Source organism: Nicotiana sylvestris, chromosome 3, assembly GCF_000393655.2.
Source record: "Nicotiana sylvestris chromosome 3, ASM39365v2, whole genome shotgun sequence".
NCBI lineage: Eukaryota > Viridiplantae > Streptophyta > Magnoliopsida > Solanales > Solanaceae > Nicotiana > Nicotiana sylvestris.
Window position 1 is genome coordinate 185109270 of NC_091059.1, and position 144179 is coordinate 185253448.

The 144179-nt window shown below is 38.8% G+C and overlaps 2 protein-coding genes across 6 annotated transcripts; both read right to left on the bottom strand.

The window, feature by feature from the left end:
• Positions 1–534: 534 nt before the first annotated feature.
• Positions 535–951, bottom strand: LOC138888465 (uncharacterized). The gene has a single exon (XM_070170332.1). It carries the CDS (start codon positions 949–951, stop codon positions 535–537), a length of 417 nt encoding a protein of 138 aa, XP_070026433.1.
• Positions 952–17847: 16896 nt separating this feature from the next.
• Positions 17848–110185, bottom strand: LOC104210888 (intermembrane lipid transfer protein VPS13). 5 transcript variants are annotated; one of them, XM_070171263.1, is made up of 49 exons: positions 109711–110185; positions 106225–106292; positions 100837–100934; positions 100410–100487; positions 99187–99299; positions 96196–96289; positions 88978–89021; positions 88761–88829; positions 81175–81233; positions 80201–80393; positions 79071–79139; positions 78894–78973; positions 74861–75010; positions 72443–72506; positions 63251–63352; positions 62220–62408; positions 59464–59591; positions 57608–57755; positions 52669–52767; positions 52416–52517; positions 50940–50998; positions 50668–50770; positions 49676–49822; positions 49487–49603; positions 48013–48275; positions 45339–46876; positions 44046–45256; positions 41010–41138; positions 40781–40933; positions 38222–38839; positions 38074–38145; positions 37490–37948; positions 37216–37399; positions 36385–37117; positions 36160–36276; positions 29806–30079; positions 28860–28973; positions 28699–28782; positions 22920–22970; positions 22655–22834; positions 22288–22562; positions 21823–22191; positions 21689–21752; positions 21368–21514; positions 19485–19589; positions 19270–19380; positions 19086–19190; positions 18878–18947; positions 17848–18748 (listed from the first exon to the last, which is right to left on the bottom strand). In XM_070171263.1, exons 3-49 carry the CDS (start codon positions 100931–100933, stop codon positions 18042–18044), a joined length of 10437 nt encoding a protein of 3478 aa, XP_070027364.1. In that variant the 5' UTR covers position 100934; positions 106225–106292; positions 109711–110185; the 3' UTR covers positions 17848–18041. The 5 variants fall into 5 exon arrangements, with proteins under 5 accessions (XP_070027364.1, XP_070027363.1, XP_070027362.1 ...); XM_070171262.1 differs by lacking the exon at positions 106225–106292 and adding an exon at positions 109561–109599; XM_070171261.1 differs by lacking the exon at positions 106225–106292.
• Between the last annotated feature and the right edge of the window lie 33994 nt (positions 110186–144179).

Below are 144179 nucleotides of genomic sequence, written 5' to 3' on the forward strand. Positions count from 1 at the left end.
CTGATGCTTTCGTAATCCAAGTGCCTGCGTCCAAAGAAGTGTGTTTTGTAAGGAGGGAAGGTTAGTTCGTATTCCCGCTAGCTCTACTTGATCTGCTCGGCTTTGATCTGGTGATACTGTATGTATCATTGGGGTAGCGTTTCTAAACAAGGCAATTTCAGTAATAAACATGCATGATTTCGTGAAAATATGACATAAGTATATAACTAAGAAACAACTTTTAGATGAACCGACAACTATGACGTGGTTCAAGACATTGCAACCTATCTTGCTATGGAATTTTGAGGGTCCTCCTCAAAATTCTGCCCCAGTTTAATGGGTTGATGTTTCTGACTATTGCTTGCGATGATTGGCTGAAATCACTTCAGAATTTTAAGGGTCCTCCTTAAAATTCTGCCCCAGTTTCTAATTGCGGGGGGAAATGAAAATTTTATTGAATTGTGACCGAACCCATAGGGCCGCCTACGTATCCCCTTTTAAACGAGAATCAGGTGAGGCATAGTTCAATTTACATCATATAGGAAAGCATAAAGATTACACATAGTAATGTTTGACTGTATCTGAATTAATCGTCTTTGGCCAGACTTCTCCGTTCATTTCTGCAAGTATGAGGACTCCTCTTGTCAGAACACGATGAACCATGTATGGACCCTGCCAGTTGGGAGAGAATTTCCCTTTGGCTTCATCTTGATGCAGAAAATTTTTCTTTAACACCAGCTGCCCCGGTATGAATTGCCTAAGCTTGACTCTCTTGTTGAAAGCTCTGGACATTCTGTTCTGATAAAGTTGACCATGACATACCACGTTCATTATCTTCCCATCTATAAGAGCTAGCTGCTCGTAATGACTCTTCACCCATTCTGCATAGTCGAGATCAGCTTCATGTATGATCCTTAAGGAAGGAATTTCTACTTTAGTGGGAATGACAGCTTCTGTACCATAAACCAGCATATAGGGGGTTGCCCCAGTTGATGTGCAGACTGTGGTACGATACCCTAATAGAGTAAATGATAACTTCTTGTGCCACTACTTATGCCTCTCTATCACTTTCCTTAATATTTTTTTGATATTCTTATTGGCGGCTTCCACAGCTCCGTTCATTTGAGGCCTGTAGGCTGTAGAATTATTGTGCCTGATCTTGAAAGTTTCACACATAGCTTTCATCAAGTCGCTATTTAAATTGGAGCCATTATCTGTAATGATTGATTCTGGAATACCGAATCGGCAAACAATGCGGTCGCGGATAAAGTCCGCCATGACTTTCTTAGTCACTGCTATGTAAGACACTGCTTCAATCCACTTGGTGAAGTAGTCGATTGCCACTAGGATGAACCTGTGTCCGTTGGAAGCAGCATGCTCGATTGGTCCAATGAAGTCCATTCCCTAGGCAGCGAACGACCATGGCGAGCTTATTGTGTTGAGGTCGCTTGGAGGCACCTTTATCATGTCTGCATGTATTTGACAGCGGTGGCATTTCTGTACATACTGGATGCAGTCTGTTTCTATAGTCATCCAAAAGTAACCAACCTGGAGTATCTTCTTTACTAAGACAAAACCGTTCATATTTGGACTACATGTCCCAGCATGAATTTCCTCTAGTAGCCTGATGCTTCCTTTGCAGCGACACATCTTAGTAATCTCAAATCAGGAGTCCTCCTATACAGGATTCCTCCGCTGTGAAAGAAATTATTGGACAACCTCCGAAGTGTGCGCTTCTGAGTAGAATTTGTGAGTTCTGGGAATTCTCCTTTTGCCAAATATTCCTTGATATCATGAAACCAAGGCTTTCTGTCTGCTTCCTCTTCAGCATGGGCATAGTAGGCTGGCTGATTATGAATCTTCACTAGGATGGGATCAATGAAATTCTTATCCGGATGTTGTATCATAGATGATAGGGTAGCCAATGCATTGGCGAACTCATTCTGGATTCTAGGAACATGTTGGAATTCCGTCTTCGTGAACCTCTTTCTTAATTCTTGTACATGATGCAAATACGGGAGTATCTTGGAGTTCTTAATTGCCCATTCTTCTCGTACCTGATGTATAAGCAGGTCTGAATCTCCAATTAGTAGCAGCTCTTGAATGTTCATGTCAATTAGCCCTAGGATGTAAGCTTCATATTCGGCCATGTTGTTGGTGCACGGGAACCCGAGCTTGGCAAACACCGGATAATGCTGACCGGTTTCTGATACTAGGACTTCTCTTATGCCAACTCCTTTGAAATTTGCTGCTCAATCGAAAAACATTCTCCAACCATCATAGGATTCTGCAATGTCTTCTCCTATGAATGATACCTCTTCGTTAGGAAAGTACATTTTCAGGGGTTCGTATTCTCCATCTATGGGATTTTCAGCAAGGTGATCTGCTAGTGCATGTCCCTTGATTGCCTTCTAAGTCATGTAGACAATGTCAAATTTACTCAACAGGATTTGCCACTTGGCTAGCTTGCCAGTGGGCATGGGCTTTTGGAAGATGTGTTTCAAAGGATCCATCCTTGATATGAGATATGTAGTATAGGCACAGAAGTAGTGCCTCAGTTTCTGAGATACCCAAGTCAAAGCACAGTAGGTGCGCTCTAATAGAGAATACCGAGCCTCGTACGGGGTGAACTTCTTATTGAGGTAATAGATGGACTGCTCCTTCCTCCCCGTTTCATCATGCTGCCCCAGAACGCAACCGAAAGATCCATCCAACACTGCAAGGTAGAGTAATAGAGGTCTACCTGGCTCGGGCGGGACCAAGACTGGCGGTGTTGACAGGTATTCCTTGATTTTTTTGAAAGCTTCTTGGCAGTCATCAGTCCATTTGGTAGCGGCGTCCTTCTTTAACATCTTAAAGATTGGCTCACAGATAACTCTAGACTGTGCTATGAACCGGCTGATGTAGTTAAGCCTTCCCAAGAAACTCATCACATCCTTCTTGTTATTTGGCGGTGGCAATTCTTGAATAGCTTTGACTTTTGATGGATCTAGTTCTATTCCTCGGTGACTCACAATAAACCCAAGTAATTTTCCAGCAGGAACCCCAAATGCATACTTTGCGGGATTCAGTTTCAGGTTGTACCTTCACAGTCTATTAAAGAACTTCCTCAAATATTCCATGTGATCAGTGGCCTTCTTGGACTTGATGATAACATCATCTACGTACACCTTTATCTTCTTGTGTATCATATCCTGGAAAATGGTAGTCATGGCCCTCATGTAGGTGGCTCCTACGTTCTTCAGGCCGAACGACATCATCTTGTAACAGTACATTCCCCACGGCGTAATGAAAGCCGTTTTCTCAGCATCTTCTTCATCCATCCATATCTGATGATAACCAGTGAAGCAATCTACGAACGACTGTAATTCATGCTTGGCGCAATTGTCAATCAGAATATGTATATTTGGAAAAGGGAAGTCATCTTTCGGACTGGCCCGGTTGAGATCCCAGTAGTCGACACAGACTCTGACCTTCTCATCCTTCTTTGGTACTGGCACAATGTTGGCTAACCGTGTTAGGTACCCTACTACCCTGAGAACTTTAGCTTTGACCTGCTTAGTGAATTATTCCTTGATTTTTAGGCTCATATCAGGCTTGAACTTTCTGAGCTTTTGCTTTACTGGCGAACACGTTAGATCAGTTGACAGTTTGTGAGCCACAATAGATGTACTTAAACCAGTCATGTCATCATATGACCAGGCGAATATGTTCTCATATTCCCTTAGAAAATCTATGTATTCCTTCTTTTCTGATGGCGACAAGTGAACGATGATTCATGTTTCTTTGACGTTCTCCGCATCTCCCAGGTTAACAATCTCAGTTTCGTCCAGGTAAGACTTAGGTCTGTTCTCAAAATTCTCATCTTCCTTAACAATCTCTTCTGGTATGTCACCTTCTTTTGAATCTATGTCCGTTTGTTGTGTTGTCTCATTGCATGTCACAGTCATCGGTTCATCAAGATAAGTAATAGTAATGTTGTATAAGTAAAGTAATGAGAGAAAAGTAATAATGGGTGTTGATTCATAGGAAAAGTCAAAATGCTTTGATAAATTGCATAACTGTTTTGGAACATTGGAGATCTTATTGCGGGAATTAAAATGCGAAAAGAAAATCATTTAGTAAATAAAAACAGAGCATGATACTTGTTTTAGCCTTGCTACCCCGAGGCTCATCGGGCTCTGGTTGTCCTGATGGTCCAGTTATTGAGGCGTGCTCCTCTGCTTACAGCCTGTATGGAAGGGTCTTCCTCCCCCTCCCCCTCCTCCTTGAGAACAACACAATAGTCCATGTCATTATCTTCTAGGAACAAGTTCTTCACTGCTGCAAGTGCTTCTTCTTCTTCTGACCCATAAACAATGTCAGCATGTTGGAAACTCTGCTCCAAATGTGGTATTGGCTGCTCCAGCGGATATTAAGGACCGTGCCATGGTGGCGACCAGTTGTTGAATTCCTCCCAGGTATACTCATATCCCAGACCGAAAGTAGTGCCATATTTTTTGAGTTTTATGGGCTTAGCGATTCCTTGGAGATTCTTTCCGAGTCCCTTACTAGGTTCTTACCCACTCCAATTCAATATACTCTCGATCTTGTTGTCCCACCATTTGTCTTTGTCAACAGTATTTACCCGTTCAATATGATGGTAAGTCTCTCCACCCAACTTCCTTCTCCCTTCGATTGCCGGAATGGTCTGGTGACTGTATATAGGGTTGCCACCATCGCCGTGAATGATCATCTCTTGGTGGTTCCATTCGAATTTTACTGCTTGGTACAGTGTTGATATTACGGCCCCTGCAGCATGAATCCATGGTTGTCCCAACAGCAGGTTGTAAGATGCTGGCACAACTATCACCTGAAAATCAAAATCGAACCATGTTGACCCCATTTGCAAGCATAGACTAATCTCCCCGATGGTGGACCTTTGAGAACTGTCGAAGGCTTTCACGTTGATTGCTCCGTCCTTTATCTCGTGCAATCCTTTACCTAACTTCTTAAGTGTTACCAGTGGACAAATGTTGAGACTGGAACCTCCATTGATTAGGATTCTGGTGATAAAATGGTCCTCACATTGCACGGTGATGTGCAGTGCTTTGTTGTGGCCCAGCCCCTCAGGTGGCAGTTCATCCTCATGAAAAGTGATCTTATGGCTTTCCAATACCTGTCCTACCATATTAGCCATTTCCCCGCCATTGATGTTGCTTGGCACGTATGCTTCACTCAGCACCCTTAGCAGAGCATTCTTGTGCGCCTCAGAATTTTGTAGCAATACAAGGATGGAGATTTGTGCCAGTGTTTTGTTCAACTAGTCGATGACCGAGTACTCCTTGGCCGGTATCTTCCTCCAAAGGTCATTTGGGCCTGTTTCAATGATGAGTGGCCAGTTGGAAGCTTGCTTACTTGACTCAGCTAAGTGCTTCGGGGTATAAACCTTACCAGTCCTTGTCATACCCTGTGCCGCAATAGTTTCTTCGAACCTAACCTTGCCTTTCCTTCTTGCCTCGGCTGCATAGTCCCATGGTATAGACTTTGTATGGAATGGTGTCGTGGTCGACATTGCCACTGGGATTGGTGTGGCTGTCCTAACTCCAAACGGAGCATGTGCCTTGTATGGCAAAACCGCAACTTCAAACGGTGTGGTTGCATCTGCTGGAGACACGAATTCAACCTCAATTAGCGCTGGTGTCTTTGCAAATGACGTTGCTTCAAACTCAAACGGCACAGACATATTTACCTTGGCGTCCCCAGAGGGATGAATCTGGACTACAATCCGATTAAGAGTAACTATTGGCTTCTTTGGGTCATCACCTTCTACGATCAACCCGATTAATCCCTCAGGATCCCAATCATCCTCTATTTCAATCATGTGAATGCCTCCACTCTTATGGTCTGGTAGAGGGTTATTACGGACATTTAGAGCAGGTTCCTTTGCCACAATAATCTTGTTGTCAATTAAAGTCTGGATCTTGTCCTTCAAAGAACGACATTTGTCGATGGTGTGTCCTTTTATGCTGGAGTGGTATGCACAGGAGTTGCATCAGGGATGGGGGTGACATAACCAGCAGCTTTGAGTCTCTCGTACAACTGGTCAATAGGCTCAGCAATGGTTGTATATTGTTTTGGGGGTCTGCGATCAAAATTTGGTCGAGGTCTAGGGAAGTTTTGGCGTGTAAGAGGTGATTGATAGTGGGACGGTTGAGCATTGTAGTCTTGGTAAACATGTGCGGGTTGGGAATATCTAGGTGAAGTATGCTGATATGTAGGAGGTGGAGGTGATTGATAAGTGGGTGGTGGAGTTTGGTAGGGGGGTGAGGGTGTTTGGTAGTTCGGAGTAGGCTGATATGTTAGTGGAGACATTGGGTAGGTTTGGTATTTAATAGGGTATTTGGTTCTCTGTGCAACCATTACGGCTCATACGTCCCTTTTCTTGGACACACCACCTGACTATAAGGCCTTATTTGTAGCTTGCAAGGCCTCGAAGTTTGTAACCATACCGCTTTTGATACCTTCTTCAATCCTTTTACCCAGCTTGATAATGTCAAAAAAATTATGGCTCTCGACCATTATTAGTCGTTCATAATACTGCGGGTCATGAGCCCGGACAAAGAATTTTTTTATTTTTTCCTCCTCTAAATCAGGTCTGACCTTAGCAGCTTCGGACCTCCAGCGAGTAGCATACTCGTGGAATGTTTCCGTAGGCTTCTTCTTAAGATTCTGAATATAAAACACATCTGGCGCATTCTCTGTGTTGAACCTGAACCTGTCCATAAAGTCGGACGCCATGCCTACCCAGCTCGACCATTTCTTTGGATCTTGGCTAATGTACTAGGACAAAGCATCTCCTTTCAAGCTCCTCATGAAAAGCTTCATGCGGATTCTCTCGTCTTTCCCTACTCTAACCAGCTGGTCACAGTACGTTCTCAAATGGACCCTTAGATCGCCTGTACCACCAAACATTTCGAACTTCGAAAGTTTGTACCCCTCGGGCAATTCGACATCGGGCTATATGCAAAGATATTCATAGTTCAGCCCTTCAATTCCCTTACTTCCCTCAACGCCTTGAATTTTGGGATGAGTAACGGGGTGTTGTTTGAGGTATGGCAGGTGTTGCAGTGATGGTGAGGAGTGGGATGGTTCTATTGCTTTGGGATATTCTGTGGAGGTGTAGGGTTCTGAGCATTTGGGAAATTGACATCTGAAGTGGTGAGGGAAAAATGACAGATTTGCCCGATTCCGAACCTGATCAAATTCTTCTTGGAATTTCAGCAGCTTTTGTTCGAGTTGGGATGCATTTTCCTTAGGAATCTGAGTACCATGACCATGAGCGACCTCTACCCGTTCAGTTGAGTTCTCCTTTCTGACGTTGTTCAAATCTTCCATCTTCCCTTTGTTCTTGTTTTTGACAGGACTAAGAGGAGGAGTGGGTGGAGGGCCCTTGGATCTCGTGGAATAGGATGGTTTTGCCAGAGTGCACGAACTAACCTTTAGGGAGGGGGGAATAATAAACAAAAAGTAAAAACAAAAAGGTAACCAAGTTAGTGAGGATTATAAAAAGCGTTGTGATATTTAAACACATAGTGCAGAATGTAAAACGTGTCCTAATTTAGGAACCTCTTTGTGCCCGAGGTAGGCCTAGCGACAAATTAACTTGGAGAACTTAGAATGCTAAATGTCTCATTTCATTGATAAAAAAATAAGACGAATCCCAAATCGACACTAAACAAATAGAAAATAAATGTCACTAATGGTCATTGGCCTTATTACATTTTTATAAAGCGAAAAGACAAACTCCTATCTACTTGGTCCCAGAAGGACCTTCCCCAGATTCGGCATCTCTTGCTCCATCGAACAGCTTCCCCAACTCGCAAAGTCCCAGTAGCAGGTATGCTTTGGCTGGATGTCCGCCTTCGTTCCCTTCAGCCTTTTGACAATCCTCGATCCTTTTGAGAAATTTCCTTTCCAGCTCCACTATGCCTCGCTCCAAATATCCTAGTCGCTTATTGGCACTGACAGCCATGCCTTTCCACTCCTCAATCAGCTTCTGGTTGGCCTCTTGTATCTCACGGTGTTCACTCTTGCATTCGCGGATCCTTTTGCACAACTTGTTGTATTTGACCTGTGTCTCGGCCTTTTCATCTATGATTCGGTGACCTCGAACAAACCCATGTTGGCCCAGACCTTCATGATTATCCTCCAACCATCTTGAATAGTATGGAGTACAACCAACGTGGTATCTGTCTGGCTCGATGGTGTCCCTTCCCATTACAATCTTGCAGTGCCACATATGCTGAGCCTGGCACTTGTAAGGACTATCATCATCCTGGAAGTCAACCCGAAAATGACTCATCTTGTCGACCCTGGGTACAACTTGCTTCTTACCAGCTTGCCTCATAACCCGGAGAGGGACGTAAGGGTAGGTTCTTCTCAGTCTGGTCAATACCAGGAAAGGTGCATCTCTGGATCGGGCGATGAATTCCTCGATCGGAAACCATTTGAACATCTATTGAATTTGGTCTTCAGTCAAATTTTCAAAAAGCTCGACCCATTCTCCAGCATTCTCCGGTTGGGCGAACATATCAGGGATGTAATTCATTTGCTTTGGATGATGAAAAGCGATGTGATCATCACAGTCCCTCCGTTGAATCTCTTGTAGATACTCGCCCTTTTGGAGATGTTCCATGAGCCAGAGTTGAAGTAGCAAATTGCAGCCTTCGAAGTGTTTAGCTCCTTGTTGACATTTCTCCAAGGCTCGATATATGTCGGCAACGATCATGGGTACAATGCTGAATGGTTGTCCACCAATTCCCTCCATTAAGGTCTTAGTTACCATAGCCAGCCTGGTATGGATTCTTGCTTTCTTCGTTGGAAACACTATCAACCACAGGAAACAAAACATGAATACAAAGACCCTTCAATGAATATGCCCTAATGATGTGATGGCAAACTCGTCAGGGTAGGTACGGTAGAATTTGTTGTGACCGTACCTTTCATACAAATAGTCAAAAGGGATGTAGCATTCCTTCAGACATGTTAATTCTGAATTTTTCTTCAGACCCATCATTTTGAGGAAGCCTCTACCCTTGCGGTTCTCAGGCATTATCAATCCCGGAGATTCCCATACTATGCCGGCCAATCCTCCTATCTCCTCTAGCAAGGGTGTCATTTCGATGTCCCCGAAGCGGAATACAGCCCTCTCACAATCCCAGAACAAAGTAGCAGCTTCTATGATCTTGTTGTTGGGTTAGATCTCCAGGAGAGAAGGTAGGTTTCCCAGATACTTTCTGACGAGGGTTTGATCACTAGAGTGGAGATCCTTCCACCAGCTTAGCAGTCCTGGGTGGATGTTGGTGACCATGCCGAATCTATGGACTTCGTGCCTCATTTTCTGTAAAACAAATAAGGTTAGGCCCTTACCCCCACCGGACTCGACTATTTAATACCAACAATTAGCATGAAGTATTTAGTTCTCCAAATAAATGCACAGAACGTGGTAGTGTCCGTTTGGGTTTAGAGAAAATCAGTGGACTTTGGAGAAGGCTATCTTAAAGGATCATTATGCGGACAACATAACTAACCCAGCAGTTTGACCATGATACATGCACAATTTAAACAGAGTAAGGTTTCTATGGGGTTTTAGATTGGTACCCTTGAGCGGACAACTCAAGGAGAAAAGGCACGGACCCGTCGACTGTACCGCTGATCGACTAGTTTTACCGCAAATATGTCTTTTCAGATTTAGGGGGTAATAATATAGGAAGAGCGTAACCACTCATTATAAGCGTTTAATGGTATTTTTTTGGCACGAGTGGAGTATGATGTTGAGCATGATTATGCAATAATTAAAAGCATGTTGGCACGTATTTGCACGTTAAGAAAGCAGTAAATACAGCAGTTTCATAATTTAAAGCATTAATGAAGGAAAGAAACGAAGAAGATAAGTCAGTTTTGTAGTTGAAAAAGGAATTGAATGCCAAAAGGAATTAAACAAGTAATCGCACATAAGGAGATACAAATTCACAAGAACAATCTGAAGTGGTAAAAGCCTAAAAATACCCAGCGGAGTCGCCATGCTGTCGCGCCCTCTTTTTCTCGCGAAATCGGGTTTATGACATTTGGTATGGGACAACTCGTTCCTTTTGGGAACTGGGTTTTGCATTTGGAGAGTCGCCACCTAATGATTTAAGGTGCATTAGGACACCTATAGGATTCAATTCTAAGTTATTTGAATAACCAGAGATAGGATAAGGGCTTGAAATTATCCTAAGGGGAAGGTGTTAGGCACCCCTCAGGATCCACTAGTGTGGTTCCCGGCCAGACAGTTGATTGTGAATTTGTGCAATTTAGCAAATAAACAAGTATGGGCTCAAATATTAGGGGATTTAAAATTTAAACACATAAGAGAAAGAACAATTAAAAGAAGAGTTTTGAGAAGAAGTTTGCAAATAAAGGGAAAAGGGGTCCTAGGTTTATATTTAATATGGATCACATCAATGTGATACCCTTGTATGACACTCCTCAAAAGAGGGGATACACGTGGTATTAGCGCACCGGTCATCATATCCATATCTACCCTTCTCACCCCGTTAAGGTATTAAAGCGCGGATTGGTCTCGATCGCTATTGCATGCTATTATCCGTCCCATTCTTATCAGTCCCGGAGGAGTTTAGGACTACTATTCCTAAAGGGAGGGATATTAGGCTGATTTTTGGTTTCAAAAGGTAAAAAAGTCTAAGGCGACATACAAAACATATAATACTGCATATTAGGGGGAAGCATGTAAACAAATAAAGGCTCAAGTATACCTCATCAAACAAAACACATAAATAGCATGCCTTGCACATACCTTTAAGGTATGATTAAAATAATAAAGATGAGGGGAGTTTAATTATTGAAGAAGATTAATTTATTACATCACTCAAATAAGAAGTCTGAATCAGGCCTGCCTGCTGGTTGTAGCAATTAACAAAGGCGGAATCAATTTTTATTGTTATTATCACCTAAGACTTACCTAAGCGTTTGGGTGAAATCCTATAGACATGGTATCTATTCCGAATGTGGCAAAACAGTAACAGTTTTAAAACGGACGATTGAGATCCTATAGACATGATTTCTAAACCTCGTTAGATGAAGAAAGAAGGTTACTTAAAACTGGTTCAGAATAGACTGATTTTAAATTAGACTAGTTTCAGATTTTGCAGGCGATGGTATCTACTATTGCTAATTTTAACCCTTATAGACATGATATCTAAATGCCGATTTTAGCCCTTATAGGCATGATATCTAGTATTGAATGTGGAATGGAAACGGACAGGATTTTACTTGGGAATTCCTATAGCCATGATTTCTATACATTATACTGATTTCAACATTATATACATTATACTTACTTATAGCCGTTTAGATCCTAAAGCATGATATCTAAGTGGCAACAACGTGCAGAATTTTAAATAAGTCCTATAGGCAGGTTATCTAGATGTGAAGTTGAACATGCAGAATTTAAAATAAATCCTACAGACATGGTGTCTAAATGCAGAATGGAATACGCAAGATTTAAAACCAGTCCTATAGGCATGCTTTCTAAATGCAGAATTGAATCATTCAGAACACAAATCCTATATGCATGTTTTCTACCCTTGAGCATGCATAATTACCCATCCCTTTTCCACTAGCCAAACCCCAAGTGTTTATTACAAATTATTACAAACCAGAAATAGTGAATTACATCAAAAAAGAAAAGAAGTTACAACCAGAGGAAGCCTCATTCTTGACTTCCTCTCTGAGTTAGGGAATAAACTGCCTCAAAATGGCATGTTTCGAAGCCTTTCTCAGACCTGGGTGTGTCAGAGTTCCCTAAGGGTCTCAAAGGACACCGGGCAGTGCTTACACCCAGGTTCATAGAACCATATAGGGATGAGTGCAGTGTGAAAGTTCCAGCCTTTATGTGTCCAAGTTCAGAGGGAGCTCATGGGTCCCAAGGCAAGGCTCAAACATGAGGGGTAGAACTTAAGTCTAAGAAGATAGTGAAAGTGCAGAAACAGAGTTTTAAAACTGAGGGGATAAAGGAGAGGGGTAAAGGGTGATAGGGAGACAGTAATTACTAACACACAGAGTTAATAACTTCATACAAAGGGGGTCAGGGGATGGAAATCCATTGCAAGGAGCCCATGTACTTAGGCATGGATCAGCTTTAGGTATGCTTAGCAATAGAAGGTGCTGACATACCTATAAACCAATCAGAACACACAAGATCTAGAGGAGACATGGAGGTTATGATCCCAGGGGAATCAGGTTTACGTCATGCACAGCAATGTCCAAAGTTGTTATGCCCCAAACCAACCACAGATACTAAACACTTTGGGATGGGGATTTAGGATTCACAAATCATAATAAGTAATGGACAGAAACATTAATTCAGAACAGGAAGGGGAAGATTACATCATGTTTAATAATGGAACTTGGTTAAATACAAATAGGAGACAAACATGGATGAAAGAGATAGTAAAGAAACATGTTGAAGCTTAATTAGAACATACCAGTAAAGATGCAAGTGCAGGGAAAAATAAGCAAGCTTCCCATAGCCTAGCCTTGGATTTCAGCCGGCTAGGTAAGGCAGCAATACAAGTAGCAACAGAGAAAAGAGAGAGATTTTAGTGGAGTGTGTGTCTGAACTCAAGTGTTTTATGCCTTGTGTTCGTGTGTTTGAAAGAAGAGACGATGAGTATTTATAGTTTTGAAAACATGTAAGAAATAAGGCAATAAATAAAGTTTAATGCACATATGGAAGTAATCAGCAATCAGAATCAATCAACCAAGTGATTTCCCTTTAATTGAGGAATCACTTTTTTAACGGGACTAACAGGTTTAAAAGAAGGAAAGAAAATCAGTTTGTAGGCCGACTGGTTATTACCATAAAAAGAATTAGTAAAACATTGAGTAAACAATAGAGTCCAAGTACAGAGATACACTTGTTTTGGGGAAAAGATTCAGCATGGCAATAAGTAGGGAAAATGATCAATCACTTTAACAGGCGAGTAAAATTAGAGTTCACAAAAAGAGAAGTTTTTAAATCAGTCCCAAAATTGAGAATCAATCAAAGAAGGGGCCTCATCATATAAATAGAGTGCACAAACGATGGACATACGAGGCCAAACTATTGGCAAAAGAAACAGCATGCAATAGTAGCACAAAGTTAGTAGACAACAAACATTCGAAGCATGATAGTCACGTAGGTCAAGTTTCATTGAATCAGTAGTAAAAAGAAAAAAAAAATAGAGTATCAGAAGCATGCAAAGGGTCAAGTGAGAAAACCCTTCTGAAAAGCATAGTCGAGTTTCAAAGATAGTAAGAACCCAAAATCAAAAGAATCACATAAAGAAAAGAGATGCTGAAATAAAGGAACTTCAAATCAAGTCAGGTATTCCAACGAACAATTTCAAACCCAAAGACATAGGTTTTTCCTTAATAACATTCAAGATTAAAAGATGATAAACAAATAAATTGCACAAGCAATGCAATTTAACTTTAAAAGTACTAAATAAATTTGTAAAAATGTACAAAAAATTATTTTAGCTAGATTTTGGCATAAATATGAGAATCCAATAAATGAATTACCAAAATGATAATTTTGGAAATATTATTGGTTTTTTTATGAATAAAATAAGGGAATAAATTGGTTTACAAAATCTTTAAAAATTAAGATAAAATAATAAAACAATTTGACATACTTATATATGCATACATATGCTATTTTGAAAGTATTTTTCATATTAAAATATATAGGGAAAAATTGGGTATCAACACTATCTTCTTTGGATCAACCTGAATACCCTCACTGGACACCTCGTGTCCCAACAATGCCATTGAACCGAGCCAAAACTCACACTTGGAGAACTTTGCATAAAGCTTCTCCTCCCTCATCTATGCAACACAACCCCTTAAATGCTCCGCGTGCTCCTCCTGACTACGCAATAATACCAGAATATCATCAATGAAGACTATGACAAATGAGTCAAGATAAGGCTGGAACACCTTGTTCATCAAATGCATGAATGCTGCTGGGGCATTAGTCAGCCCAAAAGACATCACCAAGAACTCATAATGACCATATCTGGTCCTGAAAGCTGTCTTGATAATATCCGAGTCCCTGATCTTCAACTGGTGATATCCTGAATAGAGATTAATCTTGAAGAACACTCTCGCTCCCTGAAGTTGGTCGAATAAATCATCAATGTGAGGCAAAGGGTACTTGTTATTAACTGTTACCTTGTTCAATTGCCTATAATCAATGCACATCCTCATTGTGCCATCCTTCTTCTTCACGAACAGAATCGGCGCACCCCAAGGTGATACACTAGGCCGAATGAACCCCTTATTAAGGAGTTCCTAAAGCTGCTCCTTTAACTCCTTCAACTCCGCTGGTGCCATACGATACGGTGAAATAGAAATGGGCTAAGTGTCTGGCACCAGGTCAATACCAAAATCAATATCCCTATCCGGTGGCATGCCCGGAAAGTCTGCAGGAAACACATCGGGGAAATCCCTCACAACTGGAACAGAATCAATACTGGGAGTCTCAGCTCCGACATCCCTCACAAAGCTAAATACGAAACACAACCCTTCCCAACCATACGCTGGGCCTTCAAGAAAGAGATCACTCTACTAGGAACACAATCAGTCACACCTCGCCACTCGATCTGTGGAACACCCGGTATAGCCAATGTGACTGTCTTAGCATGATAGTCTAGAATAGCACGACACGGAGATAGTTAATCAATGCCCAAAATGACATCGAAATCCACCATACTCAATAATAATAGATCCACTCGGGTCTCCATACCCCCAATAGTCACCACACATGACCGGTACACACGGTCTACAATAACAGTATCGCCCACCGGGGTAGATACATGAATAGGTAAAGCAAAAAATTGACGGGACGTACCCAAATAACGAGCAAAGTATGATGACACATAAGAAAAGGTGGGACCAGGATAAAACAATACAGAGGCATCTCTGTGGCAGACTGAAACACTACCTGTGATGACAGCATCTGAAGCAATAACATCGGGTCTGCCTGGAATTGCATAGACTCGGGCCTGACTGCCCCATTATCGACCTCCCCCTTTGGGGCGACCCCTAGCTGACTGACCTCCACCCCTAGCTGGTTGGGCGGGTGGTGGTGAAGTAACTAGCATTGACGCCGATGACTGACCCCTCTGCTGAGATGAACTAGCAAAACGACGAGGACACTACCTCCACATGTGACCCATCTCACCACACTCATAACAACTCCTAGGTGTTGGAGAAGGGGATTGAAGGGAACCTCTCACATCGAAGTGACTAGCAGATGCACCTGGCATAGAAGAGCCCTGAACTGATGGAGCACGGGATGAACTCTGAGCTGGAAGGGCACTAAGTGATGACTGGATCTGCTGAGAACTGTGATAACCATGACCCGACGACGCCCCACGATAACCTAGGCGAGCTGGCTGAGCCTGCCTAAATGGACGGCCTCTGCCGTGCTGAAACTGGCCCCTCGATGGAGCACCACTATAACTACCAGACCCTCGATGCCTCTTGGCCTCCCTTTCCTCTCGCTCCTAGCGACGAACAGACTCAATCTCACGGGCGATATCCACAACCTCCTCGAAAGTAGCACCAGTCACTCTCTCCCTGGTCATGAGAATACGGAGCTGATAAGTGAGGCCATCAACAAACCTCCTGATCCTTTCTCTATCTGTCGGAACCAACCAAATGGCATGACGAGCCAACTCAGAGAACCTCAACTCATACTGCGACACAGTCATCTCCCCCTGACGCAACCACTCAAACTGTCTGCGGCGCTCCTCTCTACGAGACTACAGTACATACTTTTCCAGAAAGAGAACGGAGAACTGCTGCCAGGTAAGGGGTGCTGCACCAACAGGCTTATGCCTCTCAAATGTCTCCCACCAAGTGAAGGCAGCTCCAGAAAACTGATAAGTAGTGAAAGCGACCCCGCTGGTCTCCAGAATACCTGTTGTATGAATCATCCTCTGACACTTATCTAAGAAACCTTGGGCATCCTCGCCCTCTGCACCACTGAAGGTCGGAGGCTGAAGTTTACCAAACCTCTCTAACCTGCGCTACTCGTCCTCTGGCATAGCAGGAACTACATAATCTTGAGCAGCTGCAACCGGTTGGGCTGGATGTTCCTCCGGTGTCTGCACTCCCTGAACCACCAGATCGGGTGTGCGGGCGACGGGAGTCTGAGAGCCTCCCCCTGCCTGAGAAGTGGTTGTGGCAGTAGAAACAGCGGTCGCCTGAGCAAGACTCGTACATACGGTCAATATCTAGGCTAAAGTCTCCTAAAGACACGAAATTACAATGGACACTGCTGGTACCTGAGCGGGTGCTGCTGGAGCGTCTATAGCCGGGACCTGATCCTAAACTGGGGCGGCTGGTGGATCTGCAGGTGCTGCCCCAGCTGCTGTATGGGCTATACCTCTGCCCCTACCACGGCCTCGACCGTATCCTCGGCCTCTAGTGGCTCCAGCTGGTGGTATTGGTGGTCGTCTATCCTGATCGGTAGCGCGTGTCCTCACCATATGTGAGAGAATAGAATAACAAAAGTTTAGTTCTCGGATCAACAAATTCGCACGACAAGAAATTCAAGAATATGAAATTTTTCCTAAAGGTTCTGCAGCCTCTCGAGGATAAATACAGACGTCTCCGTACCGATCCGAGAGACTCTACTAAACCTGCTCATGACTCGTGAGACCTATGTAACTTAGGCTCTGATACCAACTTGTCACAACCTTAAACCCAACCCGGTCATGATGGTGCCTCTCGTGAAGACAAAGCCAGCCGACTCACTTCCAATTCACTTTAAGCAATTAAAATAATAACTACTAAGTCTTTAATCAGAAATAAAATCCCACGCGATCCATCACTATTTATGAGCTAATTTAAAGATTAATTGCGTACCACTCACTTGATCTTGAGTATTTACAGTCACCGAAATCCAAAGGCTGGGTATGCATCTTCAAAGCTACGGGTTGGCAAAGGTACTTAGCTGGACCCCACGCCACATGCTGCCATATCTGTGGTTTCGCCAAACCGTTGGGTTTAACTGCAGATATTCTTGTTATTGTGTTCATACTTCCCGGTGAAATACTCACTTAATTCGAGGGCAGTCTAGCTCAAAGATTAAAGCTATACATTTTATTTAGTTTGCTCCATTGATATTTGCAGTTAATTCCATTGTCAATTTACGTTTTCTCTCAATTTATACTAAGTGAATCACGTGTCCTTAAAATCATAATATAAATTCAATTGTTATCCGTTTTTACGATAAACAGAGTGAAACCTTATACATGTATTTGAATGAGGGGTTGAAATATTATCTATTTGGGTCAAGAACCCTAGCTTGACTTTGTAGTGATCGTGAAGATTTGGGTGAAATCATAAGGATTTGATCCATGGATGATATCAGAACTAACCCCAAATTTCAACAAAAATCAACTCTCTTCAAATTGCCAATAAATAGCTGCCAGGGTTTGCCAATAATGTGACATGATCTGCCAATGGTGCCTCCAGCCCTCACTTTCCCAACCCCATTGAAATTGGCCAATTGGCCAGATAGACTGCTCCGCATTCACACAACCATCACTTCAATCGCAGCTCAACTAATGTGGACGGTACTCAGCCGATAAACTACATTGAACTAGCAAGAAATTTCATACCGACAATCATTTTCTGCATATCAACTGCCAAAAGTTACACAAGTTTCATTTAATGTTGCCGAATAACAGATTCGAACAAATATCTAATAAATTGAATTATCGTGGTTGTGTTGTTACTTGCGGGTGTTGGGTATGAAATCTCAAAATATAGAAATGAAAGAATTCTGTATCAAATAAACAATAGAGTTAGTAGAATTTTGTTAACGGGTGTGCCTTAAGGAATGGAATTCTTAGACTAATTGAACAGTCATGAACAAAAAATATACAGAAAATGGACAGAGCAGATTATGTACATAATGTACAATGTACATATAGCAAAATACTTGGATCCTTTACATCGTTCTATATTTTCCTGATATTATTTTGATGAAGCAGATGAACAGAGCTCCGACCTCGCTCTTTAGCCTTGTCAATCGTAGATAGAAGTACTGCCAAAAAGTCTTCTGCTTGGTCATTTGATGCGAAAACCAAATTGGTCTGGAAAAGCGGAAGCGAAGTTGGAGGATTGTTGTTCCATCTCTTTCCCCTAGTTGCCCAGCTTCTTTTTTGCGAAATGTGATTCTGCATTAGCAATGCATCAGAGCTACTTCCCACAATATGTACTTCATCATCGTCGTTATCAGCATGGATTACACTATCTATCCCGATTTCAGTTTCTACCAACCACTCTGGGTTAGCAGGCACTCCTTGAAACTCGGGCTTCCCATAATTTACTATACTGGAGCAGGAGACAATTAATATAAGCCGCTCAGTGAGGACAACAAACTTCCCATCATGCCTAAGAGCTTTACAAATTACCAACATTTCGTCTTTGAGCATAATATGGTCGTCAGCCTCTCTAAGAATAGATACTCCAATTGCTTCTTCCCAAGAGTAAGGCCGCAAAGGAAGTTCTCTAGTTAAATGCCTTGGCAATCGGACCCTAAAGCGATGAGATCCCCGATTATGGAGTTTGCTCCGATTTCTGATGCTTTGTGCAGTTTTGCCGGTGATATCAAGGATACTGGCTGCTGGTCTTGCCACAAGTCCCGTCACTCCAAGAGCTATGCCTGCAAGAAGAAATATGTTTTGAAGGCTTGAAGCTACAATAGTCTAAATTAGCAGACAGAATTCACTTCCCTGGAGGTTCAACTTCGCTGCAATAGAGACCAGAAAAATAGCATGGATAAACTTGATACCTGAGAGGACTCCTGGAAGGCCATGTCTCTCTGCCCCTTTAATAGGTGATTGTAATAGACCTGTCAGACCCTGCAAATCAAAAATTGTCACATGAGAAATAACAAGACTCGAAGAAGCTATTCTAAAGCCATGAAGAGTCAAAAGGGAGCTAAAAGAGGAAGTGAAACAGGCTGCTACCATGGGAGCTAAGAAACGAAAATAACATACCTCTAAAAATTCATTTATCACCCCTTTGCTATGGGAGGATATTCCCTTTTGCTGCCTTTCCATACTTCTAACAGCCTGGTCATCAAAAGTAAATGCCACAATACCCTACAAGATCAAATGAATGAACATGTGGTCAGATAATATAATATATAGAGCATGAAAATGATGTTTGATACAAAAGTACCTTGTGTGCAGCTTTGCTGAATTGGGTGGCAGCATCACTTAAGGCATACACGGTGTTACTCAAAAGACTAGAGGTTCCTTCTGCCATGCCTTTAATAAATCCTGCACGAGTCTGCAGAAAGAACTGGGCTTTATATCTAGTGGGAAGGCTCTGCAGAAAGAACTAAGCTTTATATCTAGTGGGAAGGATAAAAGATCAGGTAATGCATAAAGTACCTGGAAAACACTTTGAACAGGAGCAGACAAGAAATCTTTAAGGCCAAGACCCATGCTCCTCGCAAACCCCATAGGATTACCAATAACTCCTGCTGAACCAAATACCTGTAGCGAACAACACTATTTCAATGCCCATGACCACTAAGAAGACTCTGAAGAAATGTACTTTGGACCTAATTCAACCCCAAAAGCTTGCTAATGAGTGTGAGGATTGCCCAGGACCATATAAGAAGACAAAGTCCACCTCCCACAACCGATGTGGGACAAATTAACACTCCCTCACAAGCCCCAGCGTGGACAACATAATATGGGGCCCCAACATCGGGTAAACCAAGAATCATGGGTCTAACTCTAATGCCATGAGAAGAAATACTGGATCATCAGGCGCTGGGATTTCCCAGGACGATACAAGGAACCCAAGTCCACATCCCACAACTGATGTGGGATAACTCACTATTGCAAGAAACAAGTCATTCAGTTTACAAATGAATAACTATCAGATTTGCTAATAATTCATTGTTTGGCTCTTCAAATCATTTACCAATATAAAGCAAATGGACACTTCCATGAGATCAACACCAAGAAACATATAACAGGGAAGGTTATTTCATGAACCATAACAAAAAGTATGACATTACTACACTTTGTTTTTAAAAAAAGCAGCATCGGATTGTTTCCTGGTCTAAGAGCAAGTACAATTTCATCCTCCCTCGGTCCCATTTTAGGTGATGGTGTTTGATTGGGCACGGAATTTAAGAAAGAAAGTAGGAACTTATGGTCTATAACAAACCATAGACATTTGTGAGGTATATATCATCTCAGTAAGGGTAAAACTGAAAGTTTAAAGTTAAAATGCTTCCAAATAAAGAAATATGTCATTCTGATAGGGATAGACTTGAAAGGAAAGTGTGCCACATAAAATGGGACAAAGCGAATACTATATTAAGCAGAGAAATGGATTGAAGCTCAGAAGCATTTTCACAAAGACTTATTACTGTTGAGCTTGAGCTATAGCCAAAGGCATTTTGGATAGTTGATTGTAATAAAATTACTATGATGTGAGGGTCTGGGATGCCGAAATATAGTGAAAAATTTGCTAAAAGCCAGATGCCATCATTGGGTGTTACAACGATGAAGATGAAAAATGGGGACCAACAATGAGGTACTGGTACAATTTTCTTGACTAAAACATCATAGAGTTCTGTAAACAACTGTGCAAAAAGATAATCAGCACACAGAGTATGCAATCTAGGTGGTACCTTGAAATCAGTTATTTTAAAGTTGGATCGCTAATCGATCAGTCTATGCACAACATTCCAAGTTTCTTTTGATCTACCCAATTCAAAATGTTTTTTTCGTTTGATACATAAGATAAGCCCTTCGCCCTTTCTCTTTACCCTCCATTCCACACAGCTAACGGAATCCTAAAGCAGACCGGAAAATCTCTGGAATGCCAGCAAAGACAGAAAGCGTCAGCAACTTTTCCACCTCAAACCAGAAAACCAGTTGAAAATGGGTGGCAATATTTAGAATCTCTACTGAGCAACTTTGACTAATATTGGAACTACCTCTCTTTACTCTCCCCTTCACATTAAACTACAAACTGAATATAATGAGACTTCTTGAAGCTTGTGTAATTTCTTTGAAGCTCACATTGATGCATGATCAGATATATAGTGTAAGCAAAGCCTACATTCAGCTCCTCAACATTGTACTGGGATCTGAAATTCTGGTAGATTTTGATACAGAAGTCAGAACTGGGATGTTCTAGCCTCTGATTATTTGGAGATAAATTCATTCTCCATCTCCCCATCTACTGAAGGAGGACCAGAGTTTTTTAGTGGTTAACTACGGGAAGATAGTCAAGGTGTGTAGACATTTACCTTGTACATCTCATGAAGAAATTGTTGTGTGTAATGCTCGATTAGTATCTCTTGAACAGATTCCCAGCTAGCAAGCTGATGTGAAAGGATTACTTGTTTAAGGTGAATTTGTGCTCCCTCGATATCAGCAAGTGCCATAAGACCCCTCTGCAAAAGTGAGTGTCATATGACTTGAGAAGCACATATATAAATGAAGTTGCTGAGCGAAATTATAAAACAGTATTGTTCTATGATGGTTTCTCAAGCTGACTGTTAGAATTAAAAATACGTTAAACATCTATGAAACCATCAAATGTTCCAGCATCCATCATATAGCCTTACATGTATAAGAGATTCTCCAGATGTAAGCACTCCATATCGAAGCAACCAGGGACTGCTTGAGAAACTATAGAAGAAGTTCAACGTTATAAACATACAGTAAAGTCACATGAAAACACAATATGAATTTCAATTACCTTAAAGTCAACTTCAGCGGAGCCACATCAAACAACTCAACATAAATCTTCTTCTGCCTTTTGGCAAGAAGGTGAATCTGTTGCCACGGGGCTCCAATTGGAACTATTATAGGTAGCAGAGAGGTCCTATCACTGCTTCCATGAAACACAGGAATCTTAACTGAGTAGCATTCATTTACATTTGATTTCTTTGGTGCCTGATCTATGGAGTTAGAGATGTTCATAGTAAAAACACCATCAAAAAGAGGATGCTCCGTTGAATTAGAGTGCTGTAACGCTCTGCTCTGCAACCTTGACGATAAAGTTTTAATGAAATCAAACAAACTCAAGATCACATACTGATCAAGTTCAAGATGAAAATCTGCTACTCTGCAAGAAAATAGACTTGTCAGGCAGTGATACAACAGAATAAATGTCGATAGAGTTTGGATTTTACAATACATTTGAAAGGAAGCAGTTACAGACCTTAGACTTATGTACTCGAAGGAGACTAGTGACAGATATCTATTATTCCACTTCGTCACCACCAATGAAAGTACCGGTTCCCGTGAGCTCTCCAGATCTGTCCTTACTCCACTAGTAATCGTCTTACTAACATCAAATGATAAGATAACAGGGTAAGGTGTACACGTTAACTGGTTATCAATTTGCAAAGAGGTGATTTGAAAAGAGAATCTCTGTTGATCTACACTCTGCGTGAAATCAACTGTAATGTCTCTTGCACAAGTGAAAATCAGTTCCTGCAAAAGAAATGTTGTAGTATGACAACTCAAAAGAATTTTGCATTGAAGCTTGCAATTTAATAATCTTTGATTACAACAATTGAAGGTACCTCTGGCATAGAGCTTATTAGAGAGATACCAACATAGGGAATGTCCACCAATATTCTCTCTTTGCAGTCAGAAGAATTTTCATGCTTCAATACATGTTTATTTCTATCTTTGGACTGAGAGATGTGTGGAGTCTTCATACCACTCAATACATGGCAATTGGAATCAATGATGCTTAGAATCTGTATTTGGAAAATATAAACTGTCACTACAAAAGAGAAAGCAAAACAAAGATGGTATCTGACTTTTGAAGCATCATCAATGCACCTTGACTGCTCCTTCAGAATGGACAGAAACAATAAGAGTTCTTTGAGGTTTCTGAAAAAGGTAAGCAGAAGTCATGTGTAAGCAAGGTAACAAGATTATCATATAAATGAGTGGAGAAATGTTACTTACGGTATCATATACAATATAATAAAGAGCAAATTGTGATTAAAATAAAGAGAATGATAAGTTTACTTTCTTTTGGAAAAAAAGGAATGGTTAGGTTATTAAACTTAAGGAAAGCACTAATAGATGAAAGCAACATAAACCCACAAAGCAGTATCTGTTCTAGATCAATACAAGATTGTAGGTCTTTCAAGACAACCTCCTTTCATGTAATTTTAGGTCTAAATCGTCTCCTTGTAACACCTTCACTTACTATGGTTCCAAACCTAAGAACTGTGCATCTGGAGGTCTACGCAGGATGCGACCAAACCATTTCTTACGACCTTCTCTTATATTATCTTTAACTAGTGATATTTGCACCATCTGCTGAACTTGGTCCTTTTAATCTTTTCTAATTTTCTAAGATCAATCATCAATCTTAGCATCTATATCTCTAGTTGACACTCATATTGTGGATATGGTGGACTTTGGTGCCTAGATTACCTTTTGCTGCAACGACTTTGATGCAGCTCCCATCATTTTTTGTTTTTAAGAATGTATCCTAATTTATTTTCCAGAATTGAATGGTTTGGACATTCTTTTAGCAGAAGAAATAGTTTACTAAAAGACAACAAGGAGGTTAGAAATAAGGAAGGGATCTGTTTAATAGGCAACACGAATTGCACTCTAGTCCCTTTGCAGTTCAGTGTTAGGGTTTTAAAACAACCTGGAAAATGCAGTTCAATGGCTATAAACAGCTTGAATTTTGAAAAGTAGGTATCAGTAACCAACACTTCTGTGTACTGATCAATATTTCAAAGCAAAGCTTCAAAATTGAAAAAGAACATCAGCTTAGTAATTTGCACAAAAGCTAGATTTTGTCATGTACAAATTGACTTAAAACCACATATTTATACCTTTATATAAACAGATTATCCAAAATTGATTTTTATTATTTTGTTATATGCGTATAAAATGTGTATTGGACGATATTTAATCTCATTGTCTCTTACTTAAAATTGGGTAGCTCTAGCAAAATGAATTGAGAATTTTCTTTGTATATTCTAGTTATGGATCACAAACTATTTGATTTTCTCGGGATAAGTAAAAAAATGAATTCATCAATCGGTAACAAGATGATGCAAAAAAATTATAATCATGTATAGAGCATTAAGTTTTCAGAGGATTTCCAACAATCTTAAATCATACACCATTTTTAAGGTCAAGAATTCATTCTCCAACTTTTTAAAACTGATAAATGGTCCACATATGTGAAACCAAATACCCCCTAAATCATTTTCTTTTAATAAGACATTTAAATGAATAAAAGTATATGTCCTCTAACATCTCAAGTTTTCAGATGAAGCGTGTACACTCAATTTAACATAGTATCAGAACAAGCAGATATCCAGGGTTCAAGTGCCATCAATTATTTAAAGAGGATTTCACATCCATAGCCAAAGAAAAAGAATGCCCCCTAAATTATTCTTTTCCATTTTCAAAGAGAGTAGAATATACTCCCTCTGTTTCAATTTATGTGAACTCATTTGACTAGGCACGAAGTTTAAGAAAAGATAAGACTTTTGAACTTGTGGTATAAAATGAGGCACATATATTTTGTGTAGGTATAAATCATTGCATAAAGGTAAATTGTTTCCAAATAGGAAAATAGGTCATTCTTTTTGGCACGGACTCCAGGGGAATATATTTGTGCGGCTATAAATCATTGCATAAAGGTAAATTGTTTCCAAATAGGGAAATGGGTCATTATTTTTGGCACGGACTATAAGGAAATAGGTTCACATAAATTGAAACGGAGGGAATAATATATTTTGAAGAGCTCTCTCATCTTTGTACTTTTCCTTTTCAACTAATCGATAAACTGGTTGTAGCTCTATGTCAATGCCTTTAAGGCATCCATAATAATATACATAGCAAAAATTTGATGGCCTTTTGTACAACAACAACAACAACAACAACCAAGTGGAAACCCACAAGTGGATATGAGGAGGGTAGTGTGAACGTAGACCTTACCCCTACTCTGGGAAGATAGAGAGGTTGTTTTCGATAGACCATCAGCTCAATAAATATAAAAAGAAACAGTAAAAACAAGAAATATCAACAAAAATGGCCAGAAAGATAATAACAACAAAAGGCAACAATAGCAACAAGTTGTAACAACAGAATACCAAGAAACCGAGGCGAAAGATAATAGAAAAACAACATGAATTACTAGCAATCTACGGCAGAAACTACCAGAATAATCCTAAAACCATCGGTTCGGAACAGAAATACGCTCGACTAACTACTAACCTTCTACCCTAATTCTCGACATCCACAACCTCCTATCAAGGGTCATGTCCTCGGTAAGCTAAAATTGCGCCATGTCCTTCCTGATCACTTCCCCCGATACTTCTTAGGTCTCCCTCCAACTCTACTCCTACCTATCAAAACCAATCGCTCGCATCTGAAGCATCTGGGCTTCTCATCTTCACATGCCCGAACCATCTCACTCTCGCTTTCCGCATCTTGTCCTCCACGAGGGCCACTCCCACCTCTGGATATTTTCATTCCTGATCTTATCCAACCTGGTATGCCCGCACATTCATCTCAACAACCTCATTTCTGCTACTTTCATCTTCTAGATACAAGAATTCTTTACTGGCCAACACTCTGTCCCATACAACATAGTCGGTCTAACCATCATTGCGTACATTTGAGCTTCGGTGGCACATTTTTATCACACAAGACACCGGAGCTTCCACTTCATCCACCCTGCTCCAATGCGATTTGTGACATCCTTGTCAACCTCCACATTCCCTAGGATTATAGACGCAAGATGCTTAAACTTTCCTGACCTGGGATGACTTGCGAATCAAGCCTCACGTCAATGTCCGTTTCCTCCGTCGGGTCGATGAACCTGCACTCCAAGTATTCTGTCTTAGTTCTACTCAAATTGAAACTTTTAGACTCTCGAGTGGGTAACCAAACCCCCAACTTCTCGTTAACACCACCTCTCGTCTCGTCAATCAGTACAATGTCATCTGCAAATAACATACACCATGGCACCTCTATTTGATGGACTTTCTTGACGAGCAAATATTTCTGACTGAATTAGGTTATTGGTGTATATTCGTCTAACTAGTTCTGAGAGTAGGAAGTGAAATTTAAGGTAACATTATTTTAGAATTATTAACTCCAGTATAAGGGTGGGAAGTGGCCGGGACCGCGAGCTAAGTGTGTTAAATGGGCTGGGACTGTTAGGCCCGCTAGAGGTGGGCTCGTGCCGATCTCATGGGCCGGTTCTTAGATAGGAACCGTTAGGACCGGGCCCGTTTGGCCCGCCAAAAGACCTGGACCGGACCGGTCACTTGGCGGGCCAAACGGATATTTTTTCTAAAAAGAGCCGTTTGGCTTTTGAAAAAAAAGAGCTATTGGGGGTTTAAAAATAGCCATTTAACCCCCCCCCCCAACTTAGTTTTAACCTCCAAACTTTTTATTATTACACTTTTTCCTATTTTCTACTATAATTACCCCCTCATTCTTTCATATTCTTACAAAATCAATATCAATCTATCAAAATCTCTCTCTAATTTTTTTCAATACTTGCTACAATTGTTTATCAGCATCAGTGGCGTGGAAATGACTCTTTGACTTCCAGTGTACAAAGTGTTAAGAAAGATTGGATGTTGCTTAGTCGCTGCTCACGCACGGAGCTCGCCCCCTCACTTCCCACTTCCAAGAGAGGACCGAATCAAGGACTCGAAGACTTAGACGGAAACCCCTTTATATCGGTCCTACAACAGAAAGACTCAATCAATAGCCGTATAATCAAGCTAAAAACAAATATAAATATTCGAGGGAGGAAGATGCTCTCCCTTACGGTCGAGTTACCGAAAGTACAGTGGAGGTTGGTTGAAGATGATGTTACGCGGCGTTCAGAACCAGTTTTGAAGTGAATGAATTAGAAAGAAGTAAGGAAATGAGACGACTCTTTCTTGAACTACATCCGTCCAGGTCTCTTGGCGGGCCCAACGGATATTTTTTTTTAAAAAGAGCAGTTTGGCTTTTGAAAAAAAAGAGCTATTGGGGGTTTAAAAAATAGCCATTTAACCCCCCCCCCCCAACTTAGTTTTAACCTCCAAACTTTTTATTATTACACTTTTTTCCTATTTTCTACTATAAATACCCCCCTCATTCTTTCATTTTCTTACATAATCAATATCAATCTATCAAAATCTCTCTCTAATTTTTTTCTATACTTGCTACAATTGTTTATTTTATCCAAAAAAAAATGAAAAAATTGTGAGGTTGCTACTATTGCTTACTTTATTCCAAAAAATAGTCAAAAAATATTGAGGTTATTACAATTTGTGAAAAAATTGTGAAGTTGGTGAATTGAAGTCTTCAATGATAATCAATTTTCAACAAGTTGTTCGTCAATTCGGTAAACTCGTTCTAACTCTTAAGTGTTAATATTATAGTTTTGTTTGTTTTATTTATTTGCTATTACTTGATTAATTAAGATGTCTTCCTTAAGAAATATTTTTGGTAAAAATAAGAATAAGGGAAAATCCAAAATTGGCGAATCTAGTGGTATTGTTGTTCCTCCTCCCCTGCCCCCGGCTCCCCGAACCATACCACATACCCGTCCTACAACTTCTATTCTTGATACCGATAATAGTTTATTACAATTTGGCGAGACTGAATCTTGCCATATTATTGCACCCGGTGAACATTTAGACCATGAATTAATGAATTCTGTCTATTCTAATAATTATAATACTATTGATGAAAATGATTATGAGAAAATCAATTTTGATGAAACTCAACCGGACGATGATACACCCACTAGTCCTACTCCTGTTGTTGATCCAACTAGTGATAACGCCGCTAATCCAAATGATGACCCATCTGATACTCCCGTTGTTGCCCCTACTTTTTCTAGAGAACCTACCAAACGGCAGGAAACATCTCTTGTTTGGCCATTTTTTACTCAACTAGTTCCCAAAAATAAGGCTAAGTGCAAAACTTTTGGTATGCAGTTAGCTTTTAAATATATTGGATCGCGGTCGGGGACAGGATCTTTGGCTAGACACATAAAAAACACCCTAAAGATAACGTTAGATATCAACGTCTGAAAGCTCTGGCCGAGGGGAAAAGTGTACCTAGTCCTAGTCAGGCTGACCCTAGTACCGGTCCAAATCAATTTCAACCAGAAAATAACATTGTTTGGTATTTTATATTGTGATAAAAAAAAATAACGGAAGAATTGGCAAAATTAGTAACTGTTATCTCTAATTTCAATTTAACTTTTTTTTAAAAAAATTACTGCTTAGCCGTTGGGACCGCGAGCCCGGCACGTTTAGCCCGGGCAATGAATTCATGGGCCCAGTCTTGGGCCGGTTCCTACAAAAAGCACATTTAGCCTGTTTATCTAAGTACTGGGACCGCGGCCCCGAGACCGGCCCGTTTAGGGCCCGACCGGCCCAATTGCCACCCCTACCCAGTACGGACATTAGATATATTCTGTTTTGCATTACAAATCAAAAATATCAACAGCTAGCACCAAGCTATACCAATAACAAGAACATGATTCTTGTCAAGTACGAAAAGAACTATAATGAATACAAGCTATACTTAAACATTACAAACTGAATTAGAGAAAGCGAAGTACCTCGGGAGTCATGGATAGGTATACAGGTGCATAGTCTTTCACGTCATCCAGAGCATATGATCCTATAACACGTTCACCTGGAACCTGCAAAATCCAAAGGGAAACCTTACTAACAAAAAAACGTGAAATAATCATTCGGCTTTAAATATAGCAAAATATACCTCAATAGTGAGACGATGAGGGTAGCAGGGTTCATCCCATGCATAAGGGCAAGAAGTGTAGGAATGGACCATAGTTTCAAAAGTTTCGCACCTTTGTTGGTAAACACGTAGCCTCTTGAATAGACAACGAAGGGAAAGGGTGAATTAGCCAAAGATCATAACTAAATTGAAAATCAGAAATTTGTTATGCTAGTCGAAATTCTGTGGAATGAGCAAGGCTCGTAACATTAGTGTTGATTAGCATGATATAAGAGATTTAATTATATTTAGGAGATTGTTGGTTAGCATGATTTCAGGAGATTTGGTTATATTTACGGGATCTGATTTTTATTTGATTTGATTTGATAGCAGGACTGATTGTATAGATTTATTTTATTTCCTTAATTAGCATTAAGAGCTTTGTATAAATTTTCTTGCTCATGGGATGTAAACACACAGAAATACAAGAAGTCTTTTCTTTTTCTCAAAATCCACATGATATCGGAGTCATTATTGCCTTTTTGAGAAACACTAGGGTTCTGTTTTTTATCAAAGAGGTACACACATAAGGTGACTTTTTCGGATGTGGGAAACCATGTTGAAAACCCAATTAAATAAATAGTGTATTTACTTGTCTCCTCAACAGCTTGAACTTTTAGAATCATTACATAATTAGAATCACATTTCTACTAACTTAATGTGAATATATATGTTAAAATTTTCTAATTAAGGAAAACATGGACAGTAATGCAGGTTGCAAATTGGAGATGAAAATCACTCAGAAATGAAGTCTATACCTGCATCCCAATCAAATTATGTCACATAAATAGGGTGGCAGCGGCGAAAAAATTGGAGATGACTTTAAAGCAAGACTTTTACGGTAACCAAAATCCTAGAGAATATTTTACCCATCTAGTTGTGGCTAATACAAGGTCAAAAACTACTGTGTTGCACAGAAGGAATATACCTCCTGGGAGAAATTGTCAATACGGTATGGCATAAAGCCAGTATCATCTTCTGACACAAGAATCAAGTTTGTCCCCGACTGACCATGAGAGCTCCCAACAATTTTATCATCTCTAATAGAGACATCAGCAGTCTGAACTTCCACACGTATCATGTTCACGGCACCAGAGAGAAAATTTCGCATTTTCACCTGAATATCACCTAGATGTTCTGGCAAGAAGCAACCGGACCATTGCCATCCAGGTTCAGCAAATTTAATAGAGACTAGCAACTCCCTGAAAAATATTGACACATAATAAATAACAAGAATAAGGAGCAGAAGCAAGGAAAAAATAGGCAGAAAATCACAGCTCTGCTTCTCATTCGTTCAACACGTATTGCCTCCCAGACTTATCTAAACACTTGCATCATCAGAATTGTTTATCAGATATGACATCTTACCAATGATCGTTCCTACAACATTTCCTCCCTAAGATCTTAACAATAACTACTCCCACGAAAAGGTGCTCTCTCGTCATCTACCCTTTATAGATTCAAGTGTTTCAACTACTACCTTGTAAATGATGACGGCAATTAAAAAGTTGATGGCATGGATGGGGTGACTACAAAATATTTTGTTACCGTGTCATGCAAGGAGAACATAGAGGATGTAAAAATGTACGGGAGAAATCTATTATTGATCTTCTATTAAGTGTTTTACAATAGCCCTATTTATAACTATACACAATCCATGTTCTACTCCTATTCCATGTGGGACTTGGGTTATTTACATAACTATCTAACACTACTCGTCAAGCTGGTGCATACAAATCATATGTACCGAGCTTGTTACCTATGTAACTAATACGAGGACCAGTGAGGGACTTGGTGAAAATATCGGCAAGCTGATCATTCGACTTCACAAACTTTGTAGCAATATATCCAGAGAGTATCTTTTTTCTGACGAAGTGACAGTCAATCTCAATGTGTTTAATTCTCTCGTGGAACACCGGGATTTGATGCAATATGAAAGGCAGCTTGATTATCTCACACAAGTTCCATCTTGCTGGTTTCACCAAGTTTCAACTCCTTAAGAAAATGTTTGATTCAAGCTAGCTCACATGTTGCCACGGCCATTGCTCGATATTCTGCTTCTGCACTAGACCGAGCAACCACATTCTGTTTCTTGCTCTTCCAAGACACCAAATTTCCTCCCTCTAGATCATAATATCCAAACGTAGAACGTCTATCAGAAGGCGATCCTGCCCAGTCAGCATCTGAGTATCTGTTGATTAGCATGATTCAGGGAGACTTGATTTAGGAGTGTTGATTAGCATGATTTCAGGAGATTTGATTATATTTAGGAGATCTGTTTGATATGATTTGATAGCTGGATTGATTGTATAGATTTAATTTATTTCTTTAATTAGCATTAGGAGTTTCGCATAAATTCCCTTGCTCATGGGATGTAAACACAGAAATACAAGAAGCATTTTCTTCTTCTCAAAATCTACATGGTATCAGAGCCCTTACTGCCTTTTTGAGGCGAGTTATCTCCCTCGCAGCACTAGGATTCTGTTTTTATTGAAGAGGTCGAGTTTTCTCTTTCTTGGTGGTTGTCTGCAACACAAACCCCTTCTCGTTCCGTCAAGACAGATTTGGTTCCAGCGAGGCAAATTACTTTTGAACAATTTTCTTGAGATTTCCTTCTGATTAGGCAGAAAATATGGAGACACTTAAGACGATTTCTAGAAAAATCTTACCTTCGGATGAAATTCAACTACTCCGTCGCCTCCTAGCCAAACTTGACTCCGCTAATGTTGCCACATCCAATCATGTGCAATCAGGTACTGCCTTTGATGCTCACTATAATTCTTGGATTGTTGATTCTAGTGCAAATAGACACATGCAGAATCTTCTAATGGCATTCGAAACTATTCTCTGTGTCCAAAAGGAGATAATGTTAAAATAGTCAATGGTTCTTTAACACCTATCTCTGGAACAGGTTCTATCATTTGTACACCTAATATTAAATTATCATTCGTGCTCCATGTCCCTGAGTTCCCTGTCAATCTTTTATCTGTTAGTGCCATCACTAAAGCTCTAAACTACAAAATCGAGTTCTTTCCCGATCATTGTATTTTTCAGGATCTTCAAATAGGGAAAAGGATTGGCAGTGGTAGATTCCGTGAAGACTTGTATATGTTAGATAGAATTCAAAACTCTAGTCAAGCCTTTTTAAGGAAAGTAAGGATGTCAACCGAGAAATAATACAGCGGCATAGACGATTAGGACGCCCATCATTCTTCGTTTTGAAGAAGTTATATCCCGATTTGTTTTCAAGAACTCGATTTGAATCTTTATTCTGTGATGCGTGTGAATATGCCAAGCATACTAGAAACTCTTATCTTGTGAGTGATAATAGAAGCACAACTCCGTTTATGATTATTCATTCTGACGTATAGGGTCCTACCCAAACTGTTTCTTTGTCTGGTAGTCAATGGTTTGTTACATTCATTAATTGTTGCACTAGGATGACTTGGGTATATTTGTTAAAAGCCAAAAGTGAAGTTTTCTCTTATTTTCAGCTATTTCATAAGATGATTTGTACTCAGCTTGATGCCAAAATAAAAATCTTGAGAACTGACAATAGCGGCGAATACATGGATAAAAAGACCTGCTGCTTATTTGGAGTCCAATGGGATAGTCCATCAAACAAATTCTCCTTACACTAGAGCACAAAATGGGGTTGCTGAATAAGAAAATAGGCATTCGTTAGAAATAGCAAAATCTCTTATGTTCACCATGCATCTACCAAAACCTTACTAGGGGATGCTATTCTAGCATCTGCCTATCTTATCAACAGAATGCCACTTAAACTCCTCAATTTTCAAAGTCCTCTGGAAACTTTAAAGGGTAAGAATGAATATATTGTTTTTCCAAAGGTGTTTGGGTGTATTTGTCTTGTCCACACTAGAAATTCTGAGAAACTTGATCCTAGAGCTATAAAGTGTGTTTCCATTGGGTACTCTCCGACACATAAAGGTTACAAATGTTATCATCCTCCCTCTAGGAGATCTTTTGATAGCATGGATTAAACCTTTCGAGAATCTGAGCCCTATTTCAATATTACCTCATCACCTCTTAGGGGAAGAGCAATAAGGAGGAAGAGGTGATCCTACCTAGTTCCATTATTGGACCTCTTGATGACACTGTCATAGGAGAAAGTGAAATTGGAGAATAAATTCAGGGGGGAGACTATTGGGCATTTGGATAGGCCTAATTTGAAAACTTACTCAAGGAGTAATAGAGCAGAAGAAGCCATCATGCAATCTACCGAAGCTGAACCTTCTTCTACCGGTGAATTATCAACATTTCCTAATGAGTTAGATGTGCCTATTGCTCACTGAAAAGAAGTAAGATCTTGCACCACCAAACACCCTTTATCTAACTATATCAACTATAATTCTTAATCTCCCTCCTAAAAAGCCTTTGCCTTGTCTATTTCCAGAATTGGAGGGAAGCTTTTGCAGATCTTAAATTGAAGCAACCTATGATTGAAGAAATGAAGGTCTTGTCAAAAAAAAGAAACTTGGGAACTTGTCACTTCACCACCAGACAAGAAGTTGGTTGGCTGCAAATGGGTCTTCACTGTGAAGCACAAAGCTGATGGTTTAATTGAAAAGATTCAAAGCAAGATTGGTGACTAAGGGATTCACTCAGACTTATAGAGTGGATTATCAAGAGACATTTGCCCATGTTGCAAAGACGAACACCATTAGGATTCTTTTGTCTTGTGCAGCTAATATTGATTGGGACTTGCAACAGTTTGATGTGAAGAATGCATTTCCTCACGAAGACTTAGAAGAAGAGGCGTATGGAGATTCCTCCTGGATTTGATATTGCATAGAGTCAGGGAAAGGTATGCAGATTGAAGAAAGCCTTATACGAACTGAAGCAATCCCCTAAAGCTTGGTTTTACAGATTCAGCAAAGCAATGATCTCCTTCGGTTACCAACAAAGCAATGTTGATCACACCCTCTTCATAAGACATCAAACGGGTAAACACACTCTTCTCATAGTTTATGTTGATGATATAGTAATGACAAGAGATGACAAAGAAGAGATGTCCCAATTGAAGCAGTTGGTAGCACATGAATTTGAGATAAAGGATCTAAGAAAATTGCAGTACTTCTTGGGAATTGAGCTTGCTAGATCCAAAAGAGGAATTTTTATTTCTCAAAGGAAGTATATTCTGGATCTCTTGAAAGAAACCGGTATGACAAGTTGCAGACCCAGAGAATCGCCCATTAAAAGCAATCACATGTTACAAAGCGGAGTTGGAGAATCAGTTGATAAAGAGAGAGATCAGGAAGACTCATTTATCTCTACCACACTAGACCAGACATAGCCTATTCAGTTAGCATGGTGAGTCAATTCATGCATGATCCCCCCGAGAACCTCATATGCAAGATGTTTTTCACATTTTGCAGTATCTGAAGTCTGCTCCAGGGAAAGGTCTACTTTTCTCCAAACATGATCACCTCCAAATAGAAGCCTTTACAGACGCGGACTGGGCTGGATCTCTAGATGACAGAAGATCAACATCCGGTTATTGTACGCTCGTAGGAGGAAACTTGGTTACTTGGAGAAGCAAGAAGCAAAGTGTAGTTGTTAAATCAAGTACGGAGGTAGAATATGGAGCTATGGCCCAAGGTATTTGCGAACTGCTTTGGCTACAAAAGCTACTACAGGAATTGAGACTGTCTGAAAAGGGAAAACTTTCCATGTACTGCAGTAATAAGGCTGCCATCAGTATAGCTCATAATCAAGTCTAGCATGACCGAACAAAGCATGTGGAAATTGATCGACACTTCATCAAAGAAAAAGTTACAACTGGTGCCTTGAGTTTGTTTCATGTGCCATTGGGAAAACAGCTAGCTGATGTGTTTACCAAAGGTCTCAAACAAGCGAACTTTCCATACTTTGAGTTGCAAGTTGGCATGTGCGACATCTTTGCACCAACTTGAGGGGGAGTGTTGATTAACATGATTCAAGGAGACTTGATTTAGGAGTGTTGATTAGCATGATTTCAGGAGATTTGATTATATTTAGGAGATCTGATTTTATTCTGATTGATACCTGAATTGATTGTATAGATTTATTTTATTTTCTTAATTAGCATTAGAAGCTTTGTATAAATTCCCTTGCTCATGGGATGTAAACACAGAAATACAAGAAGCCGCCTTCTTCTCAAATCTACAGTATCCAATAATTTGTTCATGGCCTCGATCTTCAAACAATAATCCTTTGTTTGGGGCTGATTTTATATATCGAAGAATGTGGACAACTGCATTCCAATGACTATCACATGGAGAATTCATAAACTGACTCACCACACTCACTGGAAAGGAAATGTCAGGTCTAGTCACTGTGAGGTAATTTAATTTACCAACCAGCCGCCTATATACGAAATTTAAAATTCGGAAATCCATAGGAGTGTCAACAGGTCTACAACCTATCATTCCTGTCTCCTCAAGAATGTCTAAGGCATACTTCCGTTGTGAGATCAAAATACATGAGCTAGACTGACGACCTCAATGCCCAAAAAAAAACTTTAATCTGCCCAGATCCTTAATCTGAAAGTGCTGAAAGAGATGTTTCAACATAGTAATACCATCCTAATCATTGTCGGTAATAACAATATCATCAACATCAACATATTGTAGGCGCGTGTCAGCCTTTGTACCGGAGAAATTTTCTGGGGTTGGTCACCGGAAGGTGATCTACCTCGTGGTGGTGTTGGTTTTTTGCACAACATCGACAGAAAGCAACTTTCACGTAGACAGCCCTTAGGTCACAGGAAAAATTGCACGATGACTAAATTTTTTCTTCCCGGTTACGCTGGAATGACACACAACGATCTTTTCACACTAATGCTCTGATACCATGTGAGAATGCACGAGAGAAAAATCTATCATTGATCTGCTACTAAGTATTTTATAATAGCTCTATTTATAACTATACACAATACATATTCTTCTCATATTCCATGTCGGACTAGGGTTATTTACATAACTATGTAACAGAGGATTAGTTTGAAATGTCCCGAATGGAAATTTCAGACGGGGGGCTTTGCATGCATTGGGGTAGCATACTCCTCCCATGCTTCTAGGAGTATTATAGTCCTCCACTGTTTCAACCAAAACTAAATCACAATAACTAGGTGCTGGAGTTCTATATGTACCTACAAATGCACGTGCACTTAGTTTAGAAGTAATTAACATTTATGAGGGGAATTCGTAATATGTGCAAACTTAGAAGTAACTTGAGATATCAATGAGCAATGATAATGCCAACCACCGTCACAATATACCTCATTGTATTCGTCCACTGAATATGAGAATGCCTTCCAGATTCCAATGTGAAAACACCATCTGTTCCTTTCTGCTTGTAACACAATTCCTTGTTGCATGCATTACTGATTACGTATCTGTAGAATTATGAGTGCTTAGTTATAGATACATTCCCGGCAGGAAGATGTTAAATAAACCCTTTGAATATGGTAGTAGAATGACATAATTATGATATTGCAGAGTACCTTGGCTGAAAGGTAATAATTCTTGTCCTACCCAAAAATGGTGCTGCAACAGCACTAACAGAAGTTACATAGCCGGATTTCCAGGATGGTTGTGGGACCGTTACACTGGTCGAACCAGTAGGTGGCACAAGAGAAAAAGCGATAGACCAAGAATCGTTAGGAATGTCATCCATCAGACAATTAGGTAGATATCTACACAGTCGGACCATAATTTCACTTGAAGACAAACTTGGGTTAGGTGAATACATCCGGCAATTAACCTTCCAAGCATCACCTTCTGTTAAGCTACAAGATTTTAAGCTGGATTGACTACTTGTATAAGACCTACTCCAGTGAAGCGATGCTTTATCATGCTTCTGTGAACCCCGGTGAAAAACTGTTGAATTATCAAACTCAATTGATTGTGTCCCAGAGAATTTAGGGTCATGTGACTTTGTGACGAGGTTATTGCTCAAGGGAGCTACAGGCAGAATGTTGCTATTCGCCGCTGTATCCATATCTTGATTAGAAGTCAAAATACCAAGACCATCTTTCTTGCGGAGAATTAGGTCCTGCTCGTCCACATCATAGCAAGAAGTAATGACACTAAAATGGCCTTTTGCCCAGTTGACAGATTCAGATACAACAAGGGGGAAACCAGTGCAATTGTATAGCAAAAATGGAACCGAAATGCATATTTCACGAGCTCCACAAAATGCATCCATCACCTTCTCAATTGCAACACACAGAGGACCTAATAAAGTGGAGATTATAGAATAAAAAATAATAAGAGACAGAACTAATAATGCTGGTATGATGACAAAGAACAGGCATGCAAAATTCAACAGGTACCATCTGATGACTGAGGGTCAAAAGTAATAGTCTCCGACAAAGAGAACCTTGTTCCGCTGAACTTCGCTATTTCACCAAATGTTTCAGCACGTGGAAATTTCACAGCTGAAGGTTTATATCCAGGCATGTCAAAAGTTATTGTGAGGTCATGTGAAGAATCAACATGGAAGAAAGAAGTTTCAACCTGGGAGAAACGGAAAATAATGCTGGTGAAGAAACACAAATTAAAACAAATTTATTCATGAAATATTAGTAACTATAACATAGTGCAAACCTCTGACACATCTGCAGAACGACAAACACCAGCATTTTCTATTGTCACGGACACCATCTCCGGAAGATAGTTCTTCAACACCAATGGACTGCTTAAAGTCAACTGATGTACATTCCTCTTCTCAGACTTAAGCATGTAAGTTACATTGCTATGAGCTTTAAGGGGCTGTGTTAGAATATTGTTGGACAAAGAAAACCCTTTTTCTGGTGACACAGCTGACGCTAAGCACCAATCATGCACAGATATGCAGCAGCGGAAAGGGTCACTGCTTGGATGAGATGGATAGCAGACAAAAGAGCGCAAAAGGCTGATTCTATTTTCATTTGAAAGAATATTTGGAATACTGTGGGCTTCACTCCACAAGTAAGAATTACCAAGAGGACGCCATCTCATTCGTCCTGCTTCAGCCAAATGTAATGGAAGAGGAAACTGTTGACCAGGATATATGGGGTCCAGAATCTGACATGACAAACAAGGGAAATGACAGAAGTTACGAAAAAGTGTAGGGACAGAAATCCAGCCAAAACTAAACAGATACTGGTATTCTTTTTCCTAAACCAATAGAATTACGTCTGCCTATATACCTTTGGAGAAACACCAAATGGAATGTCAAACCGTACTTCAAGAGGCACAGAAGTTCCATTTGATACTACTACCTGAAATCAAACCGAAATATGTAAAGCAGTATAGATAATCAACACTGCACAAAATATGACCAGCATTGCCACTTACAGTTGAGTACAACCGCACCATCTTCGTGTAACTCTGTATGGACACATCAATCACTACAGGAACGATAAAGCCACTTTTTTCTTCTATTCTACCGTTCCTTCCATCATTTATACTACTGTTTGGAACATTCTTAGTTGTATCAATATCAAACTTCCTTGATGATTTGGAAAAATCGACCTCAAAGTATCTAATACCAACAAGATCCATTGAAATAGGAGCAGAAGGAAATGATGTTCCCTCAAGTTGAACAATGATATAATGATGTGATGGCTCCACCGATTTTTTGTCACCAAATTGGTCACAGGATTGGGCGGGCCTATAGCGTAAAATTTGATCCTCAAGACTTTCACTAACATAAACTGGAATAGAAGATCCTGGTTGTAAATACTTTCCACCTTTCACGGAGGGTACTTCTAAGCCATAACCACTCTGCTGCTGTTGATAGACATGAAACTCTAAAGGCAACGAAGTCAGATTTTGCAGTATATAAGGAGGAGAACTCCGGGTGTCCAGATTTTCACTTATCTGAGACTTTAAGAATGATGGGATCTCAGAATTAGCAGTCAACTGTACCACATCCCATGCATTTTTAGTCATCTCAATTGCCCTAGAAACAACCTTCACCAAAGGAAAGCAAAAGGAAAGAGACATATATCAGCTATCTCGTTTGAATTGTATTTAAAAGAGATGACCAATCAGCAAGTCTGTAGTAAAATTTTACATTGTGCAATTTGCTATATTTCTGTCAATATTCTGCAAGCATACTGCAAGAATTCCTCTACGCCGATCGGATGAAAGGAAACTAAGGATGAGAACTTCTTTAAACAAAAAAACTAGATAAGAGTAGTGTACAAAAAACAAATGAACTCATATTTAATCCTAAATCAGGGATAATTTTTTTTTAAAAAGAAAAAATCTGCATATTCATTTCGGACAAGGAACTCCATCAATGTTAGCTTTGTAAAACATATCGAGTCCCAAGATTATGTAAAGGAGAGTTGCTTTAGCTTAACAACTGTGAGAATGCATGGGAGAAAAATCTATTTTTTGATATTCTATTCAATTATAATACAATGGGCCCAATTTATACAATACATATCCTACTCCTATTCTGCGGGAACTCACTAGGTTGTTGTTGTTGTATATCTTACTCCTTCTCTATGTGGGACTAGGACTAATTCACGTTATTTCAATAACTATCTAACAACAACCAGCATAAAAATAGTCAAACTATGTTGAATCCTTTGAATATGGATAGAGATGATTCATATTACTAACCTAAATCTGCTTAGGATGACCTATGATGCTTAGTCATATCATTTTCAAGGATGCAGCAAAAAATAATCTAGTATTTTATGACACAAGGTTGATCTCATTAAAGCTCAGAAAGACGAGGATAACAGTGGTGATGTTTTGTTATTAGGCGCCAACTGACGTCCACTTATAATATACTATGATGCCATTCATAGGTGAGACCATTGTCAAGACAATAGAAGTGTGTAAAATTTTATTCGATGATGAATAAAGGCAAATATAAGCAGCAACAACAAAAACAAACTCAGTGTAATCCCACAAAATGGGGTCTGGGAGGGGTAGAGTGTACACAGACCTTACCCCTACTTTGTGAAGGTAGAGAGGTTGTTTCCATTAGAACCCTGGCTCAAAATAAAAGTAAAAGAAACAGACACAAAACGTAGAAACACCAACAAGATAATGATATAAGAATAAAGGCAAATACAAGCAGTTTTTGAATTTATGGAGAAGGCTTCTGTGACTTTTGAGTTGCAATAGGTTTGACTCTCTCAATGATTAAGACTAAATAGACCTTAGTAGTATTTAGTGTCTTGGAAAAGTGAGAAGTAAAATGTAGTTGCAAGATCGAGTGCAGAAGCTGAATAAAGAGCAATGGAAGTGGCGCCTACGAATTCATCTAGATCAAGCAAACTACTAAAAGGATTGAAATTTAGAAAGATTGGCCAAATGAACTTGTGTGTGATAATCAAGTTGCACTTCATATCACATCAAATACGGTGTTTCATGAGAGGACTACACATATAGAAATTGAGTGTCATTTTATCAGAGAAAAGATGATCTCAAGAGATACTTTCACAAAGTTCGTAAAGTGGAATGATCAGCTAGAAGATATATTCACCACGTCTGGTCCAAGAACAAGTTATATGTGCAACAAGCTTGGCGCATACGATTTATATGCACCAGCTTGAGGGGAGTTAAGGATATTGTAAATACACAGCATAACAACTAGGATCACAAACAAATTAGGATGACTAGTTTTCAGTAAAAAAAAAAAATTGATAAGGTGTTTCCTGTAATTATGTACATGTTGATTTGCTTTCCTAGTTTAGAACATGTATGCCTTACTATCTAAATACCCAATAGCTTGAGGGAATAATCGAGTAGAGTTTCTCACAATTCTTTCTTGTTCTATTTTCTCACAATTTCCACCAGAAAATGCCAAGAGGGATTCCTTTTTCTCAATAAATAATTTTATCAACAAATGCAACAGAGAGTTTTCTTGCAAAACAGTTAAAACTAAATTACCTCAATAAGTGACTCGGTAAGATTCAAGTTAAGTTGAGTTGTCGACTCGATATGAAGATTGCTAGTAACGTCACTACTCAAAAGGGAATGGTCGTCATGCCTTCGTATGCTTAGTTGGACTTTCCATGGCTCTAGGAAAGGCTCCCACAATGCCTATTGTCCCAGATATAAAATAAAATTAGTGAACCAGAAGTCCAATAAAAGACAAACCATGATTTGTTATCTCTACCTTGTCAATGTTATTGTAGTTCACTTGGACTTCACACTTCACTAAACCCTCCATTTCATTTCCAGCTATATTTGAGCAAAGAAGCAAGTTTGTCATGAGCAACTCCAGCAAAGGTCCACTTGAACTCCACTAGAGAAAAATACACAGGTATTAGCAAAACGTTTGTAGCTGAAGAATTTATGAGATATAATTAGCAGAAATGATCAAAGGACAATAACTCATTGTAGTCAAAAGATAAAAAAGACAATACTGGCATGAAACAAACAAGAATCGCCCCACTCATCAGCAGTAAAAAAGCAAAGACCACACAATTAACCAGATGAAAGACCAGAAAAGTAAAGATTAAATATGACGGAACATCAGGGATAAAATTGCAGCCTAGAACCTCACGCCACCACACCCCACGCCACCCCCATAAACAAAAGTTAGAAAACAACCCAAAAAAGAATAGGAAAAAAGAAAAAGAAAAAAAGAGGTGATGCTTGCCCAGGACAACATAAGGAGACAATAACGAGATAAAGAAAAGGAGAAAAAGAAACACTTCCCAATTCAGTGCAGAGGGGTTTTGACAGCGATGATAAAAGAAAAAAAAAAAGCAACTTTTTCGTGAAAATATGAGCATAATTGTAAAGAAGATGGACATAAGGCTTAACAATCAAAAAACTAGCACATGGGACGAGGATTGCACTGGGCCGCGTAAGGAGGCAATAAGCCCTTCTCTCAACCAATGTGGGACATTCTTAGAACTCCGTGTGCATGCCGAAGGCTGGACTTTTTCGAGTGTGGATAATATAACATAGGGGTGCAACATGGCAGGGGTAAGGTATGCATACACTCTACCCTCCCCAAAACCTACTTGTGAGACTACACTGGGTTTGTTGTTGTGTAACATGGGGTTAACCAAGAATAGGAATGTGTGTGGCACTTATACCATGTAAAGACAATGAAAATTGGGCCTAAACTCAATCTCAAACGTTCGAGGTGAGGATTGCCCAAAATCATATTAGGTGACAATAGCCCATTTCCGCAAGTAATGTGGGAGATCTTAACAATAATAATACTGAAGAAGAAGAAATTATAGCACACTCCGAAAACCTAGAGACCAAATCCTAATTACTAACAGCATTCCTATATCTTTGTGAGCTTCCAGGAACTAGACTTCTCTGAAACAAGATATATTTCAAAGTGCTCCTACAACTTCTAACTGACATGATGGACCAAAGGTGAAAATGGATACCAGCAGCATGCATGTTCATAACTTTACCCCCGCACTCAATATCAATGAGAAAATTCATGTAGAGTACACAAGACCTTGCAAGAAAAGTTTCGTGCCAGACAAAAGAATGCCAGGAAACAGATGTCAGTCACCAGTGAGGAATAATTCCTACCCTGAACTGTCAATTTACTGTTCAAACAAAAGGGAGGAACCATTAAAGGAACTACGGTGATGGTCTACAGCTTCCCAATGGTACCCTTAAGAGCATAAATCAATTAAATACTTCTAAAAGATAGTAATGGATTTAAGACAGTTGAATAGTGTTAGTTAGTTAGCTGTTATGTAAATAAGCATAGTCCTACATGGAATAGGAGTAGGGAAGGTATTGCGTATTGTTATAAATTGGGGTACTTATATTATGGTTAATATACATGAAAAATATATTTTCTCGTGCTTTTTCACATGGAATCAGAGCAACTCGTGAGAAATCCCAGATATGCAGTAACCAGCGAGTCCTAGACAGTCACCGTGCCTTTTTCCGGTGAATTTCAGGCTGTTTTTTGAGTGATCCCTTCTCCAGTGGACTTTTTTACGAACAATAACAGCACTAGCAAGTGCGGAATTCTCGGGCGACCAAATACCAGAAAGCCACACCGGTAGAACCCTAACCACGCGCTCTGTTGCGCATCCAGAACTTAGTTCTGACACCGGCAGCGCGTAGAACCCACACGCCGGCGAGTGACCATTGTTCCGGCCATTTTTTGGAAAAGTTTCTTCAGGACAGTCTTATCATCTAGTAATTCTGACAGGCCCATACTGTTTTCTTTTTATTCCGAACACTTTGAGATTTCTTCGGCGACTACACTGATTTTCCAGCAGCTACAGTAATTTTTCCGGCAAATACAATGTCTGTTTCAACGAGTTCCAATTGATTCTTTCTGTTATTGGTGATAATTTTATAGACCTCTCTTCAATCCAACGATGTCTTTGGGAGTTGATGTTTTCGAATCTAAAAACACGGGCTCTGCAGTTCCGATGTTATGATTACCTCAGAACCTTTAACGGGAAATTCAAACTACATAGCTTGGGCTTCGTCTGTCGAGTTGTGGTGAAAGGTCTATGTGTTCAAGATCATTTACTCAAAAAGTCTAGCGAAGGAGATGAAACGGCCAAAGCACTTTGGGAGAAGATCGATGCTCAGTTATGTAGTATTCTGTGGCGATCTATTTATTCCAAGGTGATGCCCTTGTTTCATCCATTCCAAACATGTTATTTGGTTCGGGAAAAGGCCTATCTTGTTGCCAGAGGATATACTCAGATATTTATCGATTACAGTTATACTTTCTCTCCTATGGCTAAAATAGCATCAAGCTGCCTTTTTCTATCCATGCTGGACATTAAGAATGCTTTTCTTCACGGTGACCTTGAGGATGAAGATTATATGGAGCAACCACCTGGTTTTGTTGCTCAGCGGGAGTCTCGTGGCCTTGTATGTCACTTGCGCGGTCACTTTATGGTCTAAAGAAGTCTCCTCAAGCCTGGTTTTTTAAGTTCAACACAGTTACCCCATGACTCGGAGTGAAGCCGATCACTCTGTGTTTTATCGGCATTCTACTTCAAGTCTCTGTATTTTTCTGGTGGTCTATGTTGATAATATTGCTATTACTGCAATGATCAGGACTATGCTTATTTACGTAACAGCTAACTAACTAACAAATAGCAAGAGATCAAGTTATCAACATGCACTTTTGAGTCCAATCTAGCAAAAGCACACTGCAGAAATGATGTCAGTAGAGATAGTGCTATAGAGATGAAATCACCTTTCCATCAGCCAAAAGAAGAGAAAACTTTCTAAGCTGGATTTCAAATTTCACTTGACTGACACTAAACTGAGAAGGCCCAGCTGCTGGACATTCAAAATCCACAAACTGCCAGAAATAAAGAATGTGATCTGATAACCATACATCCAGACAGTGACATTGAAGATCCACCTTCGCATGGATACGCTCAATGCAACTAGTGCAAATTTCAGCTTCCAGGTTCACTTGAAATAGTTCAAACAGGGGCCATGTGCGTGTGGTATCATCCTTTACTAGCTCCACTGTACCCCAGGTTTTATCTAGATCAATTTTCAATCTCATAGTAGTCCCGAAGTTAAAAAGTTTAGTATTCCTTGCTTGAAAGCCAACAGTAAAAAGGCCGTGTCTATTTCCATAAATCATGTTTCGTAAATAATTCATGCTCTTTTCGCCCTGCTTCAACTCTGATGTGTTCAAAGCATCTTTTCTAACCCAAGCAGGAACATGAATTTGGACACTAAAACTTTCCAACTCAACATAGTGAATTCCAGAAACATGCCCCGCATTTACTTCAGACGTCAAAATATTTGGACATGGATAGGAATTTTGTGGGCCATCATTTTCATCATCCTTGAGTTGGTCAAAAGGGACATGTGCAATATTCTTTGATAATGAGTTTGTCATTAAGATCTTGGGTTGTTTTGTAGAGGAAGAATGGAGTACATTGATGATCGCAACCCAGTCAGACAAATGTATCCAAACATCTAGCAAAGACATGGAAACAGAAAGCATATTTGCACCATGATCAGACAATGAAAATGTTGTTACAATAACAGGTAAGCCAGAGTTAGAACAGCATTCTGCAAGCAAAACAGAGTTCAGTGATGAGAATAGCTGTAGATAAGAGAAGGAGATCCTCAGCCTTGAGAGTTCATCATTTTTTAAAGAGGCAGAACACAGCAACTGCATGTTAACCTCCCCAATGAGATCAGAAGCAACTGATTCTCCTTTCTGTTCTCGCAATTTTATGGACATTGACCTGACAGAAGCTTGGATTATCATGAAATTTTCAGGAGTGGCTTGAGGCAGAGATGCATCTTTTTCCTTTTTCCCCTCCTTGCGTAGAAAAAACTGTAAGATATCAGATTTGAATGCTTCGGCTTGTTTATTTACAGAGGAAAACTGATCTATCATATCCATCATTGCTTCACACCCAATCATGAGTGATGCACCTGTGCACAAATAGCAAATACTGAGATGTAAAAAGGTTTGCTTGAATACTCAAGAAAACCTATGACAGAATCTGATTCTTACCTTCAGCGTTGAGTTGACAAACCTTGACTATTGTCATAATGCAACTTGGATAACAGGATACGACATCGCAACATTCACATTGGGATGGTAATCTCACCCATACATCAGCACTAAATGGCGCAATCAAGATGATATTTGCCCAAGTGGGGCCATAAAAAGAACCTGAACAATTAGATGCTTCTTCTTCCAATTGCATCAAAGATAGAGATAAGTCATATCCAAATAAGTCCAGACAATCATTTCTGTGAGCAATTTCATCTTCTGTAACCAAGCACTCCGCAGGAATATCCTTCAGCACAAACTTTGCTTCACCATTTTGCGTGAAACCAGAATATAACCGTCGTATATCAAGTTTCAGAAATTGAGATCCACTAGTCCCCGTCGGTATAAATAAGTTGGAGTCCAGTATCTCAAACATAAATTCAGTGCATACATTGTCTTTTGAAGTGTTAGAGTTAGAGCTTTCTGTAATAGGCAATCCGGGACTGCTCAAATCAGATAAGGAAAAATAACCAATGATAACTGCAAGGAACTCAGGCGGTAAAACACAAGACACATTCTGGATACTGAAACTCATTTTCAACGGTGACTTTTCACTTTCTTTCCTGATACGTAGGTTCAAAGTTGGAGAGGAACTGGATGTCAAGGGACCCCAAAGGAAATCCTGCATCATATGAGTCCACTGTAAAGAAGAAAGAGCCAAACCCTCAGCAGAGCAAAGTATATCCAGATAGTCGGCGCAAATACACAATGCAGACTTGACATTTGGAAACAGAAGAGTTCCAATCACGTAAGGGGGTTCATGAAAATGAACTCTGCAGTTGCTGAGCTCCAAATCAATGAAATACGCCTTTTTAGCATCATAAATTTGAGAAGACGACTTAACAGAAGATGGAAGCTGACTGTTAGTTTTATTCTCTATGTCGGCCTTAGGATTTCTGCCCTTGCTGTCCCTTAAATTGAGAACCTTCCACCACTCAAGGAAATTTTCGTTTGAGAAACCTCCAAGATTAAGTGAACCAGTATCTGTTAGGGTGATGAAAGGGAAATGATCCAATGAAATGCTTGCCCATTCAGACACAGAAGTTATTAAAAAGTTGAAGAAACCAGAATTTTGAAGCGAGGAACGAAAACTAGGAATGCAATTGTTGCTATTCACTAAAGGGTTGCCCGCAACTCGAAGAGAAGTTCTGATTTTAGATAGCTTATCAACAAATCCTACCAAAACTCCAATTATAAAACGGTAGCAGTGAATATCAAGATCACTTAAACTCAATTTACATTCATGACCAATGAATCCTGAATTCTCATAGTATTTGTAATGGAACAGAATGCACGGATCATTGGTACTACTTTTGTTATCGGAATCCCCAGTTTGACGGTCAATTCTGACACCATTATCATCCTGATACATAGATCCTGACGAGCTTCGAGATGAGCAAAAGGTAAGGCTTTTCCCTTCACTTCTACCACAATAATCATGGATCTTTATATCCTTCACTGAGGCCCTTCCCTCTAAGGACTCTTTTCCATCAAACCTGCAACTTCATAAAGTGAACACTTAGTACAGAAATGATTTGAAAAGTATCTCTCCTGGAACACAAGAAAATAAATGATTGAAGGATAGATACCAGACAACATGATGTTTTTTTTATTTTCTTTTATTTGATAATTATGGTGTTCAGGCAAGCTTGCACGTACCTCGACTTATTCCACGGGTACCTGCTACCTCTCACCAGCACAAAGAGAGAATGTTTTCTAATATTTTATTTACAGTGAATACTTGAATTTTAAAGGTTAAGTCGAAATACAACTATTTCAGCCACAACTTCAAATGCACCTTTAGTCCTCTATTTGTTTTCTCGCCAGATAAGTAGTCAAGCTCACTTGCTGCCAGCCAAAAACAAAATAAAAACTTAAAACAAATTCAGCACCCTAGTGTGTAGCCTAGCAGCCAATGAAGGTTCCATGAAAATATTGGATTCCAGCAGAGACAAAAAAGTAAGATCATGCTTCATCTGCTCAAGTCTTCGTGGGGAGATTCACACAAAATCTGTACTAGTGGGAGGACAGAGATGCCCGTCGAATAGTCTAGGTTCACACAAGCTAGCCCGAACACCACCGTTAAAAGGAAGCACTTCAAAATGTCTATCTGATTTCGAAGAACATATTAATAGAATTTAAGACAATGGTCCAATCAATGCTACAGTTTAGACTCCATCATGGTGGATGGCATGACTGATTTACCTGAAATTGGCATTGTATCACGGATGACTTGAGGTAAACAAACAAAAACAGTGCAATTTTATCGGAGCAGAAAATAACTCCTCTATCGGACGTGCCACTTATTGTCAACTGTCAAGTATTTTGGAAATAAACAGCTAAGCAAGAGACGCATGTCAAGAGACCATTCAGGAGAGCCACCAATGATTTTTGAAATCACACTGGTATGATGATTATGCACTAGAGAAATTCTTGTAGCATTCTAGCGGTGAAAACCCAGGATGGTTAATAGACGGGCTCGTTATTTATGATATGTCTAGGAGTATAAAGCTGCAACACGATTTCACTTACCAACTTTGTATAACATCTCATCTTTTGTGTATTTTCGCTATTACTAATGGTATATCCTTGTCTGGTTGATAAAAAGTAAAACAAGATGCAACCCACATACCGAATATTTAATGTCTGAAGCAAAAACATGAGACTGCAAGCATTTTCTACATCACTTTCAAAATCAATCAAGAAACCAATAGATTTCACATTTGCAGCAATGGAGAACCAAAAACCGGCAGATACCCCACTTCCATTAACTGTAGTTGGCGCCAAGGAGTCTGATGATAGACGCAAAATATCAAAATCAACAATTAGTTCCATAATTGCCCCGTATAGTAATGGTGAAAAGTGAGCAAGAACCGATGAAACCTCAATATCAACCTGAAAGCAAAAAAGCAACCTACAATATAAGCATCTGATCAAACATAAAGACATACTTTGCGAATTAGAAAACCTAGCAAGTGGAGTAGCATCATAACAGTCTAACAGAACTTGCTCCATACAACCACTCAAATCGGCAGATGTTTCAGTTTGTTAGTGTGACAATCACAACTTGAACATCTTCTTCATGCGTAACATCAGCTATTATACCTTTAAGATTGTCCACATGACCCAAATTCTGCAACTTAATACAGTGATTAAAACCAAAATACTTGCCATGTTTCACCAGATATGAAACATTACTTAAAACAATATACCCACCAATAATCACCAAAAAATGGACATCACCAAGATTGAATTTCTAACCTAACCTTTATAGGAACAAGTGCAGGTGTTGATGCCATTGGTAGATTGCTCATTTCATAACCTATTCACAGGTTTTGAGGCGTGGATTTTGGTGACAGCGTAAAGGGATAGTCGTGTTCGCTATATGCCACTCTCTCCGTCACTACAGAACCCTAAAATTAAAAAGATATCGAAGACTTTGTACTATGTGATAAGCTAGAGTTTTTAAAATTTGAACGAAACAACAAAGATAAACCACCCTAAAGTACTATTTTTTTTTAAAAAAAAAAAGTAAATTAGACACCTGCAATAATTAAATAAATAGACAGTCTTGGAGTAATAACAAGCAAGATTGATAAACTTTGATACTATATATTCTTCAAACTAAAAGCAAATGGATATTTCCCTCTAAATTTTTTTTACTGACCTTTGCCTGCAAGAGTAAAAGTAGTTCAGCATAAAGGTAACATGGGATTTAGTAGGACTTCTACCAATTATATTAGTCAAAAAGCAATAGTCATGCTTTCCCATTTAAAATTTAACGGTATGGGTCATGTCCCACACGAAACTGTGCCACCCAATTAATGAGAAGAAAAAGAAGCATCTTTAGTATCTTGAAGGCAATAAAAACAATGAGCTTAAATGTGGGAAAAAAATTATTTGTAAATTCAGCAGTTAAACTTTTCACTTTTGACCCATAGACGCAAACAAACAGTAATTTGTAAGCAAAATTAGATCCATGCACATTCAAGGCTTGAAAATGTAAGACCCTATGATTTCAAGAGAAAAGAAAGACCATTGCAAACCCAAAATTGAACTGGTAATTCTAGGTATAGAAAACATAATCATGAAAATGGTTCCCTTACCTCACAATTTTTCAACTCTGATTCGTCAGGAATAATGCACAATCTCAAATTGATATTGGTACTAAATTTCTCCAGAAGGTTGACATTTCCAGAGGAATATGAAGTCAAAATTTTTACCTGCAGCAAGAAGTCACGCTTAACTGATATCATACGATTAGGAATTGAGTAAAAAGGAGCAAAATGACTGACCTCAAGATCACTAATGTTAATCTCAAAGTGATCATAGAGATCTTGAAGCTGACAACCCAAGACAACATCACTAGTGCAACAAGACGATGCTAATAAAGTATCTTTGTCACCTTTTGATGCAAAGATTAATTCCCCTGCTTCCAGAACCTGCCCAAACTAGAAATTTCAGGCCACTAAAAATGCAATACTACAACAACAACAACGAACCCAGTGTATTCCCATAAATGGGGTAGGAGATGGTAGTGTGTACGCAGACCTTACCCCTACCTTATAAAGATAGAGAGGTTGTTTCCGATAGACCCTCAGCTCAAGGAACAGTGGAGACAAGGCAACAAGTAGCACACTTAACAACAATATATTAAGGTAACGGGCACGAATGACAAAGCATGTAATAGTAAAGAATCATGAATAAGATAACACAAAAATAGTCCTAGTACCAGTGGTAAGCCTAGGAGGAACACACTACTAACTGTCAACCTACAACCCTAATCTTCGACCTCCACGTCTTTCTATCGTGGGTCATACAAACTAGCCACGTAAGAATCCCGGTATATTTTGCAGAATGAACATAAACTACAACCTCATTTAGGGAACTGAACAAAATATACATGCACCTTTCATGTGAGGTCATTAGATACCAAGTCCGAGGCAAAATTACTTGACAACCAGGAAAAAATTAAAAAAGGTAAACAAACATCATTAACAAACTATCCAGCTAAGAATCCAGCATATTTTGCACGGTGAATATAAACAACAACCTCATTTAGGGAATTGAACAAAATATACATGTGATTTGGAATTGCAAATCCAAATATATCTCCCATGATAGAATATACTACCCAGGTTGAATGGCGCATATTTAGTTGTTACAGACCTAGAAGGAATATCAAGGTAGGAGGAAAGTCTGGAAAGTGAAGAGCTAAAAGACAATGGGGAGACTATAATAATGGGAAATGGAGATAACGCACCAAAAATGGCATGGAATAACTCACCATCTTCTGCATGTCGGAATTTGCATCTCCAGCAGGAACAAGGACGGTAATACCCAATATATGGACATTCCATGTAACAATCTTGCGATTTGATAAGACATGCCTGTGGAGAAATATAAAACGTAGGAATAACAGCAGGAGCAGGAGGATTAACATAGATATCCAATTGATTCGCATCAGTATGACCCTATTAAATGGACATGTAATATCCATGTGTTTGACTAGGAGGCAAGAAGATATATTTAATAGATGAGCTTGCTAGATGTACTTACCCAATTTTAGTCTGAAGTCGTGCATTAATATTTTGAATTTTGTTGATGGACGACAGAATCTGAAACACGGTACAATATCAAGTCACGACATCATCTAACTTGTCAAAACCTTGCTTTATTAGTTAAAGCAACTATTAGTTTAGGTATAAGAATGCTAAGTTTTAATGTTACAATTATACAAGGAGAATTAAAACTTCAAGTTGAATGTCTTCCCCCCATTGGAAAATTATCATGGGTGTTGTGTTTGACATCTATAACTGGGTTATCCATACATCAAACGATCAATGTCTCTCTTCTCTTTTCTCTTTTCTCTTTTCTCTTTTCTCTTTTCTGATTTTCCTGACATGTTATTTGAGCATTTACAATTTCTCGGTAGAGATTTATGGCATTCGTCAGATATCAAGTAATCTAAAGTTTCTCCCTTCTCATAATTTAGGAATTCTACTTTCTGGTGACTGTTCTGGCATTATGTCTTTTTGAGTAACCACTCCAATGACACTCTCTTGCACTAGTGACTAGTCCAGCCAGCACATGTTTCATTTCCACTGATAATTCCAAAGGAACAGTGCCTCTTTCTAGTGATCATCTGATGCCAATCTGCACTTCCTTAAGGTGAATGTTCCAAAAGTACTGGGGCTCTTTCCTGTATGGTGGCCTTGCCTTATTCTGGTCATGTTTTGCAACTTTTTTTGGGGTGATTTTGAAAGCTATCCTTTTTCAGCAACATTCTATGAACTTCTGATAAGTTGCTCCAACCGCTCCGTCAGTACTGTTCTGACAACTATTTACTCTGATTTCAAAGTAATCAAATTTGTTACCTTAACTTGCATTTGGCGATATGCTGATATGTAACTTATAATGTTAGTTTTATAAGAAATTAAGATTTAAAATTATTAATCACCAAACTTTTAATGAAGTGTTCTGGCTGCACTACTTTTCGTTTTTAAAATAAGAACTGATCAGTTACGCCGCCTTTGACATTTGGCAGACCTGCCCAGTGTTGAGAGTTGTAGTCGAGAAGTTAAGTCTATTAGTTAGATATTGTCTGCTTCGACAAATATGATATATGGTACGTGTTTGACTCCTATTAATAGGAGTATCTATTCATCAAGTTATTAATGTATCTTTTCTCTGCTACTATTCTTGTTGCATTAATAACTTGATGCTCTCTGTCACTATTAGGACATCCATTGCATGATTCATTATATAAGAAATATTCATGCAAAAAATATTAAAGGCAATCAGAAATCAATTATTAAATGAATGCAACGCACTGATACCGAACACCACCAAACAGAATGTCATGTTTTCAGTATTACCTTTTGTACGTAATACAATAAAATGTAACTATGTTTATCAGTGGATTAACCTGGAGGCTAAAGTGGAAATAAGACAGATTCTGGATTAAGCGATCTCAAAAAGTATCAAATTTTATGGATCTCTAAGTACAATAATCATAATAACTCGAATACTTACCGTGTCCTGCAGAGAACAGGAGTGTTCCAAAAGGGAAGAAAGACTCATAATATTCTTGACACATTCTAAATCACAGGTTATGTGAAGTGGCTGGATAGATGCCTGTTTTTACACGAACATAGAGGATGTAAGTCTTTGAAAAAACCTCCCATTCAAAATTAAATAACTCATGATAGCTGCAAAATGTTGTGCCAATAGTTAAAAGCTTGTAACTGACCTAAATATTGTAAAAAAGCAAGGAAAATTATAGTACCTTCACAGATAAAGTAGCAGCCTGCTTAAGATGTGACATGTCAAGTTGGAAACTTAGAGAAGGTTGATGAATATTTGGCTTGCCTCCATCAGAATTTACCTAAATGAATTAATGGTTAACTAGAGAATTTTAAGCAATAACAGTTTACAAACATATGCAAGCTCAATTGGTTGCAAGAGGTGTTGGTATTCCATCACAAAGAACATCATTTCTTGCTGGTGAGACAAGGAAAGCACCATGATACCTATATCTGTTTAAAAACTAAACGAAAAAAAATACATGTTCTATTATTTAAAACGTCCCCCAAAAAGAAGGGTGTCTGGAAATAATTTTTTTTTCCAAAACAATGCACCAGCAAAAAGATGCAACCCGGACATAACATTGAACTGGTGAACACGTACCAATTGTAAGGAAAGACTGACAATTCAACATAATATCGTGGCCTTATTCTCCCAAAGACATACATCCAATGGTCAGACCGTAACATAGCCAATAAAATCGAAGGTCAATCCTCCAAAGATAATCTTTATGTTTTTATAATTGTGGTGTTTAGGTCAGCTCACACGCACCTCGACTAATTCCACAGGATACTTGCTACCTCTCACCACTACAGTTACCAGGTAGCTCTGTCCACCAAGACTTAGGTAGATGTGAATGCAGTTGTTGATATTCGGAAATGCTACCGCTTGCTAGGACCTCTCCCTCACTCCCACGGCTGCTTTTGGTGAGCCTCGCTTTGCCCGTGGAAGCTAGTCAGTTTTATTCTTTGGGTGTCTGGGTTGTCCGAAACTTTTCTTTCATTCGTCATGTCCTAGACACTCCATACATGTTGTGGGATATAGTTTATGTTTTGTTATGTAAGTTAAAGTCTCGCATGATATTTCAAAGATTATGTTGTTTTATGATATTCAAATGTTGAGGCCAATGGGCCATGCTTTATGATTGAAAGTTATTCTTCAAATGTTTATGAATTGTATCCATGCATGGGCTATGTTAAGTATTTCATGTTAAGTTTGTTTGCTTGATAGTAAGCATAAGGCATTGGTTGCTTGTCACGTCCCTCGAGTTTTGGGGTGCGACAGAATTACATATGTACCAAACTTAGTAAATTTGCCCACTTGAGGAGAAGTGTTAGCTTAGAATTAGCAATATTTAACTCGGCAAACATTGAATACATCGTATCTTATAAAAGATTAAATAGTATGTATAATGTATCTATAGAAGCACTTATGCGCAAGACACATTCTCTTGATTTTATATCTTGTATTTCACAACTTTATCAATGTGTCTGCTCCCCAATAATGCTAGGATACACTACCTACCAATAATGCTGCTCGGTGGGCCGGGCCTGAACCGGACCGGACCGGGCCCGCGGTCCTAACGGGCCTGGTGGGCCGGTCCTAGGTGGGCCGGTCTTGGTGGGCCTCCTGAGCCCGTCACGGGCTGGTCTCCATGGGTGAGCCCACGAGCCCGGGACCGTTTAGCCCGGGACCGGCAGGCGGGCCTGGGCCGGGCCTGGCGGGCCCAACGGCTATTTTTCAAAAAAAAAAAAAAAAAAAAAAATCTGCAACGGCCATATTTAAAATCTAGCCGTTTGGGCTGAAAATATGACCGTTTTTTAAGTTAAAAAAATGGCCATTTGGCCCCCAAACTTTATATAATTACACTTTTCCCCATTTCTCAACTATAAATACCCCCTCATTCTTTCATTTTTATTCACCAATTCATCAATATCTCTCAATCTCTCTCAATCTCTCTCAATCTCTCTACTACAATTACTTAATTTATTGTTGAAATTTCGTGAAAAATTGTGAAGTTGTTGAATTGAAGTTTTCAAGTGTTCAACGATTTTCAATTTTCAAGAAGTTGTTCGGCAATCCGGTAAACTCGTTTCAACTCTTACGTTTTTAGAATATATTTTTGTGTGGTTTAGTTTGCATAATTATAATTAATATGGCATTTACTTTGAAAAAAATGTTTGGTAAAGGAAAAGATAAAACCGGTGAAAGTAGTGGCCAACCAACTACCCTTCCCCCGGCTCCCCGACCTAGAAAAGATAAGCAAGTTGAAAGTAGTCGCCAACCTAGACGTCCTCCTCCTTCCGTAATTCTTGATAGTGATCACCCTTGTTTTCAATTTACCGATAGTGAATTTTATCATAATGTTGCACCAGGTGATAGATTAGATGATGAAATTATGAATGCTCTTTATCCTAATGAAACCATCTTAGAAAATAATGAGGAAAATGAGGATGATGATGAAACTCAAGCACCGGATTTAGATGATACACCTACTAGTCTGAAACTTGTGGGAAATTAATGTCGCATAAATATGTAGGAGACCGTAGCGGCACAGGTAGTTTGACTAGGCACATAAAAACACACCCTAGAGATAAGGCTAGATTTTTTCAAATGAAAGCGCATCTAGAGGGGACAAGTGTAGATTCTGCGATTAACCCTAGTACAGGTTCAAATCTAGTTCAACCAGGAATTAACACTGTCACTGGAGGTATTTTATATTACGATCCAAATAGAGATCGTGAAGAATTAGCAAAGATGATTACTGTTATGTGCTTACCTTATACTTTTGCTTCTAATCCTAATTGGGTTCATTATATTAGAAGAGTGTTTAATCCTACTTATAAAGGTTGGCCTCGCGCAACAGTTAAGAGTGATATTTATAAATTCAAACATGAATATGAACAATATTTGCGTTATTTATTTACTCATATACCTAATCGGATTTCTATTACTACTGATATTGGTAGAAGTGGTAATGATTGTGATTACCTAACTGTTACAAGTCATTGGATAGATGAGGAATGGATAATGCAAAAACGCATAATTGCATATAGAATAATTAATTCGCGTCACACAGGTAAATTTATAGCTAACACTGTTGCAGATATTTGTAGATATTTTTGCTTTAGCGATAAAATAATGGCAATTTCAATGGATAATGCTTCTAGTAACACCAGTGCTATAGGCATGCTTACAACAACACTAAATCCTGCATTTACTAATATTTTCCATGTTAGATGTATTTGTCATATTTATCATTTAATTGTCGGTGATGGTATGCGAATATTAAACATAGAAATTGAAAAGGTTAGAATGGCTCTTAATTGGCTTTTTTATTCAAACCGTAGAAGTAGACTTAGAGAGTATTTTAAAAAATGTGATGAATATGGCCTTAGAGAAAGAAAGGTTCCTAAACCTTGCCCGACTAGATGGAATTGTATGTACGAAAGTTTAGTAGTAGCATATGAATATAGAAAATATATAAGAGAATATATATACATAAGATACAATATAATATACTAAAAGAAAATATATTATGCTACAATATATACATAATATACAATATATATACTACAAGAAAATATATTATGCGAACATATATACATAAGATACAATATATATACTAAAAGAAAATATATAAGAGAATATATATACATAAGATACAATATAATATACTTCAAGAAGTGATATTTATGCATGACAATTTAGTGTTTTACTATTGTTTTGTTATTTTCTTTTTCATCAAGCACTTTAATAATTAGATATACATATATACTACATATATATTTTTAATATAGCCATGATACTACAAGAAATTGTCTAAAAAAAAAAAAAAAAAAAAGCCCGCTAGGCCCGCGAAGCCCACGAGCCCGGCCCGTTAAGCACAGGACCATGTGGGCTTAGGCCCGTCACGGGCCGGTTCCACCCATTAGGCCCACGAAGCCCGGGACCGCCAGGCCCGGGACCGCCAGAGCCCGGGACCACGAAGCCCGGGACCGCGAGGCCCGGCCCGTTAGGCCCACTAAGGCCCGGGCCCGGGACAAAATACAGCATTACCTACCAACTACCCAAGCATACACTATGCTCACATATCCAGATACAAAGTATCTCGAGATAACTAGTTCAATAACTTAAGAATTGAAATTAATGCACAAGACTTTGAGGTTAGGATTTTGAAAGGAATCGATTGTTCTCAGCTTCTTCAATGCTTTAGTAGTTTATTGTTACCAGCCACATCGTGAAATATTTCATTAGGTCAAAATAATATGCAAGTCAAATAGAAAAAAAGATGTGCGCGCACAAATACAATCCAACTATGATGCGTATGACGGAGGGCAGGCTGATGAGGGAGGATCAAGCAGGACCGACAAACTTCTAGGCTAGCAAGCTTCTGAAGAAGGGGCGCACATGTCACCTTAAGTGATCTCACATCGGAATGAGAAAGGAATGTGAAGAGCTTTATAAGGCACAACATAAGTTCACATGGTACGCGCATTTTTATGACTCGATGATGGTGTACGCCTAGGGACAAATCTATGAGGTATATTGGACCAAAGCGGACAATACGTGTCATGGACCTATGTCGTGACAAATATGGTATCAAGTTGAATCTCTCACAATACGATGGTAGGGCAAACCTCAACGAGGATGCTGAGTCCCAAGGGGGGTGAATGTGACACCTATGACGCAAGGCGGGCTGACGAGGGAAGGACAAGCAGGACGCGCAAGCTTCTAGGCTTGCAAGCAAGCTTCTGAAGAAGGGGTGCACATGTCACTTTAGGCGAATCCAACATCAGAATGAACAAAAAAAGTGAAGAGCTTTATAAGGCACAATACAACTTCACATGGTACGGGCACTTTTGGGGCTCGAGAATGGCATAACCCAGGGACAAATCTGTGAGGTTTATTGGGCCAAAGCGGACAGTACGTGCCCCGGATTTGGGTCATGACACCAACATTGCTGCAACTAACTAACCATCTAGTTGATAAGTAGTTCTAAATTCACGAGTCAAAGCCAAAAAAGGAGCACTAAAAAAGTATCACAAAGAAAAAATTTAAATTGTTATCAAGATAGTAATCTTCTTGATGTGAATCTGGACACACCACTTAGAATACTAAATTCCTTAATAGAGACTAACCCTTGTTCGTAAAACGACTTGTTTGTTGAATGGATTGAGCATCTCAGCCGAGTTTATTTCAGCAATGATAACAGCACCCTCTTCCCAAGTCTCACACCCAACAAAAATCCCCTTAAGTACCATGTTGGCAATGGCATAACCCAGCTTCCTAGAAGATAAAGCAGAATAGCAACTTGTAAGTTCACCTTAATATAAAACAATAAACATAAAGTAGGTATCAGCCCAGGGATCATGAAAGACATAAACACGCATACAGAATATGCATGAAGTCTTTGACACTGTTCAATAAAACCAAAGACATCACATGCATATCTACGACCTGTGCAGCTCAAACTGATATATTCTCCCAAGAAATTTTTTTTAAAAAAAAATAAAAGAAAAAAAAAGTTCATGCTCATCAATCATAAAAAAAAAAAAATATAAAGTGATGCTGCATATGAGCTAAGAGTAAAGGAGACTCTCCTGCGGCAAATGAAAAGTAAAACGAGACAAAAACAATAAGAAAGAAATTAAACAAGACAAGCTGAGGTGGAAATAGGCAAGCTGATAGAGGAATTGGGGGTACTTGATAACAAAGTAGAAATTGAGGTTCTAAATGAAGAAAAATCTTTTAAACACGAGAAATAAAAAAAGCAAAAAATAAAAAGAAACTTATGCTCATCGAGCATAAAAAGGAAAAAAAAACACATGGGATGCTCCATATGAGCTAAGAAGAGCAAAGGAGATTCTGCTGGGGCAAACAAAAGTAAAATAAGACAAAAACAATAGCAAAGCAATTAAACAGGAAACTTAAATTAAGAGATCAGAAAAAGAAGCAGAGGTTATGGGAGGTCAGGGTGAAAGCTGATAGAGGAATTGGGGGGACTTGATAACAAGGTATAAATTGAGGTGCTAAATGAAGAAAATTCTTTGAAACACGAGAATCCAAAGACAGATACTTGCAGTTACAGCAATTTCGCAAAAAATTAGATGGAGAAGAATCTGGAGAAATCTGGCTTAAAGGAAATACCAATACAAACTTCTTGTTCCACCAAATACAGAAGTGATAACTTCTCTAAAAGATCACCATCAGTGGAATAGAAGCTCATGGAAAGGACCAAACTGAGGAAACAATTTTGGGCTTCTACAGAATTCTTTCTGATAAAAATAATAACTGGAGCCAAAGATAATAAATTGCAGAATCCAATTTCATTGAAGAATATCAAGAGCGCTAATTAGAAATGGATGATGTGTAGCTCTGGTGGTGTCAAAGCACTATTCCACATGGTTTCAGCATGGACTTTTCTCGGAAGGAGGTGGCACGTGGTTAAAAAACACCTGCGTCAAGCTATTACCTACTAATCTCACCATTCTTAAAAAGAGCTTCAATACCTCTTTGTTGCTTTGAGATGGCAAAAAAAAAAAAGACGTGGCAAAGTAAGATTTCAGAAATCAGCTTCATATGAAAGTTTGCTATGATCAGAAGGAAGAGGTGGCAAATGAAGCAAGGAACTTCAGCCCAATTAGCCTCTTACGTGAAGTATCTGTGAGATTATGGCAAGTTGGCAACACTTCAAGCACAAAGCTATAGGTGTCTAGAACAAGCTGGTATCTAAAACGAAAGCAGATTGATAAACTTTATGCATTGCTTGTCTATTCCAATTTAAAGTAGGCCACCACGTTCAGCTTTTGAGTGAAGCTGAATCTTTAAAAAATATAGGAAAAAGGAATCGGTTAGGAGAAAGGATATAGAAAACTTGAGTATAGATTCAAAATCAAAAGCAACTTAAATTTTGAACCCTAATGACCAGAAAAGGAAAAAATTTGAATTAGGCGTCACATAAGTTCATCCTAAAGACAGGGACATGCCACCATACATGCTCCGTATAGTAGCAGAAATTTGTTTAATGCTGAACTTCAATGAAGAGAAATAGATTTTATTGTCTGCAGGAGCATCATCATTTGGTGGCAGCACAGGCTGGAATTTTGTCGCTTCATATATATCCTGTTAGTACAAAATGTCAACAATGTTAATAATAAATAAAAATGCATTATAAACTATAGCATAACTAACATAAATGCCAACAGATGTTATCCAAGTTTTTCTATTTGAAACATCCATTTGTGTTCTACTTAGAAATGCGGCTCTTAAGTTGGATGGACGATCATGCAGATTGGACAGTTCTAGAAATATTTTGTATTCAGAATATCCATTAGTATTTTACTTATAAATGTGGATGTTAATTTGCATGCTCGATCATATAAAATTGGACAAATGAAGATGCATTGACCTACGGTTGTAAGAGAGTCGGGTGAGAAACTGTAAAAATCTGGAAATTGTTCTTTGAGGAGTGATTGCCCCAATCTTCATTCATGCTCAGAGGAGGATTTGTTGCAATCACCAACATTCATCTTGATTTTTATATCTAAAATTTCCAAAGTTTATCTGCCTGATAAGTTGTTCCCCTGAATTCCAAAACTAGAGTTTGTGCACCACCTATTTCCAATTTCATTTTTGTAGTAACAATTGTTTTCAGAGGGCTATTGCATGTAAATCAAATCTCCAAAGTCACTTGAGAAATAAACTTCTGTTGTGTGCTCTCAAGTCCCTGACTACCATCTCCCCAGGCACCATGTTTCTTGTAACAATGTTCCATGTATACAGATGAAATTGTCTCTCTCCTCTGTTACCTCTCTAAAGGAGTGTTTGTCCATTTTCTTTGGAATTGGAATTATTGACATGGTGTAAATTGGAAGTCAGTCCAAAATGATACTGATCAACACCAATTTGCCACCAAAGATAGGTACTGTCTTTTCCAGTTGGGTAACCTCTTTTCACAGTTGTCCAGGATGATTTGCCAGATTCCATTTGACTTTTACCTTACTCCCAGTTAGCAACCGAGATAGTTTGCTAGCAAAATATCGATCCTACAGCCTGACGTCTCAGCCAACCTTTGCATCATTGTACCTTAATTGTACCTTATTGACTGCAAAGATGTTGCTCTTTGCAAAGTTTATATTGAGTCTAGAAAGAGCCCCAAGAACTACCAAAATCAATTTTAAATGCATGAGTTGGTTCTCGTCAGCCTGACATAGAATCAGTGTGTCATCCGCATACGTAAAATGTGAGATTGATGAAACATACAAGTTACCATTGACTGCTTTAAAACACATTAACCACTTTCCATATGTTACATATTTCAGTACGTCGCCCGGTCTATCTGGTAGGAGATAAAGGATCTCCCTATCTCAATCCTTTATATGCTAGAAGCAAACCTTCTCTTGAGCCATCTATGATTAAAAAGAATTCAACTGTCAATATGCAGAAATATATCCAGTTTGTCTATTTTTCCTTGGTAAAAGGCCACGGAGAAGCTATCCACTCCAGGTGCCTTACACCTGCACATGATTTAAGCATCTCAGCTGCCTCTTCTTCAATAAAAGGTCTTTAGACCCAAAAAATTTCCTCTTCTGATATCCGTGGAAGATCTGATCTTCCACGTTCAAAGTTGGTCTCCATGTCTCGGGCTCCTTATACAGATTCATAAAAAAAATGCAGGATACGCTCTTTGACTACAAGGGGGTCTTCCATGTTTATTTATGTTTGTCAATGGGGTTGTGTATTTTCTCTGAATAATGGGCATCTTCTAAACCGTGTCTTAGCCGCAAACACCTTAATTTTTGCCTCCAAGAAATTTCTTTACATTTTTGCCACCTTGCATAACCCATGGCTTAGCTATATTCTTTAAGATAATGCTTCTTTTCTTAATTCTCTACTTTCTTCCATTCTATTAAATTCCAATCTTGTAAGTTCTTTTTCAACATTCTCAACTTTCTACCTAAAATGACATTAGGTATGCCATTGAGGTGGTAAGAGTCCTATCACTGCTTCACTAGATCATGTTCTCGAAGTTGAGATAAGAGCTGCCTCTTTCCTGTTGTCCGCATTATAGTAATACTGGACAACGATCATATAAGATCTTGGGCAATATTGATAGTACGATGAATTTGATGTTATTATCCCACTTTGACGAGTACAAGAATCTGTCGTTCCTTGATGCAATATTTGAACTGTTATCCTTCGCCCAAGTGAATCTCCGCCAATGGAGGGGGATCCACCATTCCTTCTCTTGTATAAAATCAATGAACTCCCTCATGTAATTAACGGATCCGGCACTAAGAATCATTTCATTAATGTGTTTGGTAATACTAAAATCCGGACAAACTACTCATAGTCCAACCAATAGTCTCCATATAGCATCTAGCTTATGTCATAGGTCATCCCCTTTTCTCCATTTTAGGCCATAAACTCTGGATAAAGCCCACCAAACTCCTCTTTGTGAACCTCCTCACATTTACAATCTCTTTTCTCTCTAAGTGTGATTGTACCTCCACTCCTACACTCTACCACCACTTCTTCGAATCCCACACATTCGTCAACCCAAAAAATGAAAAACAAAAATTGCTTCTTCCATTTTCTGTTTCTTGAATGCGATAAACATATTTCTGTTTCTTCAACTTGTGAAACAAATATAATTTACCTTTCATTACTAATCAATTTAATAAAAATAAATTTTATTATATGCAATGCAGATACATGGAAGTAAAGGAAAGGGGAACCGTTAAGGCACACCTTGACCACATCATCTGAAATAACACCAGAAAATTGGCTAGAATCATCAGTTCCTCCAGCCCCAAGCATGCCGCGTGATAGCCAGTTCAACCATCCACGGGGCTTGTTGGGTAGATGCTCATCTTCCAGAGGTTTAACAGTATTGACACTGTTGCTTACATCACTAGAAGATGAATTCAGCAACATATCCTGTAAACCCAGAAACAAAAAGTTTTTATATTTATGTGTGAGCATATGTATATAAGGGAGTTTCTGTTCAGGAAAAAAAGTAGAATAGCAATGCCAAGAGAGATATTTTAAAATAAAAAATAAAAAATTTGCTGAAACCACCCCCTCGCCCACCCAAAAAAAGATTGTACTAAATAGCAATGCAAAGAAAGTTAAAAAGCCAAGCTGCCCCCCCTTCCCCCCCAAAAAAAAGAAAAGAAAAGGAAAAGTAGGATATCAAAGTGACTCGGTTAATTCTATTGCCATATAAAGAAAACAGTGTAGCCCAGCAACAAAACTTTTTATATATTTATGTGTGTATGCGCATGTGTGTATATACGGGAGTTATTATTTCACGAAAAAGAAGAATAGGAAGGCAAAAAAATTGATAAAAAAAAAGCTGCAGACCTCCCCCCACCCACCCAAAACCCCAGAAGAAAGAAGTGTACTACTAATAGATAGATTATGTCAGGACACCCAAAGAAAAGAATGAGGGGGGGGGGGGGGGATGCCAGAAGCAAAAAGAATGATGAACCTATGTATTTCAGACCTCCCGCCCTCCCAAAAAAAACAAAAGAAATAGAAAAAGAACATTAAAGTGTGAAGGTTGATTCTGTCACCATATCAACAAAAAAAAAAAAATTGTGACTTGGTTGTTTTCTGTTCATACCATGCATACATTCAATGATCAACATCTCCAGTGAAGCATTTATGCACCAATTAACTATAATCATATCAGCTAATTTATTCTTTTAATTGTGGAAGGAATTGCAATGCAACACAGTTTTGGCAATAATGACTAGTTCTTTCAACTGCATACATACCTGTAACTCACGTTCAGCAACAGACCTGTAATTTAGGATGTCATCTACTTCAGATTTTTTCTCTATTTCCTCAAGCATATGAAGAACATCCACATCAATCACCTGAGATACAAAGTAAAGACGAACAGTGATCAAATTCAAATTCAATGAAACTGTGCAATGTGTTCAGCATTTCCAAAACAGTCTATAACCATGAACTGGCACCAGAAGAGACAACTGCGGGAAAAAGAAAAGATTAGTCTCAGGTTTACTTTGTCTGCCCCTAAAACTTTGTGCCAAAATTGAAAAATCATTAGGTATTCAGCCTAGTCCGGTTGTCTTCACACCTGCTGTAATAGATTTCTTCAAGAGGTTTATAAAAGTAGGTTCAAATGATCTTACTCTCTTGCCTTGTTTTCAAAGGAAAAGAGTGTAAACTCAAAATCCATGGTTTCGCCGTAGAAGCGTAATTCTCCAAGTTCATTCAGAACCAAAAAAGAAGCGATTTTTCGCAAAACTTGCTCACCGTGCAAGTTCCAATTGTACATCACATTAACATTCATTTTAGTAAAGACGGTGTAAAAGATGAAAAATTAAAAGAAATGAGGCAATGTAGAAACAGCATTTATATGGAAATTTTTGGAAAGGCAAATTATGATTAGCTCAAGTATGCGAAGTAATACCATCTAATCAAGTTAAAAAACCATTATATTGATTTAGATGTAAATATGCAATTTTAAATTTCTAATTCATGGACAAGATAGCAATGGCTAGATTCTAGATAGAGATGCTTCCCCACTTCTCTAGCTTCTATCAACTAAGAGCAAGTAATAAAAAGGATCTAACGACAGACCACCATTTCCAACATGATCCGTTTACCGGAAATGACAGCTTATATTCAAATTGAAACATGTCCAATCAAAATATCGTATTTTTATTGTATGGATTCAACAAGATCATATAGGGAGGACAACAAGACCGTACAGGGAGGTAGCTGCTTGGTCTTTATCTCTCAAGACGAGTGCCACCAGACATGTGTTGGCAAAGAAGTGCTCTTTTTTATTTGAAAGGAGGGGACTGAAAGAAGAATTCATTTTCCAGTTACATGCCTTTGATTGTTGAATGAGCTCGATGGAAGCTATGTTGTCTGCATAAAGGTTGACCTGATCAGAAGAAACTCTATTGATCATCGGATTTTCATTAATGTGAAAGTTGATCGAATATTGACTAAGGTGAATAAATGGAAGGGAGATCTTTCCCTAATACTCGGTCACTAGTCCTACGGTACTTGACTATTTGCATATCGGTCTAAAGAGGATTTATTGTTCGGTGGTGAATTTAATCAGGATACTCGTATACTTATGGATTTATGAGCCTCTTTTTAGCCAAAGAACTTTTGAGGATTACAGATGTTGGCCTAAGTTTAGAAAAACACATCAAAGATGAAGTTGTTAATCAATCACAACGCCCATTTTTTTAGTGTTATCATTTTCAGAGATGGTAACTTCTGAGAAAGTACTTTTCGTTCACAAATAAAAGGATATGAGGTTACCCTAGGGTTCTGGTTCAATGGCGCGAAATGTGTGGTATACGCACATCACGAGTTCGAATCTTGCTCTCAACTAAGTCTTGTATTTAAGTGGAGAAAGGAAGAAGGATGGACCCAGTATAAGTTTCAAAATTGAAAACAGTGAATTCTTGGTTATAAAGAAGCAGGAAAAAGATCCTAAACCTAAACGCTCTCTCCTCTCTTGGCAATGCCAATAACTATTTTAAGGAGAATGGCGCCCATGGTTGATCACCAGCCTCCAATAGGAGAAAAATCACTAAAATAACAACCTACATATGCTTCTTTACTCAAGCTAACATAATCTACTGCTGCTTGCGCACCGTTGAACTTAATAACCTGTGGCTTTCGTTCATGGAGAACCAACTATCATGCTTGAATACGTAGATTGGATGCCTACATTCAGGAAGAAAATTTGCAGCATACTCTTGTTGTTAAGTTTTCTTAAAGGAGGCCAAAGATGCATGATCTAAGAAGAGTTTTTCCTCCACAATTTCAGATCAAAAGGGATGGTGACAAAGGAGTGGCTTTATAGAGGAGTAGTGAATGGTGGGATGAGCTCTATAAAACGCAAAACTAAAAGTAGGCAATTGAGCAATAGTCGACTTCTAAGGAAATTTTCATACGACTTGGTTTAAGTACTCAGAGCACCAAACAAAGTGCCATTCTTTAACTGCCGAAAATCCGAGAAAAACAGGAATAATATGCATAAGTTGGTGCTTTATGTGCAAAAGAGCAAGACAGATTGTCAATCACTACTGCAGTATTGCAAAATGTTTGGGATTAAATGGGTGATGCCGCTAGTTGTTACCAAATGTTTTTCGAATAATATTTTAGGAGGAGAAGAAGAGTATGGTAGGTAATTGAAAAATGCTACCAAAATGATTTCAGGCAATATTTTAGGATGAAAAGAAGACTATGGAAGGCAGTTTCACTTGCGCTCATGTGATCTATGTGGAAAGAAAGAAAGAAAGAAATGGAAGAGCATACGAAAGAGCGAAAATTAGTGAATATTCCTATTCTTGTTACATTCTTGGACACTTTTGATATACCAATCAGTGTGGATTATTGAGCATTCGTTGTAAATAATCATGCTTTCATGTTTGTTAGAATAGTTATGTGAATATATATAATTAGTTCTAGTGTCTTATGTGATAGGAGTACGTTATGTGTTATGTATAAATATAAATATGGCTCATTGTAACATAAAATAATAATAATAGATTTTTCTCCCGTGCATTCTCACATGGTATCAGAGTATGGGTGAGAAAAGATCGATGTGCGTCATTCCAGCGATATCCGGGAAGAAAGATCACAGTCACCATGCCACTGTTTTTGAGAGAGCGAAGCGCAAAAAAGCGACAGGAGCTCGCTTCGCTTCAAAAGCGAAGCGCACGCTTCATTGAAGTGAAGCGCAGTTCTTAAAAAACATAATGTAAACCTTGCAAAGACACAATATAAATAATCAAAAAATTCAATTTAAAAACTTAAAAGTAGATACCACATAATGTAAACTTAAAAGTTCAATGTAAACCTTGCAAAGACACTATATATATATATATACATAAAATTAACTTTATAAACTGAAATACACACACAAATTAATAAATAAAGAGCTAAAATACTAAATAAGAAGAAAAAAGGGAAGAAAAAAAAATTCGCGCCTGCCCTAGCTATGAGCAGGTGCCTGGACGGGAACAAGATGATGATGAAAGAAGAAAGAAAAAAAAGAGAAGAAGAAGAAAGAAGAAAAATTACCTACAGCTAGAGGATTGGAGGAGACGAGGTCTCTGTTGAAGTATTGAACCCTAGTTTAGGGTCTGTTTTGTATAATAAAAAAAACAGACCCCCACTTTTTTTTTTAAAACTGACCCAATCTTTTTTTTCCTTAAAATTGACCCCCTCCACCACAAAAGCGAGCTCTTTGTCGCTTCTCGTTTCTCGCTTCTTCTACTGAAGCGAGCGCTTCGTGTGGTCGCTTCGCCTCAGGCATGGAAAAGTGACAAGGCATCGCTTCACGTCGCTTCTCGTTTAATGCGATCGCTTCGTCTCTTTTTAAAACACTACACCATGCAATTGTCCGGTGATTGCATCAAAGTCACTATTTATCAATGTTGTGCAAAATCCAACACCACCACAAGGTTCCCAAGAGTGATCCGACAAAACCCTAGATTCCCCGAAAAATACTCATCCACACACCCCAACGCACATGTCGGAGATCTGCTTCCGGCGGCGCGTCTGTCACACGCGCCGGTGAATGTGCCCTGTTCTGGTCAGATTTTGAAAAACTTTCTTTTGAACAGTCTGCTCGCCTAGTAATTCCGAGCCTACCTATACCTTTTTCTTTTTATTCCGATCACTTTGAGATTTTCCGACAACTACACTGACTTTTCGGCAGCTACAGTGATTTTTTCAACGAAGCTTCCTTTGGACAAATTACTTAGGAGGTTATTCCGAGTCTTTTCACTCAAGTTTCATCAGATTCCGACAACCTTTTTTTTTATTTTCCGGCGAGTGAACAGTGTCCACTCAAAAAAAGGTGGTGTTGTGATTTGGCATTCCAAGGTTAACGATACAACTTTTTATCAAGAATTTGAGAAATTGGTTGTAGAAAAATAGGATCCAATACTATGAATAGTTGGATTGTTTCTCTACCGGATTATATTGAGTTCCTTCAGTACAAAACATGTAAACAGACATCTTCTGGGATAGCTTCCGTTGTTCAAACAGATAGTAGTGTTATTTGTGTCTCCCGATCTTCAACCTCTGAGTCTTGGGTCATTGATTCAAGTGCATCTGATCATATTTCTGGTAACAAATCTCTTTTCACTATTGTTTCATGTTCTCAATCTCTCCCAACAGTCACAATGGCCAATGAGTCTCAAACCATGGCAACTGGAATAGGTCAAGCAAGTCCACTTCCTTCCTTACTTTAAGATTCAGTTCTTTATGTTCCTGATAGTCCTTTTAATCTCATAGCCATTAGTCGCTTAGCCAAATCTATACAGGAACGCAATACAGGACGGATCATTGGTACCGAGCGTGAATTAGATGAACTTTATTACCTTATCCTTGCAAGATCATATGGACTCACATCTTGTCTTCCTTCAACAACTTGTCCGATTACTGATTCACCAGATTTATTACATAAACGGTTGGGACATCCAGTTTAACAAAACTACAGAAAATGATACCTGCTTATCTCACTTATCCACTCTAGAGTGTGAGTCATGTCAGCTCGGTAAGCATACCCGCTCCCATTACCCTCAGCGTCTTGAAAATCGAGCAGAGTCGCCTTTTACTTTACTCCATTCAGATGTTTGGGGTCCTAGTCGGGTCAGTTCTACCTTGGGATTCCCCTACTTTGTCAGTTTCACTGATGATTATTCCAAGTGCACTTAGATATTTTTGATGAAAAATCAATCTAAGTTGTTTTCTATTTTCCAGACCTTCTAAGCTGAAATTCAAAATCAATTTAGGGTTTCTATTCGCACATTTCGTAGTGATAATTCCTTAGAGTATTTGTCTTCTCCATTTCTACAGTTTATGAACTCTCATGGGATTATTCATCAAACATCCTGTCCGTACACATCCCAACAAAATGGGGTAGCTAAAAGAAAGAATAGACATCTTATTAAAATTGCTCGGACCCTACTCACACAATCTCATATTCCATTGCGTTTTTGGGGAATGCAGTTCTTACATCTTGTTATCTTATTAATCGTTTGCCATCTTCAGCTATCCAAATCAAGTTCCATTCTCTATCCTGTTTCCCCACTTACCTTTGTTCTCTTCCACCCCGTGTATGTGGGAGCACGTGTTTTGTTCATAACCTTACTCTAGGAAAAGATAAGTTAGTTGCTCATGCTCTTAAGTTTGTATTTCTTGATTACTCGAGAACACAAAAGGGATATCGATGCTATTCTCCTAACCTCCAACGATACTTTATATATGCTGATGTTACCTTCTTTGAAACCCAATTATACTTAACTGGTCTAAGTAATCACGTAGATATTTCTGAGGCGCTACCGGTTCCAACTTTTGGACATTTAATCACCATCTTCCATTCATTTTCCTTTGTAGCTCCCGTTGCAGCTCCACCACCCACAACTCCCGTTGCAGCTCCACCACCTATAGCTCCAGTTCCACAACCTATAGCTCCAGTGCCACCACCTAGCTAGTTCAACCTTCTACAGCTCCACCGCCCATGACTTATCATCGTCGCCCGCACCCAGCATCAAGCCCAGTTGTTTCTACCTTTCATGTGCCTTGCTAATTCCAAGAGTCATTTCAGGTGACTCGGGAACTATTTCCCCCAATGTAGCCTGCTCTTCCCTAGTGTTCATTGAGTTCTCTGCCACCTGATCTTCTTTCCCCATCCTATCTTTTCCATTTTATTGCCCAGTATGTCTGTCTAGAAATATTTGTATTTGCCTCTACTTCCTCATTTTGTACATTCAACATTTGTGGTTCTTGTCGTTTTCTCTGGTTATTTGGATTCTTTGTGGATATCTTCTCCAAATTTCCCTCAAGGTCCCTACCCCTGAATGTCTCATGCACCTCCTCTGGAATTTTATCAACTCCTTTACCCTTGCCTGGAACTTCTACTATACTCTTTTCTGAATGTGTGATGCTTGGTTCCTAGAAAACTACCCCGTTAGTCTTCCTGCTATTGTGTTTATTAGTTTGTGTGACATGTGATTTGCTAATGGTTCCTTCATGTGATTGTTCTGGTTTTGCTTTTATTGTATTATCTCTTGTTTTCCTTCTTCTGCTTACACTCTGAAAATCATTCTCCATCTCTGTGGCATTGGCACTGACCTGCTTTTCTTCTACTTGAGCTTTGTTCCTCTCATCCCTTATTTTATTTCTACACTGACTTTCCAAATGGCCCTGCATGAAACAATATTGACAATAGCTAGGGGCACCCTCATATTCAATCTTCAGCCATACCCCACCTTCCTTGCCATCTAAAGTGTTGAACCCAAGCCATAACTCATCTAACTTTGGTTTAGCAAGTCAATTTCAACTTTGATCTTAGCCACATTTCCTCTAGACTTGGAATATGTGGCCATATCAGGAGCTACAGCAGTCCCAATTGCACTGCCCATTTTAGAAACAACGTCCCATCTGAACAGATGCCATGGCAGCTGAAGTATTAAGATCCAAACTGGAACAATAGAGGTTTCCACTTCTAGCCTAAAATCTGGGGCCCATTTCATGATTTTCATTGGAGCTATTCCAATATTCACAAATGATTGAGTTCCCACACGATTAAAATCAACTTCATTATCAAAATCCAGATACACATGTTGATGATCAAAGTGTGCAATTTTAACAGTTCGCCTAAGCTGAAATTGACTAACAAACTCTCTCCTTATGTCATCCATCGTTGGTTTGCCCCTATAGAGCTTCCCAATAATGGTAAATTTACAATCTTGAGCAAGATTCACAAAATAATCCTCAGCAGTGAAAAAGACAGCCGCTTTTCCAAGATGCATACCATGTTTGATTGAAACTGGGATTTTACCTGAATTCCCAATTGCCAACTTTACCTAAACAGCAACCACAAAAGATGGTTTGGAAGAACCCGGATTGTTTTGTCTATTCATAGTTGTGGTAGGTATTCTAATCCTAGCACCATGTGGATTCATAAGTATTGCACTCTGTCGTTGATTTGAAGTTGGCTTCGTCGAATTAGCACCCACCTGTTCATTCCCATTTGCAGCCTCTGACGCATTTGCCTTCTTATTGCGATTAATCGTATCCAAGTTTGATGATACCTTTGGGAAATTCTGAACTGAACTCTTACTATTGTGGTTAGTCTTTGCTGCTTGAGAATCTGAAACTTCATCTTCTATCTTCGATTGCTCAGAAGGCTCTTGTTCAGGTGTTCCAGAATCATCGTTGTTGTTATTGTTATCCAGATGTTCCTCTACCTGAGAATCAATGGATTTATTCACTTCCTTCGCGGATTTGGGGTTGCTAGATTTGGTGGTCGGAAGAAATTTGGTGGTGGTGGTAGGTGGGTTTAGGCTACATGTCGATGTGGGAAATGATTTTACGTTAGTGGTTGCTTTTTCTCTAGGTGTGGGCTTTGGTAAATTTGGTGGGGCCTGAGGTGGTGGGTCATTGGGGTGGGTCATAGTGAGAGAAAATCTAGAGAGAAGGAAGAGAAGATATTTGGGAAAAATCTACTTTTGTATCAGCGACTATGGTGGATCAACCTGCTGTTGTTGTCTAATTATATGGTATTGGACAGTTCTCACCTTCTGAACTAATTTTTGGAGTTGACTTAGGCACAATTTGCATTTATCTAATGTGATATTAGAGCAGACATATTCATATTCTTGGTTTACCCAATATTAGACCCCTATGTTACATTGTACGCCTCAAGATGTCTAACCCTGGGTGCGCGGAGGTGTGTTCAAGTATCTCAAATTAGTTAAGGAATGGATTATTATCTCCTTATATGCTTTTGGACAATCCTTACCTCATTAACTAACTTTTCAGGTTGAATTAGATCCACGGTCAAACTTCTTAACAATACTGACATGTTATTCTCGAGAAGACATGATTGAAACACTAGTTTAGTGGGACAAGAAATGAAACCCAGTCACAATCATTTGGATATCAAGGTGAGTAACAACAGTTCTATCAAATGGTTGTGGAAACATAACCGAAGAATAAGAAATTCTAGTTGACTTTTTTCTGGCATTCCAAATTCAACTAGTGGCTAATTTACTTAGGACCCTTTTGGACATAGATTCCCAAATATTTTATGAAAAAACTGATGTGGGTGAAGTTTGATTTGAAATTGAAAATGTGTTTGGACATGAATTTTGGGAAAAGTTTTGACATGTTAAAAAGTCCCTTTTTTGTTTGTTCAGCTAAAAAGTCCCAAATTATCATGATTTGGCCCAAAAAAAATGTCTTAAGCTGTATTTGGGATTTGAAGTTTTGGTTTTCAAAATCTCTGAAACACTGGATTAATTCTATAAACAAACACATATTTGAAAAAGAAATTAAAAAAAAAAAAAAAAAAAACTTCCAAAACTTATGGCCAAATGCCTACTCAGTATGGAGGATCCAGGAGAGCTTTCTGGGTCCATGCTAACCGTTTCCTCGTCGCCGTGAGAGAGTTAAGATACATTTCCCATCTTGAAAAATTGCTCCAGTATCCTTTTCCCAGACATTCTTAAGTATTGTTGTATTATTCTTTTCATTACGGGACACAAGGTTCACAGCTAAGCTCATGTTAATCCTGAATAGTAGAAGAATGAGATTCTTATGTCATGTGTTGGTCTATAATTGCAGGGAAACAATGCCAGTTTTTATCGTGATGAAGAAGAGCAAATGCATTCAGAAAAGGCTGAAAAAGCAGAACATGGAATATGTGGGATACAAACACCACAAGCAATCAGCACACAATTCTTTGGGCACATTTCCATGGGAGTATATGAGATATTCCTTTTTTCTTTAACTCTTTTCACTCATAGAATTCTTTTGATTTCTTAATCTCTCTCGTAATGAATTTCCCCTTTAATGGGAGAAGTTTAAACATTAAAGGAATTAGCATAACGGGTATATCAAAAGAGAAAAAACAAAAAAGAAACTGATAGGCAACTAGATTGGAAGTCACTAACCTGATCTTGTCGAAGGCATTTCAGTTTTATCTTGTACAAGTTCACATACTTCCGGCGGCGATTTCTAGCATGACAAATTAAGTACAATTACTTCCAAAATTGCATCAAATTTTAACATATGGTTAAAAGGGAAAAGCCAAATGTCTCATCATTTATGAATAATTGGTGTCGATTATCCCACGTTAGTAAGGGAATGAGTTGTTCTCTTCTTGTATGATTTAAGACAATTCTCATTTCATGATCTAACTTTTGGGTTGAGTTAAGGCCAATCCATTTTCTTTATAGTCGGCACACTACATTAGTAAATCGGACTGCTATACCGATGAAGCAAAGGCGTGGCAGGAAGCAGTTTTACTCCAAATCACTTCAAAGCAACTAGCTCTTTAAAGGGAAATCATGGAAAATCCTTTTAAGCTAACCTAATGCTTATTGAGGAAAAAACATGAAAGCCTAAAAGCAAAATATCTTCAATAATAAAGGTTGCATGCTCCTTAATTGTATCCATAAGAGAAGAATCTAGAGCTATAGCCCTAAACAAGGTATGATCCCCAATTTTCTCAATCAAAAGCTTATTAAAACAAAATAAGGGAAGTCAAAACAACTAAGAAACATACCCTAAGAACTAAGAAACTAATCAGATAACAGCAATAAGACTCTAAAGTTACCAAGTAAAAGAAAGTAGCTAAAGATCAGAGTGCAGCATAAACAGTAACACATTCAACAGTAACTTTTTCCTCCCTCTGCACTACATCACTTCCCCGACTGGAAAAAAGAAGTGCCCTCTTTTCTTATGCTTTCACAAGATAAAGCGCACCAAGAGAATACTGAGTATGTACATGATAAAGAAATGGGTCGTGGGCCTAACTCAACCCTAAAAGCTTGCTCATGGATGAGAATAAAGAAATGGACCTTGAGCCTAACTCAACCGTAAAAGCCCGCTCATGGATGAGAATTTCCCACATAAAGAGACCTTCCTATCCCTTAATGGCCGATGTTGTTAAGGAGTGAAATTACTACCAAAGATTGGCAGCAATTTTGCAGTAAATCGCAATGGGTTGTTAGTCTACCAAACCATAATCCACTTCTAAAGGGCGAGGAAAAGGGAAAAGGATTAAACGTGCCTTCTTAATCCCAGTACCCTCCCCACCCCCTCCTCTCGTTGGCCATGCTCCACACTCATATGTACAGAAAGAAATCAAACATCTTGCTATAACCTCCCCCCCCCTAAAAAAGTCATAGTAGTCATAGTATATGCACTTAGGGATCAGACAACAATAATTCCAAAAACATACTAGTAGCGGTATATGCATCCTCAGGAATCACATAGCAAAACTTTCGAAAAAAACGAACCTATAATGTATTGATGAATAGACATTAGACCTAACTCAACCCCAAAAACTAACCCATGAGGTGATGATTGTCCAAGACCATATAAGGAGTTCAGTTACCCATCTTGAGCCGATGTGGGACTTAATACCCCCCCCCCTCCTGCATGCCTAGGACTGGACATTTGGAGCGTGGATAATATAAGATGGGAGCCCAACATCAGGTAAATAATAAGATGGGTCTGCCTCTAATACCATATAAATGTACATTGGGCTTAAGTCAACCCCAAAAGCTAACTCATGAGTTGAGGATTGCCCAAAATCATATAAGGAATCCAAGTTACCCATCTTGAGCCGATTTGGGACTCAACAGTATCAAGAATTTCTAAAACATATCCTTTTGTCCATAGAAAGCATTGATGAATATTACACAAACAAAATAGTGGATAACACATAACAACAACAAGGAGAATAGGGATAAAAAGGGCTCAAGTACTAGATATGGGTAAAGACACGATATACTATGATTCTATCTCATTTCCCTCCAACCATATAACCACAAATAGAAAGGAAAAATGGAACAGAGATGAATATCAAAGTTTAGGGAATTGCCTAAAGGATTAACCACTAGGTAGAATCGTTACTGCTAAATAACAAGAGAACTCTTAGAATGCTACTTCATTCTCACATACGAGGGTGTATCATTGGATGTGGCTTTTCTATCATACATTAGCATATTTCATTTCTGGATAGTGTATGTCATTTTTGGAAAATAGATGATATACCCTAGTCCATCCAACACGGGTAGCACATGGTATGCCAAGACGAAAAGACGGGCCAAGGTATCAAATATCTTCAAAATTCCATCAGCTGGTAAATAAGTTTTCTTTTTTAATAATCAGTAGTGTGAGAATTTGAATTTCAACATTGACGAAGTGCAAATGAACATGAAACTTATACGAGTATGAAGAATTGAAATGCCAAATAGTTAACTGTACTAGACTGATATCCAATGAACAAAACAAGAAAGAAAGACCTCCTAATGATTTTCCCATATTGGTTGGGGGAGAAGTTCTCGAGATGATCAACTTACAGCCTCTCTCCAAGGTACTTCCAAGAAGTTCTCCTCAACCTCTGTTGAACATCCAGTAAAACAGATTGCTGTGCGTACTGCCACCATGCTATTTGCCAGCCTTTAAGCTTTTTACCTAAAGGACTCCACCAAGGACGAAACCGTCCGTACCTACAATGTAAGGACAACAAAACCGAACATCAAAAAATTTAGAAAGGGTAAACGATTTTCTGATAGATGTTTAATCAAATAGTAAAAAGATTAGGTTGAAAAGCAATTCTATGTCTTTTTTTAGGGGGAGGGGGGGGTGTGTGGGGATTGTCCTGGTTAATAGTGGGCTGAATGCTCTTCCTACATATATAATGTCTCTTTGTGGCATGCCAATGAGAATTGATGCAATGAGGAGGAATTTCATTTGGCAAGGTAATAAGGAGTAGAGATGCTACCGTAGATAGTCAAGTGACTCTCACATGCAGTAAGAAGGAAGGAGGCTAGGGAATTAGAAACCTGAGAAAGCACAACAGGACTCTATTGATGTAATGGTTATGGAGATTCCCTTTGAAGACCAAGCTTTGTGGAGAAAGGTGATAAATGACAAAAAAGGTACAGAAGGGCAGTGGTGCACAAGATCTGTTACCAAATCTTATGGAATGAGTGTATGGAAATCAATAAGAACCCTTTGTCAAGATTTTGCAAGTAACTTCAGCATTAAAGTTGGAAACGGCTTGAAGACTTCCTTTTGGAATGATGACTGGATTGGGAATGGCCCTCTCAAAGAAATCTTTCCAGATATTTTCAGCTTAGTACAACAACCTGATGCAACTTTAGTTGAAATTTGGAGCAAACAGGGCTGTGATCTCACCTTTAGAGATATCTGAGTGACTGGTAAGTGTGCAGGTGACTGAATTCTTCAGATTTTAAGGGGAACTGCTGAACAAGAGGACAAGCTAGTGTGGGTCAGAACAAGAAAGGAACTTTTTCAGAGAAATCAGCATATGGGACTCTAATCAGCTGTAATCAACACTATGGACCCCGGCATTGGAAAGACATGGAAGAAGAAAATACCTTTCAACGTGACAGTATTTTGCTGGCTAGTGGTGAAACAGGCTATCCTGACCCATGACAATCTGATAAAGAGAGGGATGCAACTGTGTTCAAAATGTTTATTGTGTGGCAATGACAATGAAGCAATTAGTCATCTATTCATACATTGTTAGGTTACTAGTAGATTATGGCAGTTGTTCATGAGCATGAAAGGCCTAAGCTGGAGAATGGTCGGGAGAACTGATGAGATAATGGCATGTTGGAATGGCTCAGGTGCAGGTATGGAGCATAAGGTGGTGGCACATTGTCCCGGCATGTATTTGGTGGACAATTTTGGGGGAAAGAAACTCAAACGTGAAGATTTGGCAAACCCTGAACGAAGGATCAAGATGAATTTTATATGTTTTAAGTGTGTGATCATCTCATCTAAAAGCTTAAGCTGTTAGAGAGAGCACATTTCTATTTGCTTACTTAATTGTGTCTTCAACACGCCCTCTCGCGTGCGGGCTTGATTCTTTTTTATGAGCCAAGCACGTGAAAATTACTTTTGATAGTGGGTGACGGTGAGACACGAACCCAGGACCTCTGCTTGCTCTGATACCATGTTTGTGATCATCTCACCTAAAAGCTTAAGCTGTTAGAGAGAACACACTTCTATTTTCTTACTTAATTGTGTCTTCAACAGTATATTTTTGTTTCACTTTTGGTTTAAAGCTAAGTTGCTCCGACACAGCAGTTTAGGTGCCGCACCCATGTCGACACGACACTAATATGGGTGTGGGTATGGGATCTGTACCGGATCTTGTCAGACAATTTTGGGTACTTTGACCATGACAGACGGAAAAATTTGAGACGAGATACAATTTGATTCCCAAAATCAGAACCAAAACTAGGGTAAATTTGAAAAAAAATAGCATACTATATAGGAAATCAATCTTTTACTTATCTACAACTTCAGAATAAAAAAGAAATCCACAACTCGACGACAAAACCAAGTTCTAACGTTCCTAGTCCATTACTTTATACTGCATATTCGTTCTTTGATATTAGTTGATATTAGTAGTGTGTATCCTGTTTGTGTGTATCGTGTTCATTGTCTATTCTTCTTTGTTAGACGCGTGTACCTTGCTCCCTGTTGTGTTCTCCAAGATCTGTTATATATCTCTTGTGTTCTATTTGCCTGCGCCGGCAACCTTTGATTGTGTTACCTGTAGTTGGATTGATCGCTCTAGGTAGACTTGTGTGTTTTTCGGTACTTGCTACTTGAATTATTTGAGTTTTTAAGCCTTCGGCCTCTTAGCTTATATTCCTTTGTTGTCGCTCTTTGCTTTTCGTAGTAGTGCTTACTTAATACCCCTTTAGACTATAGTGGCTGTGGCGAACGATGTGAGAGCAAGGTCATATCCTCAGGAGGGGCGGGCGGCGGGGGGGAATGGGGTTAAGGGAGCCTCTAGGCTGAGAGTCGGGTCCTAGAACCTAGGGACGTTGACGGGGAAGTCTATTGAGTTAGGTAAGATTCTTCAGAAAAGGAAGACAGAAGATCAACATAGCATGTATCCAAGAGACTAGATGGGTAGGTACTAGGGCATGTGATGTAGACAGGTATAAATTGTGGTACTCAGGACGCGTTGGGGCAAGAAGGGGGTAGGTATTTTAGCTGACAGGGGACACAGGGAGTTAGTGGTCGAGGTCAGGAGGGTAAATAATAGGTTGATGAGTATTAAGCTTGTAGATGGAGGGTTTACTGTAAACGTGGTTAGCGAATGCGCCCCAGGTAGGATCAGACCAGGAGGTCAAGAGGCGATTCCGGGAGGATTTGGGAGCAGATATTTGAAACTTTTTTGGAAAAAAGTAATGTATCCATTGTGACAGTGGAGGAAAACCACTGTATACAAGTGGCTTTTGGATTCATTGATGATTGGATGTGATTAGGGGAGAATCACGTGTTGATATTCCAATACTAAGCCATGCAATACAAGGAACATTAAGGAGCGCGACAAGCTAAGAAGCACCTCTTATGAGAAGCATCACTTCCTATATCTTGCACATATATAAGAGGAAGTAAAGCTTAGTGGAGATATTTGCACATCAATAAGAGGAAGTAAACCTTAGTGGAGATATTTGTCTCTGTACGAAATTCAAAAAATAGAGGGGGGAAAACATGTGGTAATGTCGTCAAAAGCCGAAACAAACAAACTACATATACGCAGCTGCATGCTTTACCCAATAGTTGCACTTAACTTTCAAATGATAGCACGTCACTTTTCCTTTTTCCAGTCCATGTTAGCACTGCTCAATACTAATAGAGAGGGGATACTGCGCCAAGCATCATGCTGCTTTTCTTTGTTGTGGAGCACAAATTCTATACCGAGTATTATTGAGCTTTCTGGAGAATTATATTTTTGTATAGCTCAGTTCTAGCGAGTGCTCACATGTCTTGGGGATTTTATCCCTTTTTTGTTATTGCAATATCATTTGTAATTATGGAGATGAGAATATCAATAAACCAGACATGCTTTCCCTATAAGCTGTTTGAAAATGTAATACAACAGCTTAGCACACCATTCTATTCGCATAAAGATTCTTTCATGCACCATAAACAAGATTTAAACAGCTCAGGTAATCATGAAAATACATCGAGTGCTTTGGCTTAAACAATCTCAGATTCCGCTTTGAGTTGTTGCAATCAAAACTTCCGTTGAGAAAGATGAAGCTCGAGGGAAGGAATATTGTAGAAATCTAAGATATTAGTTAGAAAAGTGAAAGATAGACAAATAGCAAATCAATGTTACTATTGTAAACTTTTTCTAGGCTGACATCTAGTTCTCAATCCTTCTTTCATCAATGAAATATTCTTCATCACAAAAAATGGAAAGGGGAAACATAACAAAAACGAAGTAAATGTCTCAATTCAAAGAGTGAAAATGAAATAGTTCAAGATAAAATTATTGAGCTCCTCAACGAACAGATATTAACTAAAAGATACACGAGGCGAATGGTGACATCTTACTTCTCTCTCAATTGACATGTCAGCAAATAGTCACAAATGCTCAAGATTTGTTGTATTTGAATCTCATCCAGAGAAACAACCTAATGTGCAATGAAAAAGGAGATCAACAACTATGTTACTGTGATACTGAATTGCAAATGAAATTCTTTAAAATGATAGGAAATATCTTGTACAAACCACATTATTCAACTCTATACTTAAGAAGTATTGCGGAACATCTTTCTCAAGCCTTCCTGAACGGTTCACCTATATCAGAATTGGTGACAGCTCATTAGAAAACATAAATAAAAGAAGCATAAAGTATAAAAACAGAACGACACATTGATTTGACCTTGTAATATAAATAAGTGTGTATGAGCCCATTAAAAGGGCCGGCTAACTCTTCCAAAATCTAATACAGATCTAAGTCAAAGGCAAATTTCCCCAGTGGAAAAGAAAACTAAAACTAGATAGGAAATTTTTAAATAACTACATAGAGCACACAATCATGTTGAACCATTGGTTTTACTTTTTAGTAGGAAAAGGGGGGTGGGGGTGGGGTGGGTGGTCATCTGTACAGGTTTTTCATTTTCTTTAATTGGAATTGAATCCAGTTTTGCCGCAAATAAGTAGCCGGTTGATAAAACATATATCATCTGCACATCACATAAAGCATATCAAATAAAAGTATGGCTCAACTTCAGTTGGAAAATAAGTTAAGACTTGAGAATGCTGTTGATGCTTCAGTCAAATTTTTATTGAACGATTTAGACTTAGCACAGTAATAAGAAAAGCTTCAAAGGATTTCTACTGCTCACATTTAACAGTTCAAATACAAGAGGAGAAGTTGATGAAAAGATATCCATCAAAACAGAAGCATCCTTACATCATAGTTACATTTTGGAGATGAAAAACTGCCATTTAGGGATGCGGTTAACAAATAAAATGCACCTTAAATCCTTACATTTAGGGATGCGGTTAACAAATAAAATGCACCTTAAATAGATATAGCGATTCATATAGCTAATCCTGAGTAATTGGAATTGAGGTATAGTTGATGGTTAAGTGATGTTGGACAAAAAGCTGCTACCTATTGCCTGGAAAGAAAGGCATGGAACCACTTATTAGATGTCAATTATTGGGAAGCTCACAAGTGGTCCGTTTAATTTTAACCTATATAACAAAGAAAGCAATAAAGTAACTCATTTTAGAAAGTGCTGATTATAGGTGAACCCAAGTATGACCTCTCTTTTTTTGTTTTAATTCAAAACACAAAAGGAATAGACAACTAACAACAGAACAAAAGGTTGAGTATCAGATTCACATACCGAAAGAGACAAAGATACATCTAGTGGGACCAACATATATTTGTCATCATTTGCTTCCGATTCTCTGCCCTTACTGTTAGAATCCACTGCATAGTCTCTCATCACCTCATCAGTACTTTGGAAGGTACTACAGTAGAGTTCCAATCCTTTTACTTCAACAAGTTTGTTGACACGCCCATCTCTCATTTTCCCACTAAATGGACAAAGGACAAGGTAAACGACACAAATGGTGCAGGTGTTGATTCTTAAAAACCAAAGAATGCTTTGCAGCCAATATTTGTGGAAATAACTCTTGCACAAATGAAGCACATATTGTAAAAGGGCAGCCCGGTGCACAAAGCATCCCACGTTCACACAGAGTCTGGGAAAGGGCTGCACCCTTAGGGGTGTGATGTAAGCCAATTAGGGTAGACAACATGTTGTGATTTTTATTGATTAAGAAACACCTGTAACTGCCATTTGTTAAACAGACAGAAATTGTTTTTGGAAAAGAAAAAAATAATTATCTCCGCGACTTCAAAGTATACCATCATAAAACAATTTGTTTAGTTTCTAATGAGATTGACTAGTACTTAGATAATGACAAATTAGTACATGTCAAATACAGAACCGTACAGAATAGCTTCCCAACCCATTGCAATCTGGAAGCAAATTTATAAAACTACTCTAGCACGCTGAAGCCTGACTCTAGATATGCACAGACTGATAGAAACATTGACCAAATAATTGCTGGCATTGTAAGAAGGGCCTAATACTCCTCTAATATCATACCCGCCTTTTAAGCATTAAGGAATTCCAGTTCCAAGGAGGAACACAAAATTCTCCCTGCATTGGATAGACTATCTCATGCATGAGAAATATGAGTTTACTCTGTTAAGAAAGAACAATATATTTTTCAAACATAGCAAATACATCAATGTAAGTGACTGCATGAAGAGAACATGGAAAAGATACAACACCAATAAGAGTCATACCTAACTAGCTGCCTCATAATTGTTAAACTTGACAGCTTCATACCAAACACAGTTACTGCCTGACAAAAAAGGAAACAAGTAATTGCTTGGAACATCACATGAAGGTTAATATACATAACAACGACAACAACTGTGCCTTAATCCCAAACAAGTTGGAATCGGCTATATGAATCCTCACTAACTATGTTACTCCATATAAACTCATCTCAGGGCAATATAATACAGAAAAAAAAAATATTCATAGAAAAAAAAGTGTACTAGAAATTCATTATATTGTCTACCGACACATAAAGGCTAATATACATTTTCTTAAGGATCTCAGGAGGTTAATTTTGCTAATATTTTCAACTTCTGACTGATCTGGTTGTTTTGATTGCCATAGTATCCCCCCCCCCCCTTTTTTTCTGACATCCTGTTTCCTTTAACTTGTATGGGTTCTTATGCAACAACGAATCGGCTTTACTCTTGTACATGTCAGTTAGACTAACCTAAAAAGCATGCTTTTTAGGTTACTTGATTTGAATCTTCATTTGTATTTTCCACACATCATTAGACATGATCCAAGATTTAGATGAAACGAGCACTTCTTGTTTCGTTTCTTTCTTCTATGAATCATTAAGCATTCAAATGTTCCAACATATAGAAAAGATTTCAGTATATATAAATGGAGAAGAAAGGAATTCATATATTGAATGCATAAATACCGTAAAGGATATATATATATATATATATATATATATATATATATATATATATATATATATATATGAATGAGCCATCGCTATTATGAGAATAGTAGTACAACAACAACAACCACCCAGTAGAATCCCACAAGTGGGTTCTAGGGAGGGTAGTGTGTACGTAGACCTTACCCCTACCCCGAAGGGGTGGAGAGGCTGTTTCTGAAAGACCCTCGGCTCAAGATAATAAAAAGACAAAAGGAGAGAATATTAGATTCATCACGAAGATCATAGGAAAAATAGGAACATAAAATGTAGAAGAAAAATGCAAAGCAAAAACAATGGCTAGTAAGTGGAACCTGCGTCGAAAATAGAAAATAGTAAGAAACGACATTACCCCTAGCTATCTTAGACAAAACCCTACCGGACTAGGCTCACAAAGACACAAAGTAACGCAAGACTCAACTACCTCCTAGCCTACAACCGTAATACTCGACCTCCACAACTTCCTATCAGGTATCATGTCCTCGGAAACCTGAAGCCTCGTCATATCCTGCTTGATCACCTCTCCCCAATACTTCTTAGGCCGTCTTCTACCTCTTCTTGTGCCTTCCACAACCAGCCGCTCACACCTCCTTACTGGAGCATCTGGGCTTCTCCTCTGTACATGCCCAAACCATCTGGGCCTCGCTTCCCGCATCTTCCCATATGAGAAGAGCAATAACAGAAACAAAATACAAAGAGTTCCTATAATCGTGTGTTTATACGAGAGATCGGTTTTGAGCCCTACTTGTTTATCCAATTTATAGATGAGCTAACTGAAGATCTCAAGAAGAAAAAAAGGCTTCTTGTTTTTCTGTGTTTATATTTACATCCCAAGAAGATGCTACTTATACAAGGTTCTTATGACTAATTAAGGAAAGAGAATAAAGGCTAATCAAATCAAATAAAAATGGTTACGTTAGAATCAAGCCTAAAAATCCTCCTACAATCAATATTCTCCCTCAAGTTTGTGCAAAGATGTCACATATCCCCAACTTGCAAACCAGTGTGTGAAAGGATCGTTTGTTGAAACCTGTAGTAAGCACATCAACTAGTTGTTTCTCTTATGACACATGAAGCAAAGTCAAGAAACTGTTGTAATCTTTTCTTTGATGAAGTGTCGATCAATTTCAATATGTTTCATTCTGTCATGCTCAAAATTTTAAAAGGCTTTCTTGGTACTCAAGATTAGAAAAATACCCTAAGGCTCACGTGTGGAGCTTATTTTTTGTGATGATTACGCCTCAATCGCCCGATTGTGCGCCTTAAACATGTCAAACGCCCAATGCCTAAGGATCGCCTAATAGTTCCTATACAAATCATGTGTCGAATTCTGTAATTAGTACTGTTGACCATCAAAATTCTTTAACTAATAAGTGATAAATGTTCTATTTTCATCGATAGAAGCATGAAGATTGAGAGTAACTCAAATAACGAGCCATGGTATTGCAGATTTACTAATTGAGAGTATCGTCATGGTGAATACCATTGAACCTCTTCTAAGAATAGATAGTTGAAGTTTATATTTTCACTTGCTATTAATTTTCATGTCTTAGTCTTATATCTCTCAAGATTATCATTCTTTTAATGTTTGCTATTTGAAAGCAATTTTGTATTTATTCATGAAGGAGTGATGTTTTAAATTATAATATTGATACAGCTTATTGATTATTTACTTTTAAGGAGGTATAATGTATAGTTTGATAACATTTTTACGAAATTGTAGTTTTCTAATTGTTCAACAATTAAGACATTATAGTTGATTTGTATCTCATAATAACTTAAACACTATTGCATTGTTTATACTTGCAAAAACATGCTAGATATTTTATTTTTTATGAGTTTCTTTAATTCTTTTTAATTTTCTTAAAAATTTAATGTGCTTTCTATGTTTTCGTGTTATTAAGTTATTGATTTATAAATTAAAAAATTTAAAGATCCATGGGGCTTATGCCCCACGTCCCGGGGCTTACGCCCCATGTCTCGGAGCTTATGCCTGGCCTCGTACTAAGTAAGAAATTGTGCCTCGCGCCTCCACATTTTAGAACACTGGCTATGCTGAATAGGATTATGAACTATACTGATTGCAGCCTTGCTATCACAATACAATGAAAGTTTTCCTTTTTCAGACAATCTCAATTCCTCCCGTAGGTTTAGTAGCCACAGAAGTTTACAAACACGCCGGGACATAGCTTTATATTCTACCTTGGAACTTAATCTAGCAAGTACACTTTGTGTTTTTATTTCTCCAAATAACTAAGTTTTCCCTCTTATGAGTGTACAGTAACCAGACGTAAATCTTCTATCATTTTTACATCCAACCCAATCAGCATCTGTATAGGTAGAGCCCAATCCGCATCCGTATAGGCTTCTACCTGGAAGTGACCAAGTTTGGTGAAAAGGAGAATTTTTCCTAGCGAAGACTTCAGATATGCAAAATGTGAAAAACAACTTGCTTATGAGAATTTCGGGATCATAGACTTACCAAACTGATTGAACAAGCTATATCTGGTCTAGTGTGGGAGAGATAAATGAAAAAGAAAGCGAAAAAGTCTAGTAGGAAGTGGCAGGAGCTAAGGGGTTTTTTCCTATGCCATTGGCGGTATGTGGATATTTCAATACAATTAGATTCCCATTGAAAAAGAAAAATTGCAACAGAACTAACAAACCAATGACTGAGTTCTCAGAGTTTGTAGAGGACATGGAATTGGTGGATCATCATCTTTCAGGAGGAACATTCACTTGGAGGAAAGGTGATAGGCATGGTATTGCAGCTAGATAGACAGGTTTTTGGTTTCAGTGGATTGGAATGAAGCTTCAGAAACATCAAACAATCAACACTCCACCGACTCACAATCTGATCATACTCCTCTGATGCTCTAATGTGGAAATAGGGAACCTGTAAGTCTTATTTTAAATTTAAAAACTCATGGCTAATAGACTAGCGGTTTCAGAGATAGAATAAGAGGGTGATGGGATTCTTTTGTCGGTGAAGGAAGGCCTGACTTTATTCTAGCCTTTAAACTAAAAGCTTTGAAGGAGAAGCTTAACGAATGGATTAAATCTGCTCAAGGAAACTTGAAATTAGAGAAAGCGAGTATCATTAATCCACTTGTAGAATTGGAGGAAATACAAGATCAAAGAAGCCTGAATGAAGAAGAAATATGTACAAGAATTGTCTTGTCTATGGAATTTTAGGAGATTGCAAAACATGAGAAGGTGGTTTGGAGACAAAGCTCTAGGGTTCTTTGGTTATAACAAGGTGACAGGAAAACAAAATTCTTTCATAGAATTGTCAATGCTCACAGAAGAGACAACAACTTTGACCAGCTAATAGTTAAAGGACCAATTTCCGTCAACACTATAGAATTACTAGAGAAATACTCACTTTCTACCGATAACTATATATCGAAGTAGAGGGGTGGTGGCTACATGTTAATGTTAGGACCTATCCTATTATTACTCCAAAGGAAAATCAAATATTGCAAAGTCCATTTGAAGAATAGAGATATGGAGTAGTGTTAAGGCACATGCAAGGGATAAAGCTCCTGGACCTGATGGATATTCTATGGCTTTCTTTAGCCATTGCTGGGATGTGGTACGCACTGATGTAGTAGTTGTTGTGCAGAATTTTCATGCACAAGGGTCTTTGAAAAGAAGTTGCAATGCTACCTTCGTGGCATTGATACCTAAGAAGGTGGGAGCAAAGGAGTTTGAGAGATTTTAGGCCTATCAGTCTAATTGGTAGTGTCTACAAAATTTTCTCAAAACTTTTAACAAAGACTCAAGAAAGTGGTGAATAAACTAGTGGATTCATAGTAGATGGCCATCATAAGAGGTAGATGCCTTTGGGGGTCAAGAATAAATCAAAGGGGATATGAAATGAGGTGCTAGAAAAATAAGAGAAGAAGCTATCTAACTGGTAAAATCAGTATCTATCCATGGGGATAGATTAATTCGGTTCTAGATGTTATGCCTACTTTATGATGTCTTTATTTTTCATTCCTATTAATGTAATGAAAAGGATGGATGCTTTAAGAGTAAACTTTTTTGGCTAGGTAATAGTGATATAAAGAAAATTCATCTGGTTAAATGAGAATCTAACTTAGCTTGTAAGAAGGAAGGGGGTCTTGAAATCAAGAATTTTAAAGCTCAGAATCAGAGCTTGATAATGAAATGGTTATGGACATTTGTAGCAAAAGTCCAGTCACTATGGAGAGATGTTACTAAGGAAAAATATGGGATTGAAGGAGAACGGACAACCAAAGCAGTTAACAATTCTTATAGGGTCAGCTTACGGAAATCTATCAGGAATTTGTAGCCCAAACTAGTGCACAAGTCCAAATTTAGAGTTGGAGATGGAATGAAGATATCTTTCTGGGAACACAATTGGCTAGGTCAAGGATCTTTGGAATAACTTTGTTTAGACATACATTCTCTAAATCAGTCGCAAGTAGCAAAAATTGGGAGGCTTGGGCAAATCAAAGTTGGAATATAACCTTCAGAAGACTAATTAATGACTTACAGATTGACAGAGTAACAGAGTTCTATAATGCTCTGGAATAGTTCAAAGGGACCTCAACTAGTAAAGACTGTATAATGTGGCAATGGCATAGGCAAGGAAGAGTTTTCAGTTAAATCATCATTGTTGCCTACAAGGAGTTCAACCTTTTAAACAACCAAATTGGGTGTTGGCGATGGAAACTGATATGGAGTCTAAAAATTCCATACAAAGTTGCTTGCTTTACTTGGTTGTTGGCAAAAAAAACAGTTCTAACTCGGGACAACCTTATCAGGAAAGGTTACCAACTTTTCTCCGGATATTACTTAGGTGGTCAAGAGGCAGAGACAATCACTCATCTCTTTTACATTGCAACTGGACTACTCAATGATGAAGGATATTCATCAACTTGAGGGGTATCGGGTGGGCTATGTTGAGGAGAATACTTGAGGTTCTAGCTTGTTGGAATAGAGGGAGCATCTCTTCTAGTTATAAAGATAGATGAAGGATTGTCTCTGCTTGCATTTGGTGGACAATCTGGGATGCAAGAAATCAACATGCTTTGAATATAAGTCCACTAACATCCAGAAACTGAAAATGAATGTTTGGTCTTGTTTTATTTTTGGTGTAAGCAAGAATATGGAGAATATCCTGAATCTATCTTTGATGTACTAGAATCCTTGTGAGAAGATAAAGGATAAAGAGTTGTTTTTCCTCTCTTCTTCCTTGTAAACATGGAGAACTACACACCCTTTGTGTTGTTATTATTAATACACAACTACGTTACCTTCTCAAAAAAACAAAAAACAAAAATCTAACCTCTTATATCTCTCCTTTTCAATAGACTCTTCAACTCATGTTTGTAACTTATGATTGCTTTTAATAGTTGATTCTACTGGTTTGCAACCTGTCATATCAATTTCTTTCAAGAGATCTACAATATACATTCTTTGAGAAATAAAGATTCATTTTTTTATCCGACAACCTCAATTCCCAAGAAGTACTGCAATTTCCAAAGATATTTGATCTTAACTTCTGTGCGTACAACTTCTTCAAGCAAATAATCTCATCTTTATCATCTCCCATAATTACAATGTCATCAACATAAACTATGAGAAGAGTGACTTTACCGCTTTGATTGTCTTATGAAGAGAGTATGATTAGCATTGTTTTGTGGGTGTCCAAAGTAGATCATTTCTTTGCAAAATCCGTCAAGCCAAGTTTTAGGGTTTTGCTTCAATTCGTATAAGGCTTTCTTCGGTCTATATACTTTCCATGATTATGTTCCGTATCAAATCCAGAAAGAATTTCCATACACACCTCTTCTTCTAAGTCTGTACGAAGAAATGCATTCTTCACATCAAACTATTGTAAGTCCTAATCAATATTAGCTGCACAAGACAAACGAATTCTAATTGAGTTCATTTTAGCAACAAGGAAATGTTTATTGATAGTCCACTTTATAATTCTGAATGGATCCTCAGCCACAAATCTTGCTTTGAATCTTTGAATCTAGCCACCAGCTTTGTGTTTCATAGTGAAAACTCATTTGCAGCAAACCAACTTCTCATCCGGTGGTGAAGTGACAAGTTCCCAAACCAACTTCCGTTTAGGATCGACAAAAGCTTCACTCCAATTTTGGGTCATAGACAGAGAAGAAATAGACAAGGTAAAAGCTCTATAGCAAGGAGAGAAGGAACTATAGGATCTGACTCTTTTTTATTGAGCAGTAATCAAACTTAACTCATCAAGAAATGACTTATTTAAAAGCCTCAAAACACCACATTTGTTCAGGGCAAGAGTTGTAGAGATAAGAGAACTAGTAGGCAGAATGACATGCAAAGAAAGATCTATAACTCTGGACTTGAATTTCGCAATGTTAAAAACAGACAAAAAGGGATAAATAAACATTATAACATGCAAAAAGAATTCCCTAAGCAAATATAAGGTTGGAATTCACATCACACATTTGCCTATAAAATCTGGCTAGTTCTTTGACACAAGCTGTAAATCATCTCCCTTAATTAAAGTCGACCTCACATTGAAAGCACATAAAAGGCTTCTTTCCTTGAGAAACTCATAGATGTGTCTTCCCAACTCTTTTATTTCTAGTAACTCTTTTTATGGCCAAATTTATGTGCTTCATCCTAGATATTAGGTGCATTTGACAAACAAGGGACATGAAGGACAATAAGGTAAGGGAGGAGCCCGGAGAAAAAAGAAAAACTAGCATTGAAGGATTGCAAAATTCTGAAAGTTAAGGACCAAAAGAATAGCCCAACAAGCTCACGAATTCGAACGGAAAGCAAAATGAGTACACAAGGAAAATAAACAATCTCAAATACAATTGGGTAGAACTATACCGAAGAGGTCAACATGTCACGATAAAGAATATGAACATTTCTGATGGACAACTGGATGTTGTCAAGGACCTGAAGAAGGAAATCAAGAAAAAGTATTAGAGGAAGAATAAAAGCCAATGGGTACACGACTAAATAGCACAACGAAGCCAAAGAAATTTGCAAAAAAGAAAGAGCCCAGCGGGTCCAGTCAACGCCTTCAACAAATATATAATACAACCTTTGCAGTAATGTATGACGTAAATGAGTTTCCAGCCCGACTATCTGCAAAAACCAAAAGATTTTTTAAGAAGTCCACAAAAGAATATAGAAATTAAACGTACAGACAATCAAAGTGTTAACCTTTACTATGAGAAAACAGACTAAGGTTAATGTAGGAAATACAAGCTTAACATAAAACATTAAACCAAAAACAGCTACACTAAATATGAACATAATAGACATTCTGTAGTGAGACAAAATTAGGAAAAAGGAAGTAGCCTAAGTTTTGTCCTCAATCATCTAACCGTATAGTTAAAAAAAATCTAAGTGGCCCTAGTCCTGAGAGGACTTACCAAGCTTGTGGTTATTTTGCTGCAGCAAATTGAATACTACACTCAGATGCCACCATCTTTCCTTCTGATCAGTAAATTAAGCTTTTAATAACAGAAATAGCCACGTACTAAACTAGTGCTAGACATTACAAAATGAGAGGTCATGCTGTACAAAAACAAAAAGGAAGGGATCCCCTATACAAAGTTACTCCTGTAATGAGCTAATAAAGACATTCATACCGTTTTCATCAAAAAGATCTCGTAAATTGCAAAAAGAAGCCAGTAATCCTAGACATCTAACCCAAGGGTATGGCCTATTGGGTAATGAAGTAGGATGACAACCATGAGGTCTCAAGTTCAAATCCCAGCGAAAACAAAAAAAAAACAAGTGATTTCTTCCATTTGCCAAAACATTAGTGGGTAGAGTTATCTGGTATGTGTGCTAGAGGTAGCAGGTACCAGATGGAATAGTCAAGGAGCACGAGCGGGCCCCTACACCACCACCATCAAAAAAATCCTAAACACATACACTTGAGGTTCAACATTGAGTTGCTTCTGCCTGCAAAACATCTTGAGTTTCTCTCATTCCAAAGTACCTAACAAACTCATACTATGCTTTCCAGTATGTTCTTAGTGGTTTAGAGACACTGCAACTCCTGCAGCAAACCAATACGCTTGTATTGTCTAAGGCATAACCTAGTGCTATCTTAAAATTGATGGAAAGAAAGCACCCATAATTGTCTTGCTGCACTCCAATGTAGGAACGGGTGGTTATTGATCTCCTTTTCTCCAAAACACAAGAAATACCTATTGGACATGGCCATTTCCTTTATCGATTAGTTGTTTTAGGCGAGACATGCTTCATAGGCTGCTACCGACAAAAAACGTGATGCTCTATATGGAGCAATTGATTTCCAAATCGCCTTTTATGGTAATTGACGAAAGCTATTTGCCCCATTATTTCACCACTTACAGCATGACACAACTGAGAAAACCCCACTGCATTGTCCTTATCATGTGAGTGAGTCTGCCTTTTCTCTACCCAAATGTACATGTTCTTTTTTTTAAAACTGGTAACTTTTCTATATTTCATATGTAGCAAAACAGTACTTAGGTAGTACTAAAACCATATACACAAGAGTCTCTAACTATCACTGACACTCTCTATATTGAATCAATAATGGTGTCAGTATCATTGTGTAGATCTGATTACACCAAAAATGCAATAGCAAAATAAAGTTTAACTTGATCTTCTGCTCCCCATTCTCCACATTCTCAAAACATCTGAGTTTCTCTCTTTCCAAATTGTCCACCAAATGCAAGCAAGTATAATTCTCCATCTGGTCCTGTTCTTTGCCTATAGTCGTGTTTCCTCCCAGCTTTTAAGAGTATCTATAACCTTCCCAGGCATGGTCCAGGAAATACCTTTGAGGTTAAGAATAATTCTCCATAGATGAGATGTTATCTTACAGTGAAGGAAAAGATGGTTAACTGTCTCTACTGTTTCCCCACACAAAAAGCATCTAAAACATAAAATGAAACCCTTTTTCGTCAAATTATCTTGTGTAAGGACTGCTTCCTTAGCCAGTAGCCACACAAAACAAGCAACTTTGTGAGGAATTTTTGTTTTCCAGATGCGTTTCCAAGGCCAATTGGCTATCTGCTAGATGTGTTTCCAAGGCCAATTAGCTATCTGTTGGTTGGAGTAATTCATCCTCTTGTAAGCTGCATTAACTTTGAATAAACCCTTACTGCTACACTGCCACCATAGTAAATCTTCACCTGCTTGTAATCCACTAAATTGCTCTAGTGCACAGAAGAATTCAACCACTCTTTGTGCTTCCCAATCGTTGATTTGTCTTCTAAAAATGATGTTCCATCCTTGAGGTGTCCACATCTCTGCTAGTCCTTTGTTGATGTAGAGCTAAATGTCATGGAGTAATTGGGCTAGCCTATTCACCTATCGGTCGAAGCATTGTCTTCTAAAGTTTAGGTTCCACACCCCCTATTCTATACTGATTGTTTGTGACCTCTGTATCCACAACCAAACTAAAAAAATCCAGGGATATGATCTTGAGAGAAGTGTGACCCTCCAAGCATCTTGCCAAAAGTTAGTACTTCTTTCTTCCCCCAACCGAATTACAGTGTTTGATTCAAATCTGACCAAAGGCTGCTAATATGTTTCCATAATGTAAAATATGAGGAGCGTTCACAGGATTAGTATTTCAAACTTCATTTTCCCGGTCTTACAAGCTCTAACCTTTTTCCACAGCTCACCCTCTTCCTTATCATACCTCCATAGCCATTTTAGTTATTTCACTAATAAGTTATTAAGGAAAGGGTGGAGGTCGAGAATTAAGGTAGAAGACTAGTAGGTAGTCGAGAGTGTCTCTTTCCCGTACTAGTAGTATTAGTGGTAGTCTTGTATTCTATTATTGGTAAATTTCTACGACTACATATTGTTCCTTTCGCTTAGCTTTCTTATTCTCTTGTTGTTATTACTGCTTGTTACTACTCTTTCTTTTCATCTTTTCTTGAGTCGAGGTTCTATCGGAAACAGCCTCACTACTTTCTACGTAGGGATAAGGTCCACTTATGGGATTATACTGGGTTTGTAGTTGTTGTTCACTAATAAGTTATTATTGTGATTCTTTTAAGATTCCTGATGCCAAGCCCACCTTTTCTTTTTCCAGAGTCACAATGTCCCATTTTATTAGATGGAATGACCTTTTTTCTTTCATTCCTTCCCATAAAAAGGTCCTTGTCAGCCTATCAAGGGACTGTAGCACAGCACCTGGAATAGGAATAGAGACTTCAAGTAGGTGGGAGTGAATCAAGTACACTACTGATCAATGTCACTCTCCTCCAAATGATGGATACTGTCTCTTCTAGCCTACAAGATCTCAAATCATTCAATGATGCTTTGCCAAAAAGAAACAACCTTGTATTTGCCCCTAAAGGCATTCCGAGATAATCAGCTAGTCTTTACATATCCAGGAGGATGTTGACAATCAGGAGTCTGTAAATCATTTGTTTCCTCATTGCCGGCAGACTAGACAGATCTGGGATCGATTCCTTAATATCTATGGTGTGAAATGGGTCATGTCAAATCGTGTTAGTGTTAGAAGTCTGCTGGAAAGTTGGTAGGGCCAATCGGTAGGCAAAAGGAAGAAAACGACATGGATGACCATTCCCTTATGAGTCAGGGAACAAAAGATGCCTTGAAGATCAGAGGACCCAGATTCCTACGCTAAAAATAGTTGCTTGCAGAATCTCTATATTTTTTGTGTAAGGGAAGGGTAGTAGAAGACTTGGTGCAGTTATTAGATTTTATGGAAATGTAGAAGCTTTATTAGTAATTGCTATCCTATGACGTTTTGCTTGTACTTTGAAGGCACCCCCTTGGCACTCTTTTGAAGTTTCTTAAAAAAAGTTAACTTACCTTAAAAAAAAAAAGGGAAAGGTGACAAGAGTACCCTAGTCTCAACCTTCTCTACGAAGGGAAAATCATCTAAGGCACCATTTATTATCATTGAGAACCTCAATATGGAAATACAAAATCTCATCCATTTCACCCATTTTTCCCAAAAAGTCATCTCTTGTTAATCAGTTAAACTCAACAAGAAGGACCAACTGACATGATCGCTAGGTTTTCTATATGTCCAGCTTACACATGATGCCAACTTCTCCCGGCTTTCTCTACTGTTCGGGCATTTATTTGCGATGAGCACAGTGTCCATGATTTATTGTTCTTTGACAAAAGCCATCTGCATATCAGCCACTAACCTACAAATTATCTTTTCCAATGTCTCTGTTAGAAGTTTCAAAATGACTTGTAGAAATTTCCACCTAGCTTAAAGGACTAAATCCTTCGGCTCCTAACTTTTTGACATCAACGCAAGAAGCGTAGAAACTCTTTACAAACTTCCCTAGCTGGTGAAAAAAAAATTAACATCCTCGATCACATCATCTCTGATCATCAGCAATGCTTATAGAAAACCATATGGAATCTATCTGGCCTTATCTCCTTCAAAATCTAACCTACTCCATTTTCTCAATCGAGGAGGGCCTCTCTACTCATTACCTCTCTAGATATGAAAATCTAAGGCGGTCTATTTTAAATGGTCGTCTCCATGTTTTCGTCTCCAGCAAGTTCTTGTAAATATGACAATTTTCATTTTAATAGCTTACTCGTGTCTTCACATAAAATTCCGGTAATCCTCAACTTGTCAATATATCATATCTCATATTGGTTCACAATTTTGTGGAAAATTTTGTGTTCCGTCCACTAATTTTAACCACTAACTTCTCGACATCTTCCATTACCCCCATCATTAAACTATTTAATTGAAATCAAAGTATGGAAATACTTATGAAAGACACTTAACAATTGCATGTCGAGTTCAAATAATCTAATTTTAGATGAGATGAAGGCATTAACATTACAACTTTATCATTTACTATCTTTCTATCAAGTATGTATGCTATTTAGTCCAAAAAAAAAGGACAATCAGATAACTTCTGTAATTGAAAGAAAAGGTAGAAATCTCCGGGAAGTGAATTCCCCTACTATCGACCTTCTGCCACACTCTAATTTTCCTGCTTAAGCAAAGACTTAAAGAGAGGCAAAATGAAGATTAATCAAGCTTTCAATCAAATTGACTTCCTAATCAGTGAATAAGTAAGATTTTCGACATTATTGTAAGTAATCATTCAAAATTCATTTCGCATGAAAAGTCCTAACCTGTCTATATCACACCCTTTGTCTTTTTTTATTTATAATGAAAAACCAAGATCAATGTAGGGCCCAAAAACCATGAATTTCATTTATATTTGTTGGTCGTTGAAATATGGTGGTGGTAAACCTAGTTTTTAAATGGAAGTAATCAAAATCAAAGTTTGGGTTGAAGAATATTGCAGAAAATATTTCGAGGAAAAGGTTTTTCTGCAAATTTTACATTAAAGGTTTTTGTCCTAAGTCCTCAAATTTCAAAAGTCCACTTGGGGTATGAATGCATCACTAATAAATGCAAATGCATTTTTCTTTTACCCTGCAACAGCAAGTTGATTTTGCTTGTGTTTTTGAGTTAAAATTAGTTTTGGATTGTTTCTGGATGTTATACCTTTTTGAATCTAATCAACAGATTTTCCCTAATCAATTCCAAACAATGGATCTTATACTTCTTGCTAGATAAGGTAAGTATTCGTTCATACTTATTTAAGTCTATTCCTTGTGTGCCTTTTACCTTCTCTTTTCATTGACTAATTGTATGTTACCTACCTACCCAGATTGCACGCTCCGTCCGAATTTATGTGGCGGTGTTTGAATGGGCAAGGGTTTAAAAAAGAAAGACTTTTGAAATTTGTGGCCTAAAAAAGGCAGACATTTGAATGGCTATAATTCTTATCATCAAGGGCAAAATGAAAAGTTTAAAGTTAATTTATTTCTAAAAAAAAGGAAGCATGACATCTTTTTGGGGACAATATCAGAAGGAAAGTAAAGGGCAGCCCGGTGCACAAAGCTCCCGCTATACGCGGGGTCCGGGGAAGGGCCTGACCACAGGGTCTATTGTGTACAACCTTACCCTACATTTCTGCAAGAGGCTATTTCCACGACTTGAACCCCTGACCTCCTGGTCACATGGTAGCAACTTTACCAGCTACGCCAAGGTTCCGCTTCACATGGCAGAAGGAAAGTATGCCACTGAAATTGCGACGGAGGCAATAGTTTTATTGTCCTTTTTGTTTTTTTCAACCTAAACTTCATTCTGGACCTAATACTTTGAACGTGCTTTGAGCATTTGAGGAGTTGGTTCCTGGAAAAGACTAAGGAGCATCCCTTGAGTCGTAGAAAGCTTGTGTGTGTGACATGTAAAAAGCCTTGATATAAAGTATACACGAGGGTTGAGTACTACAATTTGAGTGATACAAGTAAAGAGAGTGCTTGTGAGGTCCTTTTATCCACTCTTTTATCCACTTATCTACTTCTTTTGTTCCAAATTGCTTTTTGCAGGTTCAAGAAAAGTAATGAGTGGAATTGTAAAATATGTCATACATAGTAGTAGAGAAAAGAATTTCAACTTATGACTTTAGAGTGTTTGCTGATCCTAATGAATCATACTTGAGGAGGAAATATAGTAGAAAGTTGAGAAGTGGATCACAACATGGAAAGGTGCAAGAAAGTAATACTCCACAATCTCATTCATACTGCTCTTAGTAATGCCTACAATGACCGATGAAATTGGTGATTGCGATAATCTTGATGGCTACTATGATAATTATGAAGTTGTCGAGCCTAAGAGAGGACATGAGATTAATGATCATAGAGATAAAATGGCTAGTAGCTCCTGCTGGTGCTACGGACAAAATGGCTAGTAGCTCCTGCTGGTGCTACGAACCCGAGAAGCAAGGACTTGATCACTTGAATGTGGAGTCAAGGAGAGCTCAACTCTTTCGAATTGTTCTACTCACTCTCTTACGTTAAAAAAAAATTATTTCATCTAGTTGTTTGGAGATAATGAAAAGAAAATCAATTCTTTCATATCCTTCATTTAAAAAAGTGAAAAGAAATAGATTCAAATGCCTTTCTCGTCAATGTAGAGAATTTCAATTCTTAAATCTAGATAATAAGTCGTCATGCTGACCATTTTCATCACTTTGTACATATCACACCATGAGCAATGTGGTCAAACGGTTTTAGTTATTGCATGATTGTGGAGTTTTTCCTTGTGAACTTACCAACAGTTAATCGAGACCTCTTCTCTTTTATGTTTATACATTCCAGTAGAATGGCACTGTCGAAATATTCTAGTCTCAAAAGTCACTTAAGTCTCTTTGCTTCAATATACATTTCAATTAAAGTAATCAGTTAAAGTCTTTCAAATATAAGATGCTAAAGCACTCACCACATACTCGTCTTGATAATTTTGCAAGTTCTGCAGCAGCAAGTTTGGCCTTTTTCCCAGCGAATTCTCTTCTCTCTACTTCATCCATCCTCCACTGTCATAAGCATGAGAAGAAAATTGCACCAAAACTTTCAGAAAGCAAAAAGAGAAGAGAGATAGGGAACTAAAGTTGTAACTTTTCACGTACATGCATGTATATGTCAGGTTATTTTAGCAAAGGATGACTAACCAGCAATTTGCACTTTGAACTTGCTGCTATGAAGGAGAATGTAGTTCTCTTTGTATTTGTAAAAAAAGTGAATATTCATTGCTTTTGGGAGATATTAGCAGACTAGCAGACTAGATAAAGAATTAGGAAAGACCATGAATTTTGGCTTCAATCAATAAAAAAAGGTCTTAACTTTTAAATTTAATGCATTTCAGTCCTTTTTAAAACTTTCGAGTAATTACCAAGCTGAATTTTTAGAATTTGGGTATTATATGAAGGATTTATTCAACAAATTTTGTTTTAATTTGAAAAAATCTTTGGGGCTTACGCCTCACTAGAAAAATGCGCCCCGAACGCAAGGGAGTACGCCCCGAATTGCTGGGCTTACGCCTCTTGAGACTTTCGCCCCACACCATCGCCCCGGGGCGTTTTGGTGCGCCTCGCCCTAGGGCTCGCCCCGAAAATGCCTTTTAAAACACTGGCCGTGACAGCTAGCTTCGCCTCTTTCTTAGCCTTCTTATAAAATTATATTAATCATTACTCTACTTTCATATTAGACCAAGCCTTTAGGTTGTTTATGTAGACTTGGTCTAAGTTCGTTGCACTCCTACAACCTCATAACAAAGTATGTCGATGAGCAAGCCCCATCCTGTTAGAATGGTATGTGGCATTAGAGGTTGACCCCGTGGGCAATCAAAGGGGCTGATGTCGAGGAGAACTTTTTGGTTGTTATCCTGAAAGATTATGATTATGTCTAGACAGCTTTTTAAGAAAAAATTAAACAAATTTTTAATATATATATATTAAAAGCACGAAATCCCTATCGAAATGTCGTTCACCTTTTTTACCCTTCGTATAAACATTTTGTGTTGGATAAAATTGTAAATAGACATTAAGTGTTTGTTTCTTATTAAAAAGATCAAAATTTCCGTAAGATTTAAAAAGGAAATGGAAGAGGAGAATGAGTTGGTTCCAAACTCATTTAGATCGGTGCATATTCCAGCAATGTCACTTTAAGAGTTTTGTTTTTCCTTAAATGCATAGGTTAAAAAGGAATAAAGAATCACAATTAATACTTTTATTTTTTTACTTAACTAATATTTAGGTTTTTGAGATCTACTATGAATCACAAAATTTCCGTAAGATTTAAAAAGGAAATGGAAGAGGAGAATGAGTTGGTTCCAAACTCATTTAGATCGGTGCATATTCCAGCAATGTCACTTTAAGAGTTTTGTTTTTCCTTAAATGCATAGGTTAAAAAGGAATAAAGAATCACAATTAATACTTTTATTTTTTTACTTAACTAATATTTAGGTTTTTGAGATCTACTATGTGATAGGTTAAAAAGGAATAAAGAATCACAATTAATACTTTTATTTTTTTACTTAACTAATATTTAGGTTTTTGAGATCTACTATGAATTTTCTAATGTGACTTTTTGTTACTCCTATTTCTTTTCAATGCAATTGGAGATTCCGATCTCCTACGTAAGGCAGGCACTAAAACAAACTCGTAATAGAGTTCAAATTACAGAAAAGATTCATATACATATGAAGCTATATGAATGGCTAATAAAAAAAAATTGGAACAGGTTTTCCATCGAAAATAACCAAGAGAAACTACTTCATATAACACTGTATGCAGTTGTATCAAGATAAACTAAGGATTCCATCTTGCTTTAATTGTATGAGTTAGCCGCTTTATCAATATTTCATCAAGCACGAATATTAGTGTTTCCTGAGACCAATGATTTTGATACTTTTCCTGATGTGCCAAAAAATCATAAAATAATGTCAAATCTCTACCATCACAATCATTGTATGTGGTTGTATTTAAGTAGTGTTAATTTTGAATGATCTGGGTATGTTGTATTTTCGATCCTGACCTTTCTTCTTTTATGTATATATTCTTCTATTGTTTCTCTTCCTCTAAAGTATCTATGTTATGAGATTTCATTCACAAGTTCTTTTCGAATAAATTTGAGTTGGAAATTTTTATTGCATTATACTGCCAATATGTATGGTGAGTATGGATTAAATTAGCTCTTATTTCTTTTATTTTATTCTCTTTTGTTGATTAAGGAGCGTCGTTGATCAAATTTGAGATGAAAATTTTTTATTCTTTTACTTTTCAAGGGTAACAATAGGACCAAGCACCTATATGTTAGTATATTTTTGTCAATTGTCAGACAATTCTTATAGTATGAGAGTATTTGAATTATAAAGCTCAATGCGGTGTCTATAGGTGAAATGAAATTTAGGAAGCTCCAACTGTTTTTTTGAAATTCCAATTTTATTTTAAATGAGGATCAATTTGTTCTGGCACAACATTTAATATGTAGTTCATATCTTTACTATGCCTTTGCTTTTTTGATTAACCTCAATTATTGCTTTAATTCTATTAATAGTTATTTATATGGTGAAGAATATAAGGTTTTAATAATTTTTATTGACGCAATATTCACGTGCAACGCACGTACTAGAAAACTAGTATATATAAAATAGATAGTATTGTCATGTCGGTTTGGTTTGTTCTATAATTCATACTAAACCAAATCGTACCAACTACATGTCGATCTTCCGAGCCAGTTTGATTCATCTTCCAAGGTTCAGTTTGAGTTTTTTGATATTTATTGAACACTCATCATTACTAATGTTTCCCGCGCATAGCGGGAGCTTAGCGCACCGGGCTGCCCTTTTTTTCTTTTTTTACTCATCATTATTAATGTTGAATGTACTTAAGATAAACAAAAAGATTAGCAACAGTGAATAATGGCATAATACCTCTTTCTCGTCCCGCTGAGATGCACACACTAATACATCCTCTAAACTGATTATGACAGGATCCCAGCCAAGCTTTTTCCACGGAATTTTAATACTCAACTTACCAACATGACCTACAAAAGCAAACAAATAGGATCTCATCAAGAAAAGAAAACTTGGATATACAATGTCTAAGAAAACAGCTTATAGATTTTTTATAAGTACAAAATGGCCTAAATGTTACAAAGTCATCAAGAAGCATCAAACTCAAAGGAAGCAAACGGGAAAAGTAGAAAGAAACCAAAGTCAAAGGAACAATAAACTTCGAATTCTATGAGCAATAAACTTCGAATTCTATTAAAATCTAGTTGACATCCCATTAATTCAACAAAAGCTATTTGGCATGCATTTAGTGGAATCAGAAAGATGACAAAAATTCCTGATTCTGATTCTTTTGGTGTTAGGGCCTTCTCGCGTGCACCTCAACGAATTCCACCGGTTACCTGCTACTCCCACCAGCACAAGCATCAGGTAATTCTTCCTACCAAGGCTTAAGTTGATGGGAAGAAACCACCTAGTATTTTTTGTCTCCATTGGGTTTTGAACCTGGGACCTCATGGTTATTCCCTGTTCTATTGACCACTTGGTCACACCCTCGGGTGCCCTGAATTAAGATTACCAGAAATTAAGATTATATGTAGCACACTAACCATATCAGCCAAAGTTAAGCTTCCCTAATGTTTGCTATATTACTTCACAATACTTAAATATAACTAAGTAATACCAACTAATGTCAAAAATTGGTGAGGGCGGACAAGTGAACACCTTACGGAGAGCTACATTGAATAACTGTGAAATGTTACTAAGAAGAAGCGGATAGTGCTTGATGGGGGAATATATCAGATGAGCAAGCTACAACAGTGAACAAAGTTTAAACATTTGGCATTAATAAAAAGTCAAAAATGAAGGTGATAGGATGAATATAGGACAAGGTGTTCAGGAAAAGCACAAGTAACATTAATTTGCTGCCTTTGTGTGAAGAGATAGAAGGAAGTCAATCACTTTATTCAACACAAAGTGGAAATAAATGTTTGGAATCGCATGTTGAATGTACGAACATAGACATAAAGCTACAAATAGATGAATTAAGCCGGTCTTTTTATCATTTATTATCATAACCCAAATAGAGGGAAAATATGTTGGACCCTTTGAAGTAGCAGGACTACAAGGTTCAGAACTTTTACCTTTCTTCAAAGCAAATGGCAACTGGAGATAATCGAAAGCCTCGAGAATAAGTTCCACATCTTCTAATAATACTTCTTCTGCATTGCACAGATTAAACTCACTTTCTACCACTTATAACCAAATCTACTAGAGACATGATAATGGCAAAAATAAAAGAGAAGAAAAAAAGAAATTAGTAAAAGATGCATATACTGGACTAATGACAGTCCTTCAACAAAATTTTACCACCTGACGCATTACCACTACTATATTGGTTTTTTCACTAGATTCCATTATCATCTACATAATAATCTCTTTGAATTTTCTCAATTTTTTTTCTCCAAGCAGATTAGCACTTTGGATTAGTATAAACAATATAAAAGAAAAAAAATTGCGGTGAATAACAATAAGCAGACGGTAGAATTGGGGGTTTAGTTGAGTACTTACCATTCCATAAGGTGATTTTCAGCTGCTCCTTTTGGATGTCCTTAATATATTGGCCTAGATAACCCAATATCAGTTGCCTAACGAGCCCTTCAAACATCCTACAAACTCACAAATCAAAAACCGTATACTATAAAAAGAATGATCTTTTAAGCTGTGGGAGCATAAAATAATTGCACGTGCACTGCAACCCAATTCACTATAACTGAATAGAATTCTATGGCATGAGAAAGAAAAGCTATTATTGCACAGTAACGGAGAAAGGAATCAAAGATACTTTCGCCGGAGAAAGAATTCTAATGCCGAGACGGTATTTTGTTTGGGACTTAGAATTGGAAACGTTTCCATCAAATATAAAAAATAAAAAAAATTATGGGAGAAAAACACAAATGCCCATGCAGAGCAAAATAATAACGGCGATGCCCCTTCTTTCCCTATTTACCAGTGACGCCTTTACATTTCACTCATTCCTATCATCTTAGCAAAATTGCAAACCTGCGCGATAATCAACGCAAAAGGGCCAAATATATTCATGTACTGTGAAAAAAAAATTAAATATACCTTTCGTTATTTTTTTTTTGTCCAAATATATCTGTTTACATCGAAAAATGTGAGTAACAATTAAAGATAATTTGTGAATTTAAAGATATGTGATATATTGTAATACTAGTGGTTATACAAGTAATATTAAGCTTAAGGAAGAAGAATTGATGAACCAAATCAGTGTTTGTTAGAGCAATAGGGGCCTCGAGCTTGATTATCCCAGGGACCTCGACGTCAGTTAAAAACAATAAAGTATGAACAATAAAGTAAAGACAATAAAGCTGAAGAATAATTGTTGAGCACGTTAAATAAAAGTAGAGTGGCATGTTCTATTGCAGTGAATGAGATAATCCTTACAAATGATTGGGGTCCCTTTATATATGAGGGGAAAATCCTAATATGGTAAATTTCTAATTATGATAAAAATTCTATTGGTACAGTTGTATAACGACCTAGTACGGACTTGTACTATTTCGTACAAATCTTATCCTATAATTTATTCCATGATCCACGTGTCTTTGAGAAATTCCCGATATTTCTTGAGAGTCTTTGAGATTGTGCTGCCCTCGATGTAGGTCGTGCAAGGCCTTCGATCTGCTTCCTCGAGGTGTGTGTCATTCAGCTGGGTCCAACCTCCACTTTGAGTCGCCCGGACTCGGGCTTATAGCCCAATTTAAGACCTCGAAATTCGGCTCCTTGATTTTGACCGTATACAGATAGTCCCCGCGTTTCTTAGAATGAAATGATATGAAACGATTTGGATTCCCGAAGTCCTTAGTGATGACATCATCCCCGTGATGCAAGCGTTCGAAGTGACCGAAACGTCCCGTAGGTCCGCTTCCCCAAAAAGATTGAATACATGCCAGTATTGGTCGGACACTAATGCCGCCGAACCGTCATTGCCCGTCTATAAATATGAGGTGATTCCTCCAAGTAAAGAACTTTACTATTTCTTCTTCCCTTTGCCATCTTCATCTCTTTTTCCACACCCATTTCCTCTGCCTCTTTAAGCGCCTCTTTAAGCGCTGGAAATCGCCAAGCTCTTTCCTGAAACACCACATCCTTGTGCTCCCGTATTACTTAGCTTATAACCATGGCCAAAACCTCCAAGACAGTCCCTAAAAAGGATAGAGCATCATCTTCCTCTGCCACCCGGCCGGCCAAACCGGTGGTGCCGCCAACGCTAGAGGAAATCACCCCCGATAATTGCATCATCAAGAAAGACTTTGGTATCGAGAATCCTCCCGATGTCGAAGGCCGATGCGAGCACGTATCCCGATACATTAGAGCCAAATATACCCCTGTACTATGTGAAAAGAGCCAATTGATTTTTACCACCTCACGCATTACCACTACTATATTGGTCTTTTCACTAGATTCCATTATCATCTACATAATAATCTCTTTGAATTTTCTTAATTTATTTTCTCCAAGCAGGTCAGCACTTTGTATTACTATTAAACAATATAAAAGAAAAAAATTGCGGTGAATAACAATAAGCAGACGATAGAATTGTGGGTTTAGTTGAGTACTTACTATTCTATAAGGTGATTTTCAGTTGCTCCTTTTGGATGTCCTTAATATATTGGCCTAGATAACCCAATATCAGTTGTCTAACGAACCCTTCAAACATTCTACAAACTCACAAATCAAAAACTGTATACTGTAAAAAGAATGATCTTTTAAGTTGTGGGAGCATAAAACAATTGCACGCGCACTGCAACCCAATTCACTATAACTGAATAGGATTCTATGGCATGAGAAAGAAAAGTTATTATTGCACAGTAGACGGAAAAAGGAATCAAAGATACTTTCGCCGGAGAAAGAATTTCAATGTCGAGACAGTATTCTGTTTGGGACTTAGAATTGGAAACATTTCCGTCAAATATAAAAAATAAAAAAAATATGGGAGAAAGACACAAATGCCCATGCAGAGCAAAATAAAAACGGTCGATGCCCCTTCTTCCCCTATTTACCAGCGAGGCCTTTACATATTCACTCATTCCTATCATCTTAGCAAAATCGCAAACCTGCGCGATAATTAACGAAAAAGGGCCAAATATATTCATGTACTATGAAAAAAAAAATACCTTCCGTTATATTTTTGGTCCAAATATATCTGTTACCTCGAAAAATGTGAGTAACAATTAAAGATAATTTGTGATTTTAAAGATATGTGATATATTCTAATACTAGTGATTATACAAGTAATAATACGAGTGATTATACAAGTAATATTACTAGTGATTATAGAAGTAATAATACTAGTGATTAAACTAGGTACATTTACATTTTACTTAAGCTAGGTCAATATTAAACTAGGTATATTTATACATTATACATGTTTCCTCGTCTATTAGAACAACTAGGTATATTTACTTAAAATCACTAGGTCAATATTAAACTAGGTATATTTACTTAAAATCACTAGGTCAATATTAAACTATATATTAAACTAAGTATATTTACTTAAAATCACTAGGTCAATATTAAACTAGTTTATATACCTAGTTTAATATTGACCTGGTGATAATAATATTAGTGATTAAACTAGGTATATTTACTTAAGCTATGTCAATATTAAACTAGGTATATTTACTTAAAATCACTAGGTCAATATTAAACTAGGTATATTTACTAGTTTAATATTGACCTAGTGATTTGAATATTAAACTAGTTTATATACCTAGTTTAATATTGACCTACTGATTTTAAGTAAATATACCTAGTTGTTCTAATAGTCGAGGAAACATGTATAATGTATAAATATACCTAGTTTAATATTGACCTAGTTTAAGTAAATATACCTAGTTTAATATTGACCTACTGATTTTAAGTAAATATACCTAGTTGTTCTAATAGACGAGGAAACATGTATAATGTATAAATATACCTAGTTTAATATTGACCTAGTTTAAGTAAATATACCTAGTTTAATCACTAGTATTATTACTCGTATAATCACAAGTAATATTACTTGTATAATCACTAGTAATATTACTTGTATAATCACTAATATTAGAATATATCACATATCTTTAAAATCACAAATTATCTTTAATTGTTACTCACATTTTTCGAGATAAATAGATAGATATATTTGGACCAAAAATATAACGAAAGGTATATTTAATTTTTTTCATAGTACATGAATATATTTGGCCCTTTTTCGTTGATTATCGCGCATGTTTGCGATTTTGCTAAGATGATAGGAATGGGTGAATATGTAAAGGCATCGCTGATAAATAGGGGAAAAAGGGGCATCGACCGTTATTATTTTGCCCTGCATGGGCATTTGTGTCTTTCTCCCATAATTTTTTTTATTTTTTATATTTGACGGAAACGTTTCCAATTTTAAGTCCCAAACAAAATACCGTCTCGGCATCGGAATTCTTCCTCCTGCGAAAGTATCTTTGATTCCTTTCTCCGTCTACTGTGCAATAATAGCTTTTATTTCTCATCCCATAGAATCCTATTCAGTTATAGTGAATTGGGTTGCAGTGCGCGGGCAGTTGTTTTATGCTCCCACAACTTAAAAGATCATTCATTTTATAATATACGGTTTTTGATTTGTGAGTTTGTAGGATGTTTGAAGGGCTCGTTAGGCAAGTGATATTGGGTTATCTAGGCCAATATATTAAGGACATCCAAAAGGAGCAGCTGAAAATCACCTTATGGAATGGTAAGTACTCAACTAAACCTCATATTCTACCGCATGCTTATTGTTATTCACCACAATTTTTTTTCTTTTATATTGTTTATACTAATACAAAGTGCTAACCTGCTTGGAGAAAAAAAATTGAGAAAATTCAAAGAGATTATTATGTAGATGATAATGGAATCTAGTGAAAAAACCAATATAGTAGTGGTAATGTGTCAGGTGGTAAAATTTTGTTGAAGGACTGTCATTCGTCCAGTATATGCATCTTTTACTAATTTCTTTTTTTCTTCTCTTTTATTTTTGCCATTATCATGTCTCCAATAGATTTGGTTATAAGTGGTAGAAGGTGAGTTTAATCTATGCAATGCAGAAGAAGTATTATTAGAAGATGTGGAATTTATTCTCGAGGCTTTCGATTATCTCCAATTGCCATTTACTTTGAAGAAAGGTAAAAAATCTGAACCTCGTAGTCCTGCTACTTCAAAGGGTCCAACATATTTTCCCTCTATTGGGGTTCTGATAATAAATGATAAAAAGACCGGCTTAATTCATCTATTTGTAGCTTTATGTCTATGTTCGCACATTCAGCATGAGATTCCAAACTTTTATTCCCACGTTGCGTTAAATAAGGTGATTGACATCCTTTCATTTCTTCACACAAAGGCAGCAAATTAATGTTACTTGTGCTTTTCCTGAACACCTTGTCCTATATTCATCCTATCACCTTCATTTTTGACTTTTTATTAATGCCAAATGTTTAAACTTTGTTCACTGTTGTAGCCTGCTCATCTGATATATTCCCCCATCAAGCATTATCCGCTTCTTCTTAGTAACATTTCACAGTTATTCAATGTAGCTCTCCGTAAGGTGTTCACTTGTCCGCCCTCACCAATTTTTGACATTAGTTGGTATTACTTAGCTATATTTAAGTATTGTGAAGTAATATAGCAAACATTAGGGAAGCTTAACTTTGGCTGATATGGTTAGTGTGCTACATATAATCTTAATTTCTGGTAATAAAAAGACACTAGATTGAGTTAAATTTCGGATTCAAGGCACCCGAGGGTCTGACCAGGTGGTCAATAAAACATGGAATAACCATCAGGTCTCAGGTTCAAAACCCAATGGAGACAAAAAATACTAGGTGGTTTCTTCCCATCTACTTAAGCCTTGGTAGGAAGAATTACCCGATGCTTGTGCTGGTGGGAGGTAGCAGGTAACAGGTGGAATTCGTTGAGGTGCACGCGAGAAGGCCCTAACACCAAAAAGAATCGGAATTAGGAATTCTTGTCATCATTCTGATTCCACCAAAATGCATGCCAAATAGCTTTTGTTGAATTAATCGGATGTCAACTAGATTTTAACAGAATTCGAAGTTTATTACTCATAGAATTCGAAGTTTATTGTTCCTTTGACTTTGGTTTCTTTCTACTTTTCCCGTTTGCTTCCTTTGAGTTTGATGCTTCTTGATGACTTTGTAACATTTAGGCCATTTTGTACTTATAAAAAATCTATAAGTTGTTTTCTTAGACATTGTATATCCAAGTTTTCTTTTCTTGATGAGATCCTATTTGTGTGCTTTTGTAGGTCATATTGGTAAGTTGAGTATTAAAATTCCGTGGAAAAAGCTTGGATGGGCTCCTGTCATAATCAGTTTAGAGGATGTATTAGTGTGTGCATCTCAGCGGGACGAGAAAGAGGTACTATGCCATAATTCACTGTTGCTAAATCTTTTTGTTTATCTTAAGAAAATTCAACATTAGTAATGATGAGTAAAAAAAGAAAAAAGGGCAGCCCGGTGCGCTAAGCTCCCGTTATGCGCGGGGAATATCAATAATGATGAGTGTTCAAAAAATATCAAAAAACTCAAACTGAACCGGAAGATGAATCAAACTGGCTCGAAAGATCGACATGTAGTTGGTACAATTTGGTTTAGTATGAATTATAAAACAAACCAAACCGACATGACAATACTATCTATTTTATATATACTAGTTTTCTAGTACGTGCGTTGCACGTGAATATTGCGTCAATAATAAAAAATTATTAAAACCTTATATTCTTCGCCATATAAATAACTATTAATAGAATTAAAGCAGTAATTGAGGTAGAATTTAATAAAAAAAGCAAAGGCATAGTAAAATTATGAACTACATATTAAATGTTGTGCCAAAACAAATTGATCCTCATTTAGAATAAAATTGGAATTTCAAAAAAAAACAGTTGGAACTTCCTAAATTTCATTTCACCTATAGACACCGCATTGAGCTTTATAATTCAAATACTCTCATACTATAAGAATTGTCTGACAATTGACAAAAATATACTAACATATAGATGTTTGGTCCTGTCGTTACCCTTGAGAAGTAGAAGAATAAAAAAAATTCATCTCAAATTTGATCAATTGCGCTCCTTAATCAACAAAAAAGAATAAAATAAAAGAAATAAGAGCTAATTTAATCCATACTCATCATACATATTGGCAGTATAATGCAATAAAAATTTCCAACTCAAATTTATTCGAAAAGAACTTGTGAATGAAAACTCATAACATAGATAATTTAGAGGAAGAGAAACAATAAAAGAATATATACATAAAAGAAGAAAGGTCAGGATCGAAAACACAAGATACCAGATCATTCAAAATTAACACTACTTAAATACAACCACATACAATGATAGTGATGATAGAGATTTTACATTATTTTTTGGCACATCAGGAAAAGTATCAAAATCATTGGTCTCAGGAAACACTAATATTCGTGCTTGATGAAATATTGATAAAGCGGCTAACTCATACAATTAAAGTTGTCGCACCTTTTTACACCCGAGGGGGGTATAAGGGAGATTTTCCAATTTAAGTGACATAATTCGAAATGGGATTATTTTATTTATTCCAGAGTCGCCACTTGGGATATTTATGGTATCCCAAATCACCGGTTTATTTTAAATCCCAAATCGAGGAAAGTAGACTTCATTTAAAAGTATGCGAAACCAGAAAAACTAGGTAAGGAATTCTGTTAACCCGGAAGAAGGTGTTAGGCATTCCCGGATTCCGTGGTTTTAGCACGGTCGCTCAACTATTAATAATTGGCCTAATTATCTGATTTATTATATGTTTTAAACCTATTGTGCATTTTAACTTTATAAACCGCTTTTAGTATTTATGGAATTATTTTTGGAACAAGTCACGATGTCGTACACTTGCTATTTTGGTGCACGTTGCAAACCGCGCTACACGAAATGCACCCGCGATTTACGACATGTTTATTTTATTATTATTCGAAGTTACGGTCGGGTCACATGAAATGCACACGAATGTGATTTACGTATCATGACTATGCCACGGGAACCGTACCCATGGCCACTATGATTTATTATTAATCGCACCTAAAGCATGCTACGAATGTTCATAACTATTTTCCTAAAGCTAATTTGAGATTATTTGTTACGAGCATACCAAATATGAGCTTAAAAACTAGTAGTTGATTAGTAAAAGGCTTATCAAGATGAACAAGCAAAATGGTCAAGAGCTAATCTCGATTAAACAAATAACGACAAATTCTCATTTAGAGGCATAGAAAGGGCAGTCAAGTAGCTCATTGGAAATAACAAAACACGGCCATTACTCCAAATTACAATAAAAACAAGAGGCGTTGCAGTACTTCCCCATTCTCGAACTACACAATAACTCCTCTTTTTAAACTAATAAACTCGCTAACTTAGAATTTTCACGTGAGTACTTTAAGCACAAGCGCAAACGTCAGAAATTGTTTAATGATTTTCCATTCAGACATTGACTAGTTACACCATACACGACTATTAGGAGTGCAAATGACCAGCAAGGTGAAAGATTTTGTTTATGGCTAGTTCTAATTTGCTATTCCTGGTTGAGAGGCAAGGATCCAACGACATATTAAAGTGATACTAAATAAACAGAACACATTGGTTCACTTTATCTTATCAAACAGAGGGGCAGAGGTACCAATTTTATGGACTAGGATGATGGAAACTTAAATTGGTTATCATCAGTAAATTACCTTATCCAGTATTATCTCAATTAATTGCTTTACACCCCTTATGTTTTTGTTGTCACAAATCCGAAATCTTCATCCATCCTCCAACCTCAGCATTTATAAAAAATATGAACCCAAATATGAACCCAAAAGGGCTACTGAGATCTACCACATACTCCAAAGACCAACTTCACCGAGCATTTAACATCAATGTGCAGATTACATGGTTAACCAACCGAGAGGTTGTGAGTTCGAGTCTCCCAAGAGCATGGTGGGAAATTCTTGGAGGGAGGGATACCGAGGGTCTATTTGAAAACAGCCTCCCTACCCAGGGTAGGATAGGGGTAAGGTGTGCGTACACACTACCCTCCCCAGACCTCACTAAGTGGGATTATACTGGGTTGTTGTTGTTGTTGACAAAATATTGAAATGAAGAATATATAAGCAGGTTTTATAGCAGTTAGAACATCCGGCAGTACAATTACATGACTGAAATTAAGGTCATACCTCAAAAGCCAAATGAAGACCTCACTAAGTGGGATTATACTGGGTTGTTGTTGTTGTTGACAAAATATTGAAATGAAGAATATATAAGCAGGTTTTATAGCAGTTAGAACATCCGGCAGTACAATTACATGACTGAAATTAAGGTCATACCTCAAAAGCCAAATGAAGACCTCAAAATAACCAAATGAAGGCAGAACTCGTGAATCAACAGAGCTGGGACAAAAGAACAGCAACAGACCAGCGACAAACGAGCCGAAACTTGACAACGACGGAACTCCTTAGCAAGCCCAGAGAATCGACGTCAAAACTAGAAGGAGTTGAAGCTACTCTCTCAAATTACAACTTCCCTTCTTTTTTTTTGTCTAAAACTCTTTTTCTTTAGAATTTTCGATCTGAAATCTAATCTTCAATTGCAGGATTTTGCTTCAATTATTTTTGAACTTTGAGAATAACTTCGAATTTTCGAATCCGAAATCCAGAATTTCCAGCCTGCTTTAGCGTGTTTTTCGCGTGTGTGTGGTCATTTATACAAGTAAGAGGTGAGTGAGTGTGTCTTAGAATAAGAGTGAAAATGAAGAAGAAGAAGAAGAAGAAGAAGTAGAAGAAGAAGAGAGGGGAAAGCTGCTACAAGGTTCGGGAAAAATTAGGGTCTTTTTTTTTTATTTATTTAGGAGGATACGGCAAAAGTTAACGCGTTATTTATTTTAAATAAATATCATTTAGAAAATTATATTTTATAGATACTTTTTAAGATTTATAGCAAAATATTTAATTTTGGTTACATACTAGCCCTAAGTCACTAAATACGCTAATCAGTTACATTATTTTCTTTCTCTCTACTTTGATACATCACATCTCTTCCACATTCCCAATCTCCTCCTCTTTCAACCGGATTTGTGCAAAGCCCACTTCAGAAATTGCTCCGGCTCCCGCATCCGACGACTGCGGATATAGTGGATTAGAACGTTTAGTGAAAAAGAGTACCATTTTGAAACAGGAATGAGTACCGCAGATTAAGCAATTGAATATACAACCAAAGAAGAAAGCTTTCTGAGAAAATTAATACATGAGAACTCTGCATGACAAAATTGATGAAAAGGTTTATTCAATTTAGGATACTCCCTAATCCCCAGGACGTTGTTATGATTCTCCATTGAATATATAAAACTGTTTTGATTGCTCCAGGGGAAGGTCTCCCCAACAAGCTTTAATGTAGACGTTGCCCCTGAAGTGAACATACAACTATATTCTCTTGGTGATGCATTGAAGAAATTAAGAACCTGAACATAGTTGTGATGCAATGGTAAATTGACTACTGATATCAGATGATATCAGAAATTGACTACTGATATCAGATGCGTTACAGATGCTAGCAATTTCTTCTTCAGTGATCTTTCTCGTTTTCTTCTTCTTTCTCTCATCGTTGTTTATGGAATCATGGTCAGAATCCGATGGGTCGTCGGAAAATTGTCGACTAAAATAGGTCGTCTGAAGTTTGTGGTTGAGCAATTTGAAGATTCTGTTACCTTTTTTTAAGAGCATTTCAATGTATCTCGCTGTATTTCTATGTATTCATTGTATTCACTATCTTTTTTTCCATTGTAATTCAATGTATCTCATTGTATTCCATGTATTTCATTGTATTCAGTGCCTTTTTTTCGCATTGTATTTCAATGTATCCCTCTGTATTCTATCTATTTCATTGTATTCATTGCCTCACTATATGCCATGAATGTATTCATATATTTTTTTAATTAATATAATTTATGTATTCAGATGTATTATATAATTTCTCTGAAGATTGTTATGTTTTGGGGTATTTTGCGGTTGAGAATCTTTTTTATAACTGAAAAATACTAAATTTGTGTGTTATAATTGAGTTTGTTGAGTTATATTAAGAGTCTATTATGTTAATTGATTCACTTTCCGTTTTAAAAACAGTGTAATCCCCTATTTCACGCAGTGAATACAGTCGAATACAATAATCTGTCCAGCTTTAATCCCATGTTTCACTCCATGAATACAGTCGAATACATTCGAATACAACAATTAATTAGATGAACTTCCCTAATTCACGCCTATTTTTGCTACTGTATTCATGAATACAATAGCTTAAATACATCATCTTATAACCACAGAAAAGGTATCTATATTCCGTAATATAGCAAATGGTATCTATAGATGACTAATTACTACTAAAAGATAGTGCTTTATGAAAATTTTTCTAAGGGAGGGGGGTCCATTTTGGTTAAAGATGGGTTGGACCGGGTTTAAGGTGGGTGGGTCTTTTAAGACATTGGGCCACCGATTTTTGGGTCCAAATTAGTGTGCAATGGAGGCAAGCCCAACTCTTGTCTTTCTTTTCAATATCATATTTTTGCAAACTCTAGCCATTTAAAACTCAAACTTTAATTGAATCTAATTTGTATATGGCTAGCCTATTTATTTATTTTGCCTAATTAATTAACTAATTTAAGAATGCATTTTTTTTATTTTTAGTTATTTAAATGATGTACTTAACAATGTAATTAATTCCCAAATGCAAATTGAACCTAAGATAGCATGAGATTAAAATGTGATAATTTTTATGATTTTTCTTATGATTTTAAAATATTAAACATGCATGAAATGCAACTAAATAAAGAAAAATTTCTAAAATCCATTAAAATTATTTTTGGTCTATTTTTAGGAGTTATTTCCATACAGGGCAAAAATTAGGTGCCCACAGCTGCCCTTCTTTGCTCGAGAACATGAAGAGTTTTCGGGCAAAGATAAAGTGAGCAATTACGAGCAATTTTTGCCCGTTTGGTACTCCATTTGGAAGCATTTTTTGAAAAAGTCTGACTGAACCTTGCTTCGGAGGTTGCCTACATATCCTTGGCTATAAAGGAATCAAGTCTGTGTAGTTCTGGAAAATTGGTAGCTGGAACTACCGAGAAGCTGTGATTTCACTGCTAGTGCTGCTGTTACTGCTTGTTGAGCTCCTTATTACACCAAAATCAAAAATAAAAAAGACTAACTAGGCCTATCAACTACGAGGATATAAAGTGTTTGGATAGCATAAAAAGGGCCTCCCAGCCTCGAGAACGCCAAATATATTATCTTTTCGTGATCATAGCCTTGATGAAAAGAAAGATCAATTCTTTCAGATCCTTCATTTAAAAAAGTGAAAAGAAATAGATTCAAATGCCTTTCTCGTCAATGTAGAGAATTTCAATTCTTAAATCTAGATAATAAGTCGTCATACTGACCATTTTCATCACTTCGTACATATCATACTATGAGCAATGTGGTCGAACGGTTTAAGTTATTGCATGATTCTGGAGTTTTTCCTTGTGAATAACTTACCAACAGTTAATCGAGACCTCTTCTCTTTTATGTTTATACATTCCTGTCGAACGATTTTAGTTATTGCATAATTGTGGAGTTTTTCCTTGTGAACTTACCAACAGTTAATCGAGACCTCTTCTCTTTTATGTTTATACATTCCAGTAGAATGGCACTGTCGGAATATTCTAGTCTCAAAAGTCACTTAAGTCTCTTTGCTTCAATATACATTTCAACTAAAGTAATCAGTCAAAGTCTTTCACATATAAGATGCTAAAGCACTCACCACATACTCGTCTTGATACTTTTGCAAGTTCTGCAGCAGCAAGTTTGGCCTTTTTCCCAACGAATTCTCTTCTCTCTACTTCATTCATCCTCCATTGTCATAATCATGAGGAAAATTGCACCAAAACTTTCAGAAAGCAAAAAGAGAAGAGAGATAGGGAACTAAAGTTGTAACTTTTCACGTACATGCATGTATATGTCAGGTTATTTTAGCAAGATGGTTAAACAAAAGAAAGTTCACCTCCAAGAAATTATCTCAACTACTTTAGTGTTGGCTGATTAAGATAGAGTGAATAATTATCAATTTATTCAAGCAATCAAAAGTAATAAAATACTCCCTCCATTTTCACTTACGTGACACACTTTCCTTATTAATCCATTTCAAAAAAAATGACACCTTTCTATATTTGGAAATAATTTAACTTTAATTTTTCCCTTTACACATTTTACCCTTGATGAGAAACATTTATAAACACACAAATTGAAAGCCATACAAAAGCTTTTACCCTTTAAGGTTTTACTACTACAAGCTTCAAAAGTCTTCCTTCTTTCATAAACTCCATACCGAGCCAAACTAGTTCACATAAATTGAAACGGAGGGAGTATCAAGTTTATCAGCCTTCCATAAAGCATGTTCTCAGTTAAATGAGAAAACATAACAGATCTATAAAAACGTGTAAATCTAACAACAATATATGAATATTAGCACACTAATGCACATATCATCTCACTTATAAAGCTAGCCTTGTTAGAATTTTCCGAAATCTCGAGACAATTCCATGGAAATAGTTTAATGTATGCCGACTTAGGGATAAAGAGGCCTAAGATGAAAGCACGCCATCTTTCATTAATAGCTAACAAAAATCGTATCAAGAGGCTCCAACATCTTATAATGATATCTTCTCCTAATCTGATCAAGATTTCTACCCCACCAGAACAAAGCATGCAAAATATGACTGCAAATGAGAGTTAAATTCCTTTAAAAGGCTGTGAGATTCATTTCCATCAAAAGCACCAAAACAAGCAGGTGGAAATCAGATGCCATTGTTCTTTAAGCAATTCTTGCACAAATGTGAGCTGAACTATGTATGATATTAACCAATTGGTGCCAGTCAATGCAACAAATCCCCTATCCAATCACAATGCAATGAGGTGATTCCTCAACAATCAGCCTTCAAGCACAACAAAAACTCCCAAAAACATTAGCTGAAAATATATATTTCATCGATATAGCTAATGAGTAACTAAAGACGGTCAATGTCACAACTACAACAAATCCTGTGTTAGATCACAACGCAATAAGAGGTTATTCTCAGCAATCAACCTCCAATCACGACAAATTGATTGACATAGACTTCTTTTCTGTATTAAAATTATCCCCCATCAGAATAGCGCCAAAAGGAGCCTCCTGAACAAATAGCCTATGATAAATGGACATTAGGCCTAACTCAACCCCAAAAGCTAGCTTATGAGATGAGGATTTCCCAAGACCATATAAGGAGACCAAGGATCGATGTGGGACAACTCAACACCCCCCTCATACCCAAGCCTGCAAATTGCAAATTGGAGCGTGGACAACATAAATAGGGGCCCAACATCGGTAACAATGATTGGGATGGACCTGGCTTTGATACCATGATAAGTGGACCTTGGGCCTAACTCAACCGCAAAAGCTAGCTTATGAGGTGAGGATTGCACAAGACCATATAAGAAGACCAATAACCTCAAATCACTTCGATGTGGGACAACTCAACACCCCCCTCACGCCCAAGCCTGCAAACTGGAGCGTAAATAACATAAATAGGGGCCCAATGGGCCCAATATTGGTAACAATAATTGGGATGTGCCCAACTCTGATACCATGTGAGAATCTGACGGCACGTGGAGGCGCACGACTTTCTACCACACCGATTCACTGGGTTTTGTCATCTTACTTTTTTGAACAAGATGGTAGTGTTGGTTTTCACACACCACTTACCAATGAAGATATCACGCAAATCAATCTTTAGTCGTCAACCGGAAAGACGTACGGTGACCGACTTTTTTGTTCCAATAGGGCTGGAATTTCTAGGGTTTGGTCGCACATGGGTTTCAGATCTAATGGTGGTACTGGTATATGCACAGTACCATTGTAGCAGTGATGAACCCTAGGAACAAGACGAAGTTGCCAGAAAATTGCACGACAATGAGATATTTCTTCCCGAATGTCGCTGGAATAATGCACAACGATAATTTTCTCACTGAAGCTCCGATACCATGATAAATAGACTTTGAGCCTAACTCAACCCCAAAAGCTAGCTTATGAGGTGAGGAATATCCAAGATCATATAAGGAGACCAAGGACCGATTGGGGACAACTCAACAGCCTCCATAGGAGCTTACCAATACAATAAGTGCTATGCTCTCGGAGCTCCAAGATTTCACTTTCACAAATTCTCGACAATAATCAGCACTATCAGAACACTACAACAAGATTTTATGCAGAAGGTATTGTTACAGTTTCTTTCTTTACCAACTTATCTCTTCCATTGGTTATTACCGTTGAGATACAAAAGTTGGTACAGTCTATTAACTAATTCAGCTCCCAATTTTATGGACATTCTCTATAAATTGATTTGTGGATCCTAATTCAAGCAGATTTGAAGAGATTGATTGATAATTGTAGGTCATCTTCGACGTCATTGTTGGAGTGATGGGCACATGCTTCTCGGTATGGAATTAGCATGACCCGGAGATAAAATGTTAGATGCCCCGAACCAAGTTACTATTATTTCTTTTTCGGCTTTCGCGTCAAGCTTATCAATTTATTTTAATAAATGATTGGCTACATGAATCCTGCCTTTTTTATGCATCGGAGGGAAAGATGCAGATTTAGGGGCTTCAAAAGCTTTCAAGGTGAGAATGAAGTACTAAAGCTTTCAAGGGTTGTGTTAAGGTTTGTAGTAAGTGGGATGGGCATAAAAGCTAACTAAGGTGAAGGATATAATAAATTGGTCAACCCCTAGGTTTAGCAAGTTTTGATAGGAGGTTTGTGAAGGGATTTAACACAACCGTTGATCATCTGATCGAGGTGATTAAGAAAGATAAGGATTTTATATGGGAGCAAGAACAAGAAGGAGCCTTTAAGACTTTGGACAATCCAGTAAGCCACTCCAAGCCTACCCGTCCCACGACCTTCCAAAATTCTACCGGGATCTCATCTGGCCCAGTCGCCCTGCCTTTACTCATCTTTCGCATTAACTCCTCAACCTTAATACACCCACAAAACCTAAAATCACGTCGGTTCTTTGATTTCTCCAACTCGCCAAGCAAAATGTTCCTGTCCCCATCTTTGTTCAAGAGTTTGTGGAAGTATGACTGCCACCTACGCCTAATACACGCCTCTTCCACTAGTACCTTGTCATCCTCGTCTTTGATGCACCTCATTTGGTCTGGTCCCGAGCCTTCCTCTCTTGAACCTTGGCTAACCTGAACAATCTTTTGTCATCGCCTTTGCCCCCAAGTTCTGCATACAAGCGTTCAAATGTTGTGGTCTTAGACACCGTGACCAATGTTTTAAAAGGCGTGGATGTAAGGCGAGGCATTTTACATATGCCTCAGTGAGGCGTAAGCCCCGAGGCACGGGGTGTAAGCCCCATAGGTATTTAATTTTTAATATTTTATAAAATAATATAATTACAGTAAATATCTATAAACTGGTAAAATTGCATAAAAAATAAAGTAAATTATAAATATGTGATATATATATATGATTCATCCTCACAAAAAACTAGTCAAAACAATCTATTATACACTACTTAGAAGCTCAAGTAACTTGAGTCGAAAAGAATAAAGTTTTCTACATGAAGGAACAAAAAGGATGACTAACCTCCAATTTGAACTTTGAACTTGCTGCTATGAAGGAGAATATAGTTCTCTTTGCATTTGTAAAAAAAATGAATATTTATTGCTTTTGGGAGATATTAGCAGACTAGCGGATAAGATAAAGAATTGGAAAGACCATAAATTTTGGCTTCAATCAATAAAAAAGGTCTTAACTTTTAAATTTAATGCATTTCAGTCCTTTTTAAAACTTTTGAGTAATTACCAAGCTAAATTTTTAGAATTTGGGTATTATATGAAGGACTTATTCAACAAATTTTGTTTTAATTTGAAACAATCTTTGGGGCTTACGCCTCACTAAAAAAAATACGCCCCGAACGCCCAGGCGTACGCCCCGAACGCCCGGGAGTACGCCCTGAATTGGTGGGCTTATGCCTCTTGAGACTTTCGCCCCACACCATCGCCCCGAGGCATTTTTGGTGCGCCTCGCCCCAGGGCTCGCCCCGAAAATGCCTTTTAAAACACTGGCCATGATAGCTAGCTTTGCCTCTTTCTTAGCCTTCTTATAAAATTATCTTAATCATTACTCTACTTTCATATTAGACCAAGCCTTTAGGTTGTTTATGTAGACTTGGTCTAAGTTCGTCGCACTCCTACAACCTCATAACAAAGTATGTCAATGAGCAAGCCCCATCCTGTTAGAATGGTATAAACATTTTGTGTTGGATAAAATTGTAAATAGATATTAAGTGTTTGTTTCTTATTAAAAAGATCAAAATTTCTGTTACATTTAAAAAGAAAATTGAAGATGAGAATGAGTTGGTTCCAAACCCATTTAGATCGGTGCATATTCCAGCAATGTCACTTTAAGAGTTTTGTTTTTCCTTAAATGCATCAGTGCATATGTTATGAGTTCTCATTTACAAGTTCTTTTCGAATAAATTTGTGACGAACCGGCCATTCATCTCATGAGTTACCGCTCCGTTTCCCCTATTTCTGCTTTTTTATGCTTTGGTTATTCATGTTTTGTGGTATCGGGTTGGTCGGATCTAATCTGGAATGATTTTGGTAAGGTTTGAGACACTTAGTCTCTTTTAAGGAAGCTTAAGTTGGAAAAGTCAACTGGATGTTGACTTATGTGTTAGAAGACTCGGATGCGAGTTCCGATGGTTTGTTTAGCTTCGGGAGGTAATTTGTGACTTAGGAGTGTGATCGGAGTGAGTTTTGGAGGTTCATAGTAGATTTAGGCCTGAATTGGCGAAGTTGATATTTTGGCGATTTCCGGTTGGTAGGAGAGATTTTGATATAGGTGTCGGAATGGAATTCCAAGAGTTGCAGTAGTTCTGTTGTGTCATTTGGGATGTGTGTGCAAAATTTCAGGTCATTCGGACATAGTTTGGTTGGGTTTTTGATCAAAAGCGGAATTTGGAAGATTTTAGGAACTTAGGCTTGAATCCGATATGTTTTGGTTGATTTGATGTTATTTGAGGTGTTTTGAAGATTGGTACGAGTTTGAAGAAGGTTATGGGATAGTTTTTGCTTTTGGTTTAGGTCCCTGGGGCCTCGGGGTGATTTCGGATGGTTGACGGGGAGTTTGAGAGATTGTTGCAGCTCCAAATTTTGCTGCTTCTGGTATTTCTGCACCTGCGGATTGGGGATCACAGGTGCGACACCGCATATGTAGGAAAAGTGGTCGCAGAAGCGATATTTGGGGAGATGGCAGGAAACCACAGAAGCGGCTAGGAAGATCGCATCTGCGATGTCGCAGATGTGGGTATGGAACCGCAGATGCGGATAATGTGGAGCTTAAGTGATTTCTGCAGAAGTGGATAAAGAACCGCAAATGCGGTAACGCAAAAGTGGTGAAGGGGCTGCAGATGCGGTAATGCTTGGGTAGAAGGTATAAATTGTGTCCTTCGCGATTTTGAGCTATTTTCATCATTTCTATTTTGGGTTTGGAGCTTTTTGGACGATTTTGAAGAGGGATTTCAAGGGAACTTCATTGAGGTATGGAATTTGGACCTAAAACTCGTCCCTATGATGTTATTTCACGGATTAGAGCTTTAATTAATGGAATTAAAGAGTTAAAATTGGGAGAGCTAGGGCTTGGAAACTTAGACCTTTGCTTGAGGATTTGAAGGACCATTTGAGGTCGGATTTCAGAAATTTTGATATGTATGAACTCGTGGGGAGATAAGGAATCTATTGATGTAAAAATTATCGAATTCCGAGACGTGGTCCCGTGGGTCGAGTTTTGGTAATTTCGCGATTTGTGTCATATATTGATTGTTTTCGCTTGGGCTTCGTTTCCTTAGCCTATTTTGACATCGTGATTCTGATTTTGGATAGATTCGATGCGAGTGGAGGCCGATTCGAGGGGCAAAGGTGTCGCAAGCTAGAGATTTGACCGGTTTGAGGTGAGTAATGATTGTAAATGATGTTCTGAGGGTTTGAAACCCCAGATTTGTGCATCGTTATGCTATATTGAGGTGACGCACACGCTTGATGGCGAGCATGGAGTCGTGCACAGTTGGGGATTGTGACTTAGTCCTTCCCAATTGACTATTTTACCGTGTATTTGACTGAAATCTATTTGCTATCATCGTTATTTGGGCTGAATGCATATTTGGGCCTCGTGCCAGCTATTTGAACCCTTTGAGGATTTTTATTGATATTTCTCGCTGTCTTGACTTTATACTGGAACTTAGTCATTATATATTTCACTGTTTTCATACTCAGCCATGTTTACTATGTTTTAAAATTTATATGATCTTTTAAATGATAATTGGGGCTGAGAAATCCCGTTTTACTACTGTCGAGTAGCTTGTGAGGACTTTTGACTGAGTAAGGCCGATGGCCTATGTTATGAGGGAACACTGATCATGATTTGAGGTCGAGGGCCTGAGATATATACGCTACAAGGTGTCTTGATTGATTTGATGCCGAGAGCCTAGTGATGATGCCACAAGATGGCTTGATATTGCGCTTGGGCCGTAAGGGGCCTCTCCAGGAGTCTGCACACCCCCAGTGAGCGCGGGTACCCATTGTGATGTGAGATTGAGCCCGAGGGGCTGGTATTGTTCTGAGATGTTGCTCTAGGGGCGGATTTGTTTATACTGTGCCGAGGGGCGAACCTCTATGTGTTTATTTTTCCCTAATTGCCTGTCAATTACCTGCTTAATCGTTGAAAAAGGAATTTTCATGAAATTTAATTTGAGTTAACGGATTTTTACCTATTTTTCACTAATTTACTGGTTTTAATGGTTTTACTGCTTCATTATAGAATGTTTTGTGCCTTACATGATTTCTTGCTTTCAGTCTTTATTTATGATTGTTACTCACTGAGTTGGAGTACTCACTTTACTCCCTACACCCTATGTGCAGATTCAGGCACATCTGGTCCCGCTCCCGAGTGCTGATCATTCGCAGCTCAGGTGGATCCAAAGAGTCTCTAGTTAGCTGTTGGCGTTCGCAGCCCGAAGCTCTTCCCTATCTAATTTCTTCATGTTCTTAATTTTTCTGTATTAAAATTTGTAGTTTTCCTGACTATTCCGGATTGTTTAGATGCTCATGACTAGTGACACCCCGGTATCGGGCTGTATTGGGTTGTATTACGCAAATTACGCTATTATCTGTTTAAACTTTGGTTTATTTAATCATGCTCTAGACTATTTCTTACTGTTTATCTATTTAATAATGAATTGGGAATAGTTGGCTGGGCTTGTCTTCACGAAAGGCGCCATCATGACCGGGTCCGGGTTTAGGGTCATGACAAGTTGGTGTCGGAGCCTAGGTTACATAGGTCTCACGAGTCATGAGTAGGTTTAGTAGAGTCTCGCGTATTGGTACGGAGACGTCTGTATTTATCCTCGAGAGGCTACAGAACCTTTAGGAAAAACTTCATATTCTTGAAATTCTTGTCGTGCGAATTTGTTGATCTGAGTACTAAACTTCTGTTATTCTATTCTCTCACAGATGGTGAGGACACGTGCTACCAGTTAGGATGGACGACCACCAGTTGTGGCGACCAGAGGCTGAGGGCGCGGTCGTGGTCGCGGTAGGGGCAGAGGTGTGGCCCGCATAGTAGCTAGGGCAGCACCTACAGATCCACCAGCCGCCCCAATTCAGGATCAGGTCCCAGTTATGGACGCTCTAGCAGCACCAGCTCAGGCACCAGCTATGCCCATTATGATTCCGGGTCTTCAGGAGGCCTTGGCTTAGATCTTATCAGTTTGCACTGGCCTAACTCAGACGGTTTCAGCCACTATCGCCGCAGCTACTTCTCAAGCCGGGGGAGGCAACCAGACTCCCGCCGCTTGCACACCTGAGTAGGTCGTGCAGGGACTTCAAATACAGGGGCACATCCAACCCAGCGGATTACAGCTACTTAGGACTATGTAGTTCCTGCCATGTCAGAGGATGAGCAACGTAGGTTGGAGAGGTTTGGTAGACTTCAACCTCTGTCTTTCAGCGGTACAGAGGGCGAGGATACCCAGGGATTCTGGAGACCAACAGGGTCTCTTTCCTATTTATTAGTTTTCTGGAGCTGCCTTCACTTGGTGGAAGGATTTTGAGAGGCGTAGGACTATTGGTGCAACACCTCTTACCTAGCAACAGTTCTCCGTTCTCTTTTTGGAGAAGTATGTGCTGCAGTCTCGCAGAGAGGAGCTGCGCAGGTAGTTTGAGTGGTTGCATAAGGGATAGATGATCGTGTCGCATTATGAGTTGAGGTTCTCCGAGTTAGCTCGTCATGCCATTTGGTTGGTTCCGACAGATAGAAAGAGGATTAGGAGGTTTGTTGATGGCCTTACTTATCAGCTTCATATTCTCATGACCAGGGAGAGGGTGACTAGTGCTACCTTCGAGGAGGTTGTGGATATTGCCCGAGAGTTGTTATGAGTGTGGAGGGATGGGTCATATGTGGTGCCCTCGTCGTTTTGCGAGTTCATCTCAGTAGAGGGGTCAGTCATCGACTTCAGTGCCAGTTGCTTCATCACCACTCGCCCAGTCAGCTAGGGGTAGAGGTCAGTCAGCTAGAGGTCACCCCAGAGGGGGAGGTCGATCAGGTGGCAGTCAGGCTCGTTTCTATGCACTTCCAGCTAGACCCGATGTTATTGCTTTAGATGCTGTCATCACATGTATTGTTTCAGTCTGCCACAGAGATGTCTCTGTACTATTTGATCCCGGTTCCACCTTTTCTTATGTGTCATCATACTTTGCTCATTATTTGGGTACGCCCCCGTGAGTCTCTTGTTTCACCTGTTCATGTATCTACCCCGATGGGCGATACTGTTATTGTAGACCGTGTGTACTGGTCGTGTGTGGTGACTATTGGGGGTTTGGAGACCTGACTGGATCTTTTATTATTGTGTATGGTGGATATCGATGTCATTTTGGGCATGGATTAGCTATCTCCGTGTCTTGCTATTCTGGACTGTCATGCTAAGACAACCACTTTGGCTATACTGGGTGTGCCATGGATTGAGTGGCGAGGTGTGACTGATTATGTTCCTAGTAGAGTGATCTCATTCTTGAAGGCCCAGCGTATGGTTGGGAAGGGTTGTCTTTCGTATCTAGCCTTTGTGAGAGAGGTCGGGGCTGAGACTCCCAGTATTGATTCTGTTCCAGTTGTGAGAGATTTTCCAGATGTGTTTCCTGCAGACCTGCCGGGCATGCCACCGGACAGGGATATTGATTTTGGTATTGACCTGGTGTCAGGCACTCAGCCCATTTCTACTTTGCCATATCGTATGGCACCAGCGGAGTTGAAGGAGTTAAATGAGAAACTTCAGGAACTCCTTGAAAAGGGGTTCATTCGGCCTAGTATGTCACCCTGGGGTGCGTTGGTTCTATTTGTGGAGAAGAAGGATGGCACTATGAGGATGTGCATTGATTATAGGAAGTTGAACATGGTAACAGTTAAGAACAAGTATCCTTTGCCTCGCATTGATGATTTATTCGACCAGCTTCAGGGAGCGAGAGTATTCTCCAAGATTGATCTCCGTTCAGGTTATCACCAGTTGAAGATCAGGGACTCGGATATTCTTAAGACGGCTTTTCGGACCTGATATGGTCATTATGAGTTCTTGGTGATGTCTTTTGGGCTGACTAATGCCCCAACAACGTTCATGCATATGTGGAACAATGTGTTCCGGCCTTATCTCGATTCGTTTGTCATAGTCTTCATTGATGATATTCTGGTGTATTCGCGTAGTTAGGAGGAACACGCGAAGCATTTGAGAGTTGTGTTGCAGAGATTGAGGGAGGAGAAGCTTTATGCAAATTTCTCCAAGTGTGAGTTTTAGCTCAGTTCAGTGGCTTTCTTGGGGCACGTAGTGTCCAACGAGGGTACTTAGGTTGATCCGAAGAAGATAGAGGCGGTTAAGAGTTGGCCCAGACCATCCTCAGCCATAGAGATTCACAGCTTTCTTAGTCTGGCAGGCTATTATCACCGGTTTGTTCAGGGATTCTCATCTATCGCATCGCCCTTGACCAAGTTGACTTAGAAGGGTACTCCATTTGTGTGGTTAGACGAGTGTGAGGAGACTTTTCAGAAGCTCAAGACGGCCTTGACCACAACTCTAGTGTTGGTTTTGCCATCAGCTTCAGGTTCATATACTGTGTATTGTGATGCTTCGAGAGTTGGTATTGGTTGTGTGTTGATGTAGGATGGTAGAGTTATTGCTTATGCTTCTTGTCAGTTGAAGCCCCATGAGAAGAACTACCCCGTTCATGATTTGGAGTTGGCTGCCATAGTTCACCCGTAGAAGATTTGGAGGCATTACTTATATGGTGTGTCTTGTGAGGTGTTTACTGATCATCGCAGTCTCCAACACTTGTTCAAGCAAAAGGATCTTAATTTGAGGCAGCGCAGATGGTTGGAGTTGCTTAAGGATTATGATATCACTATATTGTACCATCCAAGAAAGGCCAATGTGGTGGCCGATGCTTTGAGCCGAAAGGCAGTGAGTATGAGGAGTTTGGAATATATTCTAGTTGGGGAGAGACCTCTTGTGGTCGACGTTTAGGCTTTGGCCAATCGGTTTGTGAGGTTAGATATATCAGAGCCCAGTCGGGTATTGGCTTGTGTGGATTCTCGGTCTTCCTTATATGATCGCATCAGAGAGTGCCAGTATAATGATCCGCATTTGTTTGTCCTTAAGGACAGAGTTCAGCATGATGATGCCAGAGATGTGACCATTGGTGATGATGGGGTGTTGCGAATACATGCCAGATATGTGTGCCCAATATAGATGGGCTTCGGGAGTTGATTCTGGAGGAGGCCCATAGCTCGCGGTATTCCATTAATCTGGGTGTCGCGAAGATGTATCAGGATTTGAGGCAATACTGTTGTTGGAGAAGAATGAAGAAAGACATTGTGGGATTTGTAGCTCGGTGTCTTAATTGTCAGCAGGTGAAATATGAGCATAAGAGACTGGGTGGCTTGCTTTAGCAGATGGATATTCCAGAGTGGAAGTGGGAGAGGATCACTATGGACTTTGTAGTTGGGCTTCCACGGACTTTGAAGAAGTTCGATGCCATTTGGGTGATTGTGGATCGGCTGACCAAGTCTGCGCACTTCATTCCTGTGTGTACTACCTATTCTTCAGAGCGGCTGGCAGGGATCTATATCCGGGAGATTGTTCGTCTGTATGGTGTCCTAGTTTCCATCATTTCAAATAGGGGTACTCAGTTTACATCGTAGTTTTGGAGGTCTGTGCAGCGAGAGTTGGGTACTCAGGTTGAGTTGAGCACAACTTTTCACCCTTAGACGCATGGGCAGTCCTAGCGCACCATTCAGATATTGGAGGACATGTTGCGTGCTTATGTCATTTATTTCGGAGGGTCATGGGATCAGTTTATACCGCTTGTACAGTTTGCTTATAACAACAGCTACCAGTCAAGTATTCAGATGGCTCCGTACGAGGCGTTGTATGGGAGGCGGTGTAGATCTCCAGTTGGATGGTTCTAGCCCGGTGAGGCTAGGCTATTGGGGACAGACTTGGTACATGATGCTTTAGAAAAGGTGAAGGTAATTTAGGAGAGGCTTCGTACAACGCAGTCGAGGTAGAAGAGTTATACTGACAAGAAGGTTCGAGATGTGTCTTACATGGTTGGCGAGAAGGTTCTGTTGAAGGTTTCGCCCATGAAGGGTGTTATGAGATTTGGGAAGAAAGGGAAATTGAGTCCTCGGTTCATTGGACCTTTTGAGGTGCTTCGGAGGATTGGGAGGTGGCTTATAGCTTGCTTTGCCACCCAGCTTGTCGAGTGTGCATCTGGTATTTCATGTTTCTATGCTCCAGAAGTATATTGGGGATCCGTCTCATCTTTTAGATTTCAGCACGGTTTAGTTGGATGATTATTTGACCTATGATGTGGAACCAGTAGCTATTTTGGGCCATCAGGTTCGAAAGTTGAGGTCAAAGGATATAGCTTCAGTGAAAGTGCAGTGGAGGGGTCGGCCCGTAGAGGAGGCTATCTGGGAGACCGAGCGGGAGATGCAGAGCATATATCCTCACATGTTTAAGGCTCCAGGTATATTTCTTGACTCGTTCGAGGACGAACGCTTGTTTAAGTTAGGGAGGATGTGATGACCCGGCCAGTCGTCTCATGAGTTACCACTCCGTTTCCCCCATTTCTGCTTCTTTATGCTTTGGTTATCTATGTTTTGTGGTATCGGGTTGGTCGGATTGAATCCGGAATGATTTTGGTAAGGTTTGAGACACTTAGTCTCTTTTAAGGAAGCTTAAGTTGGAAAAGTCAACCGGATGTTGACTTATGTGTTATAGGGCTCGGATGCGAGTTCCGATGGTTTGGTTAGCTTCGGGAGGTGATTTGTGACTTAGGAGTGTGATCGGAGTGAGTTTTGGAGGTTCATAGTAGATTTAGGCTTGAATTGGCGAAGTTGATATTTTGACGATTTCCGGTTGGTAGGTGAGATTTTGATATAGGGGTCGGAATAGAATTCCGAGAGTTGCAGTAGTTTTGTTGTGTCATTTGAGATGTGTGTGCAAAATTTCAGGTCATTCGGACATGGTTTGGTTGGGGGTTTTATCAAAAGTAGAATTTGGAAGATTTTGGGAACTTAGGCTTGAATCCGATGTATTTTGGTTGATTTGATGTTATTTGAGGTGTTTTGAAGATTGGTACAAGTTTGAAGAAGGTTATGGGATAGGTTGGTGCTTTTGGTTGAGGTCCCGGGGGCCTCAGGGTGATTTTGGATGGTTGACGGGGAGTTTGAGAGATTGTTGCAGCTGCAGATTTTGCTACTTCTGGTATTTCCGCACCTGTGGATTGGGGACCGCAGGTGCGACGCCGCATATGCGGGAAAAGTGGTCGCAGAAGCGGTATTTGGGGAGATGGTAGGAAATCGCAGAAGCAGCTAGGAAGACTGCATCGGCGATGTTGCAGATGCGAGTATGGAACCGCAAAGGCGGATAATGGGGAGCTTAAGTGATTTCTGCAGAAGCAGATAAATAACCGCAAATGCGGTACCGCAGAAACGGTGAAGGGGCCGCAGATGCGATAATGCCTGGGCAGAAGGTAAATTGTGTCCTTCGCGATTTTGAGCTATTTTCACCATTTCTATTTCGGCTTTAGAGCTTTTTGGACGATTTTTGAAGAGGGATTTCAGGGGAACTTCATTGAGGTAAGGAATTTGGACCTAAAACTTGTCCCTATGCTGTTATTTCACGGATTAGAGCTTTAATTAATGGAATTAAAGGGTTAAAATTAGGAGAACTAGGACTTGGAAACTTAGACCTTTGCTTGAGGATTTGAAGGATCATTTGAGGTCGGATTTCAGAACTTTTGATATGTATGAACTCGTGGGGAGATAAGGAATCTATTGATGTAAAAATTATCGAATTCCGAGACATAGGCCTGTGGGTCGAGTTTTGGTAATTTCGCGATTTGTGTCATATTTTGATTGTTTTCGCTTGGGCTTCATTCCCTTAGCCTATTTTGACGTCGTGATTCTGATTTTGGATAGATTTGACATGAGTGGAGGGCGATTCGAGGGGCAAAGGCGTCGCGAGCTAGAGATATGACCGGTTTGAGGTGAGTAATGATTGTAAATGATGTTCTGAGGATTTGAAACCCCGGATTTGTACATCATTGTGCTGTATTGAGTTGTCGCACACGCTTGATGACGAGCGTGGGGTTGTGCACATTTGGGGATTGTGACTTAGTCCATCCCAATTGACTATTTTACCGCGTACTTGACTGAAATCTATTTGTTATCATCATTATTTGGGCTGAATGCCATATTTGGGCCTGTGCCAGCTATTTGAATCCTTCGGAGATTTTTATTGATATTCCTCACTGTCTTGACTTTATACTGGAACTCAGTCATGATATATTTCATTGTTTTCATACTCAGCCATGTTTACTATGTTTTAAAACTTATATGATCTTTTGAATGATAATTGGGGCTGAGAAATCCTATTTTACTACTACCGAGTGGCTCGTGAGGACTTTTGACTGAGCAAGGCCGAGTGGCTATGTTATGAGGGAACACTGATCATGATTTGAGGCCGAGGGCCTGAGATATGTACGCCTCGAGGTGGCTTGATTGATTTGAGGCCGAGAGCCTAGTGATGATGCCAGAAGATGGCTTGATATTGTGCATGGGCCGTAAGGGGCCCCTCCAGGAGTCTGCACACCCCTAGTGAGCGCGAGTACCCATTGTGATGTGAGATTGAGCCCGAGGGGCTGGTATTGTTCTGATATATTGCCCGAGGGGGATTTGTTGATACTGTGCCGAGGGGCGAACCTCTATGTGTTTATTTTCCCTAATTTCCTGTCAATTACCTGCTTAATCGTTGAAAAGGCCTTTTCATGAAATTTAATTTTAGTGAAAGGATTTTTACCTATCTTTCACTGATTTACTATTTTTAATGGTTTTACTGCTTCATTATAGAATGCTTTGTGCCTTACGTGATTTTTTGCTTTCAGTCTTTATTTACGATTGTTACTCACTGAGCTGGAGTACTCACTTTACTCCCTGCACCCTGTGTGCCGATTCAGGCGCATCTGGTCCCGCTCCCGAGTGCGGATCATTCGCAGCTCAGGCGGATCCGAGGAGTCTCTAGGTAGCTGTTGACGTTCGCAGCCCGGAGCTCTTCCCTATCTTATTTCTTCATGTTCTTAATTTTCTATATTAAACTTTGTAGTTTTCCCAAGTATTCCGGATTGTTTAGATGCTCATGACTAGTGACACCCTGTTATCGGGTTGTGTTGAGTTGTATTCCGCAAATTATGCTATTGTCTGTTTAAAACTTGGTTTATTTAATCACACTCTAGACTGTTTCTTACTGTTTAACTGTTTAACATTGAATTGGGAATAGTTGGCTGGCCTTGTCTTCACGAGAGGTGCCATCATGATCAGGTCCGGGTTTAGGGTCGTGACAAAATTTGAGTTGGAAATTTTTATTGCATTATACTGCCAATAAGTATGATGAGTATGGAATAAATTAGCTCTTATTTCGTTTATTTTATTCTTTTTTGTTGATTAAGGAGCACAGTTGTCACAACCCCAAATACCTCAGTCGTGATGACACCTATCACAATACTAGGCAAGCCAACCCAAACAAGTAACCACAGTAAAATTCCTTTTAATAAACCATTTTCCTAACACTGATTAAGTTTCAAATTTTCATAAAAAATATCTAAATCACTGAAATGTGCGAAAAGACAGTACAACAACAAACCAACACAGCCCAACAATCCGGTGTCACAAGTCTAGAGCCTCTAAATATAACCAGTCCGACTGACTAACATATAATAAGCCCTAAAATGTAGAAAACAAAGATAGGAAGGAGGAAAGCAGGGCTGCGAACGCCGTGCAGCTACCTTGCAGTCTCCGATAAGCTCTAAAGATGCTGGGTACCCTCACTTTGCCGCTCGGGCACCTGGATCTGCACACAAGGTGCAGGAAGTAACGTAAGTGCGCCAACTCAGTAAGTAACTAAAGTTCAATTGAAATACTTTGAAATCATTTACTTAGCAGTTTTCAACAGAGGCTCATTATAAAAGAAGAGTGAAATCAGTAAAAATATCATAAATGGGTCCTCGGGCAAGGTTTCACTCTTAGATATAGCCTCTCGGTCACTCGTGACTCAACTCTCGTCGCACAGTACTCACACTTAACGCTCAGGCTCAATAATATCTCATAATAGTAATAATCATAATAACCGTTGTGGCATGCAGCCCGATCCATAGTTTATAGTCGACTACGCTTAGTAGGGGTATACAGACTTCGGAGGGGCTCCTACAGCCCAAGTGTCATATCGCTGTGGCACGTAGCCCGATCCAATATATATATCACTGCGGCGTGCAACCCGATCCATATAAGTATCGATGCGGAGTTCGGCCTGATCAATAATATATATATATATATATATATATATATATATAATCCTCACCATTAGGTCCTCAACCTCTCTCGGTCATTAACCTCACAGCCACTCGGGCATAACAGTGGAAATCAGAGAAACTCAACCCAGACAGTTTTCACATTTTTAAGAAGTAGAGCGATAAAAACCAGGTTTAAATAATAAATAGGTAAAACATGACTGAGGATATACTTTCAAACAAATGGAGTGAGGAAAACAGTAAAAATGCCCTTAAGGGTCTCAATAGGTTGGCACAAGGCCACAAACATGTCATACAACCTATAATATAGTATCAATCTCTAAAATACGTGATATCATAAGATTTCAAATCAAATACGCGGCTTAATAGTCTCTATAGGACGGACCAAGTCACAATCCCTACCGGTGATCGCCCACACGCTCGTCACCTAGTATGTGCGTCACCTCATTTGTCAAAACAATATGAAATACCGGGGTTTTATGCCCTCAGTTCTAGATTTACAATGGTTACTTACCTCAAACCGAATGGATTACTAGTCCGTGACATCTTTGCCTCTCGCCTCGGCCTCAACTCATGCCGAATCTACCAAAAATCAGAATCATAACATTAGAATATGCTAAGGGAACGAAGCCCATGCGAAAATAATCAAATTATACCAAAAATCCTAAAATTGATCCAAACCCGACCCCCTGGCCCACGTCTCGAAATTCCATAAAAATCACATCAATAAAATCCTTATCCTCCCACGAGTCTATTCATACTAAAAACATCGAAATCAGAACTCAAATGGCCCCTCAAATCCCCACTCAAAGCTCTCCAATATCAAGTCCTAATCCCTCAATTTTCTTCCTTAATTTCCACTAATACCATGATTAAACAATGGGAAATGGTCATAAACTCAAGTAACGAAGCTTAGGTAACTTACCCAACTGATACTCTTCGATTTCCCCTTGAAATTTACTGCCCTAGCTCACTTCCCGTCTTAAAAAATGGAGAACTTAGCAAAAATTCGCGAAGGAAACCTTATATATCTTCTGACCAAGGGATTTCGCACCTGCGGTCCCTTTTTCCGCTTCTGCGCTACCGCTTTTGCGGTCAATCTACCGCTTCTGCCATTTTCACTTAAATCCCTAGAACCACACTTGCGACCTTTCTTCCGCATCTACGGTCACGCAGATGCGCCCAGATGCCCGCTTCTGCGGCTCCGCCTGACTCACCTCTTGGACGCTTCTGTGGCTTACTTCCGCATCTGCGGGAGTCGCACCTGCGGCTTCCCAACCGCAGATGCGGTTATGACAACAACCATAAAACTTCAGCTGCCAAACTCAACTACAAAACCTCCCGTCAACCATCCGAAATCACCCCGAGGCCCCCGGGACCTCAACCAAGAGCACGAACTAGTCATATATCAATATCCAAACTTATACAAATTTTCAAAACACCTCAAACACCATCGAATCAACCAAATCACATCGAATTCAAGCCTAAGATTCCAAAATCTTCCGAATTACGCTTTTGATAAAAAAGTCTAACAAACCACGTTCGAATGACCTGAAATTTTGCACACACATCATAAATAATACAACGGACCTTGTTGATACCCAATTTTTTCCTATGTATTTTTATATACAAAATACTTTCAAAATAGCATGTACATACATGTATAAGCATGCCCAAGAGTTTTGGTATTGTTTTTCTAATTTTTAAGATTTTAAAATCAATTTATTGTCTATTTTTAGCAGTACAAAATCCAATAATTACTTTCAAAATCATCAATTTTGGTGAATAATTTATTTTATTCCCATATTTATACTAAAATATAGTTAAGGTGATTTTTGTATATTTTTTACAAATCTATTTGGTATTTTTAAGCTAAATTGCATGTAATTGCAATTATAGCCTATTTCACGATTAGTAGCATTTTATAATTGTAAAATTATTTCCAGTATTTTTAAATTAATATTAATATAGTATTTGTTGGCTCAATATTTTAATTTACATTTAAAATTATTATTACTATTTTTATAAAATAAAAAGGGAAAATAGGCTATTTAACACTTAGCCCATTTCTATTTCAATTACAACCCTTTTACCTTTCAATTTTGGCCCTCAATTTGACCCAATTCCGCCCCAAATTAAACCAGCCCAATCCCTCAAATTACCCGACCCCTGAACCGATTTAAAAACCCACCCGGCTCCCCTTTGATCCAGGCCATTGATCATTTTGATCAACGGCCATAAACTCCCCTTTCCTTTTTTAATTCCCAAACCACTCTTAACCTAATTTATTTCACCAAGACGCTACCTTTGAACCCTTTTTGCCTCTCAAACTCTATCGAAACTCTCCGAAACCCTAATCGTTTCCCACCTTATCTCACCATGTTTCCACCGGAATCCATGGCGTCTCCGGCCATGGACGGTCTGTACTCATCCTTTCTCACCATTAGACCTAAGCTATTTAAGGTTTGAAGCCCGACTTCAATGGCCTTCTTCAGATCGTTCTCAGATTTGTAGATATATGGCTTCTCCGGTCATTATTCCGGCATGTTCAAGCAATATGAGTCTTTTCGACTCAGGATCTGACTTTCCTCAAGACCTTTCTCATTGCTAGGGTTTTCTCTGCAACTCTAAGCCGTCTGAGGTTCTGTACCCGCCTATTTTCTTAGATCTGTGATATGTCTGGGCTTTATTTGACATTTTAAAGGTTTTCCCCAAATTTCCTTTTTAAAATTGTTCAATTTCGATTTTAAGGTTTCTGAAAAAGTTTCTTCAAATATCTTTCTGATTCTTTCCGTTCTTTCTTTATGTGTGTTTATCTATGTTAGGCTCGTATGTTTTCTTTTCTACTACGCATGAGTTTGCTCTCTTGTTTCTTTTCTATTATGCGAGACTCTTCTATTTTGCTGTCACTCTTATGCTCTCATATTAATCTGTGTTGTTAATCCTTATTATTTGCTATATGTATTTATGGTTGAGTTCTTTGATTTTGTTCATTATACTGAGTTCTGTTTATGTTCCTGCTAAGCATATTTCATCTACTTTTGTTTAAAGCTCGTATCATCTCTTTCTTCTGAACTTGTTTAAACTCCAAATTTTCTCGAGCATGTTCTCATGACTTTAAATCAGTGTTCTTTCTATCGTGTGTGTTTGTCTCTCATAAGTCTTTGGAAAAGACTTCTGAGCCCTTCTCAAGTGGCCTGCCTTCTAAACTCCATTGTCTGACTCAATTTGAAACCCTAGGATTTGGGGGTTTCTTTGGCAAGTGGTATTAGGGACCCTAGGCTTTCAGACTCACTATGAGTCTGTAACTGAACTCGAATACCTTTTGCTTGTGGCTCTAAGACTTTCAATGTTAGACTCTTTTTCTAAGAAACCTGACGATTCTTTTTGCTTGATCTGTGTGCTTTATATATATGAGAAATTCCTCTTTCAAAAGTTTTCACCAATTAAGTGATTGATTCTGAAATTCCTTTAATACGACTGATGAATTATCACTAATTTTTCTTCGATTGAACCTCTTTTACCTTTCTTGACTTGGTTCATTCGAATTGAACTTGTAATTTTGGTTTCATGGCTGTTTGATTGATTCCCTTGCCATATTTGGCACAAACCGTATGCCATTGATTGTTTTCCTTAAATAACTTCTATGTACTTACCGCTTTTGTGCTACTTTGAAAAGGTTTTAATTAAAACTTCTTTCCTTAACTAATTTTTACCCGTTGAAATCAGAATCCCTTAACCAAAGGGAGGTTGATTTTAATGATATTTCCTTGCCTTTCTTACTTGCTTTCTGCACTATAAAAGGGACTGCCCTTCTGCACTTTTATGACACCTTACACCTTCAGTTCACACGACCTACACACTACCAGTCCTTAACTCCAATTCAATACTTGCACACTTGCAATATTGCTTTGAATTCAACACTCTTTCAACACTCTGCTTATGCTTGAGATCTTTTGGAATTGCTTGGCTTGCAACTTGGCCTTTTCTAAGGCTACTATTTTTACTTGTTTTCCCCTGAAACTGGTATGTTCTGATTTAATGTTTCTGCTTCACTCCTATGTGCTTATTTACAGTTTTCTGCAATCCTGTTTACTTTACTGCTCATGTTCAATGATTTATGCTAAGTATATTCTTTCCCTGCACCTGTTTCTTTTGTGAATCCCTACCCTCTATTCCCTTCTATGTGTTTGAGTTAAGGCTCATGGCCTGTTAGTATTCAAATTGCTGCTCAGGTCATATCCTGATCCACAATGGATCCTAACTCTTAAGATTTGGCTAATTGGTCGGGGGTGTGCCAGCATTCCCAATTGCTGAGCATGACCACCAGCCTGCCATCGCTTTCCCCCTAATTCCCCTATGCACTTACACTTATTCTTAGACTCTTAAGTTCTGCCCCCTCTTATGAGCCTTGCTTTGGGACCTTGAGTTCCCTCTGAACTTGGACATCTGAGGGTTGGCCCTTCCACACTGCACTATGATCTCAATTCTACAATGTGTTTGGGGTGTAAGCACTGCCTGGGGCCCTTTGAGACTCTTGGGAACTTTGACACATCCCAAACATAAGAAAGGCTTTTGGAAATCTGATCCTGGAAGTTGGTTTATCTCATATTGTTGGACTTTGAGTCTGAATTAGGATGTTTGGTTGTAGCTGGAATTTCTAATGTAATTTTACTTTTTTCCTGATTCATTCGCGTCTGTAATAATTTGTAATAACTATTGGGGTTGGCTAGTGAAAAGGGATGGGGGGTGAATGTATGCAAAGGATAGAAAACTTGTCTATAGGATTTTTTTTTGATTTTTGCATTCTCATCTTAGAACCCATGCCTATAAGGTTTTTCTGCACTTCTGCATTCTCATCTTAGATACCATGCCTATAGGACTCTTGCATCTACGTAATCATTTAAAACCAATAACACTTAGATAACTTGCCTATAGGAGTAATCAATTGAATCAGCTTTGTCTATTTCGTCTATGAGTCTAAACTCAGTCATAAGGTTGTTTAAAATCTGCAGATCTTTTGTTTATAGAACCAGTAATCCTCTGTTTAAAATCAGTACGCTCCGTTAGATATCATACCTATAGGTCTCACTTAGGCAAACCATTAGGTCATTAATTAACTGTGTCAGTTTTGATAACTACAACCAGACAAGGCTAATTCAGACTCCTCATCTGAGAAATATGTGATAAATCAGCCCGTCCTAACGCTTTTAAATTTAATTCAGACTATGACCAGTATTTGAAGTCATGCTAAATAATTTGTTTTTTTAAATGAGGAGGCCCGTTTGAGCCCTTTAAACTGTTATGTGTTCTCCCATGACTGCCTTATATATTTTGATTGTCGCCCTAGAATTTTATCCTTTTAAAACTCTGAAAAGCCAAATCTCCCTTCCCTTTAGGAATGGTAGTCCTAAATGCCTCCGGGACTGATAGGATTGGGACAGTTACTAGCATGCAATAAGTAACGATACTATTCCGCGCTTAATACCTTAACGGGGTGGGAAATGGTAGATATGGATATGATGACCAGTGCGCTTATACCACGTGTAACCCCTCTTCTGAGGAGTGATTACCGGGTATTGCATTGATGTGATCCATATTGTTTGTAAACCTAGGACCCCTTCCCCTTTACTTGTTATCCCTTTTTTAACTGTCCAGACTATTTGCTTAAGATTTCTGTTTTCTTTATCTTTCTTCAAGATTTTAACTCACTTGCAACATTCTGTGTAAATCCCCTTCCATTTGAGACTTCTATTTGCTTACTTGTTATTCAAAGTCACAATTGTAACATGGCTGGGAACCACACTAGTGGATCTTGGGGGGTTCCTAACACCTTCTCCTCGAGATAATTTCTAGCCCTTACCCTAACTCTGGTTTTCCAACTCGAACTCTGGTTTTCCAACTCGAACTCTTCTTTAGTGTCCTAATGCACTTTAATCATTAGGTGGCGACTCTTTAACCCAAAAAAGAACGAGTTATCCTACCAAATGTCATGAACCCGATTTCGCCTTTAGAAAAAGGGGGTGCGACAACATGGTGACTCTGCTGGGGACTTCTTTAGGCTTTTACCATCTCATGTTACTTGTGACTTCACTGCTTCTTTATTAACTTTATTTAATGTCTTTACCCCTTTTCTACTATGAAACTGACTTGGCTCTTTGTTTCTTTTCTTTAATGCTTTCTTTTACCGCTTTCCTTCAATGCCGTTGTAATTATGAGCAACTATTGTAATCATTACTTTATGAACGTGCAAATACGTGACAACTTGTTTCATTCTTGTAATTGCATGTTCAACATCATATTCCACTCGTGCCATACAAAATACCATAGCAACGCTTATAATGAGTGGTTGCGCCCTTCCAATATTATCACCCCTAATTTGGCAAAGGCGTATTTGCGGTAAACCCAGTCGATCAGCGGTGCAGTCGACGATTCTGTGCCTTTCCCTCTTGAGTTGTCCGCTCAAGGGTACTGGTCTAATACCCATAGAAACCTTACTCTGTTCAATTGTGTATGCATCACTGTCAAACCTAGCCGAGTCAGTTATGCTGTCCGCATAATGACTCTTTAAGATAGCCTTGTCCAAAGTCCACTGGGTTCCCTTGGAACCCAAACGGACATTACCACGTCTGTGCATTTATTTGGAGAACTAAATGCTGCTTATGCCAATTATTGATATTTAAATAGTCGAGTCTGGTGGGGGTAAGGGTCTAACACTTTATTTTGCAGAAAATAAGGCACGAAGTCCCCAGATTCGGCATGGTAACCAACATTCACCCAAGGTTGCTAAGTTGGTGGGAAGACCTTCACTCCAGTTATCAGACCCTCGTCCGCAAATATTTGGGAAATTTGCCTTCTCTTTTGGAGATCCAACCTGACAACAAAATCATAGAGGCTGCAACTCTATTCTGGGATGGCGATAGATCGGTGTTTCGCTTCGGGGACCTTGAAATGACACCTCTACTCGAGGAAATAGGAGGATTAACTGGTATTCCATGGGAGACTCCGGGTTTACTTATGCCGGAAAATCGCAAGGGTAGGGGCTTTCTCAAAATGATGGGACTAAAGAAGAACACAGACTTGACCTGCTTGAAGGATTCCTACATTTCTTTCGACTATCTGTACGAGAGGTACGGCCATAGCAAGTCCTACCACACTTACCCAGATGAATTCGCCCTCACATCATTAGGGCATATCCATAGAAGAGTCTTCGTCTTTATGTTCTACTTTTTGGGGATGATAGTATTTCCTATGAAGAAGGCTAGGATCCATACTAGACTTGCCATGGTCACCAAGACTTTGATGGAAGGAATTGGCGGGCAGCCTTTTAGCATAGTACCTATGATCGTTGCGGAGATATACCAAGCCCTGGAAAACTGTCAACGAGGGGCCAAACACTTTGAAAGTTGTAACTTACTGCTCCAACTCTAGCTCATGGAGCACCTCCAAAAGGGTGAATATCGGTAAGAGATCCTGCGTAGAGACTGGGATGATCATATCGCCTTCCATCAGCCAAGGCGAATGAACTATATGCCTGACATGTTTGCAACCAGAAGATGCTAAAGGGTGGGTAGAGTTGTTCGGAAATCTGAAAGAGGACCAAGTGCAATGGATGTTCGAATGGTTCCCTACTGAAGAGTTCATCACTCGATCCAGGGACGCTCCATTTCTGATACTGATCGATTTGAGAGGAACCTACCCTTATGTCCCTCTCCGAGTTATGAGACAGGCTGGTAGGAAGTAGGTTATACCAAGGGTCGATAAGATGAGTCACTTCCGGGCTGACTTCCAAGTTGATGATAGTCCTTATAAGTGCCAAGCTCAGCATATGTGGCATTGCAAGATCATCATGGGAAGAAATTTTATCGAACCAGATAGATACCATGCTGGTTGCACCCCATACTATTCAGGCTGGCTGGAGGATAATCACAATGGTCTGGGCCAACCCTAGTTTGTTCGAGGTCAAAGAATTATCGATGAAAGGGCTGAAGCATAGGTCAAATACAACCAACTGCGCAAGAGGATTCGGGAATATGAAAGCGAGCGCTGTGAGATTCAAGAAGCCCACCAAAAACTAATTGAATAGTGGAAAGACATGGTTGTCAGTTCCAACAAGCGATTAGAATACCTGGAACGAGGTTTAGTGGAGCTAGAAAGGAAGTTCATCTAGAGGATCGAAAACTGCCAGAATGCTGAGGGAAACGAAGGAGGACACCTAGCTAGAGCCTACTTGTTGCTGGGACTACGTGAGCTGGTAAAGCTATTCAATGGAGCGAAAGAGGCCGAGTCTGGGGAAGGTCCTTCTGGGACCAAGTAGTTAGGATCTTTTCATTTAAATGTAATAAGGCCATTGGCCATTAGTGATATTTTATTTTCTGCTATTTTTAGTGTCTTTTTGGGATTCGTCTTATTTTTATCAATAAAATGAGGCATTTAGCATTATAAGTTCTCCAAATCAACTTGTCGCTAGGCCTACCTCGGGCACAATGAGGCTACCAAATTAGGACATGCATTATATTCTCGCACTATGTGTTTAAATATCGCAACTTCTTTTTCTTACAACCTGTACTAACTTGCTACCTTTGTTTTTATTGTTTATTTTATTCCCCTCCCCAAAGGTTAGTTCATGCATTCTGGCATTGTCATCATACTCCACAAGATCTAAGGGCCCTCCGCCTCCTCCTCCTCCTCCGAGTCCTATCAGAAACAAGAACAAGGGAAAATGGAAGATTTGAGCAACATCAGAAAGGAGAACTCAGTTGAAAGGGTAGAGGTTACTCAGGGTATTCAGGTTTCCAAGGAAAGTGCCTCCCAGCTCGAGCAAAAGTTGTTGAAATTTTAGGAAGAATTGGACCAAGTTCGAAACTTGGCAAGCTTGTCGTTTTCCTTCACCACCCCAGATGTCAACTTTCCCAACACTCAAAACCACACACCTCCACAAAACATCCCGAAACCATAAAATCAACCCACTCCCCATCACCACTGCAACACATGCCACACTTCAAACAACACCCCACTGCTCATCCCTGAACCACTCGACTCCACAAATGATCATCTCCACAACACCCCTATCTATGTGGAAACCATACCACACTATACTCAACCTATTTCAAGTACACCTGAGTCTAATGACAAAGACTCTCTTATCAGGAATCTGGCCGCAGAACTCAAGAAGCTGACTAGCAGAGTTCAGGGTGTTGAAGGAAACAAGGGGATCGAGGGATTGAATTACGAAGACCTTTGCATTCAGCCAGATGTCGAACTGCCCAAGGGGTACAAATCTCCCATGTTCGAGATGTTTGATGGCACAGGGGATCCCAGAGGCCATTTGAGGACCTACTGCGACAAGCTGGTCAGAGTAGGAAAGGATGAAAAGATTCGCATGAAGCTCTTTATGAGAAGCCTAAAAGGGGATGCTCTATCTTGGTACATTAGCCAAGACCCGAAGAAGTGGTCGAATTGGGTAAGTATGACATCTGATTTCATGGACAGATTCAGATTCAACATGGAGAATGCTCCAGATGTGTTCTACATCCAGAAATTGAAGAAGAAACCTACGGAGACGTTCTGCGAGTATGCTACTTGTTGGAGATCAGAAGCTGCTAAGGTCAGATCGGCTTTAGAAGAAGAACAAATGAATAGGTTTTTCATCCGGGCTCAAGACCCACAATATTATGAGAGGTTGATGTTGATTGAAGGCCAAAAATTTTCCGACATCATTAAGCTAGGGGAAAGGATCGAGGAAGGTATTAAAAGTGGTATGGTCACAAACTTTGAAGCATTACAGGCCAACAACAAGGCTCTACAGTCTGGTGGCACATCCAAGAAAAGGGATGTGAGTGTCGTGATGGTTGCACAGAGAACAAAGTCCCCAATCAAATACCAAACCTACCCATTACCTCCACTCACATATCAGCCTACCCCAAATTACCAAGCACCCTTGCCCTCTTACTAAGCTCCACCGCCTACTTACCAATCATCTCCACCTCCCACATATCAGCCCACTTCACCCAGATACTCTCAACCCGCACCTGTCTACCAAGCCTACAACACCCAACAAGCCCACTATCAATCACCTCCCCCTCGCCAAAATTTCCTTAGACCCCGATCAAAATTCGACTGCAGACCCCCAAAACAGTATACCGCCATTGCTGAACCTATCGACCAGCTGTATGAAAGGCTCAAAGCTGCTGGTTACGTCACCCTTATCCCTGCCATAAACCCCAAAATTCCCTCCCAATGGGTCAACCCAAACAAAACCTGTGCATACCATTCCGGCATAAAGGGGCATACCATTGATGAGTGCCGCTCTCTGAAGGATAAGATCCAAGCTTTAATTGACAACAAGATCATTGTGGCAAAGGAGCCTACTCTGAATGTCCGTAACAACCCTCTACCAGAACACAAGGGTAGAGATGTTCACATGATTGAGATAGAAGATGATTGGGACCCCAAAGGGTCGATTGGATTGATCGCTAAAGGTGACGAGCCAAAGAAACCAACAGTCACCCTTAACCTGATTGTGGTCCAGATGCAACTTTCTGGAGACACCGAAGTGAACATGTCCATACCACTTGAGTTCGAAGCACCTTCTTCTGCAAAGACGCCAGAGCCTATTGAGGTCGAGTTTGGGTCCCCAAAGGCACCTATACTATTTGAGGTTGCTGTATTACCTCCCAAAGCAAGGGTGCCCATTCCGGTGGCCATGACAACCGTAACACCGTTCCACCCAAAGGCCATACCGTGGGATTACGCCGCCGAGGCAAAAAGGAAAGGGAAAACCAAATCTGGAGAAACAATTGCAGCACAGGGTATGACAAGAACCGGCAGGGTTTATACTCCAGAACATCTAGTTGAGTCTAATAAGCAGGCCTCTAGACGACCAACCGTCACTGAAACTGGGCCTGATGATCTCTGGAGGAAGATACAAGCCAAAGAGTATTCGGTCATTGATCAGTTGAACAAAATGCCAACCCAGATCTCTATCTTGGCTCTGCTACAAAGCTTTGACGCGCATAAGAATGCCTTATTGAAGGTTCTGAGCGAATCATATGTGCCCAACAACATAACTGGAGGAGAAATGGCAAACATAGTAGGGCAAGTATTGGAGATTCACAAAATCACTTTCCATGAAGATGAGCTGCCACCAGAAGGATTGAGCCACAACAAGGCGTTGCACATCACTGTGCAGGGCGAAAATTATTTCATCACCAGAATCCTGATTGACGGAGGGTCCAGCCTCAATATTTGTCCATTGGTGACTCTCAGAACATTAGGAAAGAGCCTGTATGAGATCAAGGATGGAGCCATTAATGTCAAAGCTTTCGATGGATCCCAAAGGTCCACTGTTGGGGAAATCAGTTTGTGTTTGCAAATGGGACTGACTTGGTTCGACGTTGATTTTCAAGTGATAGACGTCCCAACATCCTACAACTTGCTATTGGGACGACCCTGGATCCATGCCATTGGGGTTATAGCATCAACCTTACATCAAGCAGTGAAATTCGAGCGGAATCACCAAGAGGTAATTATTCATGGCGACGGTAGCAATCCCATATACAGTTGCCAGACCATCCCAGCAATCAGAGGAAGAAGGAAGATAGGTGGAGAAACCTACCATCACATTGAGCGAGTCAACGCCGTGGACAAGGATAAATGGTGGGATAACAAAATTGAAAGTATACTGAATTGGTGTGGATATGAACCTGGCAAGGGACTTGGCAAGAATCTCCAAGGAATCGCTAAGCCTATCAAGTTGAAGAAACACGGTACCACTTTCGGTTTGGGATATGAATACACTTGGGAGGAGTTCAACCACTAGTCGCCACCATGGCGCAGTCCCTACTACCCACTGGAGCATTCGATACCTCGCTTAGAGCAGACCTTCAGGCCAGCCGATGTCATATATGGGTCGGGAGAAGAGGAAGCACTAGCGGCGATGAGGAATTTGTTTTTGGAAGATGACAATATGGACTGTTGTGTCATTTTCGAGGAGAAGGGGGAGGAAGGCCCTTCTATACAAGCTATGAGCCGAGGAGCACGCCTCAACAATTGGTCCATCAGAACCACCAGGGCCCGGAAAGCTTTGGGGTAGCAAGGCTGAACAAAGCACCATGCATTATCTTTATTTTTTGCTAGTTGACTTTCTTTCCGCATTGTTAATATTTAAATAAGAGCTTCAATGTTCAAAACAATTATGAAATTTATCAAAGCATTTCAGTTTCTTATAAATATTGCTCTTATTACTTTTTATCGTTTACTTTATTTACACAGCATTACTATTACTTATCTTGATGAACCGACGATTGTGACATGCAACGAGACAACACAATAAACGGATATAGACTCAGAAGAAGATGATATACCAGAAGAGGTTGTTAAAGAGGTTGAGGATTTTGAGAACAGACCTAAGTCTAACCTGGATGAAACTGAGGTTGTCAACCTGGGAGATGCAGAAAATGTCAAAGAAACGCGCATCAGTGTTCATCTGTCACCATCAGAAAAGAAAGAGTACACGGGATTTCTAAGGGAATATGAGGACATATTTGCCTGGTCTTATGATAACATTATTGGTCTCAGTACATCTATTGTAGCTCACAAACTGCCAACCGATCCGACATGTCCACTAGTAAAATAGAAGCTCAAGAAGTTCAAAACCGACATGAGTTTGAAAATCAAGGAAGAATTCACCAAGCAAGTCAAAGCCAAGGTTCTCAGGGTAGTAGAGTATCCAACATGGTTAGCCAATATTGTGCCAGTGCCGAAGAAGGACGGGAAGGTTAGAGTCTGTGTCGACTACCGGGATCTCAACCAGGCCAGTCCGAAAGATTACTTCCCCTTGCCGAACATACACATTCTAATTGACAATTGCGCCAAGCATGAACTGTAGTCATTCGTTGATTGTTTTGCTGGGTATCATCAGATATGGATGTATGAGGAAGACGCGGAGAAAACGACTTTCATTACACCGTGGGGGATGTTTTGTTACAAGATGATGCCGTTTGGGTTAAAGAATGCTGGGGCCACCTACATAAGGGCCATGACTACCATTTTCCATGACATGAAACACAAAGCGATCGAGGTGTATATAGACGACGTCATCATCAAATTCAAGATAGCCACTAACCACATGGAAGATTTGAGGAAGTTCTTCAATAGACTAAGAAGGTACAACTTGAAGCTAAATCCCACCAAGTGTGCATTCGGGGTTCTGGCCGGAAAACTACTTGGGTTCATTGTGAGTCGCCGAGGAATAGAACTGGATCCGTCAAAGGTCAAAGCCATCCAAGAATTACCACCACCGAAGAACAAGAAAGAGGTTATGAGTTTCTTGGGAAGACTCAACTACATCAGCCGATTCATGGCTCAATCTACTGTCATTTGTGAGCCAATCTTTAAGATGTTGAAGAAGGACGCCGCTACCAAATGGACTGATGATTTCAAAAAGCCTTTGACAGAATCAAGGAATACTTGTCAATGCCGCCAGTTTTGGTCCCGCCCGAGCCGGGTAGACCTCTATTACTCTACCTTGCAGTATTGGATGGAGCTTTCGGTTGTGTTCTGGGGCAGCATGATGAAACGGGAAGAAAGGAACAAGCCATCTATTATCTTAGCAAGAAGTTCACCCCGTACGAGGCCCGATATTCTCTATTGGAATGCACCTGTTGTGCTCTGACTTGGGTAACTCAGAAGTTGAGGCACTATTTCTTTGCCTATACTACTTATCTCATATCAAGAATGGATCCTTTGAAGTACATCTTTCAGAAGCCCATGCCCACTGGCAAGCTAGCCAAGTGGCAAACCCTGCTGAGTGAATTCAGCATTGTTTTCGTGACTCAGAAGGAAATCAAAGGACAAGTACTGGCAAATCATCTTGCTGAAAATCCCGTGGATGGAGAATACGATCCTCTAAAGACGTATTTTCCTGATGAAGAGGTATCTTTCATAGGGGAAGATATTGCAGAATCCTATGATGGTTGGAGAATGTTTTTCGATGGAGCAGCAAATTTCAAAGGAGTTGGCATAGGAGCAGTCCTAGTATCAGAAATCGGTCAGCATTATCCGATATCTACAAGCTCAGGTTCCCGTGCACCAATAATATGGCCGAGTACGAAGCCTGCATCTTAGGGCTCAAGCTGGCCATTGACATGAACATTCAGGAATTACCTAGTGATCGGAGATTCAGACCTGCTTATACATCAGGTCCGAGAAGAATGGGCAACCAAGAACTCCAAGATACTCCCTTATCTGCATCATGTACAGGAGTTGAGGAAGAGGTTCACAAAGACAGAGTTCCAACATGTTCCCAAAGTTCAGAATGAGTTTGCCGATGCATTGGATACCCTATCGTCCACGATACAACACCCAGACAAGAACTTCATTGATCCTATTCCGGTAAAGATCTATGATCAGCCAGCCTACTGTGCTCATGTAGAAGAAGAAGCAGACGTAAAACCTTGGTTTCATGATATCAAGGAATATTTGACGAAGGAAGAATATCCAGAACTTGCAAATCCTACTCAGAAGCGCACACTTCGGAGATTATCTAACAACTTCTTTCATAGCGGAGGAATCCTGTATAGGAGGACTCCTCATTTGGGATTACTAAGGTGTGTCGACGCAAAGGAAGCATCCAGATTATTGGAGGAAATTCATGCGGGGACCTGCGGACCACATATGAACGGCTTTGTCTTAGCCAAGAAAATACTCCGAGCTGGTTATTTTTGGATGACTATGGAAACAGACTGCATCCAGTATGTTCGAAAATGCCATCGTTGTCAGATACATGCTGACATGATAAAAGTGCCTCC

What these genes read in the sequence shown, in the direction of transcription:
- LOC138888465 (XM_070170332.1), bottom strand. Translation starts at nt 951, where the DNA reads ATGCTGGTTTATGGTACAGAAGCTGTCATTCCCACTAAAGTAGAAATT.
- LOC104210888 (XM_070171261.1), bottom strand. Translation starts at nt 100,933, where the DNA reads ATGTTTGAAGGGCTCGTTAGGCAACTGATATTGGGTTATCTAGGCCAA. An exon ending in CAGAGTTGAAAAATTGTGAG is followed by an intron (nt 48,276 to 49,486) that starts GTAAGGGAACCA and finishes TTTTGCTTTCAG; the next exon opens with GTTGATATTGAGGTTTCATC. An exon ending in ATTCTGAAGGAGCAGTCAAG is followed by an intron (nt 22,835 to 22,919) that starts GTGCATTGATGA and finishes TTCCAAATACAG; the next exon opens with ATTCTAAGCATCATTGATTC.